Source organism: Symsagittifera roscoffensis, chromosome 1 (assembly GCF_963678635.1).
Source record: "Symsagittifera roscoffensis chromosome 1, txSymRosc1.1, whole genome shotgun sequence".
In the NCBI taxonomy this organism is placed as follows: Eukaryota; Metazoa; Xenacoelomorpha; order Acoela; family Convolutidae; genus Symsagittifera; species Symsagittifera roscoffensis.
This window is the reverse complement of record NC_087062.1, coordinates 36,030,838-36,151,241: the sequence shown is the minus strand read 5'-3', so window position 1 is coordinate 36,151,241 and position 120,404 is coordinate 36,030,838. Positions and strand designations below refer to the sequence as shown.

Sequence of the window (120,404 nt, the reverse complement as noted above, 5' to 3'; positions counted from 1 at the left end):
TTGTGTACACGTGTTTGTTGTTCAATTTAAATACAAGAAAAGCTTATAGTTTATTACAAACAAGGAATTAACACTTTTTTTAAATAATTATCCTATTTCAAGTTAAAATACGAATTTATTTACTTCATTTTTTTTGTGATTGTTCATTTGAATTGATTAAATAAATGTTTGGTACACGTCTGACTTTGATTAGTTACAACCAACCGAAGGATCTGATGTTATTCATTGTTCGTTTTTATAGAACAGATTTTAATACAATCTTAATTTTAATTTGTCCCATTTTAGTTTAGCTTAGCATTTTAGGGGTAAAATATTTTAACTATTTAATATGGCGGACCCAAATAACGGATATGGCATACAGACCTTTAGTAAATTTAAAGTTGTTTATTTAGATTATAACGTTAAAAAAAACAGGAAAATTTCGAACTATAGTTTGGTTTTGTTTGAAAATGTTATAGAACATGATAAACCGCTGCAAAAAACGTTCTTTATGAGAATGAGAACTTTTGAAGTTTTTTTAAAATAAATGATTACATGGAAGGCAAAAATTGACTTAGAATGTTTGACGTGAAAAACATGCATATATGCTCAATGTATCGTCGTTGTCTTGTGAAGATCCATTTGTGAACATTTTGTTTGCTATTGCTTTTATTTGTTCCAATCAGTCTTCTGTTTTCCGCGCCAACGTCTTCGAAGAACTATTACTGGTTCTTCTTTCTATCTGTGACTGTAGGAATTAAATAGAACGGCTCATTCAAATTCAAGCAAGCCTGAATTTGCTGGAGGCAATTTTGCGATTTTTGTCGACGTGTTGTTGGCATTGGTATCGCCCATAGTTGATAAAGGTCGAAGACGAGGAACGCACATTTTCGGTTTCGGTTGTTTTTTTCCTTTTCAACGAAAAACAAAACATTATATGCCTCTTTTGCAGTGTTATTTTTAAAAACAAAAACTTTGAAAAAACTATTTGGATTAGTGTTTGTTTTTTTTTGTTTTTTCACGAAATATTTTTTAATGTTTTTTTTTTGTTATTGAATTTGAATGAGTTGAAATTGGGATTCATGTTCAAAAACCAAAAGTCAAACTATCTAGTTTTAGTTTTTTGTTGTTTGGTGTTATTCAAAAACTTCCAACAAAACTGTTTTTTTTGTAGCTGGAAAAAAAGTTTTGTCAATACATTAAGAGATTAATTATATATTTTTCCACTTATCTTCTTTGTTATATCATCTTTTATTGTTTTGCTTCCAAAAATCAAAAATTTTGCCAAAAACTCTTCTTTTTTGATGTAAGTCTCAAATTGAGATGCGTTTGTTCAGTAGTTTGGGTTTTATATTGCAATCAAAAGGCTGCATGAAATGAAAATAAATTAAGAAATGACATTTTTCCAGATACAAAGAGAAGACTACGCGTTTATAAGCAAACACACTTCAAACCGAGACAAGATAACGGCAACTATTTTCAGAAGAAGAACTAAGCAACATGCTCAATAACTGTTTTAATATCTTGTGTTTAAAAAAGTAAAAATTCGGTTTTTGTCGTACCAATTTTGAATTTAATTGTTCGTTAGTTGTTTATGTGGGTTGTAAAGTTAAACTAAAACTAAGAAAAGTTCGAAATATAGGCTCTTTTTTAAAAAAAGTTTTTCAGAAAATGACAACTTGCTGAAAAACGTTCTAATGTAAAATGATATTTTTCGAAGTTGTTTATAAATTGATTACAAGGAAAGCAAAATCCGTTTTACGAAAATACAAAAACTTGCGTTCGAGTCCTTTCAAATCAAATTTTTGTTTCTGAGATGCACTCAAAAAGAAAGCTTGGTTTTTCCTGTTTAGGGTAGAGCAAGTCTGGAAGTAAAACTGAAAGGATAATTTGCAAGTAATAGAGCTTTTGTTATCGAAAGAAATTTCGCTTTACTCTAAAACTCGCGCTTACCAAATCAATATCATCATACAAACGAATACTTTTTTCTTTTTGAATACACTTCTTAGATCATTTCTCTTCTTTGATTTTTTTGATGATTACCTTGTGAATAATTATTTCTCAATTCATTGCTTTTGCCAGGTCTTCTGTTGTTGATTTCCTTGTTATGCAGTAGTGAAAACTATTTTCCGCTTGGTGCTATTGTGCAGTCAATTGTTTAGTTTTAGCTTCAAAGTACGTCGTCGAATGTTACAGGAAAATCTGGTGTTCCAGTCTGAGAAAAATATTCCGGGAGGGCCAGGTATGTTAAATTAGGTGTTTAATTTTTTTTCTCTAAAAACAGAGCAAAAAAAGACAGTTTCGCTCAAGCTAGTCGGCTTTCGAAAGGGCGATAGCAAAAATTAGAAAATAAACAGAATGGTGTGACTAATTTTTTTGGACAGACTTCTCGGGTTGACCTCCCCGTAATAATTAGCGTTGAAAAACTGCTAGCGTTATCTTAGAATGTTTTTCATGGATAAGTCCAGGCTGTTTTCGTAGTTCAATTGATCAGCGGTTATTTATCAAAAGTTTTGATTAAAACTGCAATATTCTATCGATGATTCAACAATTGAAAATAATTAAAAAAACTGCGTTTAATTAGCAATAAAATCATAATTTTTGCTGACAAAAAAATTGTGGTGTAAGTTGAGGCTAGTTACTCGCAAAAAATAATGGCTTTAAATCGATCGTCTTTCATATGAGAAAAGGGTAGAAGTTTGCAAAATATTAATTGGAATAAATCTAAGAAAATTTAAGAAAATCAAAAAGACCAGTTAGCTACCTATCGAGTGGTCTCTTCAAATCAAAGGATACTGATGAATAACCGAGCCGATTGTACAATTACTTTTTATTTTGATTATGATAAACCCGCTTTTTCAAGTACAAAGTGATGTTCGTAGTGTTTCTAAATAAGGTTTTGAATGAGGTTTTTTTGGTTGCAAACTTGATAGTTTCAATTTTTTCAAAAAAAGTCCGTTTTGTTTTCGCTCAATTGCGTCAACCGTCTTTTTTATTTACGTCTGATGGCTTTGTCTTACGTCATAGTTATGTACAATTTTTGTTCTTCCGCTTGCAACGCTACGCTTGCGCTGTATCGCAAATGATGCATACCAAGACCTGCTCTCTCTGTAAGTTTTGTATTGAACAGTTTCAGTTTGAGTCAGAAGACTCTAGTTTATTAATGTATTTATGTTATATTTTTTTAAAGTTTATTGTTTTGATATTTAAGTATATCAGAATTGTTAGATTAAAAAATCTGTTTCTACAGTTGTGCAAATGAACCTGAGAGTTGATGTCATGTCAGAAAATGGATGAACATAACACCGGTTATAGTCTCCAAAAAAAATTGAAAACTCCGAAATTTTTTTGATGACTATCACTTTGAAAAGTGTTTTGGGCAACCAATCAAATAATGCAGTAACCGAAGAAATGAATCAATCCGAAATATAACTATAAAATCTATTCAGAATATGCTTCAGTTGATTGCCTAAAATTTATTAGAAACGGAAAATCACTAAAAAAAATTGCAAGTTGTTTTGCTACTACGCTTACAAATTTAAGTCTGATGATTATAAGTTTAGTTTCAATGATTGTTCACTTGGTTGTTATCACAAAAAAACGTAATTTTGAATCATAAATAATTTGTTTTAAAATCGATTGTTTTTATTTGTTTTTCAGATTAAAAAAAAAACTCATCGCTATTTCATCGCTAACTCATCATCAAAAAATCATCGCTAAATCAGCGCTAATTCAGCGCTAATGTTCGCTATATAGGTGAAAAAGTTAAAAACTCATCGCTAATTCATTCCTAAAATGTTCGAATTTTCCAGCTATGAATCAGTGCTAATACAGCGCAGAAATTTGCTACTTTGCGGTATGTTTAGCGCGAATTCATTGATGGCGATCATTGTTTTTACAATTTTTCATCGGTAATTTGCTGTGCGAACTGGTTTGCGCCAAACAAAAGATGTTTTCCATATTTTCTATCAACTAAAATGATTAAGCTATAGTTTGATTGGAGCAGGATAACAGTTATGTTAGACATAAGTAATGTTAGCACCATATTTTTTCAGGATGTCACTGGATGAGTAGTTCGAGGCAGATGATGCTTGGTTTGGCTGACATTTCGATCCATTCAGCAACAAATTTTCTTCCAGCAGAAGTTGAATTAAATTGTCCCTGACCTAAACAAATATGCTCAAAATTACAAAAACACAAATTTAAGTTTTCAAGTCCTTTTTTTGTGCGTTCGTCATTCGATAACTATGTTCGGCAATGTTTCAAGATTTCCATTCTGCACTATCGAATTTTAGAGTAACATTTTTCGCAAAGCAAATTTTACACCTTTGCATACTTTTTTTTGTCGGGCATAACTTATGAAACAGAAAGATTTTCAAAAAAGAACTTAAAGCTGAATTGATTGCTCTAGTTTGGTTAATTTCCCAAAAAAAACTTTTTAGACAAAAAAAACTACTCAAAAACTGCATGGAGAAAAATTGAAAGAGAGAGAGAGAGAGAGAGAGAGAGGGAGAGAAGTAAAGGAAAGGAAAAAACGAAGAACCATAAAAAATAGACCGAGAGATTATAGATAACAGAGAAAGTGAAAAAAAACTGAGAACTGAGAGAGAATATGTGAGAACAATAGCGGGAGAGAATAAGAGTGAGGGAGAAAGAAGATAGAAGAGATTCAAAGAAGAAGAGGGGGAGTATTGAAGAAAATTCAGCTCCATTTCATAAATAAAAAATTATCTCAAACTGAATCGAGACGACATTTTGGTCTCAATATTTGTGTGCATTTCCGATCATTGTAAAACGAACTGGTCACCAAAGGCTATTTTTTGATAGGACTATTGTGTTCTTCTAGTCTGAGTTGGAAAAGTTTGACGTGGTTTTGTGCATTATAAATTGAGTTATTCCAAATTATCAAAAAGAAATTGAGTAGTTATTCATTTGAAAGCCCTTTATGAAAAAAAAACCGTAGGCCCCTATTGAAGACCTGCTGCCTTTTGATTCGCTTTTTGGCTTTCCTAGAATTTAAAACAACGATGGGTAAAATCGGCATATGGGTTTGAAAGTATTTAAGATTTCAGCGTAGAGATAGTCTTCGGGTTGAAGAAAAAAGACTCTCTTTAAGAGAACTATTTAATGACAAGCTTAAAAATTGCCCACATTTCGACAACTAATTAAATGAAAAATTCAAAAACAACGGTAACAAGAATGCTTGTAAGGCGCATAGATGTTTGTGCCCTAGACATTTCTGTCCTGAATATTCCGACTGCCCTCTATGGTTGATCAAAAGCTTTGTTGATTTGAAAAACTGTTATGATATGTTCACAAAAAGTCAAAGTATTATAACATTAACAAGACTGCTCGTATCAGGGCGAAGCCCTGAATGTTCCGACTGCTTTTAAGGTTTATGGAGCAGCAGTAATAGCATAAAAAAGTTAAATGAAATAAAATAAAATGAAACTTTTTTTTCTAAAATTTGAAGTTTTTTATGAAAATCATCCCCCCACACGCCATATAAAGTACAAAAAGATAGATTTAGCTCCTTGTAACAAACCAATTAAGGCAAATAAGCTTCTTTCAATCAATTTGGAACGATTTATAAGACGGATTAAATCTCCGCTTACGCGTTAATAGCGCGAATTATATCGCGCGTTAATTGTCCCAAATTGCTCAAAATGACCAAAATGGCAATCTTTAAACCCTCATAACTCCACGAAAAATGATCAAAGGTGAAATATCTTTTCAAATTTAAGCTCAGGACAACAATATCTTTTGAATGATATAAAAAAATTCCGTCAAAATGGCTAGTTAAAAAGTCGAAATTTGTCTGAAGAAAAAAAAAACCCACCCCGAGCACAAATATTCCGTTACTTTCGTACCGAAAGTCGGAAAAACAAGTATATGTCCTAAATTCATCGCCCAATAAACTATGCAAAATACCAAAGATATAATTGAGACCTTATCTGTCAGAATGATTCTTTCAATTCAGAACGAATTTACAAAAATCGACAGCATATGGGTATCCATCCTGAAATATTCCTTCAGATTGCCAAACTAATGTTTGCACTAGAATGAAATGCGTATGATTTTGTTACAAGAAAAATACGTCATATATAATGGTCATATTCATTCTATTCAATAGTAAGCAGCTTTTACGTTTGAAATTAGCTGTACAAGACTTTATAGTTTATCTTAAAATTTTGGGTAAAAATGGTTCGAGGCCAAATAAGGGGAAGTCGAAATTTTCGTCTTGATATAGAAGCAGTCCTTTAAAAGCCATTTATTTGCCTCAGTTCAGTTTGGAAGGATGTTATGAGCCGCTACGTTTCAATCGAACAAATATTATCGCGCGTTATTTATCGCAGTTTTAATTAGACTCATCAAAGAAGTCCCAAACTCAAACTATTATAACTTTGTGAAAAAAGATCACATGTGAAATATATTTTTATATTCGAGCTCCATACAACTATCAGATGGTATAAAAAATATCTGCGGAAAAAATGCTTTGTTAAAAAGTCGAAAATTGACTGAAAAAAATCACCCAAGCTTAAACATTCCGAACTTTCTTCGAAAAGCGGAACAAAAGTATCATTCAATCGGAAAACAATGATGATAGTATAATACTATTCTATCTTTAGGCATAAGACACGTCTATGAAATAGAGCGCCAAGACCTCTGAAAAACTGAGAACAGGATATGTAAAAACGCTGAGGGAAAAGAACAGTTCGAGAAAAATCCATTGTACAGCGCAAGCAAATTTTAAAAAATTTTTATAAAAAATTAGAATTTGATTTATTCACATTTTTGAAAAACATGAATATATTGTCACAGCGGTTAATTGAACTCTGTTTTAATCATATTCCTTTTGTGCAACAATTAATATTAAAGATTTTGTTCTTTTTGAAAAAAAAGTAACGAAGGTGCACTTTTTGCTCCAAGCTTAGGTGTCCTCCAAGCAAAATTTGTAAGGTGTGGGAAAAAAACTTAAAGCTCTGTGTTGTAATTGTTCCGACTTTCGATACGAAAGTAACGGAATATTTGTGCTCGGGGTGGGTTTTTTTTTCTTCAGACAAATTTCGACTTTTTAACTAGCCATTTTTGACGGAATTTTTTTATATCATTCGAAAGGTATTGTTGTCCTGAGCTCAAATTTGAAAAGATATTTCACCTGTGATTATTTTTCGTAAAGTAATGGGGGTTTAAAGATTGCCATTTTGGCCAATTTGGGACAATTAACGCGCGATATATTTCGCGCTATTAAAGCGTAAGCGGAGAGTTAATCCGTCTTACAAATCGTTCCAAATTGGTTGAATGAAGCTTATTTGCTATTATTGATTTGTTACAAGCAGCGAAATCTATTCTTTTGTACTTTATATGGCGTGTGGGAGATGATTTTCATAAAAAATAATTTAAATGTTAGAAGAAAAAAAATTTTCATTTTTTTTATTACATTTAATCTTTTAATGTTATTACTGCTCTATAAACCTTAAAAGGCAGTCGGAACATTCAGGGCTTCGCCCTGATACGAGCAGTCTTGTTTGAATTACAAAAAGAAACAAAACAGCTGTCTGTTTCGAGAAAATTGCTTTTTTAAACTAATGTACACGGCTGAATGCGTGAGGGAGTGAAATTGCTGTTGACCTCCTTCTGCAAAACACCGTTTTTTAAGCCACCCGATATCCTAAAACTCAGTATAGATATCCAGCAGCTAAAAATGGCTAAAAACTGACTAAACTCTCAGTACGGACAAAAATGATTTTGTCCAATATATCAAATTTCAGTATAAATAAAAATCATTCCATTCGATATCCTGAAGCTATGTGCATAGTTTGCAGCAGCTAACACTGGATTTGATATAAAGACGTAAGATCATGTTTTACTGGAATCGATATCAAAACTCAGATTTCGCTTACAGTTTGCGGATTTCGCTTATAAGTTACTGACTCAATTTACAATTTTTGGATACTGCTCACACTTGGAAATTCCGCGACAGCCCAATTTTTTAGACGAAAATTTTGTGATTTGTTTGCGGATTCCACAAACTTTGTCGCAATTTCCACAAAATTAGTTTTCTTAAACAAGTTTGAGCACTATAGGATTTAAGTTTTTCTTTGTGGAATATGGAGCACCAACGAAGATTAAAAATTAACAGTATTGCATATTCCTCGACAAGCCTGCTTTTGGCTTGTTGTGGGATCCTCCTATAATTCACAAAATACCCAGTTTATAATGGTTATGTTTCTAATCTTAATTTTGTTGACACCTTTAAGATAAGATTTCTGTTCTAACTTAAAATTCGAACAGAACTGATCTGAACGATTAAATTTAATTTTAAAAGTCAAGTCCAAATTGCTAATTTTGTAAGTTCTATACCAGATTAGATCGAGACCTAAGCTATCTTCCCACAAGTATAGCAAGAGCAAAAAGTGTTGAAATGTTTTATAAAAAATAATATCCTCAAAATCAGTTTATCTTCAAAACAGTTATAAACCTTCCGTTTACTCATACCTTTCAATTTAAAGATCATTTTTTATTTACGAACAAATTTAGATCAAATTTAATCTATGAGAGCAGCAGAGCTGAGACTTACCTTTTTAGTTACTATCAAAGCGAAGTTCTATCAGCAAGCATTGTTTCTTTCAGTGAACATGTCATGTCACATAGCTTCGGACGTTTTGTATATGGGGCTTAGAATTAATTTTATGAGAATTCTTGCAACGTGTAATTAACTGCACAAGGTTAGAGGTTACAATTCACTTCCTCCGATTAACCCCATGTGACCCTTGATAACCCGTTAATGTATTCTGAGAAAGCCTAGATTTTTTTTGGGCTAAGAGTTTTTAAACAAATATGGAACTGAAGTTTTTTTAAAGAATTTCTTGAAAGTTTCTCACTTTACAACTACAATTTACGAAAAAATCTCCATCGTGTAACAATTTTAGCGCCTAATTTTGACGAAAGTTCTAAAAAGTTTATGAGAAAATTATTAAAATAGCTACTTTTGGTCAACACTGGATGGGCTGACACTTGAGTATACTGCACTCTTAAGATATTTAAAGTTACGATTTCAACAAACAGATTCAGCTATTTTTCAGCCGCGAACACCAACGTTAGAAAGGATAAAAGGTCCGATAATTGTCTTCGAACACTTAATTTTTATCTTTTTTTTACCGGTCCCCTTTATTCTTGTTTGCTGCTAGCGTATGCCATGGGCATTGCGTTTATTAGATATTTAAGTCAAACCGAGAGAGCCAAACTATTATCAGGAAAATGGTATAATGGTACCATAAATCGTTCTTCGGGTTGAAAAAAAAACAATTGCGTATAACACTTTGTTTCAATTTTTAGACACTTATAGGTTAGATGATGAGCTTAAACGGCAGTTGGTTCTTTTTCGAACATTTTGTCAACAGTGTTTAAAATTAAAATAATAGCTTGTCCGAGTATAACGATGCAAAAATAACCAAATACCTGAATCTGTAGTTGGTTTCCATTCTTCACACTCCGAATTTCGGACTTCATCTCCGCCCGCAGCTCGTCTCGCATCTAATTAACAAAACTAACAAGCTTGTATCCCTTTTCAATAAAAGAGTTTTTTTAAGATGTGGATCAAAATACGGCACCACTTTACTGAACTTTTTGATAAGCTGTATTCGGCGCGTTCTCTGCTATTGCTGGATCGAGGCTGATTTTTTGTTCAGGCTGCATGTACCTATTTTGTACGTTCAGACCGTGCAAATTACAGTTTGGCCCTTGTTTAATTGGTTTCAAAATGTTATCTCTCATGTCACAACCAACGTCTCTAAAATCGTGTTTACTTTAACACACGTCTTATTTTGAGACCACGCTAAGATTTTGTTTGATCATCGTGGTGCCCATAATTTTTTTGTTCGAAACTGGATTGATCGAGTACTGTATAAACTGCATGAACACTAAGTTGAAAGTCTTTCTGAAAACCTCAACTTTATATTTTACAAAGTAACCCAAAGGAATGCAGAAAATTCCGACCAATTAGTTCGTTGGCGCTCGAAGCAAATTAATATATATATATATGTTTGGCTGGAAAAATGAGTGAAAAGCTAGGTAGCTATCGAGATGTTTCAATTAAAAACAAGATAACTCGTATCAGGGCGAAGCACTGAAGGTTCCGATTGCCTTTTAAGGTTTGTGAAGCAGTAATAACATAAATATCATTAACATTTCAAATGTAATAAAAGAAAATGAAAATTTTTTTTTTCTAAAATTTGAAAGTTTTTCTATGAAACTCATCCCCCACACGCCATATTAAGTACAAAAAATTATTAAGTACAATTTCGAACGATTTCTAAGACGGATTAAGTACAATTTTGAACGATTTCTAAGACGGATTTAATCTCCGCTTACGCGTTAATAGCGCGAAATATATCGCGCGTTAATTGTCCAAATTTGCCAAAATGGCAATCTTTAAACCCCCATAACTTTACGAAAAATGATCACAGGTAAAATATCTTTTCAAATTTGAGCTCAAGACATCAATACCTTTCGAAAGATATTAAAAAAATTCTGTCAAAAATGGCTAGTTAAAAGTCGAACTTTGTCTGAAGAAAAAAACCCACCCCGAGCACAAATATTCCGTTACTTTCGTATCGAAAGTCGGAACAACAAGACTGCTCGTATCAGGGCGAAATGTATCGCATGTTAATTGTCCCAAATTGGCCAAAATGGCAACCTTTAAACCTCAATAACCTTAGGAAAAATGATCACAGGTGAAATATCTTTTCAAATTTAAGCTCAGGACAACAATACCTTCTGAATGGTATGAAAAAATTCCGTCAAAAATGGCTAGTTAAAAAGTCGAAATTTGTCTGAAGAAAAAAACGCACCCTGAGCACTTTTGTTTCGAAAGTCGGAACAACAATATGCCAAGAAAAACAAGCAAACAGCAAAATATACTTTTCGCCAATAAAAATGAAGTGTAGCCAAACTTGAAAAAAAAATACAAATCATCTATAATCACTTGCGAATTGGTTTGGATATTTTATAAACGAACGTTGCGGACGACGAATTTGATCATATCACAAGTGTATAGAACTAAAGAGTTCACTTCATTCAAAAGATCCTTTTATCTACTTAAACAAAAAAATGATGAACCAAATTGCGGGGAAATATTCGATAAAAATTGGGAAATTACGCTGAAAAATTTTAGATTTTTTAAATATTAATAAACTAGATCAAATATGGCCGTTCGGCTACTCACTTAACCTGCGTATTAAAAAAATCAAGTTTACCGGCGTCAGACCAAAATTAAATGGATGAGAGGCGTGACTTTTTCCAAAGAAAAGATGAACCGGTTGAAGCTGCCAACCTTTCTACATGCAGAGTCGACCATCTGTTGCATCTCTCTTTTCATCTCAGCATGGTTGGGTGATATTGCATTCTTGTGGAGAGAGTCGCCTCTGGTGGGGGGCCACTGGTGCAGTCTGGAGGGAAAGGCAACGTCCACTCTGCTGTCATATGTTCCCCGAGTCCTATTATTTGAAAACAGTTAATCAAGGAATCAGTTTAAATTAAGTATTTTATATCTGCACTTGCGTATTCTTTGATAATTTTCACTGTAAAATATTTAGAAATAACCAATCATGATCCATTACTAAATCTTATGATAATTTGCAAAGGTGAAACTGTTTATAGTTTCAGCCAGAGAAGAAATAATTTAACCTAGAAAGCAGCTGCTCTTCCTCTCCTCCAACCTCGCAAGAATACCAGTATTTACTAGATATATTGCGACTAGGAAAGATTAATTAGGATCGGTATTAGACTAAGAAATTGCACATATCTATTCGGCCTAAAATTAGATAGCGTGACCAACAGACGGTGGACCGTATCCAAAATTACTCCATGAAAAGGTCACCCCGGACCTAAACGAATCCGGTGCAACCAAACGAGTCTCGAGCAGGCCCATACTAACTTAGATTTAGCAAAATTCAAAAACAAAATGAAGACAAACCGAAAATAGAATTAGTTTATTTCCACGTCTCAATAAGTCTAATCAAGACGAGCCAATACTAAATAATTTTTCAAAAATTTGGCCAAATGGGCTTTGGGAGAGCTCGGAAAATCAATTTGTTTGACTTAAAAAAATCGATTAAATTTTCAAAACTTGAAAATCCAGACCCACATCCCCCAACCTTGAGAAAATCTCAGATGATCCGACCTTGTTTGGCGCCAATATATACTAAAAACGCTGATGAAAACGCTATTTTTCAAATAAAAAACGCTAATAAAACCCCGTAAAACCCTTTCTGGCCTTTTTTTCTGTTAAAAACTGCCTCTGGTTCATGAAAGCCGTCACTTTAGGGTTTCGACGGAGCTTGCGAATCAAAGATGTCAAAAAACTAAAAAAAGCTTGAACAAAAGTTTCAAACACTCCTCGATCAAACAATTCCTGTGAACAACATTGCTTCTATTTTATTTTAGGTCATTGCTCATTGCTAATTTTTGAGTAGAAATTGCTATAACGGTCATAAAATTTTCTAGCTGCTAGATGGCGGTCGCTGTTTTTGTTTATTTGCAGAAATGATTTTCTATTTTCTATTTTCTATTTTCATCGGCTTCAGAGCTCGTGTGATCAATTAAACTGACGAAGGGTCGTTTTTCAGTTAAGAAAAGAGCCGAATGAAATGATAGATTATAGTTTTCTTTGTTATAACTGCTGTCAACTTGATTTATTTAATAAGATGAATTTGCTTATCTTGTCACCTTAATCTGCCCATAGATTTATAAGGGTTTTACAAGGATAAAACTGTTGAGATTAATAGCGTTCCGAGAGAGGGGGGCTGTTCAGTTTTGATTCATCTGACAAGCCCTTCGGCGCCAATATGTATAATTTTTAGTGAGAACTTGTCAAAAAATGCCATTTTTTCTTGTCAAAATCTTATGATCAAAATGGTTCAAAATTGTCACTCTCAATTCATTTGCTATAAATGGATTTTTTGTGACATAATTTTATATAGTAGAAGATACATTGAAAGCGGAGTCTAAATAAGATCACCCACGTGTGTATGAAGTGTGAAGGAGCACCTGGTCCTCCACCGCCACGATGCTGGAGGGAAGAGACAGATGTGAAACTGTTGCGCCTGCGTTGAGGTGACACGAGCGCCCTCGTAAGGGCGTTGTTCATCTGGTGGAACTGGTCACGCGAGGATGCACTTCTGGAACTGCGACTGCCACTGTAGTAACCCTGATAAGCATCCATCGAACTTAATTAAATTATGTAGTGAAGTGACACAAAAATGGGCAATCTTCGCTTTTTTTATCTATATCGTATATTTCGGTTTCACTTCATATCGGTTTATTTTCCTGTCATTGCCCTCGCATCAAAAAACGAAACAAAATTCTTAGCAGTCTACTTGAATTGGGGACACAGAGTATATCGACTTCGATTAACTCTTAAAGCAAATGCTCATATACGGTCATACGATTCAATGAGTAATTAGAAAAAAAATTTCAAATGCGTTGAAGTCAAAAAATTGTAAACTGAACTGAGTTGTAAGCAAACTGAGCTATGTTCAGTATAGTGATACAAAAAAAGTTACTTGACGTTTCAAAAGATTCAACTTGATGTAATTGGTGTATATTCAGACCGTCTATCCAATCAATGATTGTCAATGTTTCAGGCTAATGGCTAATTTTCTTATTTAAAATCAAAAGCTTCGCAAAATCAATCTGGTCAATTTCGGTATTCAAGCAAGCCAATGGCACTTTCTCTCCTACAAGTTATTACATAGTTTGTTTCCTTCAAAATTTAACGAAAAAGAGAAAGAATCTTACCCAAAATAGTCGGCAAATTTTTATATCAAATCAGAAAAAAGTTTCGCAATATGAAATATGTATATTCGGAAAGGTTCCGCGAATAGTTTACAAAATTTAGTTTCTGCGGATTGCTGAGGATCTATCGAAAACTATTGAAGCTGAAAAAGTATGTTTCTCTTATTTCACTACATTCAAATTAAATCATTTTGTTGTACTACACTCTTTTTCTGCTACTCAAAAAAATTTACCTCAGTCTAAAACTTTGCGTCTGATACCAGAAACGCAGCCGAGATTGGTCACGCTGTGGTAGGAATGAAACAAAAAGTCAGGTTGCAGCTTGTTCGCAAACGCTATCATTATCATGGCAAGTGATTTGGTGAATGCTTTATCTTTATGCTAATCTTCTCTAGCATAGCAAATTGAAGCCACTTTTTTGTCAAAATTGCGCATAAAGTCATTTATTTTTTGTTTTCAAATTCAACTCCTCTAGTTGAAAACCTAAGTTTATGCAAACATAATAAATCTGAAAAATTTACTGTCCAAATTTTTCATTGCATTATGGTTTGTTGCAAAAGGGGTTTTAGTTTTGAGCTCGAGCGTTGAAATGATCAATTTTGCAGACAAATTTGGGTCAAAACTTTCATCACCTACTAACAACCGAGAAAATTTTTTTTAGATGGGAAAATACATCAGACGGGGATAAAACAAAATGCCAAAACTCTGTTGGAAGTCTTATTTGGGAATCAATTTAAAATATGTAAAAAGATATTTAAAAAATGCGGCAATTCTTTTTCAGTGTAGTTTCAAGCAAATATAGTAACAATATGTTGGAGGGGTTTGAAGAATTTCGTTGACACATTGTTGAATAAATTCATCCGGTGGACTTCGCGTAATTTTTGGTTAATGGTTACAAACTCAGCCCTAAATTAAAAAAAATTCTCAGTTTTTTAGCCGCATCAACTTAAACAACAGGTCAATGCAGAGCGACATAGCTGTAAATCTTGTTTTTCTGAAAAACGACAACGACTCTAAGCGTTGAAAAATATTTTTGTTGCGGAAATGATGGGTCTCAAAACAAAGCTGTTCAACCATTTATCAATTGAAGATGTACATCAAAAAATTTTTCAAAGTCGAACTCCTGTTTTGCTGTCTTCAATGTTGTTCACAAAGTTTGGTCATCACTAAAAACTGTCTAAAGGAAAAAGCTTACCTCATTCTCAAACATAAGGTTAGCTGAGAAAATCATCGCAAAAAAACAATAATCTAGTCAAGATAATTTAGAAATTATATTTTCTGAACTTTTAGTTGAAAGAATGTTTAAAAAATTGAATTAAAAAATTCTTGTTTTAAATGAACCAAAAAGGCGTTTTTGAAAAATTATTTAGTAAGTATCTTGATATTATTTGAATTAGAAACACGTGGAACAAAACGCCATATTGGCTTGATTGATAAATCTAATAAACAAATTAGAGTATAAGAACTGAAAAAAAAAAGATTTCAGTTGCCGTTTGTGATACAGTATTAAAATTAGTACAATTAATTTAGGATTTTATTAAGTTGTGCGCTTTGGGGATTATTTTTTCGCAAGATTAGTTACAAAATTTTTCGATACCGTTTCGAACATCATTTTGTTATTTTGATCTCGATCAGCATTGCAATTTTGTGAAATTGTCCTAACAAACGAGATATATTGATTAAAATATTGATACCTATAAACTAACTAATTGAATTGCTAGGGTTTACGGCAATTGTTGCGAATGAAGCGTCGACTTAAAAAAAAGGCCTCGTTTGGAAATTCATTTTATTTTCAAATGCATCAGCCAATGATACCTTTATATTGAATCACCGGGTTGCATCTGCAGTTAAAACGATTCACTGTCTTAAAATTTATGCCATCCAATTTATCTCCGTACATCAAAACAACTAGACATTTCACTATTTTAGATATTTCACTAAAAATTTATTCCTAGAATATTTTTAAACCTCAACACCAGAGTTTGATTGGTATCGAGTCCTTATTTGAACTCAAATTTAAAGACCTAACATCAAAGTTAATTTAGCAATTAACGCATGCACCACATTCAATAACGTATTTTGTTTCATTTACACACGCGAAAATGAAACTGTCTGAAACACTAAAGCCACTTATGGAAAAACTCGTAAATGATTTTCAATTATTGCCTAACTAAACCAATGTGGTTACTAAAAAAACCTACCTGTGCTAAATCATAGCAATTTAACGTAACATATCCGACAAAGTTTATTTTCTGACAACCTTTTCATAATGTTTTCGAGTCAAAAACAAATGCAAACAACACAATTATATTTTAATTGGCTCTTTGTTCGAACGCACAGTTTGATCTAAGAACTAACCAACTCTTACAGAGTGGGATCATAAATTTATTTCAAGCAAAATAACTTGCCGGAAACTGGATCTGCTCGACGTACCAAAAAATTGCGTGTCAACTATCTGCCATTTCAGAAACTAACAACTTGATAAAAACGCGTGAAGAGCATAAACATATAATTGCTGTGAGAAAATCAGTCGCCTGAAACATTATCAAGAAATAATGTTGCTTGAATCCTTCATAGTGTATAATTTAAAAAAAAAAATCAAATTTGAACCCTACTTAAACCTATATCAGCACTTTTTATTGCAAACTCCCGTAAAGCATTCAAAATCAAAACCCAAACTCTTACAAAAAGCAGTCCAAGTGTAGTACAACCGCCCTTATATTGGGATTGTAGATGGGACTAAGTGCTGGCAAACTCTTTCAGTGTTGCGTTTTTGTGACAACAACTGAATTCAAAAAATCCAAGGAAAGTTATCGGATTATAGGTTTAAAGGCTAACATGATTCTAAAATCGATTGATTTTTAGCTTTTTGTCACTGTATAAATTTTCATATTTTGTATCGGCGCAGAGTGTCTGGAAGTTTACCACGCCGTTTTTAGGTTGAAAAAACCGCTAGTTAACTGAATAGTCTTTGAAGTTGCTTGTTTTTGGTTTGCATCATCTAAACAACCCGAAATATTGGCAAGGTGACTTTTGTTCAAAACTTACGCTGATTTAGGGTCGCGCATTTGTCTTGCAGTTAATGCCTAAAATGTTCTAGTTTTTTTTTAATGATCACCGACGTCACCTTTGAAATTAATATATATTTTTTTTGAAATTATTATATTTTTTTTCTATTTTTAAACACCATTTCAATCCAAAACGAAAAAAAAAAATATATATAAATATATATATATATATATTTTTTTTTTTTCGTTTTGGATTGAAATGGTGTTTAAAAATAGAAAAAAATTATAATGACTTTAAGTTGTTAAGTTAACAAAAAGTAGGGAGTGCAACTGTACGGTGTGAACTTGATACGAGCTGAAAAAATGGAAACCGTTCAATTCATTGTTAGGTCCATTTTTTATAATGAAAATTTTTTCTGCGGCGCTGAAATTTTTGGCGAAGTATTTTCTGTAAAGTGATTGAAGAGAGTTTTGAAAATATTATCATTATAGCCATATCTAAATATGGTTTGAGTTTTATTTTATACAAAAATTGGCGGTAGCTAAAACTTAAATCAAACAGGAGGCATCAATAGCAAATAGGTGTTTGCAAAGCTATCATGCAGAAGCAACTGTAATCAATGATCTTGCTTTGACCTTATTTATGTCCGTTTGGTGCCCTGTTTTCACGATTAATTATTTGCCTACCGCAGACGTTGCCAGTCTATATTTATTTGAAGCCTGATGATATTGATGATAGTGATGATCGCTCCGTCCATTCCAGTTTTCCATGGTAATATCGATCGGAGTTGGGCCAGCGGATGTCTCGCCAGTTGCGGAGGAGAACAGACCCTGGTGACGTCTCAGTTCCGTCTCGACCTCTCTTTTTAGAGCCTCTGTTCTGTCTCTCAATTTAGACACTTTGCTTGACAGTTTCCTGAAAACTCAATCATTTCATCCACGATTAGAAATTATACTTAATATGGGAGTTGGAAAGCATCAAGAAAATAAAAAGAAGCGGATTAAAAAGTGTGGCTGAAATAGTTTTTACATCAGGGAGGGTTGGATTTAAGATTTTCTTGAGGGAGGACCTTTTTGATTTTGTTGGAGCCGACCAAAAGAGCCACTTTGGGTCTCTTTTGGAAAATTAACATTTTTTGCTGCCCTCATAATTAGTTTAGTGGTGCCAAAAGCGCCTTAAGAGCAACTTCAAACATGGTCGACCAAAATTGAGAGAACAAAGGGCGATGAAAGAGCAAAAAAAGTGTACCAAAATAGATCAAGGGAAAATTGATAAAAAACCCATTAAAAAATTGAGTACTGCCAAAAAGTACAGTTTTGATGATGTTACGGGAGCTTGAGACTGTAAAATATTTCATTGATTGCTTTGATTATCTGAGATAATTGTCATAAAAAACGTGCTAACGTTTGATCGGCTGAGTGCTGCTTGCAGGTGGCGGCGTGTTCTTTACCTATGCTGAAATATGCTAGACTGTTTTCAAGACGCAGCACCTTCCTTCGTATTCTTCTGAGCTGTTCGTCTTCGCTCTGAAACATTTTTGTAAAATCAATTAACAATTTAAAAAAAAATACTTTTCAGCTTAATTCTAATCACAATTTTTATCAAAAAGTAGTAAAATGAAAAAAAATTGTAATTCACCCAAAAAGTGTTAGGCGAAAATCGTGGGTTGCACACATAAAAAGACGTCTGCTCTTTGATTGTTCGGACTCTGTGTTGCAAGTTGTCGTGCTGTCCCGCTAATCGGTTTGCAAAACCAACTATGCAATGCGAGTGGCACGAATTGTCAGCTGGATTTATTCCGGGACTGCAGTCGAGTAGCGAAGTCTCGGGTGTCGAGCATTCGGATAAAACCCGAGGCGGCGGAGATGGCGACATGCCGTCAAACGATTGGCTTAAATTTTGTTGCCGACGAAGTTTGTCTCTTGACCCCAAACTTTCCGAGCTTCTGAGCTGACGAGGAAAAAGGTCAAAATCAATTTGGTCGGCAGATTTTGCACCTTGGGTTTCTCGTGAATTTCCATTTAGTTTTGGAGTTTTAGACGGTGAGGTTTTATAACGGCCAGAGTTTGACATAATTTGCTTCACTTCTTCACAGGCGCTGCTCAAACTACTGCTTCCGGAGTTAGCGCGCGAACTGGTAGAAAAACATGCTTTTTTTGAAACTGATCCCTTTTGCGACATCGTCTTTTGAACTAAAGTGCTATTTTGTTCACTGGTTGGAATACTATTTTTCGAATCCCAACTTTGGTTATCACTGAAACTTAATTGGCGTGGGTTTATTTTTCTGACGGCGCTATCTTCTGAAACCGATTGCTTAAGTTCCCCTCTGACTTTTTTGGTTCCATTTGTTTTCGAAGAAAAACTGACAGTCGGGACCTCTAATGAAGCAGCTGACCTTGAAAATTGGTGTCGTTTTATAGCCGATGAAGTTAGTTCACGTCTTGGTGTTTGTTTCGACTCTGCCGATAAGCGATTTGACTGGATATCCGTATTTTCGTTGTTTTCATCGACGACGATCACACCCGCCTGTTCTTCGGCGTCTTCGGGTGGCGAAAGGACAATCGAACAGTACGGGGAGTCATCGGATAAAATACTCATAATTTTAGATGACTTGTATTTTTCTTTTCTTGCACTTCCTTTTAATGATGACTCCCGGTTTAATGTGTCATCGTATCTTCTAGCCGATATCCCATTGGGGACAAACTCGTTTTCTATTGTGGATACAACAGACGGCGACCGTTCGTGTATCATCTCACTTGAATCATTTTTATTTGATGCATTCAGGGTTTGTATTGACTTGAAAAGGTCTTCAGCTGTTCTGTTTATGGTTTCCGTTAAATCTTCGATTCCGGCCATTACTAAACTAGGACGTCTGCCGTTTCGATCCCGAGCAATGTCGCTCCTACTTATGCTGATGTTGGCGTAATCAAGTTCGTTGACACTGTTGTTCTTATCATTGATGCTGTTCGTGTTGCTATCGTAATTGTCGTAATTGCTGTTGATGATATTACTAGTGATGTTGTTGTTAATAGAGGCACTGCTGCTGCTATTCTTGGTCCAGTCGCTTAGACTCTGTTCAAGTTGCTGGGATGAATTACTGAGCCTCCGTTTTACAGTGGCCGCAGAGTCGTTGGCAATTTTTTTGCCTTCGTTGATTAATTTAAACACTCCTAGAACACTCAGGTTGATTAATTTGATAAATAGCACCCTAAAAATCAAAATGCTTTTTAAAATAGTTCTACGAGCTGAGGCTGGTGTATTTGGTTTGAAGGACGGTTTTCGTGATTTTTTGAAGCAACAAAAAGATCTTTTTATGCACACTCCCTCTGAATGAAGCGCATCTGGGCAAGCTTTCGCTACCAGCCAAGGCTGCGTTAGAAGCTAACTATTTTTCAGCTCAATTTTTGCCCGTTACAAATCTTCGCTACACATTGTCGCCCAATCGAAAAAAAAATTAACAAAAATGACAAAAAAACGATGGTAGTCAGAATTAACAGCGTATCGCCCGGCGATTAGTTTTATTTATTGCAGAACCAAATTTTTTCTACAATATGCACAAAATAAATATTCGATACAACGACTTTGGTCTTCAATTCACGAATTCAAATAAGGATTCATGAAAAAAATTTATATATAAAAATTTGTTTAGTAAACCCGGACTTATTTTTTTTTGCGAAATTAGAAAATTAATTGGCTTTGAATGAAAATGTTTGAATAAAAATTACCGGTAGCCATATTGGCGCGAGTCTTGGTTGCGTAACTTCACTGCAAGTTTTTCTTTTCTAATCACCTCTAAGCCCAAGGCTGGGCGAAATTGGATAAACAAATTAAAACTCAGCTATTCACCAAAGTATCGCTTGGGGGTTAACAAAATAAAATGCACTGTTAAAAGTAGAAAAGAAATGAAATTGGGGGCATGGGTAAATGTATATCTGATTAAAACGGGAGATTGCCTTGTTCTTGCAGCCAAAAAGTCAGGCAGTCGTTCTACCAGGTGTAAAGTTGCATTTATATCAATTTAAACAGCAGTTAATCACTTTTCACGTAGCATCATGTGGTCTCTGATCAGCCAAGGGAGGAGCGAACAGAAATGGAGGTTAGAACACAAGACTGCGACTTGGGAAGAAAACCCTGTCAGGGTAAAATCATGGCAGAAGGGATGATTAGTTTAAATAACACCGGTCAGCTCAGTATCAAATAATTTGGGCCGAATATTTACTTTTTAGTTACAATCCACGTCGGTCCCGTATTTGCGGCAACCATTTGGCTTAAATGCAGTATCTAGTTGCATGCGCAAAAAGGTAGAAAATGTTTAGAAATAAACACCAGAATCCTGCTAAACAAATAACACGTTTTTTTTCATTCAATGAACTTATATAAAAATCCATCAAGGATAGTACACGAGAATAAGTGACTGAATGAAAAGAAGAATTGGATGCATTATTAATCGGACAGGGAAATCAGAAAAATGGAGCGAAAGAAGATAAATCAAGCGCATGAAATATGTGAAAAACAGCTTGAAAAATCGCTGTTTTCCCAAATCGTCCCGCTTCGCTGATCCCGAGTGTTTTTTCAGCCTTTGGCAAGTTTTTTTATTAAGAGAAGCTTGCGATTTTTGAAGTATACCTCAGTAAAAATTGACAAGCTAATAAATGTACCCTATAAAATATCAAAAACGTATAGATAAAAAGCAGACACTCAAGTAAGCCGACATTCATTGAAAGCAGAATAGCAGGCATCTGTAGTGAAAACCATTTTCATTAGGAATAAAAACTGGCCAACTATCATATTTTTTTTATTAAAGTCAAATTATTCATAGCTCAGTGGTCCTTGAAATCCGAATATGCAATATTATCAATATTTTTCAACCATTTAAAGAAAAAATTTAAAACAAATACCTTATGCCAAAAGTTCGAAAGTTTGGAATTGCTGAGATTTCCGAACACCGCCTCAATAAAGGCCACGTTCTAGTTGTTTTCTTTGATTGCTTAATACGTACTCCGTTTTGCCGACAAGCGCATTTCATTCAAAGAATTGCCTTCTGATTTCAGCATCTGGTAATCGTTCTTATACTGCATCTAAAGTCGCCCGATCGAGGAAACTGTGACTGACAGCAGAAATTGAAACTAAAAAACGCCGTCAAATATTTTCCTTGAAAGTCATTGTGCAACGATTACCGTAATCTATCGCAAATCTGCGTCGGATAATTTCGGCCGATTGACACATTACTTATTTTTTTAAGGAATCTTTAAAAAGAGGCAGCGAATAGAGATAGTAGAGCACCCTCAGTCGCAGACATAGAACACTACTAAATTTAAAGCAGAAGATTAGTTGAAATAACTACTTTCTACTGTCTACTTACCAACGAGTAGAAATGTGCAGGTTTCTAAAATGCCAACGTAAACAGTCACTTGAAATTTTTTCAATGAATTTTTGGCTCGTGAAATTCGGAAATCAATTTGTAGTCTTGATATTAACAAGAACCAATGAGGCTGCTAAAAGAACAGCAAAGATTTAAATTTTAATTCGCCATAATGTCAAGAAGTCTAAAAGTTAATTAATTTTTTTTTGAGCAGGCACTCAAGTTTTTTTGTCGATAGCTTTGGTTTTTTTGAATAATTTTCGGCGCTATGTGAATATCGATCGATTTGAACGATGCTTTCTTTCCCTTGGACAATTTGATATAGTCGAAATGTGCAGCTAACCTTAAAGATCAACTTAAGGCAATAAAAAGCTACTCCGCAGCAAATTTAGCGTAGGATGAGTTGAAGCTTATTGTATCGCCATGCCAACCTCGGGCCAAAATCCGCCCATAAATCTAAGAATTAAGCCTCGTTCATCAAACCCCTTCCAAAACTCATTACCAACCTACCTTTTTAACCGAGCAGGTAATTCAAATGTGAAGGCTGAAAACTGCTTCAAGGGTACAAAATTATGAAGCATCTATTGTTCTCTGGGAGGGAAAGGTTATCCTTTAAGTCGGCGGCAGATTGTCAGATGGATGCAGCGGGGTTGTTAGAAGTTAGCGGGAACTGTCAATTAGTTCGTGTGTGTCAATTAATTGTATTTATCACATCACCCAAAACTGGTCAACTAAGCCTTAATTGTATCAAGGGCAGGGGGCGATTTTAGGAGATGGGGCAGAAGAGTGAACACCTCTACCTCCCCCTCAGTGGTTTCGACCCCTCGCCAAGTCCCCCCTTTGATTTGATATTATTCAACAAAATTAATTTTCGGTCGACCAACCTTACAGTTTTTGAACTTTGTAATTTAATTTTCAAGGGGACTGCTCATATATCAGGGCAAAGTTCTGAGTCTTCCGATTTCACTCTAAAGCCAATAGTTATGTTTGTGACCCAAATTTTTTTCTTCAATTGTTTATCGTTTTATCCCTCCACATACTATGTAAAGTACATAGGGATGTATTCAATTTCTCGTGTTCAAATATTCAGATCAAATGACTTGCCTGCCTCAATTCAGTTTGAATTGATTTGATCCGCCGCTTACCCGTGCCATAACAACGCAATATATTGCTCATTAGTTGCCCAAAAATAAATAACTTATCATCTTTTGAACCCCCATAACTTTCGGAAAAATTATCACAGGTGAAAAACTGTTTTTAATTTGAGCTCGAGTCAGAAATATCTTCAGATGGTATAAAAATTTGGGTCAAAAACGATTTGTTAAAAAGTCGAAAATTGATTAAATTAAAAAAAACCAGCTCGCCTTGCATCGTCGTTAACTCAGCTCAGTTTAGCTTTTTAGGGGCCGCAACCGAATTGAGAATATCAGATCAGTCATCTTGTACGTTTTTTTTTCAGGGATTCGACCCCCTGCCGACCCAAAGGGTTCCCCTTTGTACTATTTTGAGATAGCAATTTTTGGCTGACTGACATTAAAATTTTTCTAAAGGCGCCTTTGGCGCCAACTATACTAATTTTGATTGGGGAGCGCGCGCCAAAAAAACAAGATTTTTTGGTCGAAATTTTCCAAAAAGGGCCTAAAAACGGCTTTTTTGGCCATTTTTGGCGGCGCAGAAATTTTGGTCAAATTAGGGCTTTATAGTGGTTTAGAGAGCTCAGAAAATCAATTTGGTCGACCTAAAAAAAAGATCGACCAAACTTTCAATTTTTTTTTCGAAAATGGGCGCCCCTCCCCACTCGAGAAATTCCTAGATCCGCGCCTGATCACTTGCAAACAAAACTAATCACTTGCAAACAAGTTTTTGTGGATGTTTTATAGATTACAAAAGGTTATTACATTTTATTTTGTAGATAGCAATTTTGAGACCAAAAACTGATGATTCTTAACTAGTTGCTTAGACTCATATATATTTTAAAAGAATAGTTCGAATAATTTAAAGAAAAAATTAATACCCCTCACTTGACAGCCTAATATTGCTTTCAATGTGATAATAATCAAAAAATGTCTTCAAAAAAGTCTATATTTGAAAGTTGAAAGGTTGTCAGATGATTATCAACTAATTTTTTTCTAGCATTCGTTCACTTTTGTTATGTTGATAACATTCTAAGAAGACCAAGTTATGATGATAAAGTTTTTGCACAGATTGTTTTTGCAGACATAGAAAACGTGTTTTAAACTAAAGCTGATTTTTGTTACTAAATTTCTTAATCACACATGCTTTAATTGACCATTTTTTAAATTTAATTAATCGATCACCATAATTGCTTTTAAACTGATCATTACCAGGAAACTTGTAACAAAAATGGACCTTTCACATAATCAGAAGTTCATATTGAGCGCAAGTAAATTTGACGTTATTTTTCAACCGATAATATTTGACTTTCCCAATTGTGAGTGTCATACTGCCACTGCAGTATCAGTAATTGGATGATGTAACTATAAACTTCAGTGCTATTAATTATTATTATTAGATGTGTCCAAGGTCATTAGATCAGAGACATTGGCACACAGCTGAGAGCTCAGAGTAACAACTGCTGGACTACTCTCAGTAGCTATAAAAGCAAAAGAGAAAACCATTTATTCAATCCAAATTTAATACATTTTTGAAATACAAATTAGTTTTCCATCGCGATACCTCATAGGATATCACATGGTGCAGCCAGCAGGATTCTCAGCTTAGGAAAATCGTACTGATATGGGAATACCAGTATTTTGGGCGACAAAAAATTTAGACCCACCGTGGCAATTCAAAATCTGGTTCGAACAATTTCTAATGGCAGTGACAGTAAAAGAAACTGTAAAGCCAGAAGTTATGCTGGAGGATCCAAAGCTATTTTAGAAGAACCACCACAGCGACAAGAGACGCCACGAGAGGGAGAAATTGAAACTGTGAATGAACCTCACAGATAAATTAGCAAGAGATCGCGTTATGCTAGAGAAGGAGGAGAGAAGAATACGTAGCCCTACAGAAGAAAAGAGTATCAAAAATATTTCTCTCTGTTAACAGAAGGTAAGAAAAGATTCTTGCAGAAAAACCCGCATGCTGAAATTTCTAAAATGTCGTTCAAGGAAATCACAGAATTAGCATCGGTCTCATTCCAAAAAATTAATTGCGTAACATACGAAAGATACAAGTTGTTCACAAGAATGCAAGAGCCAGAAAAAACGTTGGAGGCATTTCACGCGACGCTAACTGCGCAAGCAACCAGGTCAGAATTAGAGGCACTTGAAAGTGGTATCGTTCGAGATTTATTCATATCAAAACTGAAAAACATGACGCTGCAAAATACACACTCATTCGAAACGTTAGAACCAGAGGAGCTACTAAAGAGAGCCATAAAATTCGAACATAGTATTTTCACTACAATTTGCATTTCGGAAGACAAATGCAGCAGCAAATGTAGGAGCGAGCTTTAGCTAAAACTCAGAGGTGAAGATAAAACAAGAACCAGTGATGGCTGTCAGGAATTCGACGGGAAGTACAAAAAATCAACTATATAAGAGAGAAAGTAAGAAAAGACCAAAAAATAACAGACCAAACAACTCCAGTGGAAGAGTAAAATCATTTAATCAGGGGCATTTGAAGAATTGCACGGCATTGGGTGAAATATGTAAAAATTGCGGAAAACCGAATCATTTCGCAAAGTTGTGCAGGTTTCAGCAAGTGAGCGAAGTCGCGGAAGATTCGGGAAGATCGGAGGAGGAATGCGATCTTATAAGAGAAAGCTTCGGTTCATGTAACGATTTCGATAAGAAAAAGTCCATACAACCACACCAGCCGGAAGCCGAAAGAATCTCAAAATATGTAGTGGATAGAATCAACAAAAACAACAGACAAATCATTGGTAAAAAAGTGCGATTTCAAAAAATTGACCTCCTTAGAGACCCAACATCAAACAAAGTAAAATCACAAAGGCCATGGTGAGAATAGATAATCAAATCATTCAATTGACCGAAGATACTGGAAAACCAGTATCTATTCTGAATTGGGCGACGACAAAAGAGATAGACGATTAATCGAACAAAGCAAGATTCACTCCGTCCGATAATCTAAACTTGATTACTCAATTCGTAGACTATAATAAAAACCGATTTGCGTGTTGGGGGCGTTGAAGACAAATCTACGTTCGGCAGGATGGGAAGTAAAAGGAGCCACGTTTCTGGTGACGGAACGGAAAACCAGATGCATAATGGGGTTAGATCTACAAGGACAAGTGGGGATCGCATCCACACAGAAACCAGCTCCAAAAGAACTGTCAAGATTTGATGTGCTCATGTGTGAGCAGTCGGAAGGTTAGAAAAAAAACTTCAACAAATTCAGTGATTGGATTGTCAGACAGGGAATTTCAAAAAATCACATTGTAAGCTCACAATTTAAGTACCCTTTGAGCTCGATAAAAGAAAAAAGGAGAAGAATCACAATCCATATACAAGATAAGGTGGAAAAAAATTTGAAAAAGTGCTGACAGAGGGTCATAATACAAAGTTGGACAAGTGTTTCATAGCTCCAATTATGATAACAGTAATAAAAATTTATTCGATAAAATTGGCGCTCAATGCAAAGCCAATAAACAGACAATTGTTCAAAAATATGTATCAAAGGCCCAACGTAGACAAACTCATTGATGGGGTAAGCCAAATAACTACAGAAAACAAAGAGGGCAGACTCTACTTCACAGTGTTGAATCTGAAATATGCGTATAGTCAGTTAAAGTTGGCTGCAGACAGCGAAACAATGTAATTTCAATATTGTGGCAGGAAAGGCTACCGGGACATATAGGTTCCTCACAGAATTTTATGGTTTGGCAGATATGCCAGCCGAATTTCAAAAATCCATAGGCAGAACAGTTTACCACGCGAAGAACACGTTTTGTTTCCTGGACGATATTCTCATTGTATCAAAAGGCAATGAAACAGAACAAGGAAAGTTAGTTGTGGAAAACAGTACTAAATAATTTAGATGACAAAAATCTAGCATTGAAAATCTCGAAACGCGAAGTTTTCAAAAACCAGGTTGACTGGTTAGAACACCATCTCTCAGAGTCGGGGGTTAGACCAAAATTTGCAAAAACAGAAGCGATACTAAACTTTAACCCACCGAACTCGTTAAAACGATTGAGATCTTTTCTGGGCAGTATATGAAACTACCCGTGAAAAAACTTGAGTTGGGGAGGAACGCACAGTTGTGTTTGATGCAATAAGAAATGCAGCAGCTAGCATTTCAAAAGTTCACTGATATGATCCTGAACGAGAGACAAGGGTTAAATGTGATGCAAGCCATAACGGCTACATTAGAACAGAAAACAGATGAAGAGTCGTGGGTTCCGATTTCGTTTGCACCCAGGTACCAAAATACTCAAGAAAAAAAATACTTAATAAACGAACTGGAGTTACTTGCAGTTTCTTGGGCAGTTTATAGATACAAACATTACTTTTTGGGCAAGGTATTTATCAGCACAACAGATCACTTCAGCCGCAGATGGGAACAAATCAAATAATACATATCAATCACGGTTGACCCGATGGGTCGATGGATTATTGCCCTATCAATTTGAAATAGTTCACATTACAGGAAAGTAAATGGGGATGGTCGGTTATTTATCGCGTGATCCTTATAATGATCCTTGGCCCAAATGATCCTTGGCCCAAATCAACAATTGATTCCTTTCACAAAGCGTTAGACTGCATGAACAGTAGGCTAGAAAACAATGGGTGGCTCAACCCGAACGAAAATCTTATAGAATGTTCTAGAAGGAAAGTGGCGAAACAGTCATCGCTTAATGGTTGCTATGGCAACCAAAACGGTCAAAAACGAGCAACGCTCGACTGGAACGAAATAAATCAACTTTCGCGACCGTCAAAATAGCTAAACAGCAGCTCACAAAGAAAATAGATCACTTTTTCTTCATTTCAATCCAGCAAACATTCGTGTCACAAAACTGCAAAAACAGTCAGAAAAAATTCAGCAAGTCAAAATGAGAAAAAAACAGACTCACGAAGGAGATGTTAAAAAAATTCAACCGATCTTATGACTGATGATAGGATACACCACAGGAATGGAAGAACGAAGACAGGGAGGAGAGCATCCGAGACCCGAAGTGGAATCGATTATTGTCTAACACAAACGAACTGTCAGAGGAAGATAAGGTCACAGCAACTCTGCAACGAACACGGAAAATGAGTCGAGGGAGTCGGAAAAATAAGGTCAGTTCGGATAGCGAAAAAAAGATCCAGTCAAGAGTCAAATCGCAACTACCACAGGACCAACAAAAAGAAGCGGACAACAGGCTACTTTCATTCTGGCAATTGATTGGGGGTGAATCGAGCACTCCGAAGAACATCAATCGAGAACTAGTGGCAGCTACGAAAATGAGCGAATAATTACCAATAAGCATCGTGCCGGCCCAACCAGAGGAGAAAAAACTGAGCGATGTACAGGTAATTGATGTGGACCTTACGACCACTGACGCAATGGACGACGACCAAGAAGTGTGCACAACAGAACCACCCAAAAGACAAGCCCATAGACCGAAAGAAGAAAAGAAGCTGCAAAGGCAGCAAACAGAAGATACACTAGACATCCTCTCCAAATTGTTCGATAAATGCCTCCTTGCAGAGCTGACCTCAGACGACACCTGGATGTATCGGCTGAGACGAGTCATAGAACGGGGGGACAAACAAGGATTCGAGCTGATGGGACCCTATACTAATCCGCTGTTGCCACAGATGGCGGTGCAAGACGACTGCATACTGGTGAATAACAAGCTAGCTCAAACGAATCCATCGGGGTCATCCGGCCCAAAAAGCCATGCTGGGAGTCTCACAAAACCTTTGGTGGCCGCATATGAATAAGGACATAGTGAATCTAGGGGAAGAGTGCCGTAGTTGCACCAGATATTGTAAAAATGTAAAATATCGCATTCCAAAAAATGCGTCAAAACCACTACCACTGCTTACGCAGCCGGGCCAAACATCACAATTAGATTATGCGGGACCCTTAGAAAACCACAGAGTAAAAATCTACCTACTGGTAGCTATAGATCGAATGTCGAAATTTCCTTCGGTAAAAGTCACTAAATCAGCAAGTGGAAATTGTACAGTAAAAATTTTGATATTCTAAATAGACATACATGACATTCCGGAATCGATACGATCTGACCAATTTTCAGTATTTAAAGGAAAACACTCAAAAAATTTTGTGCAGAGCAAAAATTCTGTCCCGTGGGCGACCATCGGGGCTGCGGTTTAGTAGAACAAACTATACAAACAATAAAACGAAGATTGGGGGTAGTGTTATTAGAAGAAAACAAACGATCAATCAAACTGTGCCTTAGTACCATTTTGCGGGACTTACGGTGGAACAAGCAGAAAACTATTCAAGTATTTCCATTTCAGGCACATTTTGGGATATTTCCGAAAAATGATTTTAAGATCTTACGTGACAAGTTTATAACTAATACTGACTATTTAGACAAACAACATTTCGAACGATTAACATTGACAGCGTCACTGCTCAAACGGAGGATTGATCAATCAAGGGAGAATTTGAACATAGTCGGAAAGGAGGAACTCAGCAGGGACAACAGCCCACTGTACAAGCAGCAAGTGCACTCAGATCGAGACCGTCAGCGAGCAAAAGCCCTTAAAGAGCTACTGGAGGCAAACACTCGTTGGAATGAGGAGCGTAGAGACGCAGCGAAAAACGACATTCGGAAAATTGTCGACGAAACGGGACAATCAAACCCGGAGCTCATAAAAGAAATGATCTACTCGTGGGAAAAAGAATCATCGAGGAAAAAAAAGGAGAAAGCACACAGTCTCCGAAAAAGACGATTTTGCGTAAAAACGACCTACAAAAAAGTAGTCAGGCGATCACAAAACCGTTGAAGGGGAAATGTCAACAGAAACAAACTCAACAGTAAGAACGTCGGCAGGGTAATTTTTACAGAAAATTGTATATCGCTCAAGCGAAGATTCATCTACATTAGGACCAAACACAGAACGCAAGAAAAAACCAATCGGCAGAACCACAAAAGAAGTTGCAACGAATCAGCTCTCCCGAATTTCTAGAGGACATCGACTCAGATGAAGAACTGCGACGGCAGGTGGAATTAGCAGGTTTTGTGAATCCAATTGACCGGTTTCAACAGAGCCAAACAGTCATAACCTCAGAACTAGTTCGATAGCCGGTCCAAAAACTCAGGACGAAGTCGCATTAAAGAAAACGGGAAAAAAATTGAGAAACATGAATTAAGTCGATCAGCCGGAAACATCGACCAAACAAACTGCCGCTACATTTAATACTCCGGACAAAAACGTACAATCGAGCTCCACGCCTAAGAATAAACAAAAAGTTAAATTGAAGAAGATAGATTTGACTACCAGACTAGGGGATATTCTGGACATATTTCAATATAGGAATCTGGCACCGGCAGACTGGAAAAATCTGGCCAACTTCTCAAGAGGGGAATACAAAAATCGCAGACGAACTTAGGGGACAGAGTCAGCCAGCCGCTGAACGGGACGAAAAATTCGAACCTCCTCAGGGGACATCAGACGATTCTAGCATTGAAGAAGCAGGGGTTAGAAGGAGCTCAAGACAAACAAAGAGCAAGGAGCCAAAACGCTTTGGGGACCCAGTGAAACATTCTATCAAGAAGGTCTCGGAATCGGAAGAATTAACAGCGAGAGCACTCCCAAAACCAGCCCTCCAAGAGTATCAACGACGGCTAACGGAGTTTAAAGAACGAAATGACAGGCCAACGGAATCGAAATTTGGTCTTCTAGAGAGACATCTTTTCAGGAGGAAATTCGGCTATGCTACTCTGGACTAAAGAGTGGACTGGAATCCTAGCTGGAGAATTGATCTGGAAAAAAATTAAAGAAATAGAAAATTCTGCAATTTGAAATCACAACCTTTTAAAAGAACTGAGTGCTTAAAACTCTTGATACTATAAATTATTTCTTATATCAGAAAAAAATATATTTTCACTCTAGGGGGTATGTCATACTGCCACTGCAATAGCAGTAATAGAATGATGTAACTATAACCTTCAGTGCTACTAATTATTATTCTTAGATGTGTCCAAGGTCATTAGATCAGAGACATTAGCACACAGCTGAGAGCTCAGTGTAACAACTGCTGGAATACTCTCAGTAGCTATAAAAGCAAAAGAGAAAACCATTTATTCAAACCAAAATACATTCTTGAATTACAAATTAGTTTTCCATCGCGATACCTCATAGGATATCACAGTGAGATATGAGTCTTACTATTTTTTGCGAAATAAAGTAGAAACCTGTGGTCATTTTGTCTTTTCAACTTGTATTATTTCATGAACGAGAAGAAGAAGAAGAAGAAGAAGAAGAATAATTTAGCACTCAACTACGAATGTTTCAGACAAGCATTCGTAAAAATGAGGCTTCTAACTGTCTGAATCAGCTGAGGTATAAAATCTTCATTTTAAAATGGGTATAGAGACCTCGCAACAGATGATGTTAAAATCATTCAAGCAGTCGGTTGCCTAAAATCTTAACAGCTGTGTTTTCTTAACACGAATTTTGCAATTAAAAAGTAAAACCGGAGCTCTTGAGATTAGAAAAGGCTACACAGATACTCACAACTGCCCTGATAACTGAACCCTACCGCGCCATTTGTTGGGTCATTGGAAAGGCTGATGTTATTCTGACCATTTCATCAAATGTGAAGAAACTATGTATACCCTTCAGCGTATTTTGACAGTAACAAAATCATTCTTCAATCATTCTTCAATCATTCCTCAATCCAAAGACTAAGATTCAGTCTTAGATTTAGCAAAGAACAAACAAAAATAACGGAATCTTACTATCTTTTTACGTTGAACTTGTTGTTCAACTTCCTCCGATTTGATTGATTTTGTTTTCGGTCTCTTAAAACCCGGGTTTTCTTAAGCCTAAACTTTTGGAACAAACATAATGAAAAGCGGTTTGTTTCTTTAAGAGTGAATGTTAACAAGAATTTCGATCAGCTTCAATTTAAATCATACTGTTTTTAGGTTGCAAAAAACAATTATTTAAGCAACAAGAATAATTCTATACTATATCACAATTTTGAACAAGTGATTCCCATATACGTTTATTCTTAAGAGTATTTGTCACTTAGGTTTTTTAGGTTAATCAAATTTTCTTCCAAACTCAGGTTGTTCGACTGCAAAATCTCAGTTTTTTCTTCTACATATTAGGTTTTCGTTTTTTGATCTTCATTCTAAGCAACGCAAGATCCTTAGGTTGGTTTTTCTTTTTTCTTCTTCCTTTTTCAAGGTTTCTTCCTAAAACTGTTTCTTACAAGAAAGGAAACTTTGGATGTAGGTAAATTTGTCGGGCTCTGCAGCTTTCAATTTTGCAGCTTAAGAGGTACCCTGATATAAAGTTGCCGATTTCGTTGGTCCTAGCGTGTCCCGAAATGTCTTTGTAGACTCTCCAGTTGCTTTTTGGAATTTATTGCTCAATTTTTCAATAGCATGGTCTTTGTTTCATCCACATCAGTTCAGGTATTCTGCGTACACCACGAGTGAGGAAAGAACGAAAAATTAAATTGTAGCCTTGGGTTAGCCTAATGATTATTGCAGAATCATATCAAAAGTTAGGAATTGTTTAGGAATCGTTCGTAAAGTTAAGAATGTTTAAACATCACTTGCCCGGGTTGACCTCCATACACCGAGAACGCTTATCATACAATACCATACAATTATCCTTATCTAAAGAGTTGAGAAGATCTCCTGCAGAAAACTAAGCAAATGAATTGCAACTTCTTAAAAACATTTTTTTCTCAGGCTTTCTTCTCTGTTCGCAGATTACACGGCTTATTAGATGGGCTTTAGTGTATATTGTGCTGCATTTGAAAAAACAAACTTTCAAAAACTGTTTGTCATACAATTTTCACATATGACAAATTTTTAATTATACAATTTCCATTTATGGCAAATAAGCTTCTTTCAACCAAATTGGAATGTTTCTAAGAGGGATTAATTCTCCGCTTACGCGTTAATAGCGCGAAATATATCGCGCGTTAATTGTCCCAAATTGGCCAAAATGGCTAACTTTAAATCATGTAACTCTACGAAAAATGATCACAGGTAAAATAGTTTTTCAAATTTGAGCTCAGGACAATAATACCTTTCGATTGATTTTAAAATTTCCGTCAAAAATGGCTAGTTAAAAAGTCGAAATTTGTCTGAAGAAAAAAAAACTATCCGAGCACAAATTTTCCGTTGTTTGGTATCGAAATTCGGAACAATAACCTTACAAACGTGTATGATAACTCTGTAGCTCAACAAGAGAAAAGTGGATTTTCATTATAATATGAAGTGATCGCATTTGCAGCCGCGAATCTAGGGGGGGGGCGTTAGAGCAGACGCTTTTCTTCAGGGATGCGACCCCTGCCGACCCAAAGAGTTCCCCTTTGTACTATTCTGAGATATCCATTTTTGGCCTTCTGACATTAAATTTTTTCTAGGCGCCAAAATATACTACTTTTGAGGGGGGATCGCTCGCCGAAAACGCTTTTTTTGGTCGAAATTTTCAAAAATGTACCTGAAAACGCCTATTTTGGCCTTGTTTCAACAATTTGCCTGCGGCGTAGAAAATTTGGCTAAACTAGGGTCTTTGTAGTGGTTGGGTAGGGCTTAAAAAATCAATGTGGTCGACCTAAAAAAAGGTCGACAAAATAGTCATATTTTCAATTGATACCCTTTACTTGATTGCCCACAATTGCTTTCAATGAAGGGGCGGATCTAGTAGTTTTTTAGGTCGACGAAAGTGATTTTTTGAGCTCTCCCAAAGCACTGTTTTGTCCCTATGTTGTCCAATTTTTCTGCAACGCAGGCAAAATTTTGAAAAAACAAGCCAAAAAAAGCGTTTCTAAGCTCTTTTTGGAAAAGATTGGCCAAAAAATTGCGTTTTTTGGCGAGAGCTCCCCACTCAAAATTAGTAAACATTGGCGCCTTTAAAAAATTTTTTAGGTTCCATCACCAAAAATCGATATCTCAGTATAGTATAACGGGGGACCCTTAGGGTGGGCAGGGGGTCGAATCTCTGAGGGGGAAGGCGTCTCCCCCCTAAATCCGTCCCTGTTTCAATATGATAATAATCAAAAAGTTTATTCAAAAAGTTTTCATTTAAAAGTTGAATTGTTGGCAAATGATTATCAACTAACTTTTTTCAAGCATTCGATCAATTTTTTTATGTTGGCACCGTTCTAAGAAGACCAAGGTATGATAATAAGGTTGTTGCATAGATTGATTTTGCAGCAATAGAAAATGTGTTTTAAACTAAAGCTGACTTTTGTTAGTAAATTTCTTATTCAAAAATGCTTTACTATTGACTATTTATTTAAATTTACTTAACCGACCAGCTTTCTTGCTTTTAAACTGATCATTACCAGGAAACTTGTAACAAAAATGGACCTTTCGCATATTCAGAAGTTCATATTGAGTGCAAAAAAATTCAATTTTCATTTTCATCAGATGATACTTGACTATCTCTAATTGTGAGATATGACTCTTAATATTTTTCGCGAAATAACAAAGAAAACTGTGGTCATTTTTTCTTCGTGAACTTATGCAATTTCATTAACGAGACAAAGAAGAAAAGAAGAATTTTGCACTCAACTACGAGTATTTCAGATAAACAATCATAAAAATGAGGCTTCTGATTGTCTGACTCAGCTGAAGTATAGAATTTTAAATTTAAATGGGTATGGAGACCTCGCCACAGATGATGCAAAAATCATTCAGCAAGTCGAATACCTAAAATCTTCAGGAGCCATGATTTCGTAACACTGTAAACACTGAGAGAAACTCACAGTATCTCTAGACCGGCCTCTCTCACTATCGTCCTTCGTACCGCCGCATTACGTTCCCTTTTTTACTGGGGTCAGTGGCGCGACTAATTCCCAGTTACAATTCCCAAAAATTAACCGTTCAATTAAGTAAAGGGTCTGCGGTTCTTATTAACTAACTAACTGCCTCCAGCGGCGTAGAAAGTTTGGCTAAACTAGGGTCTTTGTAGTGGTCTTTCAATTGACACCCTTTACTTGATTGCCCACAATTGCTTTCAATGAAGGGGCGGAACTAGTAGTTTTTTAGGTCGACGAAAGTGATTTTTCGAGCTCTCCCAAAGCACTGTTATGTCCCTATTTTGTCCAATTTTTCATCCATATCATTAGGGAAAGTCAAGTATCATCTGATGAAAATGTGTTTTAAACTAAAGTTGATTTTTGTTAGAATTTTTCTTATTCAAACATGCTTTACTATTGACTATTTATTTAATTTTACTTAATCGACCAGCTTTCTTGCTTTTAAACTGATCATTACCAGGAAACTTGTAACAAAAATGGACCTTTCGCATATTCAGAAGTTCATATTGAGTGCAAAAAAATTCAATTTTCAATTTCATCAGATGATACTTGACTATCCCTAATTGTGAGATATGTTTCTTAATATTTTTTGCGAAATAACAAAGAAAACTGTGGTCAACTTTTCTTCGTCAACTTATGCAATTTCATTAACGAGACGAAGAAGAAAAGAAGAATTTTGCACTCAACTACGAGTATTTCAGATAAACAATCATTAAAATGAGGCTTCTGATTGTCTGAATCAGCTGAGGTATAGAATTTTAAATTTAAATGGGTATGGAGACCTCGCAACAGATGATGCAAAAATCATTCAGCAAGTCGATTACCTAAAGTCTTCAGGAGCCTTGATTTCGTAACACTGTAAACACTGGGGGAAGTTCACAGTATCTCTAGGCCGGCCTCTCTCACTATCGTTCTTCGTACCGCCGCAATACGTTCCCTTTTATTCTGGGGTCAGTGGGGCGTCTAATTCCCAAATCTAATTTCCAAAAATTAACCGTTCAATTAAGGAAAGGGTCTGCGATTCTTATTAACTAACTAACTGCCTCCAGCAGTTTATCAATATATTAATCTCCACTATCTTTGCAGAGTTACCCCTCTGAACTCCACTTGATTCCCGAAATTATTTAGAAAAATCAGCTAAACCGATAAATTAACCACTTTCACGAAGTTGTTCCTTTAAGGCTTTTTGTAACTTTTTCTTACCGACTCACTTAGTCTTCGTCCACTTTCGTTTTCTCTGCGTAAAGATCGTCCGGATCGTTTGTACCTTAAGTTTATTTACCCTGAGTTTTAGTCAGAGATCCAACATTCCATATAAGTTTTAACATATGCTTTGTGCCTCCTAAGCAGCGTTCCAGTTCATAGATTGAACGTGATGACATTAATCTAAATGCCAATTTGAAAATGTTAATCAAAGCTATGCTAAACAAACAAAAAATGCAGCTTCAACTTAATTCAAGCTATCTTTACATATCAAAATGCCCAAGGGTTTTATTTAAGTTTCCCGTATCTTTTAACTTTCCCATGGCTGGGGCAAAACCACACGGAACTTAGTTTCCCGCTCATCATAATCCAAAAGTTCCCATTTATAACCTATTCAAATTTCAACCTAATCGACTCGCGGGATAAACCGTTCCTTTAACTAGGGTCCAATCAACTCAATAGAACATCCCCCAGAAGCCAATGGAATATCCTGTAAACCCCTAACGTTTAGGTTAATTAATTCCCTATTCCCTTGCCCAAATTGCAAAATAAATATGTGACTACTTTTCTGTGTCTTTGACGTATTTCTTTTCATAGTTCTTTCACCAAGTCAACTTGAGCCCAATGTTTGTTTAGCTTACTCTTAGTAGTTCCAACAATATACCCTTATACATTAAGCCAAGATATTCCATCAATTTCAAGGAAATGCCTAACCAATTCCACATAAAGGCAAATCACTAATCCCAGATTCATAAGATAATCAATTAACCCCCCTAATTACAAAACATATGATTTGGGCTATTTTCCGGTGTTAATTTAAAAAAATTTGGGTTACAACCTAAAAGGTCAAATAAAGGTCACCCCGGGGTCACCCAGGGTTCAAACCCCCCACAATCTATTCGGGGTCACATGAGGGTCATGCCTACCAAGTTTCATCCATATCCAGCTTCTCAAGTTATTCCACTCTTAAGGTCCACTATCACTCTTCCCGGAAAAGGTCAATTAGCACCGGAAAGGTCAACAACTGAGAACTAAGACTTACAGGGACCCTTTTTATCAGGTTGGGTCATACTGCACAAAAGTGCCATAAAAATGATATACCCTCGCTCATTATTTTGCGCCAATTGCCTCTTAGCGCCTCCAGGGGGTGAATTTCCCAAAAGCTAATAGCCCGTGCCATTATCACCCAATCGGGTCATCATCCTAACATACGATAGACCATATCACTATCTACCATCCCTGTAAGCTTCAGCTCCCTGGGGTCGCTAGGGGTCGAGAAATAGCCTCCGGAAGTTTGGGTTGGGTTTTGTTCGTTTAGGGCGTAAATCGGGCCGGGGTGAACTTGGGATTCCGAAACTTCAAACTTAAACTTCCCTCACCTAGGGCTACTACATACATAACAGTGAACTCAATCGGACCAATAGTTAAGGATTTCCGGTGGGGCCATTTGCACTTCCGGGAACCGTTATCACTCGACCCCGGGGGGTCGAATGAAAACGGCTCATCGCATGCCCGGGTCAAATCATCTCTAGTATCATTCCACTATATTTCGTAACTTTCGCCCCAGTGTTTCGGGAATGGGGGGGGGAGTCTCTCGGAGATATTCCACTACTCATTTTTGTTGAAAAAAGGGATTAATTCCTCGCTATCTGAGCAAATACAAGTTTAATTCGATTAACTTAGCTACTTTATTAATTACCGGTCGATCATCAAGTAGCGTACTAAACATTCAATTTACCTTATTACATATTAATCAATTCATCATAGCTACCATGGATTTTGAAATAAATACCAAATTTTCTCAATACTTTCAAGCCGATTCCAAAGGGAAGGATGACATTGTCCGCCCACTTTCCCGTAACCAACGGAAAGTTTTCCGCTTAAAGATAAAGAATTTTTCCATTCTCGATTGTACACTATACCGAGACGGGAAAATTGTTCTACACGGACTTAAAGTCACTCCCGTGCTACGCAACTTACACAAATTGGCATTAAACTACCAGGGAAACTGCCGTGAATTACATCGAGAAGCACGTTCGAGGTATTTTATTGAAGGGAACCACCTAGTTAGTTGCCAAAATGTCTGCTTCGAGTGTATTGAATGTGCAGAAGCCAGGATGATTTTATCCGACAAGGTCCTTTATGCGGCACTTAACGGCCAAGACACGCGAACGAATATGCCGAACGATTATGACGCCGGTGAAGAAAGCAAGGGGAAATCGTTCGCATAAACCTTGCGTCACTGTCTTCGTAGCCGGGAATAAGCCTATCGCCACCCAGGACGGCGCTAGTGCTAACGTTCTTACCTACGAACCAATTACACTTGAAGATACCTGCACTCTTTCTTCCTGTTTACTGGGTTGCGTACATAACCTCATCACCGGGAGAAAGGTACAGTCGTACCGCCTGCAACAGACCTTAGAGGATCGGCATTCGCGCGAACAAAAGCGGTTAGACTCCTTCTATAACCCTTATCACGATCCCGGCAGAACGTTACTATCCCGGGGGGTCATCGATTCCGACATGCACCTGCTCGCCGAAATGCTTGGGGTACATATATACGAGTACCAGACCGACCTAAGTCCCCCCAAATGGAATTACATCGCGGGGAATAAACACAGCCAAAACGGGGAGGAAACTATCTATCTTCAATACAGGCTACAACTTGAGGGGGTCCATAAGGGGGAGGAACATGTAGCCATCATTACTGGGATGTGTCCAAAAAGGTCATAATTTTACCCAAAATTCACATTAGAATTCACCATTCATATTAATTTCTATATCCACCTCATTTTCATCCTGTTATTTAATTTTGACCAATTTGGAAACCCATTATGCACATGCTTCGATTCGTTCAACTCTTGCTAATTTTTACTACGAATATTTACCAGTTTATATGACGTTCGAAATTGACCTGTGCGGATCATTCTAATTTGAATCATCGCTACAATCAATTGCATCAAAACGTAAGTAAACTTCGTTATAACTTTCAATAGTTTGTTTGGAATAATTTCTAACCTGCAATTTAGCCCATCTTTTCACTATTATAGAAACAACCGTACTTGTCATATTTAGACTCACGATCAAACTACAAATGTACCGAAGCAAATTCGTCTGGAATCTTGACCTAGAGAAGGGGTTCTGCCCGGACTGCCCTTGCTTCTTCTGGGGCCGGGCCAGAAGCCGGAGAAACTTCCACGCCAAGTGTCCCAACTCAAAGTCGCTGCCTACATGGGAAATACCAGGGGCGATTATAGCGTGTCACTCCTCTTCATCCAGTTCGTGGGGGAGGATGAGCTCGACGAAACGACCCTATTCGCGGGGAGCCCGGTTGCGCTGGATTTGGCCAGCAAGCTGGGCGAGTTTGCAAAGAACCTGGGTCCTTGCCGCAGGGTGTTAGCTGAAGATATCGGGGAGGTTTGCTCCCACATAGAGCTTGTCTCGGAAAACTATGAAAGATTTCTATGAACTGGAAACTCCCCTAAATTTCTATAAATTTGATGTCGAACGAATTTATTAATTCAATCTATCGGTAAAGTATTTTTCCGCTATATAGGCTGTTACCTATTCTACAAGTCGGTTGCCTAAATCCTTCAAGAGCCGTTTTTTCGTAACACGAAATTAAAAAAAAATAAAACTGGAGCTGTTGAGATACACAGATACTCACAACTGCCGCGATAACTAAACCCTATCGCTCCATTTGTTGGGCTATTGGAAATGCTGATGTTCAAATGAGAACAAACTATGCATACTCTCCAGCGTATTTTGCCTGTAACAAAATCATTCTTCAATCATTCCTCAATTCAAAGACTTGGATTCAGTCTTAGATTTAGCAAAGAATAAACAAAATAACGGAATCTTACTATCTTTTTAAGTGAACTTGTTGTTCAACTTCCTCCGTTTAATTGATTTTGCTTTCGATTTTCAAAACCCGCACTTTTTCAAGCCTAAACTTTTGGAACAAGCATATTGAAAAACGATTTGTTCATTTAAGTGTGATTATTAACAAGAATTTCGATCTCTTTTAATATAAATCATAGTGTTTTTAAGTTACAAAAAACAATTTTTTCAACAACAAGAATAATTATATTTTACAATTTTGAACAAGTGGTTCTCATATGGTACTGTTTGAAACGCAAAAACATGATAAAAATTCGTTTACCCCTATGAGTATTTGTCACTTTAGTTTTTGAAGTGACTCAAATTTTCTTCTAAATCCAGTTTTTACTACTGCAAAATCTCAGTTTCTTCTTCTGCATATTAGGTTTTCGTTTTTTGGTCTTCATTCTAAGCAACCCAAGATCCTTAGGTAGTTTTTTTTTCTTCCTTTTTCTCGGTTTCATCCTAAAAAAGGTTTCTTACTAGAAAGGAAAATTTGAGTATGGGTAATTTTGTCGGGCTCTGTTTAGTTTTCAATTTTGCAGCTTAAGAGGTACTCTGATATAAAGTTGCTGATATCGTTGGTCCTAGCGTGTCCCGAAATGTCTTTGTAGAATCTGCAATTGCTTTTTGTTACGACTTTCGATACGAAAAAAAAAACTGAATATTTTTGCTCGGGGTGGGTTTTTTTTCTTCAGACAAAATTAGATTTTTTAACTAGCTATTTTTGACGGATTTTTTAATATCAGGTATTGTTGTCCTGATATCAAATTTGAAAAGATATTTAACCTGTAATTTTTTTTCGTAAAGTTACGGGGGTTTAAAGATTGACATTTTGGCCAATTTTGGCCAATTTACGCGCGATATACTTCGCGCTATTATTGCGTGAGCAGAGAGTTAATCCGTATTAGAAATCGTTCCAAATTGGAAAGAAGCTCATTTGCCATTATCGATTTGTTACAAGGAGCGAAATCTATCCTTTCGTACTTAAAATGGCGTGTGGGTGGATGATTTTCATGAAAAATATCAATTTTTAGAGAAAAAAAAGTTTTTTTTTATTTCATTAAAATTTTTAAAATGTTTTTTGATGTTATTACTGCTCCATGAACCTTAAAAGACAGTTAGGGGGGGGGGGGGGGGGGTTGCGGGGTTAAAATTTTTGACTGCTATGAAAGTAGTACTATAGTAGACTATTACAAGATCTTAAAAATGGCATATCACTTGATCTTCTCTGACTTCTTTTGAGAATCAGTGCTATTTCGTTATGTATGGAAGTAAATGGCTTGAATACAAAAATTATCCCTTCGTTCGTTAATTGCAGCTGTAGATCAGTGAATTTCAAATAGTGCACTAGATGACACAATTACAAACTGATGAGGCCCAAGTGAACTGACATGCACAGTTGTTGGGTCTAAGACTGTTTTTCCACACCTTTATTAATCAAATAACTTAACAGCAAAAACAATCTTATCAAAAATGTTTTTTTTTTGGAACTAAAAATCATCTTTGGTACTGAAAATGCATCATTGGAGTTATCAATTCTCATTTTGAGATAGTCGTTTCATGCTCAACCAGGTAGACAAAAATTATTTTGTTCAGACCATAGGGACTGTGAGGACCATAGTGTTCGACTGTGAGGACAAAAACTTTTATATTCAGATCGTGGGGAACAAAAATGTCCGAGTTTAGATTGTGGAGACTAACAAAGCTCTGCATTTAGACCATGTGGACAAGACAATCTGAGTTATGACCGATGTGGTTAGCTCATAGATAGAGTAATTTCGGATAGGGTACACCGTCTGCTCGTCACGCTATCTTATTTTCGGCCGGATAGATTCGTGCAACTTCTTAGTCTAATACCGATCCTAATCTTATTCTTATAATTACTAGTCTCAGGGTGTTTAATTAGTCTGTGCTAGGCTCAATAGATCTAGGGTATACTGGTTTATTGCGGCTGCTGAAGTTCTCTTGGAGAGGCAACTAATTTCTAAGTTAAATTCAAATCTCTCTGGTGCTGAAATTACAAGTAATTTCAGCACTTACAAATAAGTGGGTTGTTAGTTAGATGGATTATGATTGGTTAATATTAAATATTTTACAGTTATAAAATAACCAATTTATCCAATTATAAAATGTAGTTTAGATCAGGTTCCACCCATCCGGGTTTTACAGAGTTTTTTAGAATTATCTTTCTGCAATTCAAAGGATGGATGATGAACGTTGGTATTTGGCGAACATCTTATTCTTGTCCGGTTTCTCTTGTTACGGAAGTTCCAGGACGCTGGAGTTAGGGACATACAATCGTTGCATCGTCTTGTGACAACGACTGTGATCCCCAATGAAATCAATCTGATTTCAAAATGATTTGCTATGACGGGTTTTTCTGTATTCTTGTAGAGAACTTGTTTTGCTTTCAACCTCGTCTGGGAATGGCGTGGAGATCGTGTGTGGAAGGGATGCCTCGTAACTCGGATCTGCACGTATACTTGAACATCGAGGTGGTCATTGGTCTAGTTCAATGAAGTCCTTTTCTGCGAAGTCAAGTCGTACTCTAAATCCTTTGAGTTGTGATTGTGGACAGCATATCGGTTGTGATTAGCCATTCTTTGTTCGAGTGTGATGGGATCATCTAGTCTTTGGATGTTCGTCTTTGTTGTTGTGTGTTGATCTATATACTGCAAAGTATGATTTACATTTTATAAAATCATGTTAGTTTGGTTTTTTAATCATGAATTTAGTTAGTTGTTTTCACAAAAGCGTTTTGTTTTAGTTTGGTTATTTTGAAGAGTTACTCACCCTTGAGTACCTCTTATTAAAAATAGAAGTGTGGTCACAAAGCGTGGATGTAGCGCGGTGGGTTAGGCCGGCTATAGAGCATACTCAGGACGTCCTCTCTAGTGGGTTAGGCCAGGAATGGGAGTATGATTTCGTGTTGTTTCTTTGAGAGGTCCTGTTATGTGATAACGTTTTATGTTGGGTTTATGTTGGTCTTTCTTATGTTACTTTGGTTGTGTCCTTTTTCAAAAATCAAATTGTTTTTGGTTTGGGTTTGTCTTGCGACTCTTTTGTGTTTTATTATTTCTTTCTTAGACTTTATAATAGTCTTCAAAAGAACAAATTATCCCGTTTTAAGCTGGGTTAATCCAGTTTGGGTACCGTTGGTTTTCTTTTCTTAGTCATGCTGTTATTTTATGATTTGTGGTGTTTAGTAAACTGCGTTGGTTAGTTTGGTTTAGTATATAATTCCTTTCCAACCGGTTTAAAGGAAAGTTTGAAAATTGTTATCGCGTGTTAGAATTGTTGATAGTGAAAATTTGAAATTTAAAATCATTATTTAAACAATTCTTTGTTGACGAGCTGTGCGAGTTTAGATAGAATTTTTGTGCGAATCAATGAAAATATTGAAAAGGTTAGTACTGTTTCCTCATTTTATTAATTTTTTGCATAGAAATTGAATTTTACTGCTTTTGGGGAAGTTTAAGATTATAAATTTTCATCGTATTTTAATTTTACTGCTTCGTTGGGAAATAATTTATAAATGAAATTACTACATTGGGTATGAATTTTACTACATTATTTAGTGCGAAAGGTTAATGAGTTTGAATATAATTTAACAAGTTTGTATTTTTTGTCTTTTTCTGTTTTGTAGATGATTGTGGTGTGAAGACTAAAAGAATAAATTAAACATTGATAGAAAATGGTTAGTACAAATTTGAATTTATTAGTTTAATGTATTTTAATTCATATTTACCTTAGTCTTCTGGGAAAAAGCCGTGGGGTAATATGTCGCGAATCACGTCTGATGTTGTTAGTAACTTGGCTAGTATGCGTATGACATTTTTAGTTTGGAGCAGTGGCCCAAGCAATTGAAGTGCTTTAATGGTTTTTAGTTCTTCCGTGCCTACTGCAAACTCATAAGGTGTGTTTTGAATGAGGTTATATATTTTGTGATTATATTTAGTGTTGTGAATGAATTCTAATATTGGGATTTCTATAGGCTGGATAAATTCATGTGGGATAAGAAAGGGTCTGGATTCTTCGGCGTTAAAGGTCTTCGTGATGGGACAAAATATATACATTTGTGTTACTAGGTCATAATTGCGGAGGATGCCGTGGAGGTTAGTATCCTTGATGCAATAAGTGAAATTAAGAAAAAATGGTGAAGTGTACTTCGAGTTAAGAAACTGAAAACGATGGTGTGGTTGTCTTGATGGAGTATGTAAATCAAAATGATTTTGTATGAAGCGATAGTATGTATATGTGTGAGTCTGTTTAGTGCGTAACATAATATCGTGGGAACAGTGCAAATCGCGTTCATGTGGTGCAAGGAAGTGAAAAGTTAGTAAAAATAACTGAAATTTGTCTTTGAAACTTTCGTATGCTTGATTATCAATTAGCGCTTCAGAAATGATGTGATCATATTTTCTATCAAAAATATTAAGTGTGATTACATATGATGTTTTGATGAAGAATTTTTCTTTTAGTTGTGGGTTAGCGAAGCGATCTTCATCTAAAAATTGGTCTTGATTAGTTCGGATGATATTATGGTCGTAATATTCTATTGTAAATTCGTTAGCTCGGTGTGCAGTGAATGTTTTAAGTAACTTTTTATATCCTACGTAAGTAAATTGTCTAGGTGTTGGTGTTGCGGTGAGTCTATATAACATATTTTAGTTCTTTTCTATGTCGTCATGAGTACTAGATAGTGGTAGGCAAAGGGGGTTAAAACATGTTCATCCAAAACTTCGTGTGTCATTAGTGTCGTTAGGTGTATTTAATGTGTATTGTGGAAATGAAGGCAAGGTGATTGCTAGAAAATCTTTCGTGTTGGTGTGTTGTGGGTGATTCATATATTCGCAGGCTGTTCCTGGTTTGGTCGGGAATGGATGGTTTGGGAGTTTTCTTTTAAAAGTGCGATAAGCTCGGTTAGTGCTACTAGATGTTTCGGTGGATGTGGATGATTGTGCTAAGGATGCAGTGTAAGCTGAGAATGGTGTAGGAGTAGGTGGGTTTGAGGATTCTATTGTGGATGAAAATTGATGTATCGTGAGGGAGTTAGGGTGTATTAACTGATGTTGTAGAGTAATAATATTATCGAGTTCCTGGGAAATTTGGGGGGTATCTGGAGAAATATTATATGATCGGTCGAAATGAAGTGGAGAGTAGGTTGGGGTCACTTGCGAAGCATAAGAAGGAGTGGAAGCGCATGGGAGTGAATTATTTGGTGGGATTGGTTGAAAAGGGGGTTTTGAAAAAACTGAGGAGTTGGTTTGAAAATTATTTGATGGAGATGATTCGGAGTCTGCAAATTCGTCAGGGGTTTCTATATTAGGGTTATTAAGTTGTGAGATAGAGTACAAAACTGAAATATCTGAGTTAGTATCCGAATTCGTGCTTGATGATATATTAATTATTGGAAAATTGGGTGGTGGGAAAGCAAAAAGTGGGATTATTGGGATTGGAGTTTGGAGGTTGGCTGGCTGGGAATTTGAGCGGTGTAGGGATCCAAGTTGTCGGCCAATCGTGGGCTGAAAAAATGATTATTCTCAGACTGAAAAGCGGTGGTATGGGGTTTTTCTTTAATTTGATTCTATGTATTATTATCTTGTGAATGATGTGTCATTATATGCTGTATGGGACTTTGTGATGTATTTGGTCTAAAACTTGGGTTATTTGTTATGGCTAGGTTTCGGAAATTACGTGGGACTAAGGATAATGGATGGTTATATGGTAGGGGTTGCAACTGTGGTGCGGTAGGTGTTACTTCTATATTGTTATGTTCTTCGTCGTAAGTGTTCTGTCTTGTTGCTATTTTTGTGTTATATTCTTTTATTTGTGCGTCTAGAAGAATTTTGTTTATTGATGATGAAAAATTTCGAAAAAATCCTGCAAACAGTATGAGTGCTACACTTGCTTTTCTATTTACTTGTATGTATAGCGCATGTGTTATAGATTCCTTTTAAGAGTGAGAAAAGAAATCCTATAAAGTTAAACATTGCGTATAAGATAGTTAGTTTTTCTAAGATGTAATAGGGCCATCCTAGAAAATCTAGAATTTCATTTTTAAGGGTGAAAAAACTGAAAATATTTATAGGTGAAATATTTTGTGCTCTGTATTTTTCACCGTTTAGATATATATGGTCTTTAATGTCTTTAAAATATCCGCTATAATCTTGTGTATAAATATCTGCAAATCCTGCGGTTTCGGCAAGTTTTCTTAAATTTTGATCAATTGACTGTCTTTGTATAGTGTCCATTTGTGTTAATAATTCTTGGAATTGTTGTGTTCTAATGTGGTGTTGGATATCTGATTTAGAGTATATTTCAATTGATTGTAAATCAATATTTGGGGTACGAGCAATAGCTCTGACACTTTCGGGTGAAATTTTTTTGAATGGTTGCATTAACGTAGGGTATGGAGTAAGGAGATAGGATTTATCTTCATCAGAATTCAATTGTACTACATTGTGGCTATTTTCTGATCCACATGGGACTGCGGTATTCCAAAAATATGTTCGTCTTGAAAGTGTGTCAACAAAATGTACTTTATTTTTATAGAATATAGGGGTTCTTTTATAGCAGCGTTTATCTTCAAAAACGTATAGTGGTGATACTTTTTTGGTACAAGTATAAAACCATAAAATATTTCCTTCGTAGTCAAGAAAATTTAATCTATTTCCTGACAATAGTATCCTGCGTAGGGTATTTTTAATACTGCTAGTGCGAGTGATTGTAGGATTTGTGTCCGTTCTAGTTCGCATAATTGGTGAAGTGTTTCTAATTCGGAGAGTGACATTTCTTGAAAAATTCGGCTAATTGTGTGGTCTAACTTCATATCTAAGTGAATATCATAGTGGATATTACCAAAATAGGTGTTATTCATTAGTGATAGTTCTTGTAAACGTGTACTTCTACTGTCATGTGGCTTTAGTTTTGCACCAGGTTGACCTGTGCTTTTTTGAAAGTTAACTGGTATGTATGATGTTCCTTCGTTTAGAGGGTGACCTGTGGCATAAGGGTCAAATTTTATTTTTCCATTGGTCATGTCGAAACCTTTTTCGTATTCAACTGGTATTTCAGAATATTGTGTTTTGTAAAATGGGTTTCTGTATTTGCATGCAATTTCTGTTTCTTGATAAAATTTGGAAACGTGTTAATTTATTTTCTATATTATGGGTATTTCTAAAATCAGTACTTTGTTTTCGGGATGTACTTACTTGTTCGTACGGAATTGATTCTATAAAAAAAATTTTAGTGAAATTTTATCATTCGAGCGTGTATTTTCGCTACTTGAAATGTTGTGCATGTATCTTCGGGAAACCAAACAATTGTTGCTTGTGTCCGTGTTGTAGGATCACAATAACCTTGATCGTTTTTGCAAGGTAATCTAATTCCTTGATAGATCATTGTGTTGTCTGATAAATCTCGTGTGAGTTGTACTTTTTCGAGTTGTATTTTCCAATCGAAAAACATTATTTCTTGATATCCTTTATTTTTTGTGTCTGCTTTGCAGTTTGAGGGATTATTTATTCCAATGTGTGGTATCCAGTGTTTATCGTGTATGTCATAAGTTAATCTTCCGTGTGCGCAGTTGTATGGGTATTTTGTATTTTTCATCTAGTTTCATATGTCCTTGATATCTTTCAAGTTCTGCTTGATGTACAGAATCGGCAAAGACTTGAAAATATACTATTTTTCTGTCCGTTTTTTTTATTTCTTGTGATGTTTAGTCTGAGTAGTTTGTTTTTACAATCAACGGGGTTTAGATGTAGAAGTCGTTCTATATTACTTTGGTAAAATGATTCGTGATCAAGTCGGTTTTTATTTCCGTTTGAAACTTGTGAACAATGTATTTTCTTTTCGGAAAATGTCGCTGTAAATTTATATCCTGTGACTGTTGTTGCTCGGGCTTTTCAATACGATGTTGCTATTACATTTGTAGTTTCTATAGCTTGTGGTTCTGTTTCGCATTGTGATACTTGATTTATTGCATATTTGTGTAGTGTTTTTTGTTCATTTTCTTCACAATCATAGTGTGTTACTAATAAATCCTGGGGTCCTGTGCGAGGAGAGGGATTTGTGTTTTGGTCGGAAAATATTAGAAAAAGGATGTGTTGAAATGTTAATCCTGAGTATGGGTTATAAAATATGTTGTAACCAATTGTGTTTTTGGTATATCTGTCGTACTTATATATCACTTCAGTTGTTATAAATGGTGGTGGTAGCGATTGAGCTGTTATATTGGTTGGGTCTAATGGGTAAGGATCTTGAACAATATTATTAAGTTTAATCGTGATTTCGAAGTTTAATTGGAGACTATTTTGTTGGAGTATTTGGATGTTATGTTCACGAATGTCTTCGTGGATATCTGGTCTATATTGTAGTCTATTGAGTGCCCAACTGTGGAGTCGGTTAGTTTCTTGATGTTGTCCAGATAATGGTGGGGGTGCTGTGAATGTATTCCAATCTAATCTTAAAGGGGTATTTATTGATGATTGTTCTCGATATCTAGCGTCGAGGTTATTTGGAAAAATTAAAGGGAAGGGCGTCGGTAAAATCTGGCTTAATGATTGTATTGATGGTACTGATAGTGTTTCTGGTAGTGATGATGATGTTGTGGTATCCGTAGAAATATCCATTGGGTCGTTTACTAAGTTTGGTTCACCTTGTGTAAATGAGTGTGTTGTCCAATGTGGTAGTCGTGCTGTGAGATTGGGGGGGTTAAAGGGATTTTCACGTATTTGTTCAGATGTTGGTGTTGAACCTAAGTAATCTGAGGGTATACTTGAGGTGCTACGTTGGGAAAGGAGTGGGGGAGTTTCTGGTAATGTACTATTTGAGTTTTCTGGAGTAATTGGAGTTGGTGATTGGGGTATGTCAAAATGAACTCGGGGGTTTGGAAATTTCTATTTCGTCGTGGATGTATTATTTGTCTATTTATTTCAACTGTATTTTGGTTTTGACTAATGTTTCTTATTCTACTTAATTCTTGTGGTAATGTTGGGTATAAATTATATGTTGGTTCACTTAGGGGTGCCTGTCGCTGAACTGGTTCTAATGGTTCGGATAAGCGAGCGTGTCGTTCTTCAAAAGTGTATGGGTTATCTTGGAAAGAAATTCGTGTGGATGTTTGGGGGTTTTGGGTAGTTGTAGGTATTGTCGGGTTTTCTTGGGATGATGTTGGTGAAGACTGATTCTGTAATTGTTGGTTAGCAATTTTTGGAAGTATTTTGATTGATTTTTTCTATTGGAAAAATTTATGTTTATTGTAGTATTCTTCATTGAAAAGAATTAAAAAGATTGTTGCTAAAGCGAATGTGATTATTGCTTTTTTTATACATTTGTACATTGTCAATATTAGAGATGATAAAAATTTTATAAAAATTACAAATAGTAAAAAAATATCAGCTCTACTAAAAATTGTTCGTATCATTCAAATAAACTTTGTGTTATCGTACCTGTGAATATGGTCAATGATTTGGGAAAGTTGGAGATATATTTCAAATAGGGAGTAGAAAATTTAAAAAATATTGCAAAAAATGACTAAAATTATTATAAACGCTTCAAAGGTATCAAATAGAAATATGAATAAAAGTTCAAGTATTATGAAAAAGTTTATGAAAATGTTGAAAATTGTATTTTTAAAGATATTGACTGATCGAGAGAAGAGCATTTAAGAAATGATTTCTTGGTCGAATATTTTTTGTTGTTTGAGGCGATATTCAAGTGTGGTCGAGTTATTTATTGATTGTTTGACAAGTGGGTTGAATTTTGTGATGGTTGTTGGGGGGCTAATTTTAAGGTGTTCGGGAGGTCCTCTTTGCTTTATTTTTATTTGTCAGGTGATCTGGGGTAGTTTTGAAATTTATGTACTTTAGGCCAAATGAATACGGTCGTATTTTTACTTTAGGCTAATTTATCATTTTTGGTTGGAGGGTTTTTGAGGTCTAAGTTGGGACAATATTGTTGATCTTTGCGTTATTAGAAAAGAGAGGGTTATGATATTAAGGTGGTATTTATTTTAGTTGTCAAGTTTGAGCAGTTCGCTTATTTTTGACCTGGAGGTTGTAAAGTTATAGTTATAGATATGCCTGGAGTTTAATATCTTTCGTCTAATAGGTTGGTGTTATAGTTATAGAAGGTGACGGATTGAATGAATCCTATTGGCTGAATCTGAACTAGAATTATTGCGTGTTTTGTCAGCATGTTATTTTGAAAAATGACAGTTCAATATGATCCAGAGGTGCAAGGATTATTAATTTTAAAATTTAAGTTGTTTTTGAAATTCAAGTTTCTTTAATATTTTAGATTGTGGGATGAATCTTTTGTAGTTTTTACGTGGTTGATTTCTAAGTCGTGATGATTCTCTATTTTCTGATTTCTCTACTTGTTCCTGTGATAGAATTTTTTCCATCAATTTCCTATTTTTTCTTTCTTTTTGAGGTATTTTTTGATCTGGTATTTTTGTATTGTAGTATTTTTGTATTGTAGTGAGTTTATACGTTAAGTCAGTGGGTTTGGCAATTATTTGGTATGGTCTTTTTCGAAAGGGTTGTAATTTTTTAGAAATTCCTTTTTGTGTATTAAAGTTAGGTATTAAAACAAATGTTCCAATTTTTAAATCTGTGGCTGGTGTAAAGTTGAATTAGTTTGTTCGTTAATGTTCTGCCTTTCTAACAATTTCTTTGTTACTTTTTGGTAAATTTCATTGTTTTTTTAACTCTATTTAAAATCCATTCGGTGTGTGTGCCGGAGGCTAATTTAAGAATTTGCGGGTAATGAAAATGATCTTCATCATGTTTGTGTAAAGGTAGGTTATAACAAATTGAGTCTTTATTTGGTTTGCAATAACCTTGTGCATTTTTATGAGAATTTGCTGTAAACATAATTGGTTTGAGTGGCTTTTGATTAAAAACCATTTCGTATGGTGACCTTCATAGAGTTGTCGTGATTTGTGAATTATATGCTAAGGGAAATAATTTGACATCTGCTGACCATTCTGTGTATTTTGTATCATTTCCATTTATGATACATCAGAGATATTCTTGTAGTGAACGGTTCATACCTTCGACTAAACCGTTTGTCCAAGGTGCATGAGATGTACGTGGTTTATGTTTGATGTTATATAAGTGGCATACTGTGATGATTTCATTATTTATGAATTCTGTACCGTTGTCTGTAACTAAGATTTCGGGTAATCCGAATTTAGCTATCCAGTGTTCATAAAGTGTCGTGTAAGCATAATAAGCATTACAATGTGGTACCGGTTTGAGTGCCACATAATGTGTAAATGCGTCAACAATTACCATAATGTAGGAATTTCCTTCTGAGGATGGTGAAATGGGTCCTTTTGTATCGAATGAAATGCGGTGGTTAAAATATAAACTTTGTCCTTTAAAGTCTTGTTTTTGTGCTATTTGTTTTTGATTTGGATAAGGTTTATTTAGTTGACATATTATACAATCATTGCATAATACTTTTATCCAAATTGGTGCATTTGGGAAATAAAAAGTTTGTGTAAAGTTTGAGTATGTCTTCTCTGATCCGGAGTGTCCTTTAGTATTTTGTGTATGTGAGATGTTGAAAGCTATTAATATCATACTTAAAGGAAGACAGGGAACTTTAGAATCATTTAATTGACATTCTAGAAGATCTGTATTTTCGTTAATTGCTGTGCTATTAAATTTTCGGAAATATCGGAGGAGTGTTTTATTTCCTAAATTTGTGGTATCTGCTTTTACGGGTTTAGTTTTGTATTTGTGCCATGATTTTAATTGTCTAATTACTGGGTCGAGAATTTGATATTGTTTTAAGAGTTCAATTGTAACTTTATCTGTGGGAGGGAGAAAAATATTTTCAATTTCCAGTTTTGATAGGGGAATTGTGTCAAGTGGGTCATGGAGGTCAAAAACTTGATTTATTGTGCATTTCGAATCATTTGTTTGTGGTCCTGATAAATTTATTTTATCAGTTAAATTATCTTTTTCAATTAATGGAAAAAAGTCTTTTTTATGCGAGTGGTGTTTTATTCTTTTTTGTTGGGTGTTATTTTTTATCCATTGTGAGTATGGGATTGGTTTGAACGTGGATGTTCCTAGTAGATCAACTTCCTAGTGATTATTTTGGCAATCTAAGTAAAGTGGAAAATGTTGTAAGTTATTTATTTGTGATTGATCAATGTCAGTTTTTACTGCGTATTTGCATTCTAATTGGGGTGATGTTCCATCTTTTGCGAGATTAAATTTAAACTTTTGTGGTATTTCAACTGTAGTTTTTCGTGTGAGTAGTTCAGGTGGCGTATTTCTACTTAATGTATCTGGTAATGCAAAGTTTTTTCCTGCTGTCCAAACTATATGTAAGTTTGGAAATTTCATTAGAATTAGTTGAAATCTATTAACTCTATGATTTAGATTCGACTTTTGTGTTAAGAGAAAAATAATTGGTTTGTGATCTGTGAATATACCTGTTGGGTGTTTTGATGCAAGTATCAGAAAATCATATTCTGAAAGTGTATAAATTATAGCTGTACATTCTCTCATTAGAGTTGAGAGTCGTAGCTCTGCTTGAGTGAATAATCGGGAATTTGCTGATATAAGGTTCATTTTATTTGTACTACTATGTGATTGTAGTAATGCTGCGCCAATGCCAAAATTTGAAGCATCGCATTTTGCATAGAATGGTTGGTTTGGATCCGGAATTGTGTTTGAAATTTGTTCAGTTAAAAGTTTTTTAATTTCTTCAAATCGTGTTTGATGTTCACTGGTCCATTCAAAGTTATTTTGTTGTCTGAGGATATTATAGAAGGGTCTTAAGTATAATTGCATTTTATAAACGTATTTGCTTAAGAAATTTAACATTCCAAGGAATTCTTGGATTTTCTTTTTGTTTGTTGGTGGCTGAAGTTTTTAAATAGCATCAATGCGTGATTTTAATGGAGTGATACTGTTTTGTTCAATAATATGTCCTAAAAATTGAACTCGTGTTAGAAAGAAGTGTGATTTATCTGGAGCGGCCTTCAGAATTTTGTTCTGAAGTATTTAATGAGTGTTCTAAAACTGTAAACATTTCTTCTTTGGTTTGTGATTGCATTAAAACATCGTCTAATTAAGTGATTGCGTTTTTCTTGAGTATTAGTGGTCTAAAAATTTTACTCATACAGGATGAAAAAGCTGCTGGTCCTATGGATATTCCATAGAATAAGCGATTAAATTCATATTGTTGATTTCCAATAACAAATTGCGTTAAGCGTCGTGATTTTTCATCTAGTGGCATTTGATTGTATGCACTATTCGTATCTGCAGTTGTAAAGTATTTTCCATTTATCTTTGTTAAGATAACTTGTATTGGTTCAATAGGCCAATTGCATTTTGATTCATCAATTAGTGAATTGAGATATCTAGCGTCTAAAACTATATTTAATGATTCGCCTTTTGCTAGAATGATAACAGGGTTGATAAAAGTGTTACCTTTTGGTTGTTCTTCTTTATTTATTGATGAGATAATTTTGTATTGTTCTAAAATATCAAGTAGTCTATTTACTTTGTCGTGTAAATGAATTGACACTTTACTAGCTCTTTGTTTGTTGAAAACTGCGTCAGGTTTTAACGGGAGATGTAGTGATGAACTGATTTTTCCAACGTCAAATTTCGATGTTGCGTAAACTGTTGAATATTTTAACAGTTGTTTTGCTAATTTATCAAATTCGATTTGTGTAACTTGTGAATGTTCAAAATTAAACATTGTTAAAAATTGTTGCTGTTCTTTTGTGAAATTTGTTATGTTGAATGTTGGTTTAAAATATGGTGTTTCTGTGAAGTAATATGTGTTTCTCTTTTCATTACTTACTATGTTATTTATGGATAATTCTTCGTCAAGAATTTTGGATTGACAAATATCTAATAATTGGAGTATATTATTAACTCGGTAGGCTACTTCATGTATGGGTGAGATTGTAGCGTTTGTTTCACAATATCCTAAAAGTCCTAAAAGTAATGTTACTTGATACGGTGTATTGTTATACACGTGTAACAAAATGATGTCGGAATTCGTGTTTTTCAAATATTTAATAGATGAGATCGTGATTTTGAAAAATTTGTGAATAGGTTTAATTCAAAGTCTGACATAAAAAGTTGTTGTTTATTTTGACTTTTATCATACTGGTGAGCTTGTTTTATTGAAAAATTATATATATTTCCTGATAATGGTTTCAGGTGTTTCCGTTGTTGATTATAAATAGGATAAAGTTTTGAGAAGAATGGTGGTTGTTTGTTTGATCTTTGAAAAAATGTTAGAGCTGTATTTTTTGTTTTTGTGTATTTATCTTTGATTAGTATTTTACTATTTAAGATGTTGATTGTTGGTATATATTGAGATATAAATGGTATGCCAATGATATTGTGCTTAATATCAGTAAAATGAAATATTTGTTCAAATGGTTTTTTTAGAATTTTGTTTTGATCCATTGTTCTCGTGGGGAGAAGGAATGATTGGATTTTTCCATAATTTATTAATGTTGATCCTTGTGCTGTTGCTAGTTTGCTAGAGGTTGCAAGAGGTGTTAATTTTGGATGTAATGTTTTAATTTCATTCCATGTGGGAAAATTAATTATGTTTGATTCTGCTCCTGAATCAATTAAAAAATCAATTTCAAGATCTGGTGGTTGAAATTCTTTGTTTCTTGGGCTTTCGAAGAGAAATGGTATTGTCCAAATTTTTTCTCTGGGTTGTTCTTTCTGTATATTTTGATAAATATGATTTGTATTTGAGCATTGTGTTTTACCTTTTTCATCGGGTTTAATTACCGTGTTAGTTTCGTTTACTTCTTGTGCAGTTGGTGTAGTATCGGTGGGTCCAATATAATAATTGTGAAGGAGTTCCAATTGATTTTCATATTTTTGTGATGTAAAAGGTTGTTCATATATGATAGGCTCATAGTCGTTTTCGACTGTTATCATATTTACTGAGATAGTATTTACTGTATCACTCTCTGTATCTGATGATTCACAATGTATATGATTTAGTTGTATTTTGTGATTTTCTGTGTCATCAATACCTGGAGGGTCTGAAGTTGTTGCTTCATTTGTTCGCACTTGATTAATGTGTCTTTGATGCTTTGGTGTACTTTTTCTGTATCGATGTTTAGAATTATGATAATGGTTATTATTCATATGTGGTGACATTTCTATATCGTTTATTGTAACTTGAGTTTCGATTTTGTGAATTATTTCGTGATCTATTTTGATAATTATCATTTGATCTGTGATAGTTTGATCTATTATATGAGTTATTTCTTGATCGATTGTTCGGGTAATTTTGATTTCGATTGTTCGAAAAACTTCTATTTCTATTGTGTGAATAGTTTCTATTTCTGTTGTATGATGAGTTTCGTGATTGATTATTGGAATAGTGTTTTTTCCTTGGATTTGATTGGGAACTGGATCTAGAAACAAATTGTGTTGCATTGGAATTGGATCTTGAATAGTTATTTTGACTATTTGATCGGTTATAATTATTTTTTGAAAAATTTTGTGTTTTTCTTCGTTCTGGTGATCTTTGTTATGGTGATTGATTCCTTGTGTAATTGGTGTTGTTCGGAAGTGGTTTTCCTGAACTGTTATTACTATATATATTTTTGTTCGGTAGGCTTTGATCTTTTTTCATTGGTAGAACGATTTATTTGGTTCTTTATGCTTTTGAGGTTTATTCTGATTATCTTGTTGTTTTTGTCTACATTCGGAAATACTGTGTCCGTATCGTCGTCAATAATTACACCATTTTTTGAAGGATGGTTTGCCTTCAAAATTTGGATGTTTTTCATAGATTTTCAGTATTTCATGATTTTTTCAATTAAGTCTGTATCTGATTCCTGTATGTTATTTATACGTGTAGTGTTTGTTTCAATTCGATTAACATATTGTAGTTTTAGATTTTCTGTTTCTTCGAGTTTTATTGTGATTTCTGCTTGTTCTAGTTTATCTACTAGTTTTCGAAAATCTAAATCTGGTTCTCGAATTGAGGAAGGATGAGATGCTCTCTTTTTTATTGCTATTTTCCTTAATTGAGGTGTTAAGGTCATCATTAAAACTTCCGTCATTTTTGTGTTTTTATAGTCATGTGTTTTAAGTGAACATACTTTTTGAACTAGTGTTTCGATCCGTACTGCTAATTGTTTGATAGTTTCATTTGGCAATCTGCGAATTTCATTACATAAAACTCTTTGGTGTTGTTTATTTCTTTCGGAGTCAAACATTTTTGAAAATTCTTGTGTAAATTTTTTCCAGTCTGATTTTATTTCTATAGGTAATACTGAAAACCATTTTTGAGCTGCGCCATCTAAGGTTGTTTTTATCAGTTCAGGATCTGTTCTTGTGAATACCATCAGTGGTTTATTGGATGTTATTGATGATCCACCCATGAGGTAAGGATTCATTGTCATCTGTAGTGATTCTGCGGCATTTGGCATTTGCGAAAAATTTGAAAGTTGATTTTTTGTTATTTCGTGTTGCTGAAGGTAATATGGAAGCGGTATTTCATTTTGCATTTGAGTTGGATGATAAGAATGCATTGACATTGGATTTTGTGGTTGTATTGGTTGAAAAAATTGTGTGTTAAATGGGTTTTGTATATGCATTTGTTGTGGATTTTGTACATCTGTTGGGTTTTGTGTGTAAATTTTTATATTTCGAGATGGTTGAGTTTTTCGCGATCTTTGTGTGCGATATTCTTTAGTATATGGGGCAAAAATATCTGGCTGGTGATAATCATCTTCTATTTTGTTGAAAGAATGGGTAATTTTCAGTATAATCCTGTGTAGGTTGTGGATTATCTGGAAAATTTACTGAATTTGTCGATGTTTTTGGGAGATTCCAATAATTAGAACATACGTGATTTAACTTTTGTGTGTTTTTCCGGGGAGGTTGATTTGTTCTTGGTTTGTGAGCATAATTATAGTTGTGTTCTGCAAAGGTGTTTCTTGTGAGTGGTTTTCGTGTTTTTGACGGTATTGTCATTGGTCTATACGTTTGATAATCCATATGTGAATTTTTTGGAGCAACCGAAGGTTTAACGGTTGATTGTACGGTTACTTGTGCCAATGAAGTATTTGTATTTCTTGGTGTTGTCAAATTTGGGTGTATTGGTGAAATACTTTGTTGTGTAGTTGTTGTTTTTTGGACGATTTCTTCATTTATGAAGTGTGATGGTGTTTGAATATCTTGTTGTGTAAGATTTCTAGTTCCATTAAGGTTTTCATTGTGTATGACGGTCGAATTTAAACTGTTATTTCGCGTATCAGGTGAAAATGTATTATAGTTTAATGGTGTTGCATCAATGGTTAATGGTATTACTTTCATTTTAGATTACATAATCTCTGTGATAAGATTTTGTACTTATTGCTTGACTTGAGATAGGTTGTGGGATATTTATAAATGTAGGATGAGACCTTTCAGTGTGCCAAACGTAGTCTGATTGTTCTGAAAGGGCAGTGTCGTCATTTGTATTTTGAGGTCTGAAATTTGTTCTTGCTTGTGAAATTAAATCTAAATTGTGGGTGAAATAATTTATTATGAACCATGCTAAAATCTTTTGTAAATCATGTTTAGTGTGTTGTGAAACATCATCTTTAGTGAACTTTTCTTTAATTATATGTAGAAATGTTGAAAATAATGCGATTTCATTTCGTACTTTTGTATGTTTGGATGTTTCAGTTGGTGAGATACTTTGAAATTCTGTTTTTTCGAATATAGATATATAAGTATATATTATTGCAAAACTTCGTTGGTGAATATGGAGTTTGCTCTTTGTGAATTATGATATTGTATGCTTTTGATATATTCTAGAAATACTTTTGAAAATTCTAATTCAATATCATCTGTTTGATTTACATATTTACGATGGTCTGTATTGGGTGTGCTGAATTCTATGGTGTAGATTCCATATTGTTGTGTTAGGTTACATATGTCTTTCAAATAGTGTTCAAAAATTTGTCTTTGATTTTTACATCTGGGAATTCTGCTTTGCATGGACTGATTCCGGGTTCAAACAAATTTACGAGTAAGTTCTTGCAAAAATCATGTTGACCTCTATCATCGGGTGAATCTATAAAAAAGGGGTAAACTGCTTCGTCATCTGGACTATCATCACTTTGATTGTGGCTCATTTTTTCTTTTGATGACTGTTAATATATAGCTATCAATGTGTCTAATTGGTTGATTCCAGTTATACAGGTGTACTGGTTTGTGTTTGTATTGCTTTTTTATTCTTCTTTTTCCTCTTTTTGATGAATTTGAAGTTGTTTCTGAATCGGAAAAATATAATTGATTGTGAATGGGACAATCTTTATCAATTGATTCTTTTAATTTGTAGAGTTCATCTAAATTGCTGGCTTCTGATTCTGAAAATGCGTTTCTATTTTTTGAAAATCTTTTTCGTGTGATTTGTCTTTGTTTGTATATTATTTTTCTTTTTATTGTTAGCCGTTTTGTTCTAATGTATCCAACTGTTTGTGTATGAGGTGTGATTACAAGATCGTATTTTTTGTTATCTATTTCACAGTTGTGTAAAACGATTGTTTGCTTATTTCCTAGATTTTTGAATGACATAAGGTTTAGGATGAGGTATGCAAAAAGTTGTTAGGTATTTCAATTTTCTTAGACTGTCAGTCCTTACGGTTTTTCGGTTAGCTTAACCTGGGTCTTTTTATTTAGGGTTGGAGAGAAAAGTATATCAATTTCAAAGAATGATTTTTTACTTTCTCGTGGCTAGCTGGGACAACTTTCTCGATGAAGCTGGGACAACAGATGATTTGTGATTACTAACAATTTATTGTCATGCTACTAATTTTTATTTTCATTTTCAATAAATATTTTTCAAATATGTTTTATATAAGACTGCAGAAATTAAGAAAAAGATCTGAGATATTTTTATCAATCGTTATTGTACATTATTAATTTTGTTTAGCACCTGAAATGATCCTGAAGGTTTACTTCAAAATTTATGTTTGCAAATGAAAATCTAAATTCATTGCTAATAAGATTCTAAACACAAAAGTTTGTGTTGGCTTTTTCCGTACAATCATAAAACTAAATGGTAAGTTTCTATTTTGTCGTATGTCGTCTCTTGTCCGCAGTCTTTTTCCATTTCCGGGTAGTTCTATTATCGTTCGGAATATCGGCTCTGATCTATTGAGTCGTAGAGACATTTCAATTAAATTATTACCGTATAACATTTTGAAAATGTTTTGTCTAATTTCTAATCTATTTTTGGTTAGTTCTAAGCTATTAAGGTCTTATATGAGACTTATGGTCGCACCAGATGAGTTATGACCGATGTGGTTGACTCATAGAGTAATTTCGGATAGGGTACACCCTCTGCTCGTCACGCTATCTTATTTTCGGCCGGATAGATTCGTGCAACTTCTTTGTCTAATACCAATCCTAATCTTACTCTTATACTTACTAGTCTCAGGGTGTTTAACTAGTCTCTGCTAGGCTCAATAGACCTAAGGTATACTGGTTTATTGCGGCTGCTGAAGTTCTCTTGGAGAGGCAACTAAATTCTAAGTTAAATTCAAATCTCTCTGGTGCTGAAATTACAAGTAATTTCAGCACTTACAAATAAGTGGGTTGTTAGTTAAATGGATTATGATTGGTTAATATTAAATATTTTACAGTGGTAAAATATCCAATTTATCCAATTATAAAATGTTGTTCAGATCAGGTTCCAAATCTGAAAACATGAAAAATTCTGATTCAGACAGTGTAGATAAGAAACAGCTTCGACCCGCAGAAAAACTTCCGATTTGCTTAGTTTATCAGTATTCCGCAACAATCGAAAACGTAAAATTAGTTTTGAAAAAAAAAACTTTAAAAATGATTTAAATGGTAAGACATCCCCCAATGCAGTATCAAATTTATGCATTATTTTATTGCTTCGTTATACTTCAAATGAAGGAAGTGCAGTGGGGCCTAGGATGTTAGACGAAAAGCAAATTAGACTTGACCAAAAAAAATGAATTTAGACGTCGATGCAAAACCACGAATAGGATTTTAGACGTAATTGTTTTTTTTAACGTGTGTGAAATTTCTGTATTAACCACAATTAACTTTCGTTGATTTCGATCAAGTGTTGTGCAAATTTTTTTTGAAGAGTCAAATTTTCAGATGGTGCAATTGTAGATTTTATTCATTTCAAAGAAGTTTTTATTATGCTTGGAGTAACTTTTTATAAATCATTTTTAATAAAAACTTTGATATAAGCCTTTTTTGTGTTTGTAAAAGTTTGTTTCAAGCAATAAATTTAGTTATTTGTTGATTTTTGTCCAAAATGCTAGTATTGTCAAACAAACTTAGCGTCCAAGTTTCGTTTTCTTTCCGCCTAAAATTTGTCGTATCAGGATGAATCTTTTGATATCTCAAATGTTATCTCAGTTTTTAACAGTATTCTTTCTCGTGTCAGAACATATGTTTCCCAGACATTTATGTCCCAGCAAAAACAGTCCGAAATACTAAAATGTCCAAGACATTTGGTCCATAGACAAAAATGTCCCAAAACCGTCCGGGCTATTGCCACACTAGTTAATGACCGGATTATTTTGAAAAGCTCTCAATAAGAAGGATTAAATCGATAAGACCACGCAATTGTCCAGAAACCACATAGCGCAGCATATTAGAGACAAAATTAACACAGGACTCAAAACATTTTTTACATACCAACACAATTATTGCTTGATTGATAATGTTGCCAAACGTAGACACGAGATATCATAAATTCATTGTTTTTGCTCTTGAGTTCATGTTGACAATGGAAAGTCTTATGACAAATAAGAACAACGAATTGCTAGTTTATGATGCATTAGCATACTTCAAACATCGGATCCCAACAGACACCTCAATTTCATGGCGATTTGTTTTATCTACATGCAATGACCGTTTGCGTACCTTTCAAGATAAGGTCACTATCATAAATGATCACAGTCCCTTTCCCGAACCAGCCGATTTCGAAAAACGAAAATTCAGGACAGCTCTCAAAACAAGACCAGTTGTGGTAGATGAGCCACCACGTCAAGCAATTCTTTCCGTCCAAAGAAATATCAACAGAGAGACTGCAGCAGTAATTGCGAGCAATTCCGCCAACCAGAGGACGATTAACAGAGTAAAAAAAGAAAAACGGTCCAGTATGCAGGAACCCCAAATTTAACTGATTTCGACTTGCCAGTGTTGCTGAAAATGACCTACAATGGCGAGCGTTTCCTTCATTTTGACTCTGGACCTCATGATACCAAGCGATTAATGGTTTTCACCACTCTTCCAGGACTTGATCATCTCAGTGGCGCTGATAATTGGTTCTGCGATGGCACCTTTTCTACGGCCCCTAGTATGTTCTTTCAGATATGTTCTTTCAGGTAGCAGTCGAGGGAATTCTGATTTCTATTGTTTTTGCATTGCTTCCAGACAAGAAAGAAGAAACGTTTTTTTTTTCCTTTTGAGCTGCTTTGACAATGAAATTCACCGACGAGCCACCATTGATTTCAAAATAGCGGTCAAAAACGCGTTCAATTCAATATCCAAAATATTACAAGTTCAATACTGCTACTTCCAGAGAGCCAAAGCGTCTGGTGTTGCATTTAGTCTACTGGGTACAACTACAGACTGGATCTAGAATTCCACGAGCAAGTCCGAATCAATGTAGTTAAGCTTTTCCCATCCTATTCTCTTTTTGACTTCCCCTTTGTCTCAGTTTGAAACTTCATCGCTCGGCCAAAAGGGCTTGTAAATTTCAAATTGTTCTTGAAAGTTTAATATCACTTTGACTGTTCAATGGCTAATTGGTACGCATAAAATCTAATTAAAGAACGAGCAAAAAACCTCAAAAAAACAAAGCATTGAAGGTCACAAAGTCAAATCAAAGAAATTAATTTTGCAAAACAGTTTCGGACAATTTTGTCTGGGACATGAATGTCTGGTACAATTTTTTAATTTCGGACTGTTTTGTCAAGGACACAAATTTGTGCGACACATATGCCTATGCACCATTGTTTCTACGTTCATCATTTATCATAGTCTGAAACTAGCTATTGCACTCATTATCTCAACTCCAAACTCATGAGTTTGTTAGTCCATTGTTAAATTTTACATGCTACTTTTCTGCGCAACCAAAATCTATTAGCTCAGATATATGTTTTTTTTTCGGTTTTCGAATGCTATTACAAAATGTTGACGGAAGCTATGCTATCATTTTTAAGAAATATTATAGAAAAAGCATAATAATTTTTCTTAGTCTGGATTTTTTCCGAGTGGAATAAATACTTTCGCTTCTTGAAAATTTATAGACGAATGCAGATAAGAACATTTTAAACCCACTATCGACTCCCTGCGAAAATTTATTCGACGTACTATCAAGAAAGCACCTGCTTTTATTTTAGCTGTGTTTTATAACTTTCAAAAGTGCAAATTAGGCGGTGTTTTTGAATTATTTCAAGCGCGTTTTGAAAAACATTTATGCTTGGTGAATTTACTTTCACTCATTTTTTTTACTTGCCGAAGTATGCTACTCTGTCATTTTTGTCCGTGCATGAAGCTGATTACAATACTTCCCCCCTGATATAAGCCTTTGAGAGGGTGGCGTCCCTATGATGGGGAGACCGAAAGATCGGAAGAAAACCAATTTCAGCCAGTCAGAACAGGTTGTTCAAAAAATTCAAAGAAAACTCAAAAATAGCAAATTAAGCAAATAAATCCCGGCCATTAAAACTCAAATTGACTCATTGCAAAATAAGTCGACAATGAGTTGTCAAATACAATGTCAGATCTAGGCCGCCTTGGATAAAACTTACTAGTTAAATGTTACTGATTTAAAAAAAAGAAGAAAAAAAGTAAAATTGACTCGAAAACAGTTAAGTTTCATTCTCTGCTTATTTTAATTTTGTGCAAATGTCTAACAATTTAGAGTAGTTGAAAATTTTCCCGAACTGGGTCCTTCCATCGTGAGAACTGCTAACCTTTGTGAGAGATAAAAGTAACAAGTTGAGAACAGGTTGTGTTGTCGAACCATTCAGGACTTTGTCTTGATAAGAGCCGTCTTTGTAACCACTAAGTGAGATTTTATCCAACTAATTTGAATCTCTCTAAGATATAAAAAGGTTTGTTATTCATATGTCCTTTGTTTTTTGCTTACCCGTATCCAGTTTCAAGCATTAATATTCGATTATAATACAATTTTAGTACGAGACTTACTAAAATTGAGAAACAATATATTTTAATCAATTAATAATCGATTATAATCTCTCTTTTTAAAAACAAATTATAATTAATTAATCCATTATAATCGATGGTAATCGATTATTTATTCGTCTATTTTTCGATACAAACATAATCAATTATTATTGATTATAATCCATTCTTTTTATTCAAGTTTCCAATTTATTTGTTTTGCACAAAAATCCATTATAATCGATTATAATTGATGATAATCCCTTTTGTTTTTTGATTTTGTCTTCGAAATTGCATCTACATTGCTTATATTTTATGCTTTTTCTAGACATTGGTTTCTATGAAAAATGAGAAAAAGTTTTTAGAGTTTTCCAATCAATTCAAAGTTATAAGGTTTTTTTTTCAATTCTTCCCCATTAAAGTTATTTCGTGATGCATATTTGAGGCTTTTTTAACCAATAAAACATCAGCAAGAATGATTTAATTTCTTGATTGATTCGGAAGATTTATTTTTTATCTTCCACTAATATGAAAGGATCTTTATGAATTTTTTGTTTTGACGTAAGCTTTGTGTTCAGATGAACCAAAGTGTCCAAGAGGTCTCTCTTTGAGAGATTTTTTATTGAAATAAAAATATTAACCAATAAGAAGTAATTAAAATGGTGTTTTGAACTGACAACATTTTGGCAAAGTAAGAGATTATAATCGATAATAATCGATTAGAATAGATTATAAGGGTTTTTTGTAAGAACTATAATCAGTTATAATCGATTATAAAAGATTATAATCTCTTGGAAAATATCACGATTATAATCAATTATAAATCTTTTAAACACCTAATTTTGGTAATTATTATCAATTTTAATTATCAAAAATCATCAAATTTATTCGTTATAATCGATTACTTACGCCTAAACTTGGATGCGGGAGGTTTTGGGAAAGTGAAAGAGTTATATCATTAGGTTACACGTTTTAAAAATTATCTAAAGCATGAAGAAGTTTTTTTCGCTAGAATTTTTTACATGTAGAAGTTTTGGGTATCTATTATGTCTGTTTTGGGTAAGGTTTGTTATTCATATGTCCTTTGTTTTTTGCTTACCCGTATCCAGTTTCAAGCATTAATATTCGATTATAATACAATTTTAGTACGAGACTTACTAAAATTGAGAAACAATCTATTTTAATCAATTAATAATCGATTATAATCTCTCTTTTTAAAAACAAATTATAATTAATTAATCCATTATAATCGATGGTAATCGATTATTTATTCGTCTATTTTTCGATACAAACATAATCAATTATTATTGATTATAATCCATTCTTTTTATTCAAGTTTCCAATTTTTTTGTTTTGCACAAAAATCCATTATAATCGATTATAATTGATGATAATCCCTTTTGTTTTTTGATTTTGTCTTCGAAATTGCATCTACATTGTTTATATTTTATGCTTTTTCTAGACATTGGTTTCTATGAAAAATGAGAAAAAGTTTTTAGAGTTTTCCAATCAATTCAAAGTTATAAGGTTTTTTTTTTCAATTCTTCCCCATTAAAGTTATTTCGTGATGCATATTTGAGGCTTTTTTAACCAATAAAACATCAGCAAGAATGATTTAATTTCTTGATTGATTCGGAAGATTTATTTTTTATCTTCCACTAATATGAAAGGATCTTTATGAATTTTTTGTTTTGACTTAAGCTTTGTGTTCAGATGAACCAAAGTGTCCAAGAGGTCTCTCTTTGAGAGATTTTTTATTGAAATAAAAATATTAACCAATAAGAAGTAATTAAAATGGTGTTTTGAACTGACAACATTTTGGCAAAATAAGAGATTATAATCGATAATAATCGATTAGAATAGATTATAAGGGTTTTTTGTAAGAACTATAATCAGTTATAATCGATTATAAAAGATTATAATCTCTTGGAAAATATCACGATTATAATCAATTATAAATCTTTTAAACACCTAATTTTGGTAATTATTATCAATTTTAATTATCAAAAATCATCAAATTTATTCGTTATAATCGATTACTTACGCCTAAACTTGGATGCGGGAGGTTTTGGGAAACTGAAAGAGTAATATCATTAGGTTACACGTTTTAAAAATTATCTAAAGCATGAAGAAGTTTTTTTCGCTAGAATTTTTTACATGTAGAAGTTTTGGGTATCTATTAATAATCAATTCTCTCTTTTAAAAATTAAAGGATAAGTAACTATAATCCATTCTAATCGATTAGAATCAATTATTTAATTGTTTATTTTTCGATATAATTATAATCGATTATAATTGATTATAATCCATTATTTTTATTCAATTTTCTAGTTCATTAGTTTTGCTCAGAAACCCAATGAGATCAATTATAATTAAATCTAATCCCTTTTGTTCCTCCATTTTGTCTTCGAAGGTGCATCTAATTTGCTTATATTTTATGCTTTTTGTAGACGTTGGTTCTTATGAAAAATGAGAAAAAGTTTTTTTTTAAATTTTTTCAATTGAATCAAATTTATAAACCTAATTTATAAGACCGTCAGCTTGACAGTCGACAAATGTCATTTTACTCAAAATTAAGCTCGTAAAAAACAATTTTTGAACGTTTTCCTCAAAGTTTTTGAGATTGTACTCTTCTAAATTTTTGTTAGGTTGGGTAAGAGGCTTCATTTGATTTAAGTCTCCTATTTATTAGCTCAGTAGTTTAAGCATAATACTTGGTTATTTAAAAAAGCCAAAATGGCTTATTTGTGGGACAAAATTTTGGTTGCAATTGTGGCAAAAAAAATTGCAGCATTTTAATTTCGGTGAAGATATACTTCTGGTAGAAACATAACAATCAAAGAAAGCATCAGATTTTTTTTCTACATATATTTTTCTTTATCTATGAAATATCATCTTTCATTGCTCAGAATACAAGTCTATGTATATCAGAATAAAGCGCTGAAAGCTCAGATTAAAGCCCTTGGTTATACCTGGTTCACTTCTAAGTAAGAAATTGTCAACTATTCATATATATTCTGAAAAGTAACAATTTAAGAAGCTACTTTTAGGTTAGTTCCACTTCTATGTCAATGTTTTCCTTCCACTGTCCTTTACTAATCAATTCGCAATCTTCAGGAGTGGCTGGTAGTTTCTGTCCACTGGTCTCCGGGAGGAAGAAGCTGAGGAATGCACTGAGTAGGGCTAGTGACGTCATGAAAATGAGACTGGCCCCTGGTATGTAGGAGTTCAGCAGGTCCACAAAGGGAAAAGCCATCCCACAACACGGCAGAAAGCAGACGCAAAACCGACAGCTGGAATAAACAGTATATAAATATTCGAGTCAGTTAATACAAGGGACCGATTTAGACATAGCTTCCGTCTCGACCTCCAATCTAGGTGCCTAGGTCGGAAAAAATCGTTGTCGAGAAAAACCGGTTTAAAATTTTTGATTTTTCATCTAATTTCGAGCGAGTGAGTATTCTTATATTAGCTTATTTATGCTTAGTTTAAGCCTTAAAATTTTAGTTTTCTCAAATGAAGTAAGTTTTTGGAGTTTTTAGCTTCATTTTATTACTCAAATTATTACATTTTATTATTAATCAAAAACTTGAAAAATTTGGGAAAAAAATTTAAACTTTGATTTTTTTGTCTTCAAAAATTGCTTTCCAATTTGCATATTTTCCAATGACTGATGAAAATGCTTGAGCAGGGGCGGATTTAGAGGGGAGGGCGGAAGGGGCCGACGACCTCCCCCCCCCCCCCCCCCCCCCTCAGGGATTCGAACCCCTGCCGACCCAAAGGTTTCCCCCTTTGGTACTTTTAAGGAAATCTACTTTTGGTCGACCGACCCCAAAATTTTATATTATTAATTTTGAGGGGGAGCGCGCGCCAAAAAATAGCAACTTTTTTGTCAAACTTTTCAAAAAAGGGCCCAAAAACGGGCAATTTTTTTGTCAATTTTGGCCAAAACAGCGTCTTTTTAGTGCTTTAGGAGAGCTCGGAAAATCAATTGGTTCCCCCCGCTCGAGAAAACGACATTAATTTGAAAACAAAATTGGAAAAAAATGTTACAATTTTTCATGACTGGTCGGAACATTCTGTGCTACTGGCAAAATAACCAGCTATCCTTGTGAAAAGTTGCATTTAGGTGTGTCATTTAAAAAGCACACCAGTCTTTTGCCGCATTGAGCTGAAGCGCTCGAATTTGGGTCCTTCGCTTCGTATTGACACCGTTTCCCTGCATTCTTTTCCCCTATAAGGTAGTGAACATTCGGTACTGTTACATCAAGTTATGAAAGAGCATATATGGATGGATTGTTTGTTTTGACTACTCATAGGTTGTGCGTATCTTGCCTGTGGTGCGTGAGAGGGTGGGCATGGACTCGCCGAGGTAGAGGTAGATGAGTGCGAACACTCCTGTGACGAACAGCTTCGCGCAAGAGGCCGACACCAGAAGAACTAGTTTGTTGCCTAAATACAGAGAAGACAATAATATCTTGAAAACAGATTCTAGCAGATTTAAAACGAAGGGTTAGCTACAACCCGTCGAAAAATATAGGACTTGTTAAACTTGTACATCGATTTTGAAAAAACATAACTAGAGATTCCCGAAAAAATTATAAAGAAAAAACCTCCGCGTACACCTTACAGAATTGGCGCGATTATTAGATACTATTCTAGTGATTACAGCATATTACTGATTTATATCAGATATTTACAAAAACAAGAGAACCATCGCGAGTCATAAGAGACACACTTTGGGCTGGCAAAGCTCATTCAATGGTTTGATTGCACTATTGACCTATGACCTACCATTGAAGAAGTAGCACAACATGAGACATGCAGCACATAGAATTAGGCCTGAGATCAGAGTGGGTTTTCTGCCCATTCTGTTCACAATGAGCATAGTTAGAAGAGTTCCGGGCACCTCGAAGAAGCCTATCATGAATGTGAAGCTGTAGAGGTTGAGGTCGAACAGATCCTGGCCCATAGTCAGGGTATAATATAACACCATGGTTGCAGACCTAAAACGGAGATAAAAAGACGTTGACTATCTGCTTGAATCTTGACTCGGGCTTTGATTTGATGTGAGAGTTTGTCCAAAATAAAAAAAAATTATAAATATTTGCAAGAAGAAAAACTCGCTGCCGACTTCGGTTACAGTCTCTTGTAACATCTGTAATGACCCTTCGAACTCTTAGTTTATTTACATAGCTTCAAACTTCAAGCACCGTTTGAATGTTTGAACAATGGTTTACCAGACACAGCAGTGTATCATCAACCAGCGCCTCAATAGATGGTTCATGAAGATCAACTTCAACTTCATGTACGTGCTCATGTGCAGTTCCTCATGAGCTTCGTCCACATACTCCCTCCTCTTACAAGCCACTCCATCTTTGAAAAAATTCCAGTAGCTTCTCTCTTCTGGCTCCCGTTCAACTAACTCTCCCAGTTTGAGCTGGAATTTGGTGTCGAATTTCTTGCCTGTTCTCTTTTCCATGTTATCAACTGATCGTTTGAATTCTCGGAACTTCCGAGCTTTGATGAGCCATAGAGGACTCTCTGGAAGTAGGATCCTAAAGAAAAATCCTGCCATGATTCCCGGAGAACAGTTTTTGTAAATTAAATTTTGCAACCAGAAAACGGTTTGCTCTCACAGCGGATATTTCACAGCGGATTATTTTAAGGAACGGGTAGACGGTAGTGTCGCAATTTTTCAAGACAGGATCTAAGTTTAAGCTATTTTCAGAGTTTTCAAATATCCTCACGATTATTTCAAAAGCACTGCATTCTGTATGACCAAAAAACCGATATTTATATAAGCGTATGAAGCAACAGTGGAGTTCAATCCCTGCATGCAAAATTTTACGATACTTACAACCAGTAGAGCATGACTGGCATGCAGAACCACATGCCAGTGGTGGTGAAGATGCGCCAAGTGCGGATGAAATAAGCCAGTATAGTGTAGAAGGACATGCCAATCCCATACACCATGCCAGGCATGATACCCATCACATTCCTGTGGGAGGGAAGCACAGTCTCCAATCCTGCGAAAACATGGAACAGGCTCAATTCTACGAATGCAGAATGAGCACAGCTTCACTATTTCATTCGGGGACTTTCGGCAGGCAAGTTCAAATAAAATTGAAAATTTGGACAAATCCAACTCTTAAACAAAAAACCTATTTTTCCGCCGCTAACTTTTATGCCGGACGTTTTTAAGGAGTTTTGTAATTTTTTGGCAAAAATTAATTGTATTTTTGGTTTGTGCTAGTTTCTCAACATAGATTATTGGGTCGAAGGTGTTTATTTGAGAGTGCTTAACTCTCTACTAATTTATCCGAGATTCGTACTACTTTGCAAAAGAGATTGCAATGTAATTTACCGTAGGTGACAGCTAGAGGGTATTTGGCCATGTTAAACACAGAGATAATGAATCGGAGTCCTATGATGACCTGCATGTTGTTGCTGAAAGACATGGCCACGATGAAGGGGATCTCAATCAGAAACTGGATAGTCAGCACCCGCTTCCGACCAAACCTAAAATAGCGCCTCATTCTGACTAAAAGCACATAGTGAGAGATCAAAAAACAGCAGGATCTGCTGGCGTGTTAGTTATTGTAAACCGAACCAAATTCTTTTGGTGCGCAACTTCAACGATATCATGCTATGGTGGAACTAGAAGACAAGGAAGCTCCACGATTGAAAAGTTATTTTAATTGCAAATTCAAGGTTAAGTTTACTTTGTTTTTGAAGATCTAAAATGTTGGCGCTAACTCTTACGACTAATTTAAATTATCATTTCCTGAAACGCATTTTCAAAAATATATATTTTTTCGAAGATCATAAAAAATCGTCTGAGATGCATTTGATAAGAGCTGCGAAACTCCTATTTTTTCATATGACCTTATTACGAGAGTTTTCAATGGTTGATTAAGCTCGTTGTATCAAATGAAATACCTGTCGCCAAGATAGCCGAACAGGAAAGCGCCGATGCACTGTCCAAAAGCGAACGCAGACTTGTCGATTCTGCGGTAGAACTCACGCCCACAGACTAATCGGAACTAAAGAACCAATTAAAGCAAAAGTTTTAGAACCCCATCTGATGTATGTAAACCTGGCGAAACTATTCTGAATTAATGGACTCAAGCAAAAAAAAAAGCCATACTATTTTAAAAAGACATAATCATAAGGTCCATCTACAAAAAGGTTATGTAATCTAAAAACTGTTTAAATAGTTTTTATAATTATTATTTTTGAAATAATATGTCTTCTTAATTTAATTTATGCTTGAGTCGTCGGTTGCCAACTCATTCAGTTAAAAGTATAGGGCTCAGGTTTCAATTTCAGAAAACCTGAAATTACAGATAACTTGTTAATTGTTTTGAGGCGACCTTCAGTACCTCACTCTAGTTTATCTATTTATCTATATCTCTATGTATAATCATATCTTAGATCTCATTTAGTGCAGTAAATTGTTCAAGGACACTGTCGACCAGTCTATATGTTTATCAACTACGTTTTTTGCAAGATCTGTTGCAAAAGCCTGAGGTAAAAAAATTCAAGTTGTTAAAAAGGACTCTCTAAAACATATTCAATTCTGGAAGCTCTAAATCCATATTCTCTATTCTATTCTTTTTAATATTTATTCAGTTTTTACATTCAAGTTTTCCCTTTGCAACCTAAGGATGAAGACAGGACTGACCTACTCGGAATCCCTTCATGTTAGGTCAAATCATTGGTTAATCCGCCTTTCCTTTGGGAGGCATGGGTGGGACAATTTTCTTGGCCATAAGCTTAAAAGATAACATTTCGCCAGGGGAGGTGTTAGTGGCTCGTGCTAATCTAGTGGACGAACCGTATCCTAAACCCGAAGCTCCGGGACCGTCAGAGGATGCAACAGAGGCTGCCAGTAGAGATCTTAGAAAAGCAGCTGCGAACAGGCGAATGTACAAATAAAATGCGGAGAGGAGACGTAAAGGTCCTCGGATAGGACACGGTTGGTGCCAACATGAGGCAGAAGCGCGTCTGAAGTCGAGACTCTTTTTCTCGTTAGGCAATGAGGGGAAAAAGGGGTTCGTCGATTCGTACCCACACTTGGACCTCAATTCGTGCTCGTTTATCGACTTTCATAAGATATGCGAGGATCTATTTAAGGCTGAACGGGACTATACTGTTGAGAGGATCAAAATGTACTATACAGTTTTCATACAAGAAGATGACTTGTTTTATTCCTTTTATTCAGGTCGCAGCGCACAAACTGCCTTGTGTAATTGGCCTATAGAACAGGAAAAAGCCACGCTTGAAGACCTATTTATTGGTCGTATTAGGGACATTGATGTACAAAGTCAGTTAATCAAGGCAAAAGTTAACCTCGAAGACACATTGCAAGTAGCGTTAGAAAGTGAAAAAGGGCGAAAACTTCGGAACAATTTCAAAAATTGCTCTCGCACAACCAATCGACAACACCCAATACTAACTCCATACGGATCAAGTAAGAACCTACATCCTCGGTACAACAGTTCCGTAACCCATCAAAGATTGGCCGAGGGGGAGGTCATCATCGGTCTAACCAACGCCCAAGTCAGTCAAAATCTTGTTACTTCTGTGTGTGGCAATCCGTTTACATTGGAACATTGTCGGTCGTGTCCGGCCAGAGAGGCCACGTGCAATGCCTGCAAAAAGAAGGGACATTTTGCTAAGATGTGCAAAACCACAAAGCGCCGAGTCAACATGATACAACAAGAGCAGCTGCAACTGGCCCAAGAATGTGATTTCATAGACGTAGGAGAAGATAGCGAACCGGACTACCGTGTTATGGCCATCGATGTGGTGCAAATCAACAGTGTGGAACTCCTTAGGGCAGATGGAGGAAAACCCTAATTCGCTTGACGAATCACAGCCCGTTATGCAAATTGGATATGGTAGACCTGATGTTTTTGAGAAATTGTCTCCGACCTTACATCTCATCGGTAAGTCTCGCAATGAATACCTCTCAGATCAATAACTCTAGTCTCAATAATTCGACCTCATCGTTCAATACTATCGACTTAGCTAAAAGTACTCTTGAACGAGCGACTCTCTTAAACTGTGTAGAAAAATATAGTGCATCCTCCCCAAATTTTCGTGCTTCCAGTCAACAACGATCCGCGCCCTCGATGTCCGGATCAGCAAACCGACCTAGAAGGATCGATATGATACGCGCATGCAACAAGGCCAGGTTCAGAGACTCCAAAGACCGCTTTGGAATTGCACGAGGACAGACTACTAAAGAAGGACTGGCCAAACAAATGCCGGAGGCAGAGATTGGCCAAATAGCCCGACAACACGCTGTGGTTCAGGTGGGGATCCATGCTATCAACGGTCACAAACTTCTCGTCAAGCGGGATAAACGACAAGTTGTTGGACTCCCGGGCCTTTTCAATGTGGACTTACTTGCAGAGCTCACTGGGGAGGATCCGTTTCTGGGACCAATGCGAACGGCAATCGTCAAAAAGGACGTACAATCGTTCAACAAGTTGGGGGCATACATGGCACAATTCTGGCTCAAAAGCATGTAAATTAGAAAAACTAATTTTAGAAGTTCCTCTAAGAGTCGAAATCTTTCGAAAAATTATTGATCGAAACTCTGGAAAACCTCTGTTCAAATTAGCTAAGATCAAGATTGTTCGAATTACGGATAACACGTACACTGCTGACGAGGGAAAAGTATATCGGAAAAATCACATTAGCCTTAGACGAAACTTAAATGATCGCGAGTTTTCAGACTGACCAGGCACGATTGGTGAGAAGATTTAGAGACGGATTGCCCCGAGACCAGCGTCACAAAGGACCACGTCCACAGCATTGCGTCAGGTCAGTGAATCTGTGAGAGGTACGGTGGGGGACCTCACGGCGGAATCATCGAGTGAAGATTCAGTTACGGCTGGACCATCTCTCAAGCTAAATGAGATCTCGGGAACTACGCCTCCGCAGTCACATCAGCAGCCAGGGTAGTCTCAGATCGTTTCTCCTCCACCGGAGACGCCAGCACACGTTGAGTCAGAGGCATTATCATCTGCACCTTCAGAGACTCCTACTCAAGAGACTTCCATTCAAGAAGCGCCACAGTCGTTTTCTACCGTAATCCAAGGTGACGTCGCTACAGAGCCGAGCAACAACGATCAGGGGACAGGCGAGTCGAACAGGTTGTCCGGACGGTTCAAGAAGCCCACGAGGTTTTTCGGCGATCCTCCAAGCCATTCTGTTAAGAGTGTTGAAATTCAAACACCCAGGAGCAAATCACACCGCCGAAATCAAGTCAACAGAATCACCCTACTCCGCTCGCCCTGATTAGATGCGAAGGATGCTCTTCATTTTTTCCTCGGACTAAGGATCAGGTCACCCCATTGAAGAAAACGCGGTTTGCAGAGCCAGAAAAAAAAGAGATTAAAAAAAATGAAAACTCAAGCGAAACTTCTGTGAACTTGCTTTACAACTATTTAACGAATAAGTTTGCTAGTTGCTAAAATTCTCTTCTTTCTTTTGATGTTTGTGTCAAACTTGATGTACGATGCTTATTATACTTCTGTCTAAGTCAAAAGTCAAAATTTGTTCTTTGACAAGTTTTCTCCAAGTGTGGGAGATGTCATAAAGCGACCTTCGGTAAATCACTCTAATTTATCTATTTATCTATATCTCTATTTATAATAATATCTTAGAACTCATTTAGAGCAGTTAATTGTTCAAGGACACTGTCCACCAGTCTATATGTTTGTCAAGTACGTTTGTCGCAAGATCAGTTGCGAAAGCCTTCCGGAAGCTCTAAATCTATATTCTCTATTCTATTCTTTTCATATTTTTTTCAGGTATTAATTCACTATTCAGTTTTTAAGTTCAAGTTTTCCATTTGCAACCTAAGGGAAATGTCAATTGTAATAAAAAAAATATCATTTTCAGGCGGTTACATTTTGGGTGTCATATAAACTTACAAATCACACCGGAAAATTTACTGCCAGGATTCGACCCCCTGCCGACCTAAAGGGTCCCCCCTTTTTACTATTTTGAGATATCCAATTTTGACTGGCTGACCTTAAAGTTTTTATAAAGGCGCCCTCGGCGCCAATCTCTACTAATTTTGAGGGGGGAACGTGTGCAGAAAAAACCCGATTTTTTTGTCGAAACGCCGTGTTTGGCCTTTTTTCATAAATTTGCCTGACGCGCAGAAAATTTGGTCAAATTAGGGTTTTCATAGTGTTTTGGGAAAGCTCAGAAAATATCAATTGGGTCGACCTAAAAAAAAAGGTCGACAAAAACTTTAAAATTTTTTCGAAAATCCGCCCCCTCCTCGAGAAATCCTGGATCCGCGCCTAGTGCCAGGTATTTAGAATAGTTTATGAGATAGCTTAAACTTTTGGCATATCGATTCATTCGTTATCGTGAGTAATTTCCTTGTAAAAGTGTCAACTGGTCGTTTTGCAAAAAATTGGGCAAATTAATAAATAAATTTACTTCAGCAAACAAAAGCTATTTTGCAAAACTCGGTTTGTTTACCTCCGAGACAACTGAGTCTTCCACGTTATCTGGCATGAACTCGTAGCCATGCATCTCGTCACACTGGCTATACTTGGCTTCACTCAGAACTTCCGACTGGCCGGGTTCCCGGAGTAACTCCGTGACTGATTTGTCCATTAGTTCCGCCTCCCGGATGAGGGCGATAGGGTCTGCATTGAGGGCAGAACAGCCGTTGTCATTCTCTGAGCCCACTCCCTTACAGCCGAACTTATCAGGATCTGAAAAACTATTTATATAATTACAATCTTAGAAAAGTATTTATAAAAACTATAAATATTTTGAGGAAAGCTTTTGTCCAAAAAGAACTTGTTGCATTTCATAGACAGATGGTTAGATTCCGATTCTTAATTTTTCAAATCGAGTTTCAATTTGTTCATCATTATAAACAAATTGAAACTCGATTTGAAAAATTAAGAATCGGAATCTAACCATCTGTCTATGAAATTTGCATATTCAAAAACTTTTTAAAAGATTACTTCGAAATCCGTCCATTATATGCCATTTGCGTCAGATATTTACTCAAAACCAACTTCTAAACATTTACAAAACTCATATTCAACCATATATTAGAATGATGAAATGATATATGGAACTGCTAATAAAACCACAACATTGAAAAACATCAAAAAAACGGATACTTCGAAATTGACTTAATTTGCGAAAACAGAAAGTCTCCGAAATCTTAGGACAATTAGGTTCTGTTGCGTCAGGGAGTTGCATTCTTATGGTTTATTGTTCCGACTTTTGTAGCAAAAGTAACGGAATAATTGTGCTCGGCGTGGTTTTTTTTCTTAAGACAAATTTCGACTTTTTAACTAGCCATTTTTGACGAAATTTTTTTATACTATTCAAAAATTATTGTTGCCCAGAGCTTGCTTTTCTTAGGATTATGGCGGTTTAAAGGTTGCCAGTTTGACCAATTTGGGGAAATTAACGCGCGATATATGTTTCGCTATAATGTTTCAGCGGAGATTTAATTCATCTTAGAAATTGTTCCAAATTGGTTGAAGGAAGCTCATTTACCATAATTGATTTGTTAAAAGGAGCAAAATTTATCACTTTGTACTTTATATGGCGTGTGGTGGGGGATGTTTTCACAATAAACCTCAAACTTTTAAAAAAAAAACTTTAATTTAATTTTATTACATTTAATTTTCATGTTATTACTGCTCCATAGACCTTAAAAGGCAATGGAACACTCAGGGCTTTGTCTTGATAGGAGCAGTCTTGCTGAATTTACTGGCTAAAATGATAAAGAGACTGCACCCATACTTACTAAACAATGAACTAATCAGCGATCAAGAACTTCTCGAATAGCAAACTTAAATTCAGGTTGCAAAACCCAGAAAAATGACGAGACACAATACGAAAACATTCAAAAATAGGATTCGTTCATTAGTAAATAACTTCTATGCTTTAAACAAAAAATTACTTATAAAATTCCTGAATCGTCAAAACAGTCAACTAAATTCAGTTCTGAATCGCTCACCTGAATCGCATACAGTTCTGAATCGCGTACATCTGTGATAACGATTTTTCGATGAAAATTTTTTGTTAGTCAGAAATTCAACTGGATTTTTTGTGGTTCACTCATAAAGACACCCCTCGATAAATAATTAACTAGTTTGTATGATTTTCTTCCACAATGTTTTTTTTTTGTAATGAGTTTTGTTAATGTTAAATGGTATTCGAGTCAGTTCCCTTCTTGAAAACGGATTTATTAATATTTATTTCGGATTTTCCTCCAGCCTAAGAGAAAGTATTTGCGCTTCATTCTTTTCTCGAATAATTTTGTTCTACATTTTCCAGCTCCAAGCATTTTTGAATCATAATATTTTCAGTTTCAGTTGAAGTCGTCTGTACGTGCGGACCAAATATTTTTGTTTGACATGAAAATCCCTTTTGTTTTTTTTTTATGGGTGGGAGTGGACATGAAAGAAAATTTTTATAATGTGTTTTCTCAATTGTTTTTTTAAAATTATTATTATCATTAATTACCATTGAAAAACGTTCCAAAAATGAGTGCCTGTGGCGTCTGGTTGAACTGGGGATGGTCCAGTCCTGGAACCTTGCACTTGTGGGGAATGTGGGCTGCTCCAAACACTGGCCAGATAAGATTTCCCCCGTCCTGCAGCGACACTATGATCACGCCCATGAACATCAATGAGTGCCACCAATTCAAGTAGCCTGTGTTTTTAAATAGCGCAACTTATTGAAGTAACAAGAGAGAAAGTTTCATGTCACATCTGATTTTTTCTCTAGTGGCCAAAAATAAACAAATTTTTGATTTACTCCGCACAAAAAGAGGCCCACTAGAACGACATTTTAAGAGTCAAACCATGTATTAAAGCCCTTTTAGTTTTAGCCTGGACTAAGCTTTTTCAGAGAATTGAAAACATTTTCGAAATTTTGGTAATATTAAGCTAACGCTAGACACCAAGACAAATTTTTCAATTTTTTTTGTAATCTGAATCATCGTTGAAAGGTTTTTAAAATTAAACCATGCCTAACCCCCTACTTTGGAAAAACACACTCCGCGCTATAGTTCCTTCCCATTTCGTTAAGTGGTTGAAACAATAAGTTCGGACTGTCAATTTAACTCTCGCTAGAAACAAAACCAAAATAAAAAGTTTTTTAATGAAAAGAATTAGGACCCGAGAATCATGCAATCAAGTGTAAAAAGCATATCTCTTCTGACCTGTTGTCTTGGCAATTTCAGTGAACATCTCCTCCATTTCAGTCACGTCATCTTCACTCATCTTCTTCTTATTCATCCGTTTAGTATCAATCGCTGAAACTAAAACACAGATATAGAAAGTGACTTAAGGGAAACGACATAATGAAAAAATGACATAACTACATATTGCAAAATGACATAAGGATTACAAAAAAAGGTTGCTGGAAAAGCTGGTTGAAAGACAAGATTCCAATTACAACAAGTTTTCAAAATTTTCATTTTTCCTGCTCTGCATTTTTTGGTGTGTGCGGAAAAAGAAATAAGAGGCTTAAATCTCGGTGAGATTTTGTTTTTTAACATCTTTGTTTTTGATGTTCTTAGACATTTGCATCTGAGGCCCAGTAACTTCCTTCGTAATAATATTGCCGAACAAACTATTTAGCTGCAGCAAGCAAAATTTTCAAATTAAAACATTCTTAGCTGAAAAAAAGTAAAATATTTCATGTAGTTTTGTCAACAATTTTTTTTCGGAGTTTGGAGATTTGGAGACTTTTTGTTTTGTTTTCAGAAAGTGAAGTTTTTTAGAAACAACTTTTGCCTAGTATTTTTTGATCAATTTTCTATGACAGTGCAGCCTTTAGCCAGCGTACTTGTTTTTCTCTTCTTATGTCAAACTGTGCCAATTTCAACCTTTCAGTCATACGATGATTTGGTTACCCTAAAGTTAAGATGTTGGTGATCAAAAACTAAACATTCAGTACTTACAAATTAAAAAGCGCTTAAAATGGTCTACTTGAATGAAAGTGTTTGACCATTTCCTTAATTAAACACAGAATAAAAAGAAAATCATTTTGGAAATATTTAAAATTTAATTAAAATTTCGATTTGTTGAACCATATTTTTTTGCACGATGGCTCAACAAACGTTTTTAAGAAAAGCTTTGAGATGCCTTAATAATCGATTAAATTTGTACAAAAAACACAATTACATAATGCAAGCCTAAGACTGCTATCCTATATCAGGGAAAAGTCGTGAATAGTCCTCCGACTGTCCTTTAAATGGCCTTGAAAAGTTTTTATTGAAAAAAATAATTAAAAATTATGAGTTTTGGGCTGAAAATATCAAAAATGAAGTTTGAAATTTGGGTTTAAAATCGAGTTAATACGACCATTTAACTAGTCTCAATTCAATTTGGAACAATTTTCTATGATGGATAATTCTCCACGCATAAATTGTTCACTCTGAACTTGCAGTAGCAAATTATTAAACGAGCAGTTTACTCTTCGTTTTAAATGAGCAGTTGACTCTTCATTTCAGCAGAACCGTAAAGCTAGGTTAGTTCTCAGGCTGAGGCGTTCGACTTATGTTTCGGCCAATACAACCCAAATGGCTATTTTTCAACAGTCTCCATAGAACAAAAATGTGTTCGATAGTGTTCGACGCCCGATTTTTCGCCTAATTTGAAGCAAGATTTGAGCGGCTTGAGCGGTTTTTTTAGACGATTGCGCTCAAAAGTTTGCTTCATTCTAAGCGGTTTCTCAAGAAAAAAACGCACAAAACCGCGCAAGATTTGAGCGGTTTATTTAGAAAAACCGGTCAAAAACTTTTCAAATCTTGCGCGATTTTTGAGCGTTTTTTAGATAAACCGCTCAGAAACCGATCACATTCGAAATGATTTTCTCCAGTCTTTCCCTTTTGAGGTTAACTTCTCTTCGGTCTCGCCGATTACTGTTATTTTTCTTTCGGTTGCGCCGATCTCGGTTAACTCTTTTTCGGGCGGGCCGGTCCCAACCAATTTTTGACCATGCCACGACTAATTTTCTACCGCAGCCACCAATTTTTCGACCAAGCCGGGGCTAATTTTTTGACCACTGCTACTAATTTTTCGACCGCCCCGAACATTTTTGACCTAACCGCGACTAAATTTTTGACCATCGCAACCAATTTTTTGACCGCTGCGGCTAATTTTTTGACCATGCTGGGTTTATATTTTTGACCGCCGCGACTAATTTTTGACCACCGCATTTAATTTTTCGACCCCTGCTACTAATTTTTTTGACCGCTGCGACTAAATTTTTGACCATGCCGCTACTAATTTTTCTACCATGCCGCGACTAATTTTTCTACCATGCCGCGACTAATTTTTTGTTCGCCGCGACTAATTTTTCGACCGCCGCGACCAATTTTCCTCCGGTCTTGCCGGTCGCAGTTAACATTCCTTTGGTCGCGCAAGTCGCGGTTAACTTTCCTTCGGTGGCGCCGGTCGCGGAAACAATGCCTCAGCGCGCAAAGTTTGGAAATACCAAACTTTGGTCGCGACTGAAAATGTCCAATTTTAGTCGCGGCAGTCTGGAGATATCAAAACTTGGTCTCGACCGTCTGATTATAAAAACAACAATATCGACTCGGGTTCTCAGCGTCATTTTCCCGGCTTTTTGATGGTTTTAATCGCTTTTTGTTTTAAACTGCTCAAAAATCGCTCAAATCTTGCGTGAAAAACCGTTCAAAAACCGCCGCAAAAAATAATGGGCTTTTGAGCGGTTTCTTAAAGCAAAAATTGAGGGGTTTGAGCGGAATTTTCAAAAACCGCCCAAACCGCCCAAACCCTTCAAAATTTTGGCGGTTTTTGAGCGGTATCTCCACTCGGGCGCACAAGTGCTAACTCGAACAAAGAAAAAGTATGTTCGACTGAGTTAGTCCCAAGTCTGCTATTTTTAAAACGACTTCACCAAAAGGACAAATCTGTTTGACTGTCTTCGTCCCAAGCATGCTAAGTTTCAACCGACTCGACCCAAACTGGCTATGTTTCGCGCCACTTAACCAAGGAAAAAAGCGTTCAACTGTGATCGGCCCAAGATTGCTATGTTTCGACCGACTCGACCAAAAGAAAGAAAATGTTCGACTGTGTTCGACCCAAGCATGCTATGTTTCGACAGACTCAATTTAAACTGGCTGTTTCGACCGCCTCGAACGAATTTAAAAAAATGATCGACTGTGTTTGACCCAAACGTGCTAACTTTCCATCGACTCGACCCAAACTGGTTATGTTTTGACCGACTCCACCCAAAGAAAAATGTGTTCGACTGTATTCTACTGTTGAGTGCTATCTTACAGCCAACTCGACCAAAGGAAAAAAAGTAATCGAATGTATTCTGCTCATGAATGCTATTTTTCGACCGACTGGACCAAGCGAAAAAAATTTTCGACTGTTTCCGACACAAGCATGCTATGTTCCGACCGACTCGACCCAAATTGACTAACTTTGACCGACTGGACTAAAGGAAAAATGTATTCGACTGTGTTTGCCTCAAGCAAGCTATGTTTCGACCGACTCGACCAAAAGAAGGAATATTTGACTGTGATCGACTCAATCGCGCTTTTGAAGTGACTCAAATTGGGGTGACTCAAATCAAAATGGCTTTGTTTCGACGGACTCGACCCAAACTGGCTATCTTTTGACCGACTCAGCCAAATTGAGAAAACTCTTCGACTGTGTTCGACCCAATCTCGCTAAGTTTCGACCAAATCGACCCATACTGGCTATGTTTTGAACTTTTCGACCAAAAGAAAAATGTGTTCTACTGTGTAACGTCCAAGATTGGTATGTTTCGACCGAACCGACCAAAGGAAAGAAGTGTTCGACTGTTTTCAACACAAGCATGCTATGTTTTGACCTACTCAAGCCACACTGGCTAGTTTTGACCTACTGGATTAAAGGAAAAAATTGTTCGACGACTATGTTCGACCCAAGCCTGCTATTTTTCGAGTGACTCCACCAAAGAAAAATATCTTTATTCTAAATACCGCCTCGAAAAATATGTTTGACTGTATTCGGCCCAAAATTGCTTTTTTTCGACCGACTCGATCGAATCTAAAAAGTGTTCGACTATCTACGATCCAAGCGTGCTATGTTTGGCGACCGACCAGACCCAAAATGGCTATGTTTCGATCGCCTCGAACGAAGTACAAAAGTTTTCGACTGTTTTCCACCAAGGGTGCTATAATTCGACCGAATCGACCCAAATTGGCTATCGAACAAAGTAAAAAACTGTTCAATTGTGTCCGACCCAAGCGTGCTATGTTTTGACTGACTCGACCCATACTGGCTTTAAACTGAACGACTCGACAAAGGAAAAAGTTTTTCGACTGTGTTCGGCAGAAGATTTCTATGTTTCGACAGACTTGACCCCAGCTGGCTACATTTCGACCGCCTTGAACGAAGCAAAAAAGTGTTCGACTGTTTTCCAGCTAGGCGTGCTCTATTTATTTCGACCGACTCAACTCAAACTGGCTATGTTTCCACCGCCTCGAATGAAGTAAAAAAAGTTCGACTGTGTTCGACCCAAACTGGCTATGCTTTGTCGAGCTGGACCTGTACCAAAAAAAAGTCGACGATTTCATCGCAAGCATGCTATGCTTCGAGTGACTCGACCAAAGAAAAATACCTTCGACTGTATCCGGTCTAAAAAAGCTTTGTTTCGACCAACTCGACCTAAACTGGCCAAGTCACAACCAACTCGAACTAATTAAAAAAGTGTTCGACGGTCTTCGACCCCAGCGTGCTATGTTTCGCCGCTTTGACCTAAACTGGCTATCTTCCGACCGAATCGGCCAACGAAAATTTTTTTGACTGAGCTCGAACCAAGCATGCTACGTATTAATCGAGTCTACCGATGGAAAAAGTAATCGACGATCTTCGACCCAAGCGTGCTATGTTTCGACCGACTCGGCCAAACTGGACATGTTTCGACCGACTTGAACGAATTAAAAAGTGTTTGACTGTTTTCAACCCAAGCGTGCTATATTTCGACCGAATTGACCCCAAGGGGCTATGCTTCGACAGCCTCGAACGAAGTAAAAAAGTGTTCGGTTGTGTTCGACCCAATCGTGCTATGTTTTGACCGACTCGGCCCATACTGGCTATGTACTGAACGACTCGACAAAGGAAAAAATAGTTCGACTGTGTTCGGCCCAAGATTGCTATGTTTCGAACGACTCGACCCCAACTGGCTATATTTTGACGCCCCGAACAAAGTAAAAATATGTTCCACTGTTTTCCACCCAAGCGTGCTCTATTTCGATCGAATCGACTCAAACTGGCTATGTTCCCACCGCCTCAAACGAAGTAAAAAATGTTCGACTGTGTTCGACCCAAGCGTCTTATGTTTAGACCGACTCGACCCAAACTGGCTATGCTCTGTCCAACTGGACTTGTACCAAAAAACAGTCGACGGTTTCATCGCAAGCATGCTATGCTTCGAGTGACTCGACCAAATAAAAATACCTTCGACTGTATCCGGCCTAAATAAGCTTTGTTTCGACCGACTCGACCTATACTGACCAAGTCTCAACCGACTCGAACTAATTAACAAATGTTTGTTGGTCTTGACCCCAGCGTGCTATGTTTCGCCGCTTTGACCTAAACTGGCTATCTTCCGACCCACTCGGCCAACGGAAAAACTTTCGACTGAGCTCGACCCAAACTTGCTACGTTTTAATCGACTCTACCGATGGAAAAAGTGTTCGACGATCTTCGACCCAAGTGTGCTATGTTTCGACCGACTCGGCCAAACTGGACATGTTTCGACCGACTTGAACGAATTAAAAAAGTGTTCGACTGTTTTCCATCCAAGCGTGCTATATTTCGACCGAATTGACCCCAAGGGGCTATGCTTCGACAGCCTCGAACGAAGTAAAAAGTGTTCGAATGTGTTCGACCCAAGCGTCTTATGTTTAGACCGACTCGACCCAAACTGGCTGTGCTCTGTCCAACTGGACCTGTACCAAAAAAAAGTCGACGGTTTCATCGCAAGCATGCTATGCTTCGAGTGATTCGACCAAATAAAAAAATCTTCGACTGTGCCCGACCCAAGCATGCCACGTTTTAATCGATTCGACCGATGGAAAAAAGTGTTCGACGATTTTCTACCCAAGCGTGCTATGTAACGAACGACTCGACCAAACTGGACATTTTTTGATCGCCTTGAACGAATTAAAAATATGTTCGACTGTTTTCCATCCAAGCGTGCTATATTTCGACCGAATCGATCCCAAGGGGCTATGCTTCGACAGCCTTGAACGAAGTAAAAAAGTGTTCGGTTGTGTTCGACCCAATCGTGCTATGTTTTGACCGACTCGGCCCATACTGGCTATGTACTGAACGACTCGACAAAGGAAAAAGTAGTTCGACTGTGTTCGGCCCAAGATTGCTATGTTTCGACCGACTCGACCCCAACTGGCTATATTTTGACCACCCTGAACAAAGTAAAAAAGTGTTCCACTGTTTTCCACCCAAGCGTGCTCTATTTCGACCGAATCGACTCAAACTGGCATTGTTCCCACCGCCTCAAACGAAGTAAAAAATGTTCGACTGTGTTCGACCCAAGCGTCTTATGTTTAGACCGACTCGACCCAAACTGGCTATGCTCTGTCCAACTGGACCTGTACCAAAAAAAAGTCGACGGTTTCATCGCAAGCATGCTATGCTTCGAGTGATTCGATCAAATAAAAAAATCTTCGACTGTGCCCGACCCAAGCATGCCACGTTTTAATCGATTCGACCGATGGAAAAAAGTGTTCGACGATCTTCTACCCAAGTAGGCTATGTTTCGACTGCCTCGGCCCAAACTGGACATGTTTCGACCGACTTGAACAAAGTAAAAAGGTGTTCGACTGTGATCGATCCAAGCGTGCTTTGTTTTGACGGACTCGACCGAGGGAAATTATGTTCGACCTCGTTCGACCCAAGCATGCTATGCTTCGATCAACTCGACGCAAAATGATTTTGTTTCGACCGACTCGAACGATGTACAAAAATACTCGACTATGTTCGACCCAAACGTGCGTTGATTCGACCGACTCGAACAAAAAAATATATTTGACTGTGATCGACCCAGGCATGCTATGTTTGGAGTGACTCGAACCAAAGTGGCTATATTTTGACGGACTCGACCCAAACTCGCTATCTTTGGACCGACTCGATAAAATTAAGAAAAATTTTCGACTGTGTTTGACCCAAACCGCTATGTTTCGACCGACTAGACCCATACTGGCTTCTTTCGACCTAGTGGATTAGAAGAAAAAAATTTTCGACGACTGTGTTCGACCCAAGCCTGCTATATTTCGAGTAAATCGACCAAAGAAAAACATCTTTGACTGTATTCGGCCCAAAAATGCTTTGTTTCGACCGACTCGATTGGATCTAAAAAGTGTTCGACTATCTTCGACCCAAGCGTGCTATGTTTCGACCGACTCGACCCATAATGGCTATGTTTTGACCGACTCGACTGCAGGAATCATGTGTTCGACTGGGTTCGGCCCGACATTGCTATGTTTCGACCGAATCGACCCAAAGTGGCTATGCTGCGTCAGGCTCGAACAAATTACAAAAATTGTTCAAACGTGTTCAACCCAAGCGTGCTATGTTTTGACCGACTCGGCCCATACTGGCTATGTCCTGAACGACTCGACCAAAGGAAAAGTTTTTTCGACTGTGTTCGGCCAAAGATTGCATTGTTTCGACCAACTCGACCCCACCTGGCTATATTTTGACCGCCTTGAACGAAGTAAAAACCTGTTCGGCTGGTTTCCACTCAAGCGTTCTATATTTCGACCGACTCGACTCAAACTGGCTATAATTCGACCACCTCGAACGAAGTAAAAAATTTTCGACTGTGTTTGACCCAAGCGTGCTATATTTTGACCGAATCGACCCACAATGGCTTCTTTCGACCTACTGGATTAAAGGAAAAAATTGTTCGACGACTGTGTTCGATCCAAGCCTGCTATATTTCGAGTGACTCCACCAAAAAAAATATCTTTATTCTGCTTCAAATACCGCCTCGATTGAGGTACAAATACTTTCGACTGTGTTTGACCCATGCGTGCTTTGTGTCCACCGACTCGACCCATAATGGCTACTATGTTTTGACCGACTCGACCGCAGGAATTATGTGTTCGAATGGGTTCGGCCCAAGATTGCTATGTTTCGACCGACTCAATCCCAACTGGCTGTCTTTCGATCACCTTGAACGAAGTTAAAAAGGTGTTCGACTGTTTTTCACCCGAGGGTGCTCTATTTCGATCGAATCGATCCAAAGTGGCTATGCTGCGACAGGCTCGAACGAATTACAAAAAGTGTTCATATATGTTTGACTCAAACGTGCTATGTTTTGATCGACTCGGCCCATTCTGGCTATGTCGTGAACGACTCGACCAAAGGAAAATTTTGTTCGACTGTGTTTGGCCCATGATTGCTCTGTTTCGACCGACTCGACCCCAACTGGCTAGCTTCCGACCGCCTTGAACGAAGTAAAAAAGTGTTCGACTGTTTTCCACCCAACCGTGCTCTTTTTCGACCGACTCGACTCAAAGTGGCTATGTTCCACCGCCTCAAACGAAGTAAAAATGCGTCCTATGTTTCGACCGACTCGACTCAAACTGGCTATGCTTTGTCCAACTGGACCTGTACCAAAAAAAAGTCTATGGTTTCATCGCAAGCATGCTATGCTTCGAGTGACTCGACCAAAAAAACATACCTTCGACTGTATCCGGCCTAAAAACGCTTTGTTTTGACCGACTCGACCTGAACTGGCCAAGTCACAACCAACCGATGAAAAAAAGTATTCGACAATCTTCTACCCAAGCGTGCTATGTTTCGGCCGCCTCGGTCCAAACTGGACATGTTTTGACCGATTTAACAAAAAACAGGTTTTCGACTGTGATCGATCCAAGCGTGCTTTGTTTTGACCAATTCGACCTAGGGAAATTATGTTCGACAGTGTTCGACCCAAGCATGCTATGCTTTGATCGACTCGACGCAAAATGATTTTATTTCGACCGACTCGAACGATGTACAAAAATACTCGACTGTGTTCGACCCAAACGTGCGTTGTTTTGACAGATTTGACCCAAACTGGCTATGTTTTTACCGACTCGACCAAAAAAAATTTGACTGTGATCGACCCAGGTATGCTATGTTTGGAGTGACTCGAACCAAAGTGGCTATGTTTTGACGGATTCGACACAAAGTGGCTATCTTTCGACCGACTCAACAAAATTAAGAAAAGTCTCCGACTGTGTTCGACCCAATCGCGCTATGTTTCGACCGACTCGATCCATATTGGCTTCTTTCGACCTAGTGAATTCGAGGAAAAATTACAAAGGAACCATTTACAAAAATTGTGTAAATGTGTTCAACCCAATCGTGCTATGTTTTGACCGACTCGGCCCATACTGGCTATGTACTGAACGACTCGACAAAGGAAAATGTTGTTCGACTGTGTTCGGCCCAAGATTGCTATAATTCGACCGACTCGACCCCAACTGTTTATATTTCGACCGCCCTGAACGAAGTAAAAAAAAGTGTTCGACTGCTTTCCACCCAAGCGTGCTCTATTTCGACCGACTCGACTCAAACTGGCTATGTTCCCACCGCCTCAAACGAAGAAAAAAATGTTCGACTGTGTTCGACCCAAGCGTCTTATGTTTCGACCGACTCGGTCCAAACTGGCTATGCTTTGTCCTTCTGGACCTGTACCAAAAAAAAAGTCGACTGTTTCATCGCAAGCATGCTATCCTTCGAGTGACTCGACCAAAGAAAAGTACCTTCGACTGTATCGGGCCTAAAAAAGCTTTGTTTCGACCGACTCGACCTGAACTGGCCAGGTCACAACCAACTCGACCCAAATAAAAAAGTGTTCGTTGGTCTTCGACCCCAGCGTGCTATGTTTCCCCGCTTTGACCTACACTGGCTATCTTCCGACCCACTCGTCCAACGGAAAAGTTTTCGACTGAGCTCGACCCAAGCTTGCTACCTTTTAATCAACTCTAACGATGGAAAAAGTGTTCAACGATCTTCGACCCAAGCGTGCTATGTTTCGATCGCCTCGGCCCAAACTGCAAATGTATCGACCGACTTGAACAAAGTAAAAAAGTGTTCGACTGTGATCGAATCAAAACGGCTATGTTTTGACGCACTCGACCCAAACTGGCAAAATTTCGACCGACTCAACAAAATTAAGAAAAGTCTTCGAATGTGTTTGACCCAACCGCGCTATGTTTCGACCTACTAGACCCATACTGGCTTCTTTCGACCTAGTGGATTAAAGGAAACGTTTTTTCGACGACTGTTTTCGACCCAAGCGTGCTATGTTTCGACCGACTCGACCTATAATGGCTATGCTGCGTCAGGCTCGAACGAATTACAAAAAATGTTCAAATGTGTTCAACCCAAGCGTGCTATGTTTTGACCGACTCGGTCCATACTGGCTATGTCCTGAACGACTCGACCAAAGGAAAAATTTGTTCGACTGTGTTGGGCCAAAGATTGCATTGTTTCGACCGACTCGACCCCAACTGGCTATATTTTGACCGCCTTGAACGAAGTAAGAACTTGTTCGACTGGTTTCCACCCAAGCGTGCTATATTTCGACCGACTCGACTCAAACTGGCTATAATTCGACCACCTCGACTGAAGTAAAAAAAAAAGCTTCGACTGTGTTTGACCCAAGCGTCTCGACCCATAATGGCTTCTTTCGACCTACTGAATTAAAGGAAAAAATTGTTCAACGACTCTGTTCGATTCAAGCCTGCTATATTTCGAGTGACTCCACCAAAGAAAAATATCTTTATTCTAAATACGGCCTCGATTGAAGTACAAATTTTTTCGACTGTGTTCGACCCATGCGTGCTTTGTTTCGACCGACTCGACCCATAATGGCTACTATGTTTTGACCGACTCGACCGCAAGAATTATGTGTTCGACTGGGTTCGGCCCAAGATTGCTATGTTTCGACCGACTCGATCCCAACTGGCTGTTTTTTGATCACCTAGAACGAAGTTAAAAAAGTGTTCGACTGTTTTTCACCCAAGGGTGCTAAATTTCGACCGAATCGACCCAAAGTGGCTATGCTGCGACAGGCTCGAACGAATTACAAAAGTGTTCAATCATGTTTGACCCAAGCGTGCTCTGTTTCGACCGACTCGACCCCAACTGGCTAGCTTCCGACCGACTCGACCAACGCAAAAATCTTCGACTGTGCTCGATCCAAGCATGCTACGTTTTAATCGACTCGACCGATGGAAAAAGTGATCGACGATCTTTTACCCAATCGTGCTATGTTTGGACCGACTCGGCCCAAACTGGACATGTTTCGACCGACTTGAACAAAATAAAAAGGTGTTCGACTGTGATCGACCCAAGCGTGCTTTGTTTTGACCGAATCGACGGAGGGAAATCATATTCGACTGTGTTTGATCCAAGCATGCTATGCTTCGAGTGACTCGACCAAAGAAAAATAGCTTCGCTGTATCCGGCCTTAAAAAGCTTTGTTTCGACCGACTCGACCTAAACTGACCAAGTCTCAACCGACTCGAACTAATTAAAAAATTTTCGACGGTCTTTGAGCCCAGCGTGCTATGTTTCAACCGCTTCGACCCAAACTGGCTATCTTCCGACCAACTCGACCAACGCAAAAATCTTCGACTGTGGCACACCCAAGCATGCCACGTTTTAATCGACTCGACCGATGGAAAAAAGTGTTCGACAATCTTCTACCCAAGCGTGCTAAGTTTGACCGACTCGGCCCAAACTGGACATGTTTCGACCAACTTGAACAAAGTAAAAAGGTGTTCGACTGCGATCGACCTAAGCGTGCTTTGTTTCGACCGACTCGACTGAAGGAACTTATCTTCGATTGTGTTCGACCCAAGCATGCTATGCTTCGATCGACCCGACGCAAAATGATTTTGTTTCGACCGACTCGAACGATGTACAAAAATACTTGACTGTGTTCGACACAAACGATCGTTGTTTTGACCGACTTGACTCAAACTGCCTATTTTTCGACCGACTCGACCAAAAGAAAAAATATTTGACTGTGATCGACCCAGGCATGCTATGTTTGGAGTGACTCGAACCAAAGTGGCTATGTTTTGACGGACTCGACCCAAACTGGCTATCTTTCGACCGCCTCAACAATTACAAATCACAATTTGGCCATCTGGACCTGTACCAAAAAAAAGTCGACGGTTTCATCGCAAGCATGCTATGCTTTGAGTGACTCGACCAAATAAAAATACCTTCGACTGTATGTGGCCTAAAAAAGCTTTGTTTCGACCGACTCGACCTGAACTGGCCAAATCACAACCAACTCGAACTAATTAAGAAAATGTTCGTTGGTCTTCGACCCCAGCGTGCTATGTTTTGCCGCTTTGACCTAAACTGGCTATCTTCCGACCCACTCGGCCAACAGAAAAATTTTCGACTGAGCTCGACCCAAGCTTGCTACCTTTTAATCAACTCTAACGATGGAAAAAGTGTTCAACGATCTTCGACCCAAGCGTGCTATGTTTCGATCGCCTCGGCCCAAACTGGACATGTATCGACCGACTTGAACAAAGTAAAAAAGTGTTCGACTGTGATCGAATCAAAACGGCTATGTTTTGACGCACTCGACCCAAACTGGCAAAATTTCGACCGACTCAACAAAATTAAGAAAAGTCTTCGAATGTGTTTGACCCAACCGCGCTATGTTTCGACCTACTAGACCCATACTGGCTTCTTTCGACCTAGTGGATTAAAGGAAACGTTTTTCCGACGACTGTTTTCGACCCAAGCGTGCTATGTTTCGACCGACTCGACCTATAATGGCTATGCTGAGTCAGGCTCGAACGAATTACAAAAATTGTTCAAATGTGTTCAACCCAAGCGTGCTATGTTTTGACCGACTCGGTCCATACTGGCTATGTCCTGAACGACTCGACCAAAGGAAAAATTTGTTCGACTGTGTTGGGCCAAAGATTGCATTGTTTCGACCGACTCGACCCCAACTGGCTATATTTTGACCGCCTTGAACGAAGTAAAAACTTGTTCGACTGGTTTCCACCCAAGCGTGCTATATTTCGACCAACTCGACTCAAACTGGCTATAATTCGACCACCTCGACTGAAGTAAAAAAAAAAAGCTTCGACTGTGTTTGACCCAAGCGTCTCGACCCATAATGGCTTCTTTCGACCTACTGAATTAAAGGAAAAAATTGTTCAACGACTCTGTTCGATTCAAGCCTGCTATATTTCGAGTGACTCCACCAAAGAAAAATATCTTTATTCTAAATACCGCCTCGATTGAAGTACAAATATTTTCGACTGTGTTCGACCCATGCGTGCTTTGTTTCGACCGACTCGACCCATAATGGCTACTATGTTTTGACCGACTCGACCGCAAGAATTATGTGTTCGACTGGGTTCGGCCCAAGATTGCTATGTTTCGACCGACTCGATCCCAACTGGCTGTTTTTTGATCACCTAGAACGAAGTTAAAAAAGTGTTCGACTGTTTTTCACCCAAGGGTGCTAAATTTCGACCGAATCGACCCAAAGTGGCTATGCTGCGACAGGCTCGAACGAATTACAAAAGTGTTCAATCATGTTTGACCCAAGCGTGCTATGTTTTGACCAACTCGGCCCATACTGGCTATGTCATGAGCGACTCGACCAAAAGAAAACTTTGTTCTACTGTGTTTGGCCCTTGATTGCTCTGTTTCGACCGACTCGACCCCAACTGGCTAGCTTCCGACCGACTCGACCAACGCAAAAATCTTCGACTGTGCTCGATCCAAGCATGCTACGTTTTAATCGACTCGACCGATGGAAAAAGTGATCGACGATCTTTTACCCAAGCGTGCTATGTTTGGACCGACTCGGCCCAACCTGGACATGTTTCGACCGACTTGAACAAAATAAAAAGGTGTTCGACTGTGATCGACCCAAGCGTGCTTTGTTTTGACCGAATCGACGGAGGGAAATCATATTCGACTGTGTTTGATCCAAGCATGCTATGCTTCGAGTGACTCGACCAAAGAAAAATAGCTTCGCTGTATCCGGCCTTAAAAAGCTTTGTTTCGACCGACTCGACCTAAACTGACCAAGTCTCAGCCGACTCGAACTAATTAAAAAATTTTCGACGGTCTTTGAGCCCAGCGTGCTATGTTTCAACCGCTTCGACCCAAACTGGCTATCTTCCGACCAACTCGACCAACGCAAAAATCTTCGACTGTGACAGACCCAAGCATGCCACGTTTTAATCGACCCAAGCGTGCTAAGTTTGACCGACTCGGCCCAAACTGGACATGTTTCGACCGACTTGAACAAAGTAAAAAGGTGTTCGACTGCGATCGACCTCAGCGTGCTTTGTTTCGACCGACTCGACTGAAGGAACTTATCTTCGATTGTGTTCGACTCAAGCTTGCTATGCTTCGATCGACCCGACGCAAAATGATTTTGTTTCGACCGACTCGAACGATGTACAAAAATACTTGACTGTGTTCGACACAAACGTGCGTTGTTTTGACCGACTTGACTCAAACTGCCTATTTTTCGACCGACTCGACCAAAAGAAAAAATATTTGACTGTGATCGACCCAGGCATGCTATGTTTGGAGTGAATCGAACCAAAGTGGCTATGGTTTGACGGACTTTACCCAAACTGGCTATCTTTCGACCGACTCAAAAAAAAATTAAGAAAAAACTTCGACTGTGTTCGACCCAATCGCGCTATGTTTCGACCGACTCGACCCATACTGGCTTCTTTCGATCTATTGGATTAAAGGAAATTTTTTTCGACGGTTGTGTTCGACCCAAGCCTGCTATATTTCGAGTAACTCTACCAAAGAAAAATATCTTTGACTGTAATTGGCCCAAAATTGCTTTGTTTCGACCGACTCAATCGAATCTAAAAAATGTTCAAATGTGTTCAACCCAAGCGTGCTATGTTTTGACCGACCAGGCACAAACTGGCTATTTTTTGATCGACTCGACCGCAGGAATAATGTGTTTGACTGGGTTCGGCCCAAGATTGCTATGTTTTGACCAACTCGATCCCAACTGGCTATTTTTCGACCGTCTAGAACGAAGTACAAATATTTTCGACTGTGTTCTACCCAGTCGTGCTATGTTTCGACCGACTCGACCCATAATGGCTATGTTTTGACCGACTCGACCATATGAGTAATGTGTTCGACTGGCTTCGGCCCAACATTGCTAAGTTTCGACCAACTCGATCCCAACTGGCTATTTTTCGTCCGCCTTGAACGAAGTAAAAAAGTGTTCGACTGTTTTTCACCCAAGCATGCTATATTTTGACCGAAACGACACAAAGTGGTTATGCTCGATCAGGCTCGGACGAATTACAAAAAATGTTCAAATGTGTTCAACCCAAGCGTGCTATGTTTTGACCGACTCGGCCCATACTGGCTATGTCCTGAACGACTCGACCAAAGGAAAACTTTGTTCTACTGTGTTTGGCTAAAGATTGCTATGTTTCGACCGACTCGACCCCAACTGGCTATATTTCGACCGCCTTGAACGAAGTAAAAAAGTGTTCGACTGTTTTCCACCCAGGCGTGTTATATTTCGACCGACTCGAGCCATACTGGCTTCTTCCGACCTACTGGATTAAGGGAAAAAATTGTTCGACGACTGTGTTCGATCCAAGCCTGCTATATTTCGAGTTACTCCACCAAAGAAAAATATCTTTGACTGTATTCGGCCCAAAATTGTTTTGTTTCGACCGACTCGACCAATTCTAAAAAGTGTTCAACAATGTTTGACCCAAGCGTGCTGTGTTTTGACCGACCAGACCCAAATTGGATATGTTTCGACGCCTCAAACGAAGCACAAATATTTTCGACTGTGTTCGACCCAGGCGTGCTATGTTTCGACCGACTCGACCCATAATGGCTATGTTTTGACCAACTCGACCGCAGGAATAATGTGTTCGACTGGGTTCGGCCCAAGATTGCTATGTTTCGACCGACTGGATCCCACCTGATTATTTTTCGACCGCCTTGAATGAAGTAAAAAAAAAATTCGACTGTTTTTCACCCAAGCGTACTATATTTTGACCGAATCGACCCAAAGTGGCTATGCTGCGACAGGCTCGAACGAATTACAAAAAGTGTTCAAATATGTTCGCCCTAAGCTTGCTATGTTTTGACCGACTCGGCCCATAGTGGCTATGTCGGGAACGACTCGACCTACGAAAAAATTATACGACTGTGTTCGGCCCAAAATTCTTATGTTTCCACCGACTCGACCCCAACTGGCTATATTTCGACCGCATTGACCGAAATAAAAAAGTGTTCGATTGTTTTCCACCCAAGCGTGCTATATTTTGACCGACTCGGCTCAAACTGGCTATAATTCGACCGCCTCGAACAAAGTAAAAAATTTTCGACTGTGTTCGACCCAAGCGTGCTATAGTTCGACCGACTCGACCCAAACTGGCTATGTTTTGTCCAAGTGGACCTATACCAAAAAAAAACAATGGTTTCATCGCAACCGAGGGAAATTATGTTCGACAGTGTTCGACCCAAGCATGCTATGCTTCGATCGACTCGACGCAAAATGATTTTGTTTCGACCGACTCGAACGATGTACAAAAATACTCGACTGTGTTCGACCCAAACGTGCGTTGCTTTGACAGATTTGACCCAAACTGGTTATGTTTCGACCGACCGACCAAAAGAAAAAATATTTGACTGTGATCGACCCAGGCATGTTATGTTTGGAGTGACTCGAACCAAAGTGGCTATGTTTTGACGGACTCGACCCAAATTGGCTATCTTTCGACCGACTCAACAATTACAAATTACAATTTGTCCATCTGAACCTGTACCAAAAAAAAATCGATTGTTTCATCGCAAGCATGCTATGCCTCGAGTGACTCGACCAAAGAAAAATACCTTCGACTGTATCCGGCCTAAAAAAAGCTTTGTTTCGACCGACTCGACCTGAACTGGCCAAGTCACAACCAACCGATGAAAAAAAGTGTTCGACGATCTTCGACCCCAGCGTGCTATCTTCCGACCGACTCGACCAACGGAAAAATCTTCGACTGCACTCGACCCAAGCATGCTACGTTTTAATCGACTCGACCAATGCAAAAAAATGTCGACACTCTTCGACCCAAGCGCGCTATGTTTCGACCAACTCGACCCAAACTGGACATGTTTCGACCGACTTGAACAAAGTAAAAAAAAGTTCGACTATGTTCGACCCAAGCGTGCTTTGTTTTGACCGACTCGACCGAAGGAAAATATGTTCGACTGTGTTCGACCCAAGCATGCTGTGCTTCGATCGACTCCACGCAAAGTGACTATTTTTTCACCGACTCGAACCAATTGCAAAAATACTCGACTCTGTTTGACCCAAACGTGCGTTGTTTCGACCGAATCGACCAAAAGAAAAAAAATATTTGACTGCGATCGACCCAGGCATGCTATGTTTGGAGTGACTCGACTCAAAGTGGCTATGTTTTGTCTGACTGGACGAAATTAAAAATGGATTTGATTGTTTTTGAACCAGGAATGCTATGTTGCGACCAAATCGACCGATGGAAAAAAGTGTTCGACTGTTTTCTACCCATGAGTTCTATCTTTCGACCGACTCTACCAAAGGAAACAAGTGTTTGACTGTATTCTACTCATCTTTCGGCCGACTGGACCAAGGGAAAAAAAGTGTTCGACTGTTCGACAATGCTATGTTCTGACCAACTCGACACAAACTGACTTGTATCGAACGACTGGGCCAAAGCAAAAATAAATATTCGACTGTGTTCGACCCGAGCGTGCTCTTTTTGACCAACTCGACCAAATAAAAAACGTGTTCGATCCAGCTGGCTTTGTTTCCACCGACTTGACAATTGTTTTCGACTGTGTTCGTCGCAAGCGTGCTGTGTCGATTGACTGGACCAAAAATGACTATGTTTCAATCAAATGTTTTTAAGATTGTGTGTAATTTACGCAATTCAGAAAGTGATCTACCCTGATAATTTTCACCAACAATTAGTTAAATGAGTTGAAATTTTAGTTTTGACATGAATACACTTATTTTTTAATTAATCAAGTTGATCGATTTGAATGGCTCAAAAATTTGGATTTTTTCTCAGCACATCATAACTTCAATATCAAATTTTTTTTTTTGGGCAAAAAATCGCTTCTCGGGTTTTTGTTTTAGATCATGAGTAGCCCATTTGCCGAGTTCGTCTATGTTTTGAGACTGCATAAGACAATATTTCGACCTAGCATTTTGTTCAACTCTTTGTTCGACTGTTTCGTTTCGACCACATTAAATTTGCGTTCGACTTCAATAAATTGGATTTTTGTTGGACTATGACTCGAAATAGTGTTCTTTTATGTTTCTACTATGCATTAGTCTATCTTTCGAATCAGTGTTTTACTATATTTCGACCAAGATTTCGACTATGTTTCGAAATAATGTTCGACCGAAAGGGTGTGTTTTCAATTATGGATTTTTGGGTCAAACAACATCCATGAGTTCGACCGAGTACGGTCGAAATATAAGTCGAACACCTCAACACGGGTATAAGGCTGAGCGCCAGGTTGCCCCTCAAGAGGATGCCCCCACACGAAGTTTGTTCGAATAAAAAGGCATCCCACACATTTTTTTTCACTTTGTACGGTCGTATATGCCTAAAGGTAGAAAAACATTATTATTTTTGTTTTTCTGCCATTTTGAGCTGAATTGTGAGTGACGCCGGAATATGCGTTAAGTTAAGTAATTTCGGGAATTATCCTGAAAGATTTTCTGAAATTGCTCGAATCACAAAGTTCGAACTTTATATATCATTAACACTGAGTTGACGTGTATTTGATGCAAAACTTTGCGGTAAAAATAAAATACTCAAAATTTCATTCGAAGCAAAAAACAGACAAAGCGTTTTTTTTATATATAATTTTAAAAATTGACAAGGTGTTACATGTAAACCAAATAAGTTTTCATAAATTGCTCGTGACAAACTCCAAACAAGTCTTCGCACAATCAATTAGAGAAGTAGTTGAGATACCAAGGAAATCGTTTCTTATTTGATGTATTTACCATTTTTTATCAAGAAACGCTGTTAATTTCCCAACTAGGAATTTCGTGAGGACCTTTGGCGTTATTTTTGCTCCCGTGACCAGCCATTTGCACCCCAGACACTTCCTCCCCAAAAACTCAGTCTTATCCGCCCCTAATCATCCCCCAAAAAGCATTCTGGCAGTTTGTTTGTATTTTTGGCTGAGTTTTCTGAATTTCGTAGTTAGTAATTTGTATTTGGACAAATGTTCTGGACGGGTTACAGACGGTGTGTTGATCAGACACTACTCCAGGCAAAAGTATGTTTTTGGACCTATCTGAGATTTAAAAAAAACCACCAACAAATTTCATGACGGTCTTTATTAGGCGAAAAGCGAAGGTAAATAGCGGTTATGCAAGACGTAACACTCGTTGCACATAACTTGACGTTGAGCCCGGATTTTTAAAATGAGGTTGATTTATCTTCGACATTGACAATTTATAAAAGTTCTTCAAAATGACTAAAAAGAGTCCATCAAACTTACTATGTTTTCTCAAATAATGGTCTTAGGGTAAAAACTTGAATAACTTGACTTCCCTTGAACGTCTACAAAGGCAGTCAAAATATTCATACGTTCGCGCTAATACCAACAATTGCGAGTACAGAGCAAGTTTGATGGACTTTTTTATTTCATTTTGAAATTTTTTTTTTCATTGTCAATATGAAAAGGAATTCAACCTCACTTTAAAAATCATTGATCAACGTCAAATTATGCGCAACGAAGGTCACGTCTTGCAAAATAGCTATTTGCCTGCGCTATTCACTTAATAAGAGCTGTTAGTGGTTTTATATTATTTGAGATATGTCCAGAAACATACTTTTTCCAGGAATAGGGTCTGATCAATACCACCTGTAATTTTTATCGTGATTTATTTTGAGTCTAGTAATGTAATCATCAAACTAAGCAGCCTACTTCACTGCAATTTAAAATGTTTTCTGAGCTGAAACAAATTGCCGCTGACGCGTTTGTAGCAAGAAGAATGTAGCGCGTTAATTGTCTCAAATTGGCTAAGCTGGAAAATTTAAACCCTCAGTTTGCTTATAGATATTGATCAGAGGTTAATCATTATGGTTCTGACTTTCATAACAAAGTAACAAAATATTTGTGCTCAGATCAGTTTTTTTTTCAGACAAATTTCGACGCATTTTTCAAAAATGATTCGAAATGACTTGTTGTCCTGAGATTTTTCGCCTATGATCAGCTTTTGCAAAATTACCCGCATCCAGTTTCAAGCGTTAATAATCGATTATATTACGATTTTAGTACCAGTCTCACTATAATTGAGAAACAATCAATTTTAATCAATTAATAATCGATTATAATCTCTCTTTTTAAATTCAAATTATAATTAATTATAATCCATTATAATCAATTATAATCGATTATTTATTCGTCTATTTTTTGATACAATTATAATCGATTATAATTGATTATAATCCATTATTTTTATTCAAATTTCTATTTTTTTAGTTTTGCACAAAAATCCATTATAATTGATTATAATTGATTATAATCCCTTTTGTGTGTCCATTTTTGTCTTCGAAGTTGCATCTAAATTGCTTATATTTTATGCTTTTTGTGTACGTCTTAGAAATTGTTCCAAATTGGTTGAACGAAGCTTATTTGCCATAATTGATTTGTTAGCAGAAACAAAATCTATCTTTTTGTACTTTATATGGCGTGTGGGGGGATGATTTTCATTAAAAAATTTCAAATTTTACAAAAAAAATTTCATTTTCTTTTATTTTATTTAATTTTTTTATGTTATTACTGCTCCATAAACCTTAAAGGTCGGAACATTTGGGGATCGCCCTGATACGAGCAGCCTTGTTAAAATTTTTCCACTTGATTCAAATTTTAAAAGTTTTCATTTTATTTGTTCTTTTTTTCATTTCTTCCCCATTACAGTTGTTTTGAGATGCATATTTTAAGCTTTTTTAAACACCAAAACATCAGCAAATTGATTTAGTTTCATGTTTGATTCGGAAAGTTTTTTTTTCATCTACTGCGAGAACCTTTCCACTTATATGAAAGGATCTCTATGAAATTTTTTTTCCGTGGTAAAACTTTGTGTTCAGATGAACCAAAGTGTTCAAGAGATCTCTCTTTTAGAGATTTTATTATTGACACAAAAATTATAACCCATAAGATATAATTCGAATATAGGAAAGTTTTGGCAAAATAAACGATTATAATCGATTATAATTGATTTTAAGGGTTTTTAGTAAGAACTATAATCAATTATAATCAATTATAATCGATTATAAGAGATTATAAACTCTTGGAAAATATCACGATTATAATCAATTATAAATCGCATTTGGTAATAATAATCGATTATAATTGTCAAAAAATCATCATAATAATCCGTTATAATCGATTATTTACGCCTAAACTTGGATGCGGGTATGGTAGTTTAAAGATTACCTTTATAGCCAATTTTAGGCAATTAACTCGCGATATATTTCGCTCTTTTAACGCGTAACCTGAGATTTAATTGTTCCGATTTTCGAAGAAAACGGAATATTTATGCTCGGTGTGGTTTTTTTATTCAGTCAATTTTCGCTGATCAAAATAATAGTTTTCAACAAAAACTTCTCATACTCCATTGAAGATATCAACTTCCTGGGTTCAAACAAATTTTAGCTCCAATTGTTTTTTGTAAAGTTTTTGAAGTTTGAAAGTTGCCAAATTGGCAATTTTCTTTACGAAATTATGCGCGCTTTGAATGGCTTATTCATAAGGTTGAGAGCGTAACGCGAATTATTTATGCGTGGCAAATTATCCCGCACAACAAAATGTATCCAAACTGAAATGAGGCTAGTTTATCGGTCGTATTACTTTCATATTCACAATTTCACACTATGTTTTTGTCCAAAATTTATAGATTTTCAATATTTACTTTTCTCAAAATTTATTCGGTATGAATTACGGGACAGTTGGAACATTCAGGGCTTTGTCCTGATATACGAGCAGTCTTGTTTGCTCCAATTTGGTTGAAGAAAGCTTATTTGCCTTAATTGAATTGTTACTAGGAGCAAAATCTGTCACTTTGTCCTTTATATAGCGTGTGAGGGGATAGTTTTCACATGTTTGAAATCTTGTTTCAAATTTGAGCTCAGGTGGCGTAAAAAAACTCCGTGAATAAATGGCTAGTTAAAAAGTGGTTGGTTTGAAAAAAAAACCACACGAAACAGAAATATTGAAGGTCTGAATAATATAAGAGAGAAAAAAACTTGCCTAAATGGAATGGCTTCGCGATTCAAGCTCAAGGCTAGTGTCTAATTTGCTATTCTGAAATAAAAATTACCAAGTCGATGGCAGATGTATTCAGTTAGTCAATCATTTGTAGTGAAAGAACATTTTACTTGTTTTTGGGATTGAGTTAATCTAAGTTATCTGTTTTATAAATATAACTTTTGGATTGTTCGAAAACAGTTCAGAAAGTTCTTCCAACAAATGACTTTGCAGTTTTATCTATACAGCGAAGGTTATGACTATGTCCCGAGTCGAGGATTCCATTTTATGTTTCGACCGAAGTGGGCGAACCAGATGTCATAGTGCGACCAAAAATCTATAGTCACGCAGGGCCTATGGTTGATTTGAGCCGAAAAATTAAAGTCAAATTAAAGTCAAGCAATGAAAATGTAAAAACCAGTGGTTCAAAAAGTCGGAAGGGTCTTGGTAGTTGTTTCTGGAACCCAAAAATATGGTACTCAAGGGGGAGTTCAGCTCTGGTTTTGTGGTTGAATCAAAACAAAGAGGTGTATAAATGAACCACGTTTCAATCCAAGCACTGTTTGCGGTTCAAACCAAGCACTGTTTGCGGTTCAAACCAAGCACTGTTTGATCGAAGAATACAACAGTGCATGTGCTTCTTTTCCTTTTGGATGAGCCGACGAGAAAAGAAGCGAGTGAAAGAACTATGAATTGATATTTGTGTTCACAACTAGCGGAAGATACATGTTGCTAGTCGATTAACGATGCTGCGTCGATGAAATCGTGGTTTCATGATCAAACCGTAGCGACAAAAATGGGACAACTTCAAATTGTGAGAGAAAAATAGGTATTTTCAGACCTCAAAGAATTAAGTTTGATATGTTTTTTAAATGGTGATGTTTGCAAAGTTCAGCAAAGTCAAAGATGGCACCGGTAAAGCAAGCGAGCGAGCGTGCAGACTCAGAGAAACCGTTGCGGTTCTATGGGATCATGCAATTCTAACCAGTTGAAACCATGTTGCGTCTTTGTTTGGGAAAGCATTGAAAAAAAAAATAGTTTTTTTTTCTTATTTTTTGGGAACTTCATCGAAATTTTCGTAAATCTTGAAACTGGAACCAGATATAAACTATATTTATTATTAGTTATAAATTGGATATTTCATCTCTATAAAATATTTAATATAAACCAATCACGATCCATCTAACTAACAACCCACTTACTTGTAAGTGCTGAAATTACTTGTAACTTCAGCACCAGAGAGATTTGAATTTAACTTAGAAATTAGTTACCTCTCCAAGAGACTTTTAGCAATCGCAATAAGCCAGTATAGTCTAGATCTTTTGAGCCTAGCAGAGACTAGTTAAACACCCTGAGACTAGTAGATATAAGAGTAAGATTAGGATCGGTATTAGACTAAGAAGTTGCACGAATCTATCCGGCCGAAAATAAGATAGCGTGACGAGCAGACGGTGTACCCTATCCGAAATTACTCTATGAGTAACACCTCGAACCTAACTCATCTGGTGCGGCCGTAAGTCTCGAACAAGACCTTAAAAAACAAATTAGCTTAGAACTAACAGATAGATTAGAAATAGACAAAAACTTTTAAAAAAATGTTACATGATAATAATTTAATTGAAATGTCTCTACGACTCAATAGATCAGAGCTGCTATTCCGTACAATACGAGAACTACCAGGTATTGGAAGAAGGCCTCCGACAAGAGATGGTCTACGACTACGAAGAAACTTACCATCAAGTTTCATGGTCGTACGGCAAAAGCCAAAACAAACTTTTATATTTAAAGTTTTACTAGCAATGAATTTAGATTTTCATCTGCAAAGATAGAAACCTTGAAAAAAAATCTTCAATGATTATTTCAGGCGCTAAATCCCATTTACTATTGTACAATAACGATTTTAAAAAACACCTCAAATTGTTTCCTCTAAAACTGCAGTAAAATTCAAAAAGATATCTGAAAAATATATTTATTGAAAAGAAAAATAAAAATTAGTTAACATGATCATAAATTGTTAGTATATATAAATCATCCTGGCATCCCCAGCTTCATCACCTAAACATAACAGCAATCAATAAACCACTAATATATCATAAAACACCAAGCCTTTCTATCAAATAAATTTAATTAATCTTTAAAGGCTCATCCAAATTTTTCTTTTTATTTAATTTCAACTTGTTCAATCTTAAACTAGATCATCAAGGCTTTCCTTGGATCTCCCTTTAATAATTAAATGAAATCCATTTTATACCATAAAAATTGATATCTTGATCATCATGGCCTATCCTTGGATCAAATAGAACAATTTTGTTCTCCCACACACGATTAAAAAAGTGTCTAATCTCCCTTGGATTTCCTTGGATCTCCCTTAAATAATTAAATGAAATCCATTTTATACCATAAAAATTGATATCTTGATCATCATGGCCTATCCTTGGATCAAATAGAACAATTTTGTTCTCCCCCGCACGATTAAAAAAGTGTCTAACGAACTCAAACGTCGATTCACTACCCAAACCTTTCAAAGACCCAGGACTAATAGAAATTTTTCAATCACGCTAACCATTAAAATTAAGCTAAACAGTGACGAACTTCGGTTATTCATCCTCTCTTACCTAACCCAGGCTAAATCTTAAATCTTAGTAAGTATTAAAATAGTATCTAACGAACTACCTATGTTCTAAGTATACCTGACCTGAACCTTGTGGATCGATTTACTATTATCCAACCCTTGAACACAATCACTACCCCTAAGTAAGATTAAGCAAGTTAACACCTTAACTTAGAATAGCCGCGAGAAAGTAACAATCATTCTTCGAAATCGATATATACTTTGTTCTCCAACACTACATAAAAGACCCAGGTTAAGCTAACCAAAAAATCGTAAGGACTAACAGTCTAGGATATTAAAATCACCAATAACAATCTTGCACCCTTCATCCTAAACCTTATGTCACTGAACAATTTAGGAAATAAACAAACAATCGTACTACACAATTGTGAGATAAATAATGAAGCATACGATCTTGTAATTACACCGCACAAACAAACAAAAAATCACCCAGTTCACAATCGATTATACTTTTCCGACTCAGAAGCTACATCACATTCATCAAAACAAGGAAAAAAAGAATAAAAAAGATATACAAAAATAAACCAGTACGTTTATACAGTTGGAACCAACCAATCAGACACATTGAACATTACGCACTAACAGTCATAATCATAAAACGAAAAAATGAGCCAAAACCCAAGTAACGAAAGTCCAGACGAAGACTCTGTTTTCCCATTTATCATCATTCCACTCACTGAAGACAGAGGACAAATACAATTTTGCCATAATCTGATCGTAAATATATTTGAACAAGGGATTAGCCCATGTAAAGCAGAATTCCCAGAAATAAAAATCAAAAGACAAATTTTCGATCATTATATAAAAAGAATATCTAACTTAACCCAACAATATGGAATCTACACCACAGAACTCAGTACAGCAAGTAAATTTCATGGCAAATATGTTATCCAAACATATGATGTCGACATAGAATTTTCAAAAGTATTCACAGAATACATTAAAAACATACAACATCAAAATTCACAGAGAGCAAATTCAGTTTTCACTAACAATGTTTTGGCAATACTATATAATTAATTATCTATACTAGAAAAAACAGAAACCGAAAGCACATCACCGGTTCAAAAATCAAGACAAACAAATGTACGAAATGAAATTGCCGCACTCTCAGCATTTTTGAACACAATTCGTGAAAAATTTTCAAACAATGAAATTTCACCAAATGTCAAACACGATTTACAAAAATCTTAGCATGGTTTATGAATGACTATTTTACCCACAATATAGATTTAATTGCACAAGCACGAAAAAAATTTAGACCCCGAAGTACAAATGATGACACTGTCATTGCCGAAAAATCAGATTACATTTGGGACCCTGATTGGTCTCATCCACTATTCCTGAACATTCCAATAGACATCTCAAGTCAAAACAATCAGTACAATAAGTATTCACAAAGATTATGTAAAAATAATTCCACTCACAACAGAAGCAATACCTTTAAGTTATAACTCATTTTTACCCGATAGAAGCCAAAATAATAGTTTAAGTTCAACTCTTGTACAACAAGAAAATTTAAATGGAACTAGAAATCTTACACAACAGGATATTCAAACACCATCACATTTTATAAATGAAGAAACAGTTGAAACAATTGTAACAACTACACAGCAAAGTACTTCACCAATACATCCAAACCTTACAACACCAAAACCAAAGACTTCAATATTTCCTCAAGTAACGTTGCAATCTACGGTTAAACCCTCGGTTGCTCCAAAATATTCACATATGGATTACCAAACATTTAGACCAACGAAGAAACCTCCACAAAAACAAGAACATTCACCAGAAGTAATTTTGCAGAACACAATTATATCTACGTAAATAGATCACAAAAACTTAAACCTCCTCGTACAAACCCGCAAAATCCTTCATTTTTACAACGACAAAATTTCCAACAACAAACATCAAATTTCGTAAAATTTAATGACAACCCACGAAGTCCAACAGATCAAGTGAAAACTACCCATTTTTTCAACAGAATAAAAACAGTAAACAACCATACCAAAATAAACAAAAAAGCACCTTACTATACACCTAATTATCTATCATCAGATGATGATGATCATTATCAACCAGATATTTTCGCACCATATACAAAAGAATACCGCGGAAAACCACTTCGACCAAATCAAGCATCCCGAAATACAAATTTTATCCACAAAACCTAGCTAATACACAAAATCACCAACTGTTGCAAACGCAAAATCCAACCTATACAGCATCATATCAACCAATACAAAGGCAAAACCCAGTAAACACTAATTAATATCAACCAACAGAAATGCAAAATGAAATACCATTACCATATTATTTACAACATGAAATAACAAAAAATCAACTGACAAAATTTTCACAAATGCCTAATGCCGCAGAATCACTACAGATGACTATAAATCCATACCTCATGGGTGGATCATCAATAACATCAAATAAACCATTAATGGTATTCAAAGGCACAGACCCTGAACATTCTGTAGAAGACTAATTAAACGCAGCCACATCAAATTCAATTTTAAATATCGGACCTGAACCAAATAATACACCACTCCATCAAAATTGGATAGATAGACGCACAGCGTTAATCCAAACAACACTTGATGGCGCAGCCCAGAAATGCTTTTCAGTTTTACCAATAATCATAAAAACAGATTGGAAAAGATTTACACAAGAATTTTCAAAAATGTTTGATTCTGAAAGAAATAAACAACACCAAAGAGTTTTATGTAATGAAATTCGCAGACTACCAAACGAGACAATTAAACAATTCGCAAATAGAATCGAAACACTAGTTCGAAAAGCATATTCACTGAACACTCATGATTATGAAAACACGAAAATGACAGAAATTTTAATGATGACTCTAACACCTCAATTAGGAAAAATAGCTATTAAAAAGAGAGCATCACATCCCTCATCAATTCGAGAACCAGATTTAGATTTTGGAAAATTAGTTGATAAACTAGAACAAGCAGAAGTCACAATGAAACTTGAAGAAACAGAAAATCTCATACTACACTACGTTAATAGAATCGAAACAAATACTACTCATATAAACAACATACACGATTCAGATATAGACATAACTGAAAAACTTACTGAAATTTTGAACATATATGAGAAAAATTCCACTTTCAAAGCTAAACCATCTTTCAAGAAATGGTGTAATTATTGCCGAAGATACGGGCACAGCATTGCCGAATGTAGACAAAAACAACAAGATAACCAGAACAAGCCACAGAAGTACAAAGAACCAAATAAATCATTCTATCATCACATGAAAAAAGATCAAAATTTACCAAACAAAAATATACATAGTAATAACAGCTCTGGTAAACCGCTCCCAAATAACTCAAATTACTGAAGAAACCAATCACCCTATAACTCTAACTACAGAGGTAGATCACCAGAACAAAGAAGTTCAGGAAATTTCTCAAAAAGTTTATATAGTCGATCAAATAGCCAAAATAATCAGTATAGAAACAACTATTCACGTTCAAAATCAAACAGAAGAGAATATTCATCTAATACCAATTCCCACTCAAACTCTAGGAATAGACACTACTCAAACGAAAGATCACGAAATTCATCATACAATAGAAATAGAAACTATTCAAATAATAGGAATAGAAGTCATTGAAACAATAGAAATCAACGTTACCAAAACAACAGATCAAGAAACAATTCATACAACAGATCTAACTATCAAAGAAACAATAACAATTACTATAATAGGTCACAAAACAACTCTCACAAAATAGGAATCCCAATTATAACAATCGAAGAAATTATTCTCAATCCCCTTATCGAAACAACAATCGTTACCCTGATTCCCAACACAAATATAGAAGTAACACACCGAAACATCAGCGAAAAATTAATCAGGTACAAGCAACTGAAGGAAAAAATTCAGATCCCCCTGGTATTGACAACACAGAAAGTACCGAAATACAATTAAACCACATTAATTGTGAATCAACAGACAGAGAAAGTGACACAAATAACACTATCTCAGTTAATATGATCACAGACGAAAACGACTACGAACCCATTCTATACGAACAACCCTTCACTTCACACATTTACGAAAAGCCATCGGAACTTCTTCAAGACTGTTTTACTAGACCCATAAGAAATAATGTACCAGTTGAACAAAATGTAAATGAAATAAACACAGTAGTCAATAACGAAAAACAACGCTCGAAAATCACATTTACCAAAATATACAAAAAAAACTGCCAAGAGAAAAAAATTGGACAATCCCATTTCTCCTAGAAAGCCCAAAAAGTAAAGAATTTCAACCACCAGATCTTGAAAAAGATTTTTTAATTGACTCAGAAGCAGAAACCAATATTATTAACATCCCTACTTGGAATGAAAGCAAAACGTTACACCCAATCCTAACACCAATAAAAACAGCCAGCAAACTAGCAACAGCACGAGGCTCAACATTAGTAAATTATGGAAAAATCCAACTTTTCCTTGTTCCCACTAGAACAATGGAACAAAATAAAATACTAAGCAAACCATTTAAACAAACTTTTCACATTACAGACATAAAACACAATATCATTTGCATACCATTTATAACTAAGTATATTCCCACAATAAACATTTTAATTAGCAAACTTCAGATAAAAGATAAGTACACAAGAACAAAAAACACAGCCTTAATATTCTATCAAAGATTAAACAAACAACCACCATTTTTTTCCAAATTTCATCCTATATACAACCAGGAACGAAAATAACTGAAACCACTATCATGAAATGTACATAACTTTTCAATCAAACAAGTCTACCAGTACGATAAAGACCAAAACAAACAACATCTCTTTATGTCAGACCTTGAATTTAAACCCATCCATAATTTTTTTCGATTCACAATTTCATCCATAAAATATATGAAACATTCAAACTCAACAGATATTATTTCATTACACGTGTATAACAATTCACCATACCAGATAACACTACCCTTAGGACTCTTAGGATACTGTGAAACAAATGCCACAACATTACCCACAAATGAAGTCGCATATCGAGTCAATAACATATTACAAGTATTATATATATGCCACTCCACAATTCTTGATGAAGAATTATCAATAAACAATTTGATAAGCAACGAAAAAAAAACACTGACTACTTCACAAAAACACCATATTTTAAACCAACGTTTAAAATATCACATTATACGGAAGAGCAACAAAAGTTTATAACAATGTTTATTTTTCAACATTCTCAAATAACACAAAACGAATTCGACAAATTAGCCGAACTATTATTAAAATATCCAACAGTTTATGCAACATCAAATTTCGATGTTGGAAAAGTTCACCACTACATTTACCTTTACACCACCTTTCACCACTACATTTACCTTTAAAACCTGACGCAGTTTTCAAAAAGCAAAGAGCAAGTAAAGTACGGATACCTTTAGAAGGTAAAGTAAACAGAATACTTGACATTTTAGAACTATATGATATTATATCACCAGTAAATAAAGAAGAACAACCAAAAGTTAATACCTTTGTCAACCCAGTTATCATCTTAACTAAAGGAGAATCATTAAAAATCGTTCTGGATGCTAGATACCTCAATTCACTAATTGACGAATCAAAATGCAATTGGTCCATTGAACCTATTCAAGTAATTCTAACAAAAATAAATGGTAAATACTTCACAACCACAGATATGAATAGTGCATACAATCAAATGCCACTAGATGAAAAATCACAACGGTTAACACAATTGGTTGTTGGAAATCAACAATACGAATTCAATAGATTATTCTATGGAATTTCTATAGGACCAGCAGCTTTTTCAGCTGTTATGAGTAAAATTTTTAGACCACGTATACTAAAAAAACATGCAATCGCATACTTAGATGATGTTTTCATGCAATCACAAACGAAAGACGAAATATTTATAATTTTAGAACAATATCATCAAATACTCAAAAATGAAAACATGAAAGCAGCCCCAGACAAATCACGTTTGTTCTTAACACGCGTAAATTTTCTTGGCCACATTATCGAAAGTAACACTTTAAATCCATTGGAATCACAAATACACGCAATTCAGAAACTTCAACCACCCACAAATAAAAAGAAAATCCAAGAATTTCTTGGAATGTTAATTTTTTTAAGTAAATATTTATACGAAATGCAATTATACTTAAGACCTTTCTATAACATCCTTAGACAACAAAATAACTTCGAATGGACCACCGAACACCAAACAAGATTCGAAGAAATTAAAAAATTATTAACAGAACAAATATCAAATACAATCCCAGATCCAAATCAACCATTGTGCGATGCTTTGTGCGATGCTTCAAAATTTGGCATCGGCGCAGCATTACTACAATCACACAGTGGAACAAATAAAATGAATCTTATATCAGCAAACTCTCGTTTATTTACACAAGCTGAACTACGACTCTCTACTCTCATGAGAGAATGCACAGCTATAATATACACACTTACCGAATACGAAATTCTGATACTTGGATCAAAACATCCAACATTTCTATTTACAGATCACAAACCAATAAGATTTCTTTTCACACAAAAATCAAACCCAAACCATAGAGTTTACAGATTTCAATTAATTCTAATGAAATTCCCAAACGTACATATAGTTTCGACAGCAGGAAAAAACCTTGCACTACTAGATACATTAAGTATAAATACACCACCTGAACTACTTACACGAAAAACTACAGTTGGAATACAACAAAATATTAAATTCTATCTTGCAAAAAATGAAACATCACCAAGATTAGAATGCAAATATGCAGTAAAATCTGATATAGATCAGTCACAGATAAATAACATACAACATTTCCCACTCTATTTAGATTGTCAAAATAACCACTATGAAGTAGATCTATTAGGAACATCCACATTCAAACCAATTCCTTATTCACATTGGATAAAAAATAATACCCAACAAAAGACAATCAAACAACAACCACACAAAAAAGACACCTTTCCATTGATAGAAAAAGAAAATTTAACTGACAAAATAAAACTAATCAGGACCACCAATAAAAAATTTAAAACACTAAATAAATCAAGTTTTTGATCTTCATGGCCCACTCGACACAATCCTTTTGTCAAAATTATAAGTTGAAAAACTTTTTCTACCTACAACAGAAAAAATTACACTGGCGTTATTACAGAAATACCAAAACTTTGATCCCGTAATTCGACAACTCAAATCATGGCACAAGTATAAAACTAAACCAACAAAAGCTGATACAACAATACTAGGAAATAAAACACTCCTCCGATACTTAAGAAAATATAATAATACAACTATTAATGAAATTACAGACCTTTTAGAATATCAGACACCCGATTTTAAAGTACCCTGTCTCCCCCTCAGTTTGATGCTGATAGCATTTAACATATCCCATACACAACATACCAAAGGACACTCAGGATCAGAGAAGACATATTCAAATTTTTTATACAAAATTTTTACTTCCCAAATGCACCATTTTTGATAGAAATATTATGCAACAATTGCATAATAAGTCAATTAAATAAACCTTATCCAAATCAAAAACAAATAGCACCAAAACAAGATTTTAAAGGACAAAGTCTATATTTCAATCATAGAATTTCATTTGACACAAAAGGACCAATTTCACCATCCTCCGAATGAAATTATATTATGGTAATTGTTGATGCATTTACGCATTTTGTACCACTCCACCCGGTACCACATTGTAATGCTTATTACACATATACAACATTTTACGAACATTGGATAGCTAAATTCGGACTACCAGAAAAACTAGTCACAGATAATGGAACAGAATTCATTAATAACGAAATCATCACTTTATGCCACCTGTATAACATTAAACATAAACCACGTACATCTCATGCACCTTGGACAAATGGAAGGTTGAAGGTATGAACCGTTCACTACAAGAATATCTTCGATGCATCATTAATGGAAATGATACACGATACACTGAATGGTCAACAGATGAAAAATTATTCCCATTATTCTATAATTCACAAATTACAACAACTCTAGGATTGTCACCACATTAAATGGTTTTCAATCAAAAACCACGAAAAACAATTTTGTTTGCAGCAAATGCCCATAAAAATCCACAAGGATATTGCCTTTCATCATCCACAAATTTTTAAATTAGCTTCCGGTACGCATAACAAATGGATTTTAAATACAGATAAAAAGCACAATGAAATCTACCAAAAAGTAACAAAGAAGTTGTTACAAAGGCAAAATATAAATAACCAACTTAATTCACGTTTCATGCCAGCCACAGACTTAAAAATTGGGACATTTGTTTTAATACCTAATTTTAATACACAAAAAGGAATCTCCAGAAAATTACAACCACTTCAAAAAGGACCCTAACAAATAATTGATGAACCAACTGAAGTAACATACAACTTATTGATCCAAATAAAAAAGATATCATTCAACACCGCAACAACTTATTACCTTTTTACCCAAAAGAATACGCACTGGATCAACAACAAAAATCCAAACATAGAGAATTATCCCGTCTTAGAAGTCAACCACGAAAAAACTATGAGACATTCATCACACAATCTAAAATATTAAAGCAAATTGAATTTCAGAAACAACCTTAATTTAGATTACCGTACACGTTCTTTTTAATCACTTTAAACTTTTACATTTTTTTAAAAACATGCTGAAAACACAAACTTTCCAATAAAAATTAAAAACTCAGATACCTTTCCAAAATTGCTAATCAACCACTACCAAACCAGCCCACCAACTACATCCCAAGACAGTCCAATAACACCTTAAACTACAAACAATCCCCAACCATCAACACGCATTTCTTTACAAGACAACCCATAACCATTAGAACCAGTTAACCGCCAACCATCTTTAAGTGAAACAACAAATAATTTACATCCCACCTTGCAACAAGATCTCAATCGAGTCAGACACATTAGCCAAAATCAAAATACATCTGAGATGCATAGACAAATTATACATCCGCAAAGAAAAAGAAATTTTCAAACCCCCAGAGTTCATTTTAATACCCCCAATCACCAACACCAACTACCTCAGAACTTTCAACAAGAAACTCCCACACTTCTTTCACAACATAGCACCTCAATTATTCCCTCAGACTACCTAGGTTCAACCCCAACATCACAACTAATCCGAGAAAACCCTTTTAACCCCCCAGACACCACCGAACGACCACCATATTGGACAACACACTCATATACTCAAGGTGAACCGAATTTAGTAAAAGATACAATAGATATTTCTTCTGATACAACGCTATCATCCCTGCCAGAAACACTTTCACTCCCATCAACACCATCTTTAAGTCATATACCACCAGCACTCTTTCCTCCTAATTTTCCCACTAAACTCGACGCTTGATACCAAGAACAATCATCGACAAACAACCCCCTACGATTGGACTGGAATACCTTCGTAGCACCTCCCCCACTATTTGGACAACATCAAGAAAGTAGCCGACTCCACAATTGGGCTCTCAGTAGATTACAATATAGACAAGATATTCACAAAGATATTCAAGAACACAACATTCAAATACTTCAACAAAATAGTCTCCAATTAAAATTTGAAATCACAGTCAGACTTAATAATATTGTTCAACACCCTTTCCCTTGAGCCCACCAAATATAACAGCTCAATCACTACCTCCCCCATTTATAACAACTGAAGTTATGTACAAATACGATAGATATACCAAAAACACAATTGGATATATTACCTTTTATAACCCGTACTCAGGACTATCAAACACATGTATATTTTAAAAGTATTCACATTTCAACACCTACTTTTTCTAATTTTTTCCGAACAAAATACAAATCCATCTCCTCGCACAGGACCTCAGGATTTGTTAGTAACACACTATGATTGTGAAGAAAACGAAAAAAAAACGCTACACAAATACGCTATAAATCAAGTCACACAATGCGAATCCGAACCACAAGCCATAGAAACAAAAAATATAGTAGCCACAATATACTCAAAAGCCCGATCAACAACATTAACAGGATACAAGTTTACAGCAACATTTTCCGAAAATAAAGTACCTTGCTCGCAAGTCTCAAACGGAAATAAAAGCCGACTAGACCACAAATCTTAGCACATCAAGCAGAACTTGAAAAACACCAAGGTCACATAAGACTAGACACAAACTTCCGCTTTCATGGAGCACACGGAAGGTTGATATACGATCTACATGATAAACACTGGATACCTGATATAGTTATAAATGATCCCTCAAATTGCAAAGCAGATACAAAAAAAAAGGGATATCAAGAAATAATGTTTTTTGACTGGAAAATACAACTTGAAAAAGTACAACTTACACAAGATTTAAAGGATGACACAATTCTTTACCAAGGAATTCGACTTCCTTGCAAAAATGACCAAGGATATTGCGATCCTGTAACACGAACGCAAGCAACCATTGTATGGTTTCCTGAAGAAACCTGCACAGTTTTTCAAGTAGCAAGGATACACGCTAGAATTATTAAATGTCACCAAAACTTTTTAATTGAATCAATCCCATTTGAAGAAGTCAGCCCTGATCAAATTAGAAATAATAACAACAAATTTAAGAACCTCCACAAAATAGAAAATAAACTAACACGATTTCAAATATCCCAGAAACAGAACTAGTATGTAAATATAAAAAACCAATTTACAAAACACAGTACTCAGAAATCCTTGTCGAATACGAACATGGTTTCGACATGAATACAGGACATCTAATTGTAGACCCTATGGCCACGTCTCATTCACTTACCGACGGAAACTCTTATGTTTCAGTAAAAATTCAGAAAAACATAGGACGATTAGGTTCAAAATTAAAACCACAAGAGGCAGATAGTACACGGTTACAAGAACTATCACTTATGAACCGCTAATATTTTGGCGCAATTCATTATGCTATACATTTAGATATGAAACTATATTATACAATAAGCAGAATTATTCAAGAAAGGTCACTCTCAGAATTAGAAACCTTACATCAACTATGTGAACTTGAAAGAACACAAATTCTACAGTCACTAGCACTAGCAGTTCTCAAAATACCATAAGCAGAATATTTGTTATCCGGAAATAGATCAAATTTTATTGATTATGAAGGAAATATTTTATGGTAATAGACTTGTACCAAAAAAGTATCACCTTTATACGTTTTTGAAGATAAAAGATGTTACAAAAGAATCCACATATTCTACAAAAATAAAGTATATTTTGTTGATACACTCTCAAGACGAACATATTTTTGGTACACGACAGTACCATGTGGATCAGAAAACAGCCACAACGTTGTACGATTAAATCCCGACGAAGATAAATAATATCTACTAACACCATACCCAACATTAATGACACCATTAAAAAGTTTTCACCTGAAAGCATTCGAGCTATAGCCCGCAATCCAAATATCCATTTACAATCGATAGGTATAAATTCAAAATCAGACATACAACATCATATACGTACACAACACTTTCAAGAACTACTTACAAAAATGGGCACAATACAATGACAATCAATAGACCAAAACTTACGAAAACTTGCGGAAACAGCAGAATTTTCAAATACTTAGGCACAAGATTACAGCGGATATTTTCAAGACATCAAAGAATCTATTTACCGAAATGGTGAAAAATATCAACAACAAAACATATCACCAATCAATATTTTTAGTTTTGTAAATCTCAAGAACGAAGTTTTAGCCTTTCTAGGATGGCCGTATTACATCTTAGAAAGATTTACTATCTTATACGCAATGTTTAATTTTATTGGATTTCTTTTCTCATTAAAAAAAGGAATCTATAACACATGCGCATTTCATACACAAGTAAACCGAAATACCAGCGTAGCACGCATACTATTTGCAGAAATTTTTGGAATATTTTCATCATCAATAAACAAAATCCTCTTAGAAGCACAAATTAAGGAATATAATACAAAACTATCAACAAATCCCAACACATACGATGACTCAAATAATATTACAAATGCACTACCTACGGTACCCCATTTGCCAAATCTACGTCACAATCATCCATTATCATTAGTCTCACGAAATTTTTGGAACTTAGCAATCACAAACCCTCCAAACTTCAGACCCAGCCACATACAAAGCGCCATCCAACATTTAAGGACACAACACGCTCCAGTTTACGATACATACGAACAGATCATTGAATAGCCCCATACCACTACTTTTCAATCTCAAAATATTCATTGTTTTAGCCCATGATGAGCAGACAAGTTGGATCACTCCACCGATCAAACCCTCACCCTGCCAACCTCCAAAATCCACTCCCTATTATCCCACTTTTTGCTTTTCCGCCACCTGATTCACCACATACTTTTACATCATCAGGCATGAATTCTGACACTAACTCAAATATCACAGTTTATACAACAATTTCACAATTCAATAATTCTGATATAGAAACTCCTGATGAGTTCGCAGATTCCGAACTATTACCTTCTACTCATACCCCGACCAGCTCCACAACCTTCTCAAAACCTCCTTTCCCGACCTATCCAACCCCAAAGCCAACATACATCTCCTTCTCAAGTAACCCCAACCTACTCCCCATTCAATAATGAACGCTCCACCAACAACTCCCCAGATACTATTCAAATTTCCGGAGAACTAGATAATTTTATAACACTCCAACAACAATTGCTATCTCCCCACACTCTAACTATTCGCCAATTATCATCAACAATAACATCATCAAATCCACCAACACCTACATCAATTTCAGATTATACTCCATCATTAGCTTCTTCATCCACTTGAACAGAAACATCCAATAGTCCTGACCGTGCTTATAGAAGAATTCCCAAATCACCCATTCCCATCCAAACTGCCCGAGAATATCTTAACCATCCAGACCACACCAATACTCCAAATTACTTTCAACTAACCCTACCCTTCTTTCCCCAATACACCTTAAGCCAATCCGACCTTAACCCTGAACCACATCATTTCGTAGACGAACATGCATTAATACCCACACTTCATTGGACAGCTTATTACAATTTCACTAACCCTCTTACTCTACCACTCCCTACCACCACAGTAGATATTGAAAGATGTAGAAACGATTTATTTACTCTAACCACATCACTAACATCCAGACAATTTACATAGGTAGGATATAAAAAAATACTAAAAACATTCACTGCACCCCGCGCTAACGACTACTCAATTGAATATTATGATCATAACATCATCAGATCTAATCAAGATCAACTTCTTGACGACGATCAATTCGCAAATCTACAAATAACGGAAAAATTTTTCATTAAAACATCATACTTATTCACACTTAACATACTCGATAAAAAGCATGATCACATTATTTCAGAAGCACTATCAGACATTCAAGCTTACGAACCTTTTCGCGAAAAATTTCAAACATTTTCAATAACCTTTCACTTCCTGACACCAAAAGAACGTGATTTGCACTGCTCACGTGACATCATGTTGAGAACTAAGCAAACACGCACCTACAATTGTTATCGTTTCATTCAAATTCATTTTCATACACACACACACCATCACGACAACCTCACCCCAGATTTCAATTCATCAATTCCAAATACAGCTCACCGTTTTTTCTAAACTTCACGTATTGCATTAAAAATACTAACTTTCAAGGCATCCTCCGGAATTATGATCCAGTCACTCAAATGTATATTTTTTGTCCCCTCACGAAGACCTTCAACGACGAAGAATCTCGACCCCTGATCATTCCGCATGAATATATTCAACCTATAGAAGTACCCATTTTTGAATTCATCCACAACACTAAATACAATCGTAAAATTTACAATCTAATCCAGAACACACCTCATGAATTTGCAGTAGGCACCGAAGAACTAAAAACCATAAAAGCACTACAATTGCTTTGGCCACTGCTGCAAAATAAAAATATCATACGCATACTAGCAAAATTACTAACTACATTAGACGCTATTCACGATGTTTTCCCTCACGGCTTTTTCCCCGACGACTAAGGTAATTATGATCTTAATAAATTTCAAACTAACTCTTTCAAAATAGAACTAACCAAGTTATTCAGTAATTTGCATTTTCTTTAGTCTTCACAACACGATAACCTTCAAAACAAGAAAAAACAAATAAAAATATAAACTCTGTTTTTCATATTAAACTCTATTAAACCAACAGCACAAAATGATGCAGTAAAAATCAATTGAAAGTATTAAATTCATTTCTAAATTATTTCCCTAAATGTAGTAAGTTTAAGTACGATGAAATTCAATTGATACTTTTCAACCCCAAAAGCAGTAAAACTTAGTCTTAAAAGCAGTAAATTCATACAAATGAAATGCAGTACTAAACTCTTCTATAACTTCTGTTCAAACGCACAGAAATTCTATCCACAATCGCACAGCTCGCCCACGAAGAATTGTTTAAAAATAATGAATTCATCTTAAGTTTTCACTAACAACGACTAAACCAACAATAACAAGTTTCCACTTTTCCTTTAACCCGATTGGAATGGAATTATATAACAACCAAACTAACCAACGCAGCTTACTAAACACCATTAACCATAAACTAACAGCATGACTAAGAAAAGAAAACCCACGGTACGCAAACCGGATTAACCCAGTTTAAAACTGGATAAATTATTCTTTTGAAGACTATTACCATGTCTAAAAAAGAAATAATAAAACACCAAAAAGTCACAAGACAAACCCAAACCAAAAACAATTTGTTTTTGAGAAAAGGACACAACCAACGTAACAAAAGGAAAACCAGAAATAATATAACATAAATTGTTAACACAGAACAGGACCCCTTAAAAATCCAGCACGAAATCATACTCCCACTCCTGGCCTAACCCACCAGAGAGGACGTCCTGAGCATTCTCTATAGCAGGCCTAACCCACCGTGCTACATCCACGCTTTGTGACCACATCAATATTTTTGACAAGAGGTACTCAAGTGTGATTAACTCTTAAAAATAACTGAACTAAAACTAAAACGCTTTTGCGAAAACAATTAACCAAAATCATAACTAAAAAACTAAAATTAACAAAATTTATAAAATGTAAATCATAATATGCAGTACATAGATTACACATAACCACACAGACAAGCATCCGATATGCCGCTCACAAACACGACTCAAAAAGGATTCAGAATACGACTTGACTTCGCAGAAAATGGACTTCATTGAATCAGACCAATGACCACCTCGATGTCCAAGTATACGTGGTCAAATCTGAGCTACCAGGCATTCCCTCCAAACTCGAGTTTCACGCCATTCCCAAATCAGATCGAAACACAGTTCTCCACAACCAATCAAGAACAGACGATCATAGCAAACCATCTTGAAATCAGATTGATTTCGTTGGCGGTCATAGTCTTTGTCAAACGATAACTAACAACTTCATATCGACGACTCCAACTTCCTGGAGCTCTCTTCTCCGAGAACAAAACAAGAAATGATGCTCGCCAAATATCAACGGTCATCATCCACCCTCCATTACAGATAGAAGATAGAAGGTTAAAAAAACTCTGTAAACCCCGGATGGGTGGAACCAGATATAAACTATATTTATTTTTGGTTATAAATTGGATATTTTATCTCTATAAAATATTTAATATTAACCAATCACGATCCATCTAACTAACAACCCACTTATTTGTAAGCGCTGAAATTACTTGTAATTTCAGCACCAGAGAGATTTGTATTTAACTTAGAAATTAGTTACCTCTCCAAGAGACCTTTGCAATCGCAATAAGCCAGTATACTCTAGATCTATTGAGCCTACCAGAGACTGGTTAAACACCCTGAGACTAGTAGATATGAGAGTAAGATTAGGATCGGTATTAGACTAAGAAATTGCACGAATCTATCCGGCCGAAAATAAGATAGCGTGACGAGCAGACGGTGTACCCTATCCGAAATTACTCTATGAGTTACACCTCGAACCTAACTCTAAACAATAAAACTAAAAATTTTAAAACTAAAAACCAATTGTATTTTTGTTTCAAGCTCTAGTGCGCTGAACTTTTTTGGCATTGACAAGAATTTCTACGCTTGTATCGGCAAGTTGGTTAAAGTTACCATCTTTGCTTTTTCCCGGCTGATAATGGATAAAACCGTAAGAACAAAACAATTGAGTATTTTGGGTTCAAACTTTTAGACTATATTTTAAGCAGATCAAAACTTCACAGGAGTTTGGGCTTGCCACCGAACTTCAAACTGATATAACTTAAAGACCCCAAAAGCTAAGTCGACATTTTTTGGCTTATCAGCAGCTACTTAGATGCCATTCGTCTCATGATCAGACCCAAATTTTGTCAATTGCAACAAGCTTGATTTTGCTCAAACTCTTAACGTCTCCTATGAAATTACTCTGTGTGATTACTCTGGGCGTAATAAATTTCAAGTGCAACTTATGATATCTTAAAAAGTTGAACACCTGGTGTTGCCATGCGGCCTCTAAGTCTTAATTAGTCCCATCTAAGTCCTAATTAGTTCCAATGTTGCTTAACTTCGTTGATCGGACAAGAACTGGTGTTTTCAACATATTGTGATATTAAGAATTTCACTCATTCTACGTAAATTTCTATTTTTCTCTCAATTGCTCTCGGTTTCAGAGATGACCATCGCTGTTTCAAAAAAAAATCAGTTACTTCCATCTTTGAATCAGTCTTCAATGAATCAAAATTTTTAATAATCATAAATATTCGTTTTCAAGAAGGGAACAGTCTGGATTATTATTTACATAACTCAAACAATAAAAAAATTCTTCCCAACTTCCCAACTTGGAAGAACACCTAAAAAGCCAGTTAGCTGCCTATCGAGTTTTGTCTTCATGAGCAAACAACTAAAATTACAATTAATTTCCGATTGCCAAAAAACATTCAACAGAAAATCCTTATCACAAATGTAAAGATCCCGTATTAGATGCAGAACTGAATTTAGTTGACTGTTTTGACAATCAATAAATCCTAAATTATTTTTTTTTGTCTAAGGCATAAAGATGATTAACTAATAATTAAACCGTATTTTTCAGTTTTTTCATGTTGTGGCTTGTCATTTTTTCTGTGTTTTGTAACGTGATATTACGTTTGTTATTTGAGAATGCGTCAAGAATTTTTTGATCAGTGATTATTTTATTGATTAGTAAGCAGGGATGCTGCCTCCTTATGATTTTAGTCAGTAACTTCAATAGTTCATATATATGCAACTCCCTGATGTAACAGATCTCAAATTTGTCTTTTATTTTCCGGAGACTGTCTGATTTCGCAAATTGAAGCAATTTCGAAGTATCAGCTTCTGATGTTTCTCAATTTTTTAATTCGGTTTTTGAAGCAGTTCCATATATGTAATACAACATGCTGATATATTGGTTGAATATAAGTTTTGCAAATAATTAGAAGTTTTTTTTATGTAAATATTTGCCGCAAGTGGTATATAATTGACGTATTTCGAGATATACTAGTTTAAAATTTTTGAATATGAAACTTGAAAATCAGCTTATCATCCAAAAAAAGGCCAAGATACTTTGGGGATGTTTCTCCAATTACTGTTTTTTTTATTTTTTGGGATATCTAATAGATTTTCAGGAAAATAAAATTTTGAAAAATTTGAACTTAATCACAGATCAAGTGTGAAAGTTTGAGTCGTACGAGTTTCTTACGACCGATTAGCTAGCTTCAAAAGTTTTAGATAAACTTTTATGTCCGGGATAATTCATCACGCATGAATAACTCGTTTTACGATTTCAGGATTATGGATAAAATTTTCAAAAATTTTTCTAAATTAGTCCAGAGCAATGCCAAATTGGCCAATTTCAAACACTCAAAATTTTCCAAAAATTTTTGGAGGTAAGGTATCTTTTTAAATTTTATTTAAGGGAGTCAACATCTCCGATGCAATATAGAATTGTTTTGTTAAAAACTAATATTT

The 120,404-nt window shown here is 36.1% G+C and overlaps 2 protein-coding genes across 2 annotated transcripts; both read right to left on the bottom strand.

Moving 5' to 3' along the window:
* Positions 1-3,894: 3,894 nt before the first annotated feature.
* On the bottom strand, positions 3,895-21,220 carry LOC134856704 (uncharacterized). Its single transcript, XM_063872975.1, has 8 exons — positions 20,511-21,220; positions 18,424-19,955; positions 18,190-18,311; positions 17,472-17,700; positions 13,005-13,189; positions 11,315-11,477; positions 9,442-9,516; positions 3,895-4,145 (listed from the first exon to the last, which is right to left on the bottom strand). The coding sequence occupies exons 1-8, from the start codon at positions 20,518-20,520 to the stop codon at positions 3,999-4,001; spliced, it is 2,463 nt and encodes an 820-aa protein (XP_063729045.1). The 5' UTR covers positions 20,521-21,220; the 3' UTR covers positions 3,895-3,998.
* Positions 21,221-66,267: 45,047 nt separating this feature from the next.
* Positions 66,268-99,906, bottom strand: LOC134856703 (solute carrier family 22 member 13-like). The gene is made up of 11 exons (XM_063872974.1): positions 99,762-99,906; positions 77,627-77,725; positions 76,927-77,115; positions 74,908-75,146; positions 70,336-70,439; positions 69,761-69,915; positions 69,254-69,422; positions 68,634-68,951; positions 68,188-68,399; positions 67,729-67,845; positions 66,268-66,686 (listed from the first exon to the last, which is right to left on the bottom strand). Exons 2-11 carry the CDS (start codon positions 77,700-77,702, stop codon positions 66,622-66,624), a joined length of 1,644 nt encoding a protein of 547 aa, XP_063729044.1. The 5' UTR covers positions 77,703-77,725; positions 99,762-99,906; the 3' UTR covers positions 66,268-66,621.
* Positions 99,907-120,404: the final 20,498 nt, after the last annotated feature.

Coding starts and splice junctions, on each gene's coding strand:
- LOC134856704 (XM_063872975.1), bottom strand. Junction 11,478..13,004: donor CCTTCACACTTCATACACAC/GTGGGTGATCTT, acceptor TTCAAATAATAG/GACTCGGGGAACATATGACA. Junction 9,517..11,314: donor TCGACTCTGCATGTAGAAAG/GTTGGCAGCTTC, acceptor TTTGTTAATTAG/ATGCGAGACGAGCTGCGGGC.
- LOC134856703 (XM_063872974.1), bottom strand. CDS start 77,702: ATGAATAAGAAGAAGATGAGTGAAGATGACGTGACTGAAATGGAGGAG. Junction 70,440..74,907: donor AAGACTCAGTTGTCTCGGAG/GTAAACAAACCG, acceptor TTGGTTCTTTAG/TTCCGATTAGTCTGTGGGCG. Junction 69,916..70,335: donor TTCGGCTATCTTGGCGACAG/GTATTTCATTTG, acceptor GCGCTATTTTAG/GTTTGGTCGGAAGCGGGTGC.